General features: G+C 47.3%; 3 protein-coding genes, 2 long non-coding RNA genes and 2 other non-coding genes across 11 annotated transcripts; 2 read left to right on the forward strand and 5 right to left on the reverse strand.

The window, feature by feature from the left end:
• Positions 1–6,505: 6,505 nt before the first annotated feature.
• COPS7B (COP9 signalosome subunit 7B) lies at positions 6,506–31,892 on the reverse strand. Of its 2 annotated transcripts, XM_061148511.1 has the most exons (9): positions 31,754–31,892; positions 28,114–28,269; positions 26,940–27,204; positions 25,060–25,237; positions 21,441–21,516; positions 19,116–19,204; positions 16,996–17,198; positions 14,674–14,779; positions 6,506–8,245 (listed from the first exon to the last, which is right to left on the reverse strand). In XM_061148511.1, the coding sequence occupies exons 4-9, from the start codon at positions 25,219–25,221 to the stop codon at positions 8,087–8,089; spliced, it is 795 nt and encodes a 264-aa protein (XP_061004494.1). In that variant the 5' UTR covers positions 25,222–25,237; positions 26,940–27,204; positions 28,114–28,269; positions 31,754–31,892; the 3' UTR covers positions 6,506–8,086. The 2 variants fall into 2 exon arrangements, with proteins under 2 accessions (XP_061004494.1, XP_061004495.1); XM_061148512.1 differs by lacking the exon at positions 28,114–28,269 and having other exon boundaries at positions 31,754–31,883.
• On the forward strand, positions 26,392–86,247 carry PDE6D (phosphodiesterase 6D). Its single transcript, XM_061147961.1, has 7 exons — positions 26,392–26,404; positions 26,775–27,154; positions 32,195–32,514; positions 82,107–82,195; positions 82,767–82,892; positions 83,591–83,696; positions 85,671–86,247. Exons 1-7 carry the CDS (start codon positions 26,392–26,394, stop codon positions 85,750–85,752), a joined length of 1,116 nt encoding a protein of 371 aa, XP_061003944.1. The 3' UTR covers positions 85,753–86,247.
• TRNAN-GUU (transfer RNA asparagine (anticodon GUU)) lies at positions 53,450–53,522 on the reverse strand. The gene has a single exon. It is a non-coding gene; the product is annotated as a tRNA-Asn (tRNA).
• On the reverse strand, positions 64,571–64,677 carry LOC133061105 (U6 spliceosomal RNA). The gene has a single exon (XR_009693935.1). It is a non-coding gene; the product is annotated as a U6 spliceosomal RNA (small nuclear RNA).
• A 14,071-nt stretch (positions 86,248–100,318) lies between the features above and the next one.
• On the reverse strand, positions 100,319–105,951 carry PTMA (prothymosin alpha). Of its 2 annotated transcripts, none has more exons than XM_061148515.1 (6): positions 105,919–105,951; positions 105,163–105,411; positions 102,280–102,351; positions 101,934–102,027; positions 101,315–101,388; positions 100,319–101,071 (listed from the first exon to the last, which is right to left on the reverse strand). In XM_061148515.1, the coding sequence occupies exons 1-6, from the start codon at positions 105,934–105,936 to the stop codon at positions 101,024–101,026; spliced, it is 555 nt and encodes a 184-aa protein (XP_061004498.1). In that variant the 5' UTR covers positions 105,937–105,951; the 3' UTR covers positions 100,319–101,023. The 2 variants fall into 2 exon arrangements, with proteins under 2 accessions (XP_061004498.1, XP_061004497.1); XM_061148514.1 differs by having other exon boundaries at positions 101,934–102,030.
• Positions 105,952–107,057: 1,106 nt separating this feature from the next.
• LOC133060784 (uncharacterized) lies at positions 107,058–114,828 on the forward strand. Of its 3 annotated transcripts, XR_009693836.1 has the most exons (5): positions 107,058–107,323; positions 110,611–110,708; positions 110,838–112,136; positions 112,941–113,095; positions 113,669–114,828. It is a non-coding gene; the product is annotated as an uncharacterized LOC133060784 (long non-coding RNA). The 3 variants fall into 3 exon arrangements; XR_009693837.1 differs by lacking the exon at positions 107,058–107,323 and having other exon boundaries at positions 109,261–111,098; positions 112,018–112,136; XR_009693835.1 differs by lacking the exon at positions 107,058–107,323 and having other exon boundaries at positions 109,261–112,136.
• Positions 114,829–118,489: 3,661 nt separating this feature from the next.
• On the reverse strand, positions 118,490–121,073 carry LOC133060785 (uncharacterized). Its single transcript, XR_009693838.1, has 3 exons — positions 120,410–121,073; positions 120,281–120,334; positions 118,490–118,989 (listed from the first exon to the last, which is right to left on the reverse strand). It is a non-coding gene; the product is annotated as an uncharacterized LOC133060785 (long non-coding RNA).
• Between the last annotated feature and the right edge of the window lie 21,253 nt (positions 121,074–142,326).

The following is a 142,326-nucleotide window of genomic DNA, read 5'->3' on the forward strand; positions in this document are numbered from 1 at the left end:
TACCCTCTTCTCGTTCCTAGCCCACCTATAGACTTTCAGACAAATAATTCAACTTGGAGAGGAAATTAACCACATTATTTGTTCTAAGTTTCCCTAGTCCATTGATGCCAAGGCCCCTGGGGCCAGGCTGTTTTTGTCCAAAATATACAGTTAAGCTTCAGGTTTCAGCAGCATCCCCCTGGCATCCTGATGCACTGCTGCCCTCTGCTGGTGACTTCTAGGTATTACTTCTGCCTGCAATGCAGAAAACCTGAGTTCAATCCCTGGATCAGGAAGTTTCCCTGGAGAAAGGGATGGCAACCCGCTCCAGTATTCTTGCCTGGAGAATTCCATGGGCAGATGAGCCTGGTGGGCTACAGTCTGTGGGGTTGCAGAGCTGGACACAGAACTGAGTGACTAACACTTTCACTTTCTTTTCATGATCCTGACCCCACTGGAATGCAAACATCTACAACCTAAATATGAAAGTCAGTTAACCAGCACTAACACCTGTGCTCATGGAAATCTGGTTTTGCTTCCTGTAATTCTCATGACACTTTACAGAGGAGGGAAGAAGCCAGAGGGGCCGGCCACACTGCCTGCTGCAGAGCTGCTTCCCCAACCAGCAGGCCATATTGCCTCTCCCTGGCCCTGTTCCACTTAAGACCTCAGGTGTTCAAGAAACTTGTGAGATGAGTGAAGGTGCTCTCCCCGCCAGAACCATCAGAACCAGTCAGAACACTCCAATCCACAACTCATTCTCAATGGCCAGCAGCACAGAAAAACCAGTGGTTTAGTGGGAACATCCTGGCATATTTACTGAAATGACAATGTGGTCCCTGGACTTAATATATATGGTACTTTATCATGTTAAGGAAGCATCCTTCTCTTAGATTCCTAAAAGGATTTTAAGGATTGTATACCTGATTTTATAGAATTCTTTTCATCTACATTCATAAATGAAATGAGACTAAGGAAAAAAAACCTATCTTTGTTAGATTTTGGTAAATAGAACTAACCTAGAAACTTTTCTGTCCTTTTAACAAAAACCTGTTCAGCCTATGATGATGAAGGTAATCATTGAATCATTTAATAACAAGAATTCACCCAGTAAATAATATGAACCCTGAGCCTTGAGAAACCTTGTTAGGAGCTTCTCTGATAGCTCAGTTGGTAAAGAATCCACCTGCAATGCAGGAGACCCCAGTTCAATTCCTGGGTTGGGAAGATCCCCTGGAGAAGGGATAGTCTGCCCACTCCAGTATTCCTGGGCTTCCCTGGTGGCTCAGCTGGTAAAGAATCCACCTGCAATGTAGGAGACCTGGGTCTGATCCCTGGGTTGGGAGATCCTCTGGGGAAGGGAAAGGCTACCCACTCCACTATTCCGGCCTGGAGAACTCCTAACAGTCCATGGGGTCACAAAGAGTTGGATACAACTGAGAGACTTTCACTTTCACTTTCAGAGCCTTGTTAAAGATACATCTTCAGTAGCATTTAAGTTTCATTTCTTGGTCTTTAGCCAGTTCTAGCATTTTATTTCTTGAGTGAATTATGGTCACTCAATTTTCCAGAAAATTCTCTTTATCATTGAGTTTCAAATAGATTGATGTAACATCTTACAGTTTTAAAATACTGTTCTCTTTATTCATTTATTGCCTTTTATTAATTAGATTTGCCAGGTATATGTCTCTTTCATTATTTAAAAAGCCCTCTTAAACTAACTTTTGATCTGGCCAGTTAATTTATTTTTGCATTTATCTTTATCATTTCCTTCCATATACTTTTCTTAATTTCATATTTTTTAACTTTTCTTTGGCTACCTTCCTACTATTAACATATAGTGGGTATCCACAGAGTACACTGAATGAATGAATTTTCAAAGACATGAAGAGGCAGAAAAATGGGTTCAAAAAACAACAAAAATAGAATAGTCAGGATGTGGTATATCAGATGTGAGGTAGGGAGGAATTAAGGATGAACCCCCAAGTTCTGGCTCAGGTAACTGTGTTATGGGACTGAATTATGTTCTCCCCAAATTCATATATATTAAAGTTTTAACCCCGATATGGCTGTACTAGGCCCTTAAAATAACTAAGGTTAAATGAAGTCATAAAGGTGGAGCCCAAATCGGACTGATTCTTTATGAGAAGAGGAGAAGGCACGAGGGACGCACAGGCCCAGGAGAAAGGCCGTGTGAGGACACAGGGCAGAGTGGCTGTCTACAAGCCAAGGAGCGAGGCCTCAGGAGACAACAAACCTGCCAGCACCTTGATCCTGGACTTCCAGTCTCCAGAACTGTGAGGGAACCACTTTCTGTTGTTTAAGCCGGCTAGTCTGTGTGCTTCATTATGACAGACCTATAAAACAACACATTTGATGAACTGTGGGCATCCTTTACTGTCTATGAGAGTAGACCTAGGAAGAAAACCACCAGTGGATGGCTGGCAGTAGGAGCCACGTGGCAAAGGCTTTAGGTGTGGATGAGGGAGGAAGTCGAAATAAAGTGTACACAACTCTCAAGAAACTTAATTGTTAAAGAGCAGTGGCGGTTAGAAAGAGACATCAGGTTCAGAGCGGTTCTCCTTAACGTGTAAAATTCTCCATCACATAGGCCAAAGACATAAGTGAAAACTTGGGAGAAGAGGTGAGGCGGATCCCTACCACACAGGTGGACGAAGTACACTCCCGTGGAAGGAGGCTGTTTTCCACTGTGACAAGAAGACATGTAAAGGGTGGATGTAGGCGATTCTGAAGGTGAAAGACAAGAAACTGGGCATTTCCCCATCTGGTGAGATTTTCACTCTGAAGTAGGAATACAGTCATCTGCTGAAAGTGAGAGGTAAGATGGAGGAAATGATTTTAAAAGAACAGTGAATCAACACAATACTGTAAAGCAATTATCCTTCAATTAAAAAAAAAAACACACACACAACAGTGAAACTTAGCTCTAGGGAATGAGTGAGAGCTGACAAGGGGCGTGTGATGGGACGGCTCCACAGCTCTGAGGAGCCCGTTTAAGAGCCAAGAGGTGCCACCCCGCAGCTGTGTGCCTTCTCCACTGCCTGTATGAGGTACTGTATGAGGCCCCATTCTCCTCAGATTCCATGGGCTCTCTGTTGTAACATTTCTTCAGGGACAGCACTTCCTTTAGAACCCAGTCGAAGTATCTACTATGGTTCCACTGTGACTTCTTTTACTTGTATATATTCTCCATAGCTTATATGATCCACACCCATGGTGACATCCCATTTCCTGTGACTCAAAGGTTTGGAAAGCTAATTAACTGGATGGAAACTTAATAGGGTTTTGCTAGGAAAAAGCAATGTAAGAACAGGAACAAGTGACCCCAAAATTTGGGCTGCCTCTTATCTTTGCTCTCCCAGTTAACTTCATTGCGGGTTTCAACCTTAACCAAAGGACAAAGTTCTCAACCCTAACAGACCAACCAGTCTGTTGTTCCATGTCCAGTTCTAACTGTTGCTTCCTGACCTGCGTACAGATTTCTTAAGAGGCAGGTCAGGTGGTCTGGTATTCCCATCTCTTTAAGAATTTTCCAGTTTGCTGTGATCAACACAGACTGGCTTCAAATAGGGAAAGGAGTCCGTCAAGGCTGTATATTGTCACCCTGCTTATTTAACTTATATGCAGAGTACATCATGAGAAACGCTGGGCTGGAGGAAGCACAAGCTGGAATCAAGATTGCCAGGAGAAATATCAATAACCTCAGATATGCAGATGACACCACCCTTATGGCAGAAAGTGAAGAACTAAAGATTAGCCTCTTGATAAAGTGAAAGAGGAGAGTGAAAAAGTTGGCTTAAAGCTCAACATTCAGAAAACTAGGATCATGGCATCCAGTCCCATCACTTCATGGCAAATAGATGGGGAAACAGTGGCTGACTTTATTTTGGGGGGCTCCAAAATCACTGCAGATGGTGACTGCCACCAAGATATTAAAAAATGCTTGCTCCTTGGAAGAAAAATTATGACCAACCTAGACAGCATATTAAAAAGCAGAGACATTACTTTGCCAACAAAGGTCTGTCTAGTCAAAGCTCTGGTTTTTCCAGTAGTCATGTATGGATGTGAGAGCTGGACTATAAGAAAGCTGAATGCTGAAGAATCGATGTTTTTGAACTGTGGTGTTGGAGAAGACTCTTGAGAGTCCCTTGGACTGCAAGGAGATCCAACCAGTCCATCCTAAAGGAAATCAGTCCTTAATATTCATTGGAAGGACTGATGCTGAAGCTGAAACTCCAGTCCTTTGGCCACCTGATGTGAAGCACTGACTCATTTGAAAAGACCCTGATGCTTGGAAAGATTGAAGGTGGGAGAAGGGGACGACAGAGGATGAGATGGTTGGATGGCATTACCGACTTGATGGACATGAGTCTGAGCAAGTTCCGGGAGTTGGTGATAGACAGGGAGGCCTGGCGTACTGCAGTCCATGGGGCCACAGAGTCGGACGCAACTGAGCGACTGAACGGAACTGAATAGATCAACACTCCCTTCTCATGATGGCCATGTATTGTACCCACTTTAAAGTCTTAAGGTCATTATAAATAATCTACCTCACGTAAGTTCGTTTTTTAAAATTATGTTTATTTTTTGGCTGCACTGGGTGTTCCTGGCTATGTACAGGCTTTCTCTAGTTGCAGTGAACAGAGGCTACTCTTCGGTGTGTGGGCTTCTCGGTGCAGTGGTTTCTCTTGTTGTGAAGCACAGGCTCTAGGTACATAGGCTTCAGTAGCTGCAGCACAAGGGCTCAGTAGTTGAGGCTTGCAGGCCCTAGCACACAGGCTCAGGAGTTGTAGCACACAGATTTAGTTGCTTGGCAGCATATGGAATCTTCCCGGAACATGGATTAAACCAGTGTCCCCTGCACTGGCAGGCAGATTCTCAACCACTGGACCACCAGGGAAGTTCCAGACATAAGTTTAAAGGATCTACTTAATGCCCTCAGGGTAATGTAAAGGAGATGTAAAATGAAATTTATAATAAAAAATATCTTAATCTGTAAATCTCAAGCGTAACTATAAGAATAAATACTTAATGAAGCAGTCAGATGCTCATGGCTGTATACAGATCCCCAGGAAGACAGGATCACAGACTGAAAAGGGTATGATACACTTGGAAATCAAACACATGAGTACTGAGACACTCCATCAGGTCCAGTAAAAATGAACCAACTGCTACATTTAAAACACGTTTGGAGTCTCAAGCTATTAATGACTTTAAGTACAAAAACTGGAATGTGGTTTGGTTTCAGGCACCCCAGCAAATCAGATACAGAAAACCGCAAATATGTAAAATATCACAGGTTGTCATACTAGCTTCTTTGATGACCACCCTTTCCCATTACTCTCAAGTTTGGGGATGGATGCTATCAGTGGTGGTCATCTGGATCTGGAGGACTTTTGACTGCCTCCCTCATGTTATCCAAGAAGAAACACAATGCCTCTCATCCAGACACAAAGTAAAGACGACCAATGAGGCCTCAAGGAAGCAGATGGCTTAGGGGTCAAAGAGGGGCACTACTACCAAGTTAACTGCTTCATACCGCAGTGTCTCCTTCCCGAACTCAGAGGGTTTCCTGCTGCTGAGGACACCTCTTCTGAACATTCACTGTGTTGATATGGAAAATACTCATGCATATTTCAGACCCAAGCCTGGCTGACAGAGCAGGCCAGGTGGGAAACTGCAGAGCTCGGAGGGCAGGCCTCCTAGAGTCCAGCAGAGCCAAGAACTTCCAGCTGTTCCCACAATGCCTGGTGCCCCACCCCACCTTCTGCTTCCTTACACAGTGGCTGAGTGGGTCTGGGAAACAAGCTGTGATGTGTTGGGTGTCAGTTAAGAGCAAGAGGGGCCCCCAGAGGAATAAGTAAGTAGAAGGGTACTGAAGGTGAGTCTGGTGACCACCTAGAGAAGATAGCTGGGCACTCAAGTCCAGAGATCCGGGAGTCTTCGTTTCACCCCTGAACACCAGGGGACTCTGAATCTCTGAGCTTCCATTATCTCACATGTAAAGTGAGGATGGCTCTAACAATACTTACCTTACCAATCTCAGGAGACTGTTTAATGGGAGGGATTCAATGACTTACTGTAGATGAAGCCATTCTGTAGAGCACCTTGTGAGTGTTGTTCTTATGACTGTCACTACTATTTGTAAGGAACAGCAGACCTGTGGAGAAGGTGAACCTGGAGCCCCTGAGGGCCTGGGGCAGTCAAACAAGTGCGTGCACACGTCCTGCAAGTAAGTCACATTTCCTAACCTGCTCCCTGGCAGGAAAGAGAAGGATGGATGACCACCTGCAAGAGCAAGTGACTGTTTTGGATCTAGAAGGAATAGGCGGAAAAACCTATAAGGCTGGGAGGTGTTTTTGAGAAATACTGTTTCCAAAAATATCTCCAAAATATGTTCCACCAAAAATTACCAAAAAGGATAGGGTGCTGAGATGAGTGTGGTAACCAGCTTCCTCCCCTGGGCCTTCTCTGAGACCTTAACAATGAACTTCCAGTGAGGATATGGGATGCAGGATGTGCCAGATTTATTTAACAACAGAACCCCCTTTCCACAGAGCATCTACCAAAGGGTTTCATGAAACATACTTTGGGAATTAAACCCTCCAGCTGGGCATGTAATACAGGGACATGGATTATAAGAAAGGAAACAAGAACACTTTGTTAACATTCAATCAATGGTAGGCAGCTGCTGGACATTTTGGAAAAAGGAGAGATCTGTTTTTTACCATGGCACTGAAACAGTATCACCTGTTCCCTGAACCCTCTAATTCCAGCCCCTCGAGACCCACCAGCTACGCAACCCCACATTTTACAGTCATGTACATTAAATCTACATTTATTTTTTGTTCTAAAATGTGCTTTTTCTCTCTTTAATATCGCCCCAGGACCTCCACCTCCCCTTAAAAAAAAAATCCAACAAACACCACCACACACACACATACACACACACCACCCTCCAACCAGGTGAAAATCCCCGGCGATCAGTCTATAACAAATATTGACACGAGGGGGAAAAAAGGCATGTTGAAATGTATTAGAATCAGAACCTGTACAAAAAAAAAAAATTAAAATATAACCTGAAACTGTTCAAGTTCAGAAAGGCTACTAGTCAAGTCCTTTTCTCTTGCCAGGAGAATGCCATCATCAGAGGGCTCTGGGTCACCAGCCAGGGAGGGTGGGAAGAAAGAAACAGAAGCAGCAACAAATCCTTCACCAGAGGGGCCGCGACACACCATCCCCACCATGGATGCAGCCGGGAGGAATTAAAGATCTCGGGAGAGCGAATGCTGGCAGACAGCCCCCATGGGCAGCCGGGGCCTTCACACCAAAGGCCAGTCTGAGTAGTCAAAAGGCAGCAGGGAGCGAAGCCAGCAAAGAACACCAGCCGGAAGAGACTTCTGCCACCCAGCAGACCCATGGCAACCCACCACTGGTGCTCAGATCCCAGGGGTAAAGACAGCCCAGTGCTCCCAACTAATGAGAGATTGGAGCTGGGCGTTAAGAGGCTGAAAACCCGTAGGTTTAGTAAACACAGCCCAGCATCAGCATCCCTCCATGGCCTGATCGGAGCTGCCAACAAGGGGTAAGGCAGGAGAGGGAAAACGAAGCATTTTGATCCCTGGCTACTAGAGAGCGCCCGCACCTCTGTGGGTACTGTGTACAAGGGGTTGGAGAAGGAAGGCCCCCCCATTCAGAGAGCACCCATCCCTGTGGGCCGGTTAAAGCTGCTTCTGGCTTATGAACAGCCTGACAAAATGACACGAAGCAAAGGGAAAACTAGGAGGGAGACAAGCCCTTAGACAGAGACAAGAACCTCCTGGAGGGAAGCTGGGCAGTGTCGGCCCTGTTGGGATGGCATCCATGGAGCCCCTGAGTCTGAAGGGAGCAACTGGGGACAGGGGCGGTGGGTTGGTGGGGAGGGACTTAACGGTTCTTCTGGAACAGTACCAACGAGGGGGGAGGCGCTGGTGAGGGGACGGGCAGGTCTGGAACTCACGGAAGGTGGAGAGGGGAGGAAGCAGGCCCTCGGTGTCCCCTCCCCACCTGACCCAGGCCTGGTGAGTGCCAGCTGCCCCAGCCGGCCCTAGTGGCGGCTGGAGACCAGACCTTTCACTTTGGACATCTTCTTAGTGGGCTGCCTCTGCTCGGCGTGAGGGGGACACTCTCGTTCGGCCAATTGCTGTTCCATCTCCTGAGCAGAGGAGGACGCGGTAGCTTTGAGGGTCTTCTTAATGTTGGTAACCTGGAGGGAGACAGAGAATTGGGGTGCTCAGCTCCTACGTGCCAGAAACTCATAAGCTGCTCCTGCAACAATGGGGGCCACTCAGCGAAGAAACCAGAGCCCTCTGCAAGAAGACCTGAGATTATCTTCAGAAACCTACACAAGGGGAGAATGAGCAGGGGCTACTCACAGAAGATACATGGAAATGAATCAAGCAGAAAAAGCGGAACGAATGATGCTTTCTTGGTTGAAAACAGGAAACAAGCCAAGTGGAAGTGGACCATTTGGCAAAAAGGTACAACAGAGCAGGTCAAAGAAAGCACTGGCTAAAATGGCCGCAGAAAAAGAAAGGGTGACACAAGGTGCTATACTCAGCTGACCACTGTTCAGGTATGAAACCGCAGATTGTTTTCACAAGAACTCTGGAATACAATTGCATGAGCCTTTATTTCAGCTTCCCTGGTGGCTTCGATGGTAAAGAATCGGCCTGCAATGCAGGAGACCTGGGTTCAATTCCTGGGTTGGAAAGATCCCCTGGAAAAGGGAATGGCAACCCACTCCGGTATTCTCGCCTGGAGAGTTCCATGGACACAGGAGCCTGGTGGGCTGCATTCCATGGGGTCACAAAAAACACGACTGAGCAACTAATACTTTCTTTCTTGAACAAGCAACTAGAAGGTAAACTTCAGCCAACTAAGTGACCAATGACAAAAAATGTAGTCAAAGAAAAATGCAATCACAGTACTGTTTTCAGCACACCTTTCTTAACAGATATTTAAGCACCTCCTGAACATATCCTATACAGTAACATGGATGTTCTATGATGAATGTTCTACCATTTTTTAATTAGTTCCTAATTTGCTTTTCACTTACGTATGGTGCTTCAATAAACAGCCTTTGCATACTTTTTTGAACACCCGTGGAGCTTTCCAGATCAAAGGGTTTACACATTTTATTTTAGTAACTACTGCTATACTGCCCTCTGAAACATGACTGTACCAACTTGTCCTACAAACTGTGTGCTCCTATTTATGTGCCCATATTTATACACATTTCCCAACGCCAGTTCCAACGGATCATTCATATCTTTGCCCTTCAGCTAACTGAGAATAATAATAAAGGGAAGAAAAACAGAAGAGGAAATATCAACTTTTTTCCCCAATCATTAGAAGGAAGAAAGAGGAGAAGGCCAATGCAGAAAAAGGTGTACGCTTGTTGGTAAGAAAGTAAGTAGCTTCCCCTGTTTTGTGGCTTCCGTGTTCTCTGGGAAGAAGCCCTGGTTTCTTACAGAACAAGAAGGGAGTTATCAGCGTCAACACTTCTCAACAGTCACAGTATCAGGAGCTTGAGTAAGAGACAGGCCGAATGCAGAGAGGAAAGCAACATAAAAATTAGGTTCCTGGAGGAGAGCTGTCATCTGCGGAATGGGCCTAGACTAGACTGCAGGTCATTTTTGTTTTCTGTTGTTCTGAGATGTAGGAACAGCCACGCCTCAAAACTGCTGTCCCCTCAGTCATCTCAATGACATTTCTAAGAGGAGCATCAACAGAGGACTGTGGGCAGGGACAGTGGACACAGAGGGCCACTGAGTCCACAGCTGGATGCATCCAGTGTCTGCCAGGGCAAGACATGCCCTCTCAGGACCCCGGGCATCCCACCTTCCCGTGCTTACTGCTGCTCTGTTATCTCCTGTTCAGGAGAGTTACCTGGTGAGGTAGTGAGCGAAGAATTTGAAGCAAGTGGACAGCCTGCCAACTCTTTCTCTTAGAAAAGAGCTATTTTGCTTTTTGCTTTACTTCAAGGCATATTTTGATGACCGTGGAGGAGAGATTAAGAAATGTGACTTTTCAGTTATCACTGCCCTATAAAACAACACTCCAAGGCTTGTCCAGTTTGCTATGTTTTCTAAGCATTCAAGTGCCTATTTACCTCTTCAGTTTCTTATACAAACTATCTCCCAGTAAGCTGATATTTTGGGTGCTCAGTGACACGTGAAGAAATGAGACCTACCTCAAGGACAAATCTGGCTTGTTCTCCATTTCCAACACGCCACTCAAGACCTTGTACCATCTTTCCCTTTACAACATGTGCCCTCCATTTGAGCCATGCCAAGTCCCCGGCCGCACACGTGGGAGCAGTCATTTCCCTCTGCCTGGCTGCCTGTCCTGCACACCCTATCATTCCAGCCTGGGCAAGCCTCCTCCTTCTCTGGCCCCCTCTGACCCCACCTCTTCCACCCTTCCCACCCTGACCACTCGCCCACACTGACCTGTCTCCCCTCAATTACACTGCCTGACAGTACCTCTCACTGTCAGATGGCAGCCTCCTACATGCTGTGTCTCCTCTGTTTCAGGGGTTCACATCTAGCTTCCTACGGTAAGACTACATGCTGAGCCCTCCACAGTCGGGGAAACAAAACACAGAAGAAAAGAGGGCTTCCTGAAGAAATGAGGCCCTTTATCCTCATAAGGCTTCAGCCGGATGTGGTGGGGGTCATGACGTGGCTCACAGTGGGTCGTTATGTATATACCGTGCTCAATCAGTTTGACTGTTGGCATTTAAAATACACGGAACTCACAAAGGAGACTGCTGAGCCAGTAACAGACTCTCAGAGTTGAAGGGGAGTTGAGTCAACCAGCTTTCTGTAATAACTCCCCAGGTCTAACCATAGACACCTCCTTCTAGAACCCAAGAGTGGCCACTCAAGCAGGTCCGCCAATTAAGCCTGTCTCAGCTCCACGGAACAATCCTGAGAAGTCTAACTCTGCCTTCACAGAGACGCCCTTGAAACAATGATTGATATCCCGCAGGCTGATCTTCTTTGGCCTCAATGTCATGCTGCTTCTAACTTTCTTCCTTGAGCAGTCTGGCTTGCAGGCCAGCGCCATCCCATTACCCCAGATGACCTTGAGTTTGTCAGGTCCCTCAGATTATGAGCGCCAGGAATTTTCACATGGGACTGCACCTGCTAACACAATCACAGCCTAGTTCTACTAGAGACTTTAGATATTCAGGTAAAAGGAGAACTGAGACAGCTCTAGGGCAGGAAAACACCTGTGAGCTGTGGGGCCGAGCAAAGGCAGACAGAAGTAGAGCACACAGTGGGAAAGGGCCACTCAGAGAAAGGAGGACAGGGAGACGGAAAGAAGTCTCTCAGGAAGCACGGGGAAGCACACGCTAACAGCCAATGGGCTCAAACTCTATCACCAACTCAGCTTCTGGAGGATTCGCCACACTGAAAAAGAGTGTACTTTGTCCAGTTATGCTCTATTACCTACCTGAGTGGAAAATGGCCTATTTTGTAAATGCAGCAAGAGCTATATATTGACATTCCACCAAACATCAGACTTACAAGCACATTCAAATATGAAGAAGAATACATTCCAAAATCAAATATAAGTGATGAGGTACTTTGTAGAGGTGACCATTACCTCCCTCCAGAGCATTTGCTCAGAGATGACAAACAGTTCGTGACGTCACTGCTCTATCTCCTGCAGGTATGCTGGCATTGTGACTAATTAGTTCGTGTTATTTCTGTGAAAGACTAAAAGGAGAGAATATTCTTAGGCAGTTTGTATGGGGCTGACTTCATTAAGAGGGAAAGCTCTTAAAACTGATAGTCACCAGAAGTTTGCTGTTATAAGATCTGAGGGAAAAAAAACATGAAGTTTTCCCCTCTGAGAACACCAATCTAACTTAAAAATAAATAAAGATCAACTTAGTTGAGAAGATGCCTAAAAAAGTTATGAGTAACAGAAGCATAAATACAAGCAGAATAGAACAAAATTACAACTTGGTGGTAGATCTGTTTTCAAGTCAACAAATACTTAGTGAGCACCTTCCTTCTTGTGCTTTCAGCCAGGGCACAATCAGCACCCTACATGCAGTAGCCAGATCACGCATTTAGAAAAACTGACAAGGCTCTGGGCTTTGACCACGCTCCCATTCTTCTCATAGCTGTCTAGATTTCCTAGAAGAGTAACAAATTAGTGAAAAGTGAAAGTGTTAGTTGCTCAGTCATGTCTAACTCTTTGTGACCCCATGGACTGTGGCCTGCCAGGCTCCTCTGCCCATGGAATATTTCCCAGGCAAGAATACTGGAGTGGGCTGCCATGCCCTTTTCCAGGGGATCATTCCGGCCCAGGGATCAAACCCAGGTCTCCTGCATTACAGGCAGATTCTTTACTGTCTGAGCCACCAGGAAAGACCAAATTAGAAGACTGCTTTAATTGGGAGTGGAGGTGACCTTGGTGGTTGTTGTCGCTGTTCAATTACTAAGTTGTGTCCGATTCTTTGTGACCCCATGGACTGCAGAACACCAGGCTTCCCTGTTTCCCTTTAGTTGGCTCAAATTTCTTTCTCTTGCACTTAAGCAAACCCTTACTGCCACCTGGTGGCAGCATCAGGCCCTGCCAGCTGGAGCAGCTGTGTTTCCAGCAGTGGACTGCTGACAGCAAGTCCGCATGTGCTGGCTTTCTCGTTTCATAACCGTAATTAGAGTCCACACTGCTGTTTAAGTACTGGTCAGGTTTCAACATTAGGCAGTCATTGCCTTCTTTCAAACAGATGCCACTTATTATGGAAATAAACTGTAGCCACTCAAAGTTCTACGAGTATCATTTATTTTGACAAGCCACCACAATCAAGCCCACCACCTGCCACACAATCAGCAGCGGCCCAACCACCCCGGTTCGATTCCTGGGTCAGGAAGGTCTGCTAGAAAAGGGATAGGCTACCCACTTCAGTGTTCTTGGGCTTCCCTTGTGGCTCAGCTGGTAAAGAATCTGCCTGCAATGCGGGAGACCTGGGTTCAATCCCTGGGTTGGGAAGATCCACTGGAGAAAGGAAAGGCTACCCACTCCAGTATTCTGGCCTGGAGAATTCCATGGACTGTACAGTCCATGGGGTCGCAAGGAGTCGGACACGACCGAGCAACTTTCACTTTACTTCACTTCACTTCAACCACAATGGGGCAGCCAGCAGTGATCAGGCTCCTCCTGGGCGACCAACCAGGTTAAAGAGCATCTCAGGTGATCCCGGGTCAGGTGGGTGTTTTGCCTCCAAATCTCCTGTTTCCAGGGTCTTATTTACAGGGAAGCGTCAGTGAAGAGGAGAGAGAGAGGTCAGTGAAGAGGAGAGAGAGAGGTTAGCCTTTCCTACTTCGCTCAGACATCAATCCCAGGTTAGAGAAGAGACTACAATCTTCAACAAGGGGATTACAGAGTTTGTTGGAGAAGCAGCAGGCTTACTTTCCTAACTGTATTTGTCTTTGACTAATGCTAAATTAAATATAGATCACACTTCTGCAAGAAGTAGGGTTAAAAATTTACAACAGGTGGAACATTCCCAGAGTAGGTGTGCCTATGTAGTATACATGGGTATTTGTGTACATAAAATAAATTCTCTCTAGTTTGTGAAAAGCAGACTTCAGAGTTCACTGATACTTACAGTGTGTGCCTGAAATACACGACAATCATTTGAGCACTTATTATGCGTAAGGCATGGGGCAAAGAGCTGGTCTTACAAAGATCAGGTTTTAATTTAAATAAGACACAGGTTTTATTTTCAAGGAATACATACAACAGAGTAGAGGAAATCTTCAAATGTCACAAATCCCCCTTTGAAAGGCATGACCACTTATTTCTTATGTTCCTTACCTCTAATTCTGGGTTCCAGTCTGCCATACTCTAGGACACCTGACTTTTAAAATTCATTAAATATCACTAATGCCACAAGCTCCATCATACCAGAAAAGAACTTTCAGTGCTAAAATTCTGATCTTCAGGGCTCCAAACAAATTGGGAGATGACTCCCAGGGGTGTCCAGGCCACAGGCTCACAAATGCCCATTCACTGCAGGGCTGGAGCTTGCATCTCCCCAGAGGCTAAAAGTGTCCTAAACAAACAGGTGTCTAATACCACAATCACACACTTTTACCTTCATTTGCGTTTCTTCCACCAAATTTTTTCCCTTTCTTCCTTGTTCAGGATAAAACATATGACACATTTTCAAAGGTTACAACAAACATGCACAGATTAGAGAATAAAACAAACACGGAGCACCCACCACACCGCTGAGGAGCAGAGCAGCATTAGGCCTGGATGCCAGGTGCGTCCACCCAACCTCACCCTCCATCCGCCCAGCCTAGTAACCATCAACCTTCCATCCACCCTTAAGGCCATCCCCAAACTTGTTTCTTGTGTTCTGCAGGTGCAAAGTATATGTGAACTGAGGAATTACAACATCCTGGTCTCCAAGCCCACTCACCCTCTGGCGACCGGGAATCAGAAAGGAGACAGAGAGCACCAAGCCCAGGGATGGGTCACACTGTCCTCTACCCGAGCACCTCGCCCAGGGCCCGCTCATGAGCGCTTCATCTACACCAAGATTCACGAGACAAGGAACAAACAGGGATACCTGGGAGTGGGGACAGACACTCCCTGCCTTACCTCAGCCTCTACCTGCTGCTGAGTTCGGCTGTGGTTCTCCTTGTACTGGTTGGCTCTCAGAACTTGCTGCTCGATGCCCAGCAGGACTGCCTCGCAGCCATCACACCTACATAGGAGAGAACCAGCCCTGAGCTGCAGAGAAGCCTGGGAGTCCACCAGTCTCCCAAATCTCCCTCCCCAACTCCACAGACACTTGCTGGAACATTCCGTCTGCCGGGGCTCCTGCCCCTTCACTCCTACCAAAGGACACGTTGTTACTAAATACCTAAGACAGGGCATATGGAAACAAACACAGCGGACATGGAGCAGTTTCCTAAGAGTTTACTTTTGACCACGGCATGCAGAATGCAGGATCTTGGTTCCCCAACCAGGGATCAAACCCACGCCCCCAGCAGTGGGAGCATGGAGTCTTAACCACAGGACCACCAAGCAAGTCCCTGGGGTGGTTTCTTAGAATACAGCTTCAATTTCCAACCTCTGTGTCCCACGGGAAAGTGGCACACACCATGCAATTAAAGGAATTAGGAGAGACTGCACAGGTGGCAATGCTTAATCAGTTTTCTCAAAAGAAAAAATTGTTTTCTAAAAGCATCCTATTTTGAAGATTGGCCTTTTTCTCAGAAGTGTGTTACTTCCTGGTTGCCACCCACCTCCTCATTATTTCATTTTCCCCACTTTTTATTTTGAAAATTTTAAAATGTTTAAAAAAAAAAAAAAAGGTTGACAATATAGTACAGTAAATACCCACCTCCCCTCCACTTCAGAGTCAGCAGTTGTGAACATTCTGCTGTACCTGTGGTACCACTTTATGTATATATACCAGCTTTGTTTAAAATCTAACTCCAATGCCTAAAAACAAGGGGTAAGAATTTGTACTCGTAGACACTCTGGGATGGGAGCTAGGAGAGCCCCAAGTGCAAATATGTTGACGCCAGATGTTGGAGGTGAAAACTGTTGTCGGTCATCTCAAAGACAGAAACAGACAGCCAACTTCAGCAGGACTAGACACCGAAAGCTTCTCTTCCAGACCTTGTTCATGTTACGGGTATTTTCTAAGTTTATTTCCCTTTTATTCTGACTTAACAGTTTTACAATCTTTTGAAAGCTCCTGTTTGTGTCACATGTTGTAAAGGGAAGGTGTCTGGAGTCACACCTAGGACAGAACCTGGGGTAACGTGTGGGCAGCAAAAGCCTGGGGGTCTGACAGGAGCTGCAGTGAGGGAAGCTCAAAGGGCTTTGGACCTCTGGAAGGTCAAAGCCGGGCTGTACATCCCTGGATATACACGTCTTGTGGCTAAGCCGGAGAGTCAGTCTGTTTAAAGACAATTTTCACCCCTACCTCCACCCCTTGCACAAAGTCTACCTGCCCCGCTTCATGATCTCGAACATGCCATGAGCCCACCTGCAACTGTACTCTCCTCACCTCCAACTGTACTCTCATCCTGGCCCTCCTTCACAACTCGGTTTTTAATAACTGTAACAAATTCTTATAGAACGTGCAACAGCTCTCACAAGCATCCAATTCTATTAAAATAGAGTATGTGCAAATGTCCCACTCCTTTTTATATACCAGAATACGGTTATCAAATATTCTGTATCTGAATCTATGTCCCAATTTAGAATAACCCATTCCTTGTCTTCAATATCCCTCACGGTGTTTTACAAACGTTAGCCCAATGTTACTGATACTGAATATGGTTCTTTTATCCCCAAAATCTTACTGACACGAATTTCCCAGCTTGGTCGAAGGCTGAGGGTGAGTCTGTGAAGCAACAGGATCAGTGTCAGGCTTAAGAGACTCTACCTGCCAACCCTGGGCATTTCATAGCCTGCTGCTAAATAGCCCCCAGTTGCACAGGACAAGAACTATTTTACAACTATGACACTAGGCAGCCTGAAGTGATTCTTGCTGTCACACAGCTATAGTCACAAATGCAGTTTCACAGTCTGCTTGCTGTCCCAAGGTCCCAGCACCCAGGCAGCCCCCTCTGATATCTGAAGACCATATTTCTCCAAAAAGAAGCACGAAGGCCAGGACAGATATCCCCTTCCTAAAGGCGAAGCCGGGGGGCGGGCAGTTGGCTTCCCCTGTGGCTCAGCAGTGAAGAATCTGCCTGCGGTCCAGGAGATGTGGGTTCGATCCCTGGGTCGGGAAAATCCCCTGGAGAAGAAAATGGCAACCCACTCTAGGATTCTCGTCTGTGAAATCCCATGGACAGAGGAGCCTGGCAGGCTACAGCCCTTGAGGTCACAAAAGAGTCAGACACAACTTAACGACTAAACAACAACAAAGACGGGGGTGCCTCCTTCCCTGAGCCTCACCATTCATGCAAGGTCTTGACAATATTATTGATATCTTTCTTCCGGATATCACGGCCAATGCAGAAATCCACTTCCAGCAGCTGGTTTCGCTGGTCCAGCTTGCCCTGGATGATGTCAGTGTAGACTGCCTCGATGATGAGGTCCTCCAGTTCCCGGAGGTTCCGCATCTCCAGGTCCTTCAGTAGCACGGAGGAGGGGATACACTGTAGAGAAGGTATGCGTCATATTTACAAAACCACTGGTAAACATTCAAGAAAATTCAGGTTATTACCCAGATAGCCAACGTCTGCCTCAGGGCTTTGGGAAGTGCGGTCCACTGGTAATTATTAACATCTACGGTGTGGTGAGCTCTGGGCTTCCCTGGTGGCTCAGCTGGTAAAGAATCTGCCTGCAATGCAGGAGATCTGGGTTCCAACCCTGGGTTGGGAAGATCCCCTAAAGAGGGGAAAGGCTATCCACTCTAGTAATTCTGGTCTAGAGAATTCCATGGACTGTATAGTCCATGGGGTCACAAAGAGTCGGACACGACTGAGCGACTTTCACTCAGAGCAACAAGAGATGGATAAAAGAGCTGTGAGACCTGTGGGATCCAAACCAGACCCACAGTATCTAGGAATGCATTCTCCTCCATCCTCTGCCTCGTGGACGTTGCTCACCTTTCAGCTGAGAAGAGAGAAATACTCAGTATTTGGCACTCTGCTGCCTTCTGGAAGCTTGCAGAATTTGTGTAACATGCCAGGCCATCAAAAAACTCCAAACAATCTCAGACACCAGAGAGACAAACTGGCTGCTTGCCCAGCAGAGCACAAATTTTAAAAACTTACAGGCTAACACACCCACCTACAGGTGGCCACTGGGTACTGCCGGCTCAGAGGTCATCCTGAAATTTACATTTGCTTTCTTAGTCTCTTACCCAACAAAGTCAACTCCCCAATAGTAGTCTTGTAATAGGCTGTACCAAAATTCTGCATGACTTCAAGGAAACTGGATATTTAAATACTCAGTTTTCTGCAAATCCTCTGACACATCACTATTAGCTTGAAAATTAACAGAGCAATCAAATCTGCAGAAACAGACAGGAGGAAGATGTATGCAGAGAATATGACAAACCTACCTGAGGGGTGTTCTATGACTAACGGTCTGAAATCCAGAGTTGGTACATGGGCTTACAGGTTGCAAAAATGAGGTAAAGAGTCACTATTACTCTTTGTTATACTTGAGAAGTCCGTGATCAGGACAAAAGGGGAAAAAAAAAGTTCAGGCCCTCATTTCCTAACAAAATAGGCCTCCCACCTGTAATGCCCAGCTGAGAATCAGAAATCTATGATTAGACCAGATAAAATAATATTAAGAAGTGAAAACAACAATCCAAGAACAAACATACATCTTTCTGGCTCAATCACAGAGGGAAAATGCAAAAAAGCAAACTTTTTCAAAGGCACAGCTTCACAAAAACGTAAGACATTTAGGTTAGGATTGAGCAGAGAGCCAAAAACCAACTATAAATTGACTGAATCTGGATCCGGCTATGAGAAGATGGTTGCATGTCATCTAAACTGAGTGGGACAAAGAACTCAGAGATATAGTAGAGTGATATTTTACAGAAGGTTAGGGTCAGAAATTAGAGAATTAAAGCAAAAATTCCAATTAGTATATTCAACCTTGAAAATCCCCAGAGGAAGGCAGCCTATTTAAAAATCAACCTCTCAGTAAGTCCAACATACAAGTTATTCCTCCAACATAGGAACAGTTCACTGTGCATTGAGCAACAGCTGAAGTGGTTAACTTGCCTTGAGATGCCTTGTTGTTTGAAAAATCTGTATCTTGAAACAGCAGTCTCCTTTAAGCATGGCAAATGCTCAAGCACATGGGGTACCATGGCATGCCAGCACTGAGACCTGCTGATTCACATCCCTCCTGGGCATACTTTCCTGAACAGAATCGTGAGTAATTATCTACACTATTTTAACTGCTATCTTATTCTCTTTTGTCCTTTGCCAGGCAAATTTTATGCATTTATGATGCAACTCTACAGTGTGCAGCTGGGAGCTCCCACACTGATGCCAACAAGACACCTGCCTGGAGGTGAGGAAGGAGACAGGAAAGGGCCGGGGCCGTACCTTCATCCTCGACGCCAAGCTCACGATGGTAAGGTGTTTCAGCTTGTTCTGCTGAGCTGTGCTCAGTTCTGGCAGGCTCTCCTTGTTGGCTGCTCAGTCCCACCCACCACAAAAATCAAGACACAAAACAAAATTAGGATTTCTTCATGGAATAAGCACACAAACTCCCCACATCAAACCTACTACTGAATCACTGTCATGACTCTGCACTCACTCATGAGGCAAATGTTCCATAAGCACCTCCTGTCTTCACTCAAAGACCATGTGCTTCCAAAGAAGAAAAAAACTGAACCTCTACACCTAAAAAGCTGGGTATCCTAAGAAGCCAGGCACGACTGCACAAAATGGTATGACAATTATTTTAATGGAATACTATTTTCAATGTCTTCCCTAAGTATCTGTTATGTGCAATGCACTGTTTTAAGTGATTCAAGGGGAATGAGATGGGCCTTATCAGGGCTGCCGCGCTTCATAACTCCAGGAGCACCAATCACCACCCAGAGTTGGGCAACTCAATGGCCCTGGACTTGTTCTCAGTTGTCATCGACGTTTCAACAGCTACAAATGCAGGAGAACTACCAGAAGAAAGGTACAAATTACCAGAAGATGACAAGAGGGTGAGAAGAAAGGGAAAAAGAGAGAACACAAGTGAATGCAATCACACTGGGGAGGTAGGAGAGAAAAAGAAAAACAGGTGGAGCTTCAGATGACTGTGGAAGGACGGGCACAATGTGAGCAATGACAATAATGGAAACAACGGCAATGGCAGCTGCCAAGGGAACACAGACGGGAAGTTGTACTTAGTGCAAGTGCACACACAGATCCACACGTACACACACACAACCAGGGAGTCCTCACAGCAACCCCACATTTCAGATTCCAAATGTCTTCAGTTCCTTATCCATAATTCTAGATTCCAATTGGTGAATCCAAACTGCCTTTTTTTCCCCTTGAACACTGTGCTGAAATTCACGTGGTGGCAATTCCTGACCTAAACTGAGTTAGGCTTTTGAATCCCATTTGTTGTGAACAGTCATTTGTTTTGCTGCAAAACTTGAATGTGTCTGATTCCTGGTTTTGCCCACATCTCTCAAGGGTGTTACATAAAAAAGTATATGCATCATATAACTTTTTAAAATCATATAACCTTTTTAAAATCCCCGAAATTCTAAATGATGAAACATCCAGCCCAAGAAGTGCAGATAAAGGATTGTGGACCTTTTTGTTACTCCCCTTTGACAGATGAGGGGACTGAGGTACAGAAGATCACTTAATTTGCCAAAGGACACACAACTGGTAGAAATGGAGACAGAGTATAAAAGCCAAGAATCCTGGTTCCAGAGTCTGTAAAATGCTGCTTTTCAGTGAGGATGGAAACAAAGGATTCACTCACTGGAACAAAGTGAAGGTCAGAAAAAACTGGCAAGTGGCAAACTGTCCAGTGTGATGGCAGCACAGAGTTAAGTAGAAGTGACCAGGGAGAAAGAAAGTGAGAGGAAAAGAGAAGTCAGGGATACCACAGTGAAGACCTTGAGTCATACCACTAAAATAAACTTCCAGGTCTATGTCATACCACTAAAATAAACTAGGAAAGCCAGACAAAAATGGCTTGAGTAGAATGTAAGTTAGTGTTTGGACATGCATGTACCTCACTCCTGACAGTTACAATGACTATGCTGTACAATAACTTACAATGACTCAAATGATCTAGAAAAGAGAACTGGGTAAGTAGATTATGGAGTGTTAGATTATGGAATATTAAAAATGACTATAAAGATGTAAAACGTGGATAAATGCCTATGAAATAAGTGAATAAAGCAAGATATAAAATTGTACACATAATCTAATTACACCTACAGAAATCATAAGCACAAGGGAGGAAAAGTCCAGCACCAAAAAACTAACAGTGGTTATAGGTGGTACAACTACAAGTGACTTTTTCCCCTATTTTCCAAACCTTCTTCAATATGGTGATGGTATTTAGATAATATTTAATGCTTAAAGACTTTCCAAATGGGTATTCTGACATTTCACAATGCTCCCAAGTGCTCTACCAACACCAGTCCTCAAGAACCTCATGTGAAAAAAAACAAGGGCTGTATTTATGGATGAGCATAAACACAGTCCCCTTTAACCCACTGGGAAATAAAAGGAGGGAACCAAAGTCCTCATGGGATGTCACCTACAGAGCACAGTGAGATGAGAAACAGCCAGGTAAGTGCCCACCCCATTATATCCCAGACCTCAGTGAGCCTCAGGAAGACAACACACCCAGGCAGAGAAACATAATGAAGAGAAGTCTGTGGAGGATCTTAACTAACTCACCTATGTAATCTGGGTATGTTCCATAGGCAAACAGGTTCAGCAACTGCAAATAAGCTGCATTTGCTCCTTCTGCAAGCTGAGGAGGAAAAAAAGAAAACAGTTCACAGACCGAGCTGTCTACTCATCACTGCAGCATTCGAGCAGAGGGCAGGTGATCACGGGCCACAGTTCCATACTGTTTTATTGCTTGGTCCCTGAGATCCCTCCCAACTCTGATTCTTTGGGAAAAAATAAGTAAGGTTATTAAAGGCCCATATTTAAATTTTCTCTCTCAGGAATACACACTTTACACTCTATCCAGCTCGCCCAAGGAACTACTTTTGTCACAGAGATGCGCGTACATGCACACAAAGCAATAAGCACTGGGAGCAGGAGGAATTTTCTCAGCGTTCCCACCACTGAAACGAAGACTGGAGCAGCTCTGCAGACACCCCAGCTTGGCAGGAACAGCACAAGTCACTCTGAATCCAAACTGAAAAAGTACAGGGGTGGCTCCAAGTCTCAGGACCACAAGGGGACTGTGAATGCCGGAGATCAGCAAAGCCTAAGATTCAACAATAAAGCCCAGCTGGGACAGGAAACCAGGCTATCAGTCAGCCCCAAACAAAACTGTTCATTAAAATTACCTACTCCTCGCTAATACTAAGGGCAAAGAGCCACCTGGGGAAGAAAAAGCAAAGTGGCCCTGCTCTGCTGCCAGTCACCATAACTGTGTGCTTTCCCTACTCGCAAATATGACCTGTTACTCTCCCAATTTACCAAACTCAGCAAAGTCTAAACAGGAACCAAGTGGCATTCTGTGGACACTGATAATACCACTCAACTTTAAAAGGTTCCAAAAACTACATCTGTAATTTCTGACCACTGAAAGGCAACTAGTTTATTCCCAGCTCACATATAGAAAGAAAACGAACTGTGGGAAGATAAAGGTGTTCTGCTGAGCACTCCAATGAGAACTCTGGCATCCTAATACCCTGGTCTACCTTCTCAGGTTATTGAGAATCTCCTGAGGTCCTGAATCAGAAGTGGACGAGACCATCAAATCTAGCCCCCACTTTTCAGACAGACAGTTTCAAACTGAGCCATAAAAGACTATTTTCTCTAGGGCAGACACTCCAAAATTTCTCCCACTGGCCTAAATCAGTAACATCTTTCTGACTTTAATTTTCATCCATCTCCTCTTACCCAAACTGCCATAAAAAACAACTACTTGTTTATATTCATTCAGGCTTTTCACAAACCTGAAGAAACAAATTACTCCTAGCTATCTCTTCTTTTGAAAGATGATGACCTATCAAGCCACAAAAAGACATGGCGGAAATTTAAATGCAATATTACTAAGTGAAAGAAGCCAATCTGAAAAAGCTACATAAGTATGTTTCCAACTATATGACATTCCGAGAAAAGTAAAAACATCAGTGGTTGTCAGGGATTAGAGGGGAGGAAGGGAAGAACAGGCAGAACAGAGAATCTTGGGGGCAGTGAAACGCTCTCCCTGATACTATAATGGTGGATACATGTCATCGAACACTTCTCTAAATCCATACGGGCTTCCCAGGTGGCGCTGTGGTAAAGAGTCCACCTGCCATTGGAGTGGACACAAGAGACGTGGGTTCAATCCCTGGGTCAGAAAGATCCCCTGGAGGAGGGCATGACAACCCACTCCAGTATTCTTGCCTGGGAAATCCCATGAACAGAGAAGCCTGATAGGCTATAGTCCACGGGGTCTCAAAGAGTCAGACACAACCGAGCACACACACACACAAAACCCATAGACTGTACAACTCCAAGTATGAACCCTAACGGAAACTATGGTCTTTGAGTGATAATCATGCACCAGTGACATTCCACACTGGTGGGGGATACTGGTAATGGGGCAGGCCATGTATGCATGAGAGCAAGGGATATATTAAAACTCTCTGTACCTTCCTCTCAACTTTGCTGTGAATCTAAAACTGATCTAAAACAATTAAGTCTTAAAAAAAAAGAACTCAAATTTTCTTAAATTTTCCTCACAGGATTCCTTTTCTGTCTCTGGTAATTAAATTTTTACTGAATGTCTACCGTGTGTCAGGGTACATAAGAAGCTCTAAGGAAACAACAGTGGGCAGAATAGACCTTACCCTAACAGAGCTTCCAGTCTAGCAAGCCAATCTGATGTTAAATGAAAATTTACAATTTAAAAAAAAGTGAGTCTTTCTGTTTTCAACTGTTGCAGGGACAGGAACTGATGCCATACCCATACATCTGCAAGGGATGACCCAGGGGAACTGCTCGAGCTACCTAATCAAGAGGAATGAGCACATGTACAACAGCAAGTCCAGAAGACCCAACTCCTCCTGCTACAACGAGCTGACTCACAGCAGGGCAATAAGCATGAAGCTGGCAGCCAACAGCAAAGGCGTTTGTCCTACTGTCATGAACTGAAGAACTGGCCAGCAAAAGTCAGTCACCCCATTTATGTGGACCACCATCGACAAGAAAGCCCAAGCAACTCTAAGTAGCATCTTGCACATGATCCTCAAGAACAAGGACCACCCAGACCTGCACATGGCAGCCTTCAGCAGAGCAGGAGTAACACTGGGCAACCAGGAAGAAGCTCTGACAGTGTAGAGGAAGCCAGCCTTCCCCACCAAGAGCTCCTGGTGTAATAAAGTACGTAATACAAAAAAGTATGTAATAAAGATGTCACCAGACTTTTTAATCAATCAACATAAAAGCATCAATCAATAAATATGAAAATATCTCAGGTGGGAAGCAGAGGTGGAAAAGTATGGGATCCTTTACAGCTATATTCCACCTGGTTATTCTTCTCATTTTCAAGGTACAACAACCAAAGGTGATACCCAAGTTTTTAATAACCACTACCAAACAAACAAACAAGCAAGCAAACAAAGCAAAAAGGACTACTTCCCAGCTTTTCATGTCATATTGTTTTTACACATCTTCAGCACTACACTGCCCTTTTCACAGAAATAATACATTCTTTATCCATGCCCATCTCATGCTCAATAACAAACACTTCCTGCTATGTATGTGCCTGACCAATCTTCAATGTCCATGTTTACACTGGAGGCTTTTTGTCCCTAAGAATGACTGGAACTACTAGTAACATCATTCATGCTGATACTATACTTTTCTAATTTATCAGGTTCAGCTGGATTTGTCTCCTATCTTTCAAATTACTACCACTTCCCCGGTGACTCAGACAGTAAAGAATCTGCCTGCAGTGCAGGAGACCCGGGTTCGATCCCTGGGTCAGGAAGATCCCTTAGCGAAGGGAATGGCAACCCACTCTAGTATTCCTGCCTGGAGAATTCCATGGACAGAGGAGCCTAGCAGGCTACAGTCCACAGGGTCAAAAAGTGAGACACGACTGAGCAACTAACACTACTACTAATCTCAATTTACTCCAAATTCAGATGAAAATACCCGCCAGAAGGAGCCCAGAATTTCATCCCCACTCTCTTCCCCTGCCTCATCAATTCCCATTCCTCGCTCAAAAATAGCACCTCACAGGTCCACAATGCTTCAGCACCAATAATCCCTGGAAGCCTAGAGAATCTCAGGAAGGTTTAAAACAAAGAAAATAGAGAAATTGTCTGAAAACGGCCCTTACCTCCTGCACATTGGCCAGCTCCAGCAGTTCTCCAAAGACATATACTCCAGGAGCCTCCAAAACTTGGTTTATGAGAGCAGTGAGGGCTGAACCACTGGTACCTTTGGCTAGTAAGATAAACTGTTCCAGGAGGTTACTTGAGGGCTTCTGTTCACCTGCCATTCTCTGGCCTTGAGATCTGTCCAAAAGAAAAGCGTTTCAGTCATCCTTCCTCCTCCTCTGCAAAATCTATGCTTATTTCATGCTGGATCAGACATCAGAATAGTTTGGGGAGTATTCAAAAAGAAAAAACAGCTCCGGAGTCCAGATCTCACTTTGTGACATGGTAGGGTGTAACCTGGAGTTACAGGGATTTATTTGGTCCTTATTCTGAGATTTGAAACATTTAATAAAAGCCACTTCATTCCATCTGACCCTTCCCCAAAGGCAGCACCTTCGAAGCCCTTAAACCTAACCAGGACCTGAAGAAACACACAGGAGTAACTCAGTAGCTGTCTTATATTCACCTCATTTTTAAGACTCTGGTTAAGAAGCAGAGAATCTTGTCAAAACACAGAGGCATCAGATGTAAGCAAAAGCAATCAGTTATAGCTTCCATTGTGCCATTAGAATCCCACCTACAACCAGATACAGATAAGGGAAAACAAAAGGCAGACAAGAAAGATGATGCATTTAATCAACAAAATCACTGACTGAATAGAAAAGGGAAGAGGGGAATCATCTTGAAAGATAAAGAGCAACATATTCAAACTAAGAAAATACATACACACATGCTGTTTAAGTCCATGTGGAAAATCCCTTTATTTGGCTTCCTATTGGTATTCCTATTTGAATACGACTTCAGAATTTGTAGAAAACCTCCAGAAAACAATAAAAAGATTTGAGGAAACAATGAAGATACAGTATAGCCATCCTGAAGACATTAGGACAAGAGGGTTCCTCGATTGTAAAATCTACTGACTACAAGCTGAGTGTATATGAACACACACACGCTGCGTATCTACTCTACAGGAGTCCTACATAAGAAAAGATTACTTCTCTAAGAATGATATATCCTGGGCAGTGTGACAAAATGAAGGAGAAGTATAGTAGAGGGAAGAGAACAAATCGAAAAAGGATAGCTTGGTGCAAGAGAAACTAAGTTTTCCTTTGGAGGCAGGCACCAAGAGCTGCAGTCCTTTCATAGTATTTCAGGAACAAGTATGTCGTTTCACCAGGGTTACCTAAGAAGGTCTTGTTGGAAACAGAAAAAAATGAAGTGCTAAATAAAGAGAATAAAGGTTGCTGAGGGGAGGGGAAACTGGACGAAGAAGAGGACAGGGTATGAGCGAGATGTCGGGGGAGGGTGATGTGTTTGGAGAGGAAAAAAAAAAAACCCTCCCTTCCAAGTGGAAATGTGTGAAAACACTGAATGACAGGGGATGGAGAAGGGGTAAAAACATGGACAGAACTTCGGTCCCTCAAAAAAAAAAAATCTCGGCCTAAAAAAGCAAAGTCCGTGGGGGCAAAGAGATAATAAGGAGGCGCTGATAACCGCTTTCTTCTGGAGTGGGAGGGCCCAAAGAGGCGGCTAGGAACTCAGGCGAGAATTCCCGTCCCGCGGGGGGCGCTATTTTGATGGACCGCAGAGGGGCAAAGCCGCAGCCTTTGCGGGTGGAGAAGCGAGAGCAAGCGCGGTGCCGACGCTGAGGGTCGTGGGCTGGGGTGGGCTTTAGGGCGGGCGGCGTGTACCTCACAGGGCCGCGGGTGCAGGGTGAGGAGCGGAGGGGCGCGCTCCGAGGCGGGGCGGTGTGGCCGCGGGATTTTCCCACAGCTGGCGCTAGGTCTGACGGCCCAGCCGCGCCTGGCGCGCCGGGCCCCACCCTCTCGCCGGCCCCTACCTGTCCTCGGCCGCCTCTCTGTCCTCTCGGTCGCTGGCTTGGCCTCCCGGCGCCTGCCCGCAGGTTGTCAAGCGTCCATGATCGGCCCGGCGTCCGACGCTTTTCTGCCTCCGCCGACCCGTTGCCCTTGCGGCTCCCCCGGAAGCCTCCCGCCGCTGCACTCGAGTTCCGCCCACACTAGGTTCCCCCGCCGCATTCGCAGCCTCGGAGCTCTAGTGAGGCCTGCACCAGAGAAAGGGGGTCCGACCCGGCTGGGGTGGGGGTCCTGAGGAGAGAAATGCAGCGTAGGCAGGACTGGGGCCCAAACCATCGCCATCAGCAGTTTGGGGCCCTAAATCCATTCTCCCTGCCGAACTGTGGCTACCCATGGGGTACAGAGCACTTTTGCATATGCCAGGTGCCGTATGCTGTACACCGTCTCGTCGAACTCTTACAACTCCAGGCCTATAACATTATTCCCATTTTTTCAGATCCAAAAGCCAGTGTGTCAGTCTGCTTTGAAACCCAGGCTCTCTGAAGCCAAAGACCATGCTCTTCGCCTCTATTCAGAAAATGTTTTAAAATAAGTAAAACACGGGTTGAACCAACCATGATTCTGTGACCAAAAAGATATTTGTGACGTTGCATCTGGTATTTACCAACTCACCTGGGAGATGGCTAGGAATGCCACGCAACTGAACACCTAAGCTGGCTCCTTTAACGTGTACACCAGACTAAGGTCTTGAAAATGAGAAGAAGGGGAAAAAAAAAAGCCCTATTCACCTTTTGTGAATTCAAGTGCAGAAATCAGACAGCAGAAAAGGTGCAGAGCACCAACACATTCATTTAAAATTTTTCTTTAGTGCCTGTTATATTCTAGAAGGTTCTATGAAGATAAGGTTCTTGCCCTCAAAAAGCTTCAATCTGTTAAGTGCTATGAGAGACAGAGATGACAACACTTTGGAAGCACAGAAGAGAATGCGCTGGGGAAGAGAAAGTGGGCAAGAGCTGAGAAGAAAAGAGGTCTGCGCTATGTAGCACATATTGATGCAAAAAAGAAACCCAGAGTGACTGGAGCCCAGGGATCATGGGTGAGAGATAGGGGCTGCAGAGCTGGCATCAGGTCATCAGTGTTCTTGGAAACCACACGCAAGGCACTATACCCATGAAAACCTAAATACAGCAAAGTTCCTACCTGGGAGAGTTCATGGTTCTGAGGGAGACAGGCCTGTCTGGCCAGGACAGATGGTGCCACAGGTATCCCAGGAGTACAGCCAAGGCTCTCCTGACTGTGCCCTGGGGAGAGGCGATTCAAGGCAGCCTTCTGGAGGAAATGAGGCTTGAGTTGAGCCTGAAAGAATGAGCAAGCAAATCAGAAAGAAGACAAGCCCTGTAAAAGAGTTTTTCTTTTATCTTAGAGGCACTGGGGAGCTATTGAGGGTTTTTAAGCTGTGGAGAGGTCTGAATAATTGCCATTTTGGACACTAGCTGCTATAGGAATGTACTGGATATGGAGAAAACTAGAGGCTGGGAAACCCTCGAGGTGACTGATGGATTCCGGTTAAGAGATTGTGAGATCCTGAACAAAGGTGGCAGCAGTTGGGCTTGAAATAGAAAAGTCCTGGTTGGAGACATTTAGACCATAGAATCTGTCAGACCTGGCAACCAGCTGAATGCAGGGATAGAGAAGGAAGATATCACCCAGGATTCTGGCTGGGGAGGCCAGAGCTGTCTGGAGGTGGTGGTAAAGTGAACAGGGCTGAGGAGGAGAAGGGACAAATTTGGTGTTGGAAGGAGGACTAATAAGTCTTGTTTAAATTCATAAACATTCTGGCTGTGCCTCTGCTTCCTCCAGAATAATGTTCAAATTTGAAGGCTCAGGATGCCTCCCCCACCCCATCCAGCTTTGTCTCACTGCCTCCCCCCACCATTAGAGCTCAAACTCCATGCCGTCCCAACCCACCAGGACTCAGATCTTCCCTCTCTGACACGGGACCTAGGCTCAGACTTGCTCTCTCTTCCTTTGTGCAATGTTCTTCCCTCACATTTGTCTGCTAAAATTCCACCAACTATGTAGGCAAAGAGTTAAACAATTCAAAAAGCATTAATCATGAAAAGGAAACACTGAACTATGGCCCGTCATTAAAATTAAGAATTGCTCTTTCTCAAAAGACACCAGTACAAGACTAAAGGGACAAGCCACAGACTTGGAAAAGATATTTGTAAAGCGTGTATCAGACAAGGAACTCCGTATCTAGACCATATAAAGAAATACAAATCAACAAGAAGAGAATCAGCCCAGTTAAAAAACTGGGCAAAAGACTTGAACAAGCACTTCACAAGAGGATATATAGCAAACAGTCAATAAGCATATGACAAGGATTCAACACCAAAGACAATGTACATAAAAATATAATGGTATACCACTTTTAGTCAAAATGGCTAGGATTTTTAAAAACTGACACCGTTCTCTATTGCCAAGGATAAGAGTCAGCCAGAACTCTCTTATGTTGCTGTTTAAGGTGAAAATTGGTACAAATATTTTGGAAAACTGGCAATATCTACTATTGCTGATCACACACCCTCCACACAAGCCAGCAACTTCTCTCCTAGAAATAAGTGCACGAGTCCACAAAAAAAAACTCATTTAAGAATGTTCACTGCAGCTTTGTTAATAAAAGCCAAAAATTGGTAAATGAAAACCTAAATGTCCATCGACAGTAGAGAAGATAAACAGTGCTACATACCTACAATGGAATACTACTTAGCAATTAAAAATTAAAAAAAAAAACTTAGCTACTGCTACATACAGCATAGATGAATCTCACAAAAATACTGAACAAAAAAAGCCAGACTCATACTGTACATAGTGTATGATTACATAGGAATTCAAAGGACTTCCCTGGTAGTCCAGTGCTTAAGAATTCACCCTCCAATGCAGAGGACATAAGTTCAGTCCCTGGTCTGGGAACTAAGATCCCACAAGCCGTGGAGAAATAGGGCACCACAACTATTGAGCCTGCCAGCCCTAGAGCCCATGCTCTGCAATAAGAGAAACCACCACGATGAGAAGCCAGGGCACTGCAATGAGACAGTAGCCCCCACTCGCCTAAACAAGAGAAAGTCAGCATGCAGCAACACAGACCCAGCTCAGCCAAAAATAAAGAAATAATAAATAAATAAATGAAATTCAAGAACAGGCAAAACTGATCTATGGTAACAGAAGTCCGAAGAGTGATTATCAGGACGGAAGGATGACTGGGAAGGGGCAAAGGGGTGCTGGAAACTCTCTATCTGGATTTAGGGATTCATGACACAAGTGTATACATAGGCAAAAATTGTGCCCTTGCTGTATGTGTTATATTTCATTAACAAAAACAATTTACAGATAATTGTAATGTAGAAAAAAATCCTACCCCTGCCACCTCCTCCATCAAGTTTTGCCAACTGAATATATCTTTCCATGGGGGCCTCTGTAGCATTCTAATGTCCTTTCTTTTGTGTCATTCCTAACAGTTCATCTTGAATTTCAGTGGAATCTCTTTATTTCCCTAACTAGATTGTTATCTTCCTGGTGGCAGTGACCATGTCTTTCACCTTCTACCAACAAAGTCTGGCAAATAACAGAAACTGGAAAAAGTGTTTGCTGAATTACATGGAAGGAAAAATCAGGTGGATGCCCAGATGGGCAAAAGGGATAAAGGAAGAGGAAGGAAGGCCTAGAAAAAGAGTAGCAGATCTCAAATTTTAGCTTAAACTACAGTATTTATCTAGTTTCTGAAATTATATTAAAGCTTTATTGTCTGAACCCTTGAGTAACATAGAACAAATCAAAACACCAAGTCTTACCTAGACTGAGGATAAACAAACACTGCACTCCTTCACTTGCAGGAAAGTCACCAAATAAATGTTCACCTAATATCCACTGAAGAAAAATGCACAACCTAAAACTTGCAAGTTATGTTTTATACAGGGACCTTACTAAGGACTATAGCCCAGGAGACAGCCTCATATAACCCTGAGGAACTGCTCCAAAGAAGTAAGGGAGGAGCCAGGATATATAGCAGTTTTTGCTGAAAAGAGAGCTTGTAGCTGAACATCAAAAGATTACTGCTAATTAACAAGAAGCAGACAACTCAAATGAATGATTTCTGTGGTTTTTTATGCATGGGAAGTTGCAAGTGTCTGGGCTCATTGAACTCATTCCTTAGATATGCATCGTAATTATCTAGGGCAAGTTCCTATTTTTCTCCATCCTGAATCCTCCTCTGGGCCTATCTTCAGCGGTGGCTTCAGTGACTGATGGCTTGACGATGGGCAACGTTTGTGAAATGTCAGGCAACATTTTTTTGTCCACAGTAACCTCTGGGTGTTTCAACCTTGATAGGAAAACTTCATCAAGGAGAGTAAGATCGCATAGCCATGTTGCTAAAAATATCATTACCCTAGTGTAGTGCAAAAAGCCCAGACTGCAGCAGTCTTAGAACTGAATTCTAACTCTGTCCCAACTTTCTGTGACCCTGACAATCTCTCTGCCTCTCTGGGCCTCAGTTTCTTCATACGTAAAATAACAGAGGTTGGATTAGCAAATCCTCTGAATTCTGACTGTATTGATAGTCTGAGTACACAACCTTTACATCTCTTGGTCCACCGCAGGAGCACACCAGAAATCCCTGCGAAATACCTAACCGGTTCCCCAGGCCAACAAACAAGTACGACTTGAAGGAGTCATTCTGTTACATTCTCTTTCATGATTTCATCAGTGTTTGTGTTTGTTGTTTCAGCCTTACCATGATTTGCAGGAGATTTCTGGGTTCCATGTAAATAGAAGTTACCTGTCTGTGGGCTGTCATCTTTTGAGGCTGAAGAGGATGTTCCCGCCAGGTTTCAACCCCTGGGATCCAGAAACCACCAATTCTACAAGCAGATTTATGGATTTGCGCACACTGCGCGGCACACTGGAATCGAAGTTAGAGGAACTGAGTGCGGGGAATGCTGGGATTTGTAGTCCCTGGGCTTTCTGTTGCGTGCTGGGATCTGTGGTCCTCCCGGGCGCCCCCTGGAATGCTGGGAAGTGTAGTCTCCACCACATCGCACAGGGCAACCTGCTGTCATCTCAAAGCCCTACTGTACCCAGCCGCAGGAGTGCCTCTGCAAATCTGAAGCAAATTCTCCTCTGGGACAAACTCTAGGCAACCACGCCGAATAAAAATTTTGTCCTACGGGACTTCCCCGTGAGGGCCCTTCCCATTGACGCTCTCCGTCCCCCTGCGAAGCCGCTGAGTGTTTCTATTGGTCCATCAAGATGCCAATCGCCGAGGCGGGTTTTCTATTGGCTTCAGGGCGGGCGCTCAGAGGCTAGAGGGAAGGAGAAGGGATCAGGAGCGGGAGCTGAGGGGAGGGAGAGGCCGGTCTGGGTCTGGCCGCTGCCGCTCTTCGCCCGAGGTCTTCAGGCCGGGCTGCGGTTCCGTCCTCAGTTCCTGGGCACTGTCTGCGAGGCTCCGCCAGGCCAGCGTGAGAGAGCCGCAGGCGGCAGCCGCCGCATCATGTCAGCCAAGGACGAGCGTGCCAGGGAGATCCTGAGGGGCTTCAAACTGTATCCGCCCGGGAGCGGGGCGGGGCCGGGAGGACTCCGGAGGCGGCCGCTCGCTGAGGAGATGGGCCGGGGGCGGGGGCCGCGCCAGGTGGACACCCGGGGAAAGGGTGGCGGGAAAGGAGGAAAGGAACGGCGTCCGGGGGCTCCCGGCGGGACCCGGCGCGGGAGGCGGGGAAAGGGGCGTCCGGAGGGAAGGAGGGGACGTTGATGGGAGCCCCGTGGGTAGAGGCAGAGGAGCCGCCGAATGGGGCTGGAAGAGGCTCCGGGCGTCGGAAACCGGAGTCGGGGAGGCGCGCTTGGGTCCGAGAAGGGAGGCCGGGAAGGGGTTGCGGCCCGTAAGGCAGGGCCGAGGGGGCGCGGTGGGCTGGCCTTGAAGCCCAGCAGCTTCTCTGGCGGGAAGCCCACCGGGCAGCAGGGGGAAAGTGACTTGGAGCGAGTGACCTTGTGTGGGACAAATACAGATGCTGGTGTTGAATTCTCTCAATGCGAGCGCGGTTCTCGCATCCCACTCCGCACCCCCCAACCCCGCCCCACCCCCCGCCCCCCAGCCCCCGCCACTCCCCTTCTCGTTTCCACAACTTCTCTTCCTCACTTGTGGCTCCTTCCAGGGCTGGAGCGGAGGAAGGTTGGGAGTGAGAAGTCCGAGATGGACCTCATCTTAACTCTGTCTTGGCCCTTGGAGGTGTTGGACGGTCGCTGCTTCTCCCTCAGCTCCTCAGTTCTCTTTCCAGCGAAATGAGGACCCTAGATGTGTGCGTAAGATGCCTTGAGGCGTTTTGGTTTTGCACTAGGACTCCTGGCGAAGGTGTGTCTGCTCACTCGAGTTTGTGTGGTTAAGGCGTAGACACTCTGGAACTGTCCAGCAATTATTTGATTACGTTGGGGACACTGTAGGGTTTAGTAAGGTGTAGAAATCATTGTCTCGGACCTGTTGTGGTGCTGCGGGTACTACCTTCTCTCCTTGACCTAGTCAAACTGTGTTTGAATGGAGTGTTCATCTTTGACCATTTGATGCACATGGAAAAAGTGCAATCTTGTCCGTTCCAATCTCACATTTTCCTGCTGACCTTAATCTCTTCTTACATCCTATGTTTACAATATGGAACATTCTTCACTTCGTCTCTTAGTGAAAATATATTCATCCCTGTAGGGCTCCTCCCCTGGAGATTTAGTCAGGCACGGTTCTCTGAGCTGACTGTGTGTTTCCACAGTGTCCATTTCACCCCTGCAAATTTTCATTGCCTTGTCATAATCAGAAACCAAGTTGGTAGTAAGTTTTAGAACCCAACAGCAAAAAGTTAACAGGAAGTTTTGGAGGTACAAATTAAGTTTTTCAAAGGGGAACTGACCTCCTTTGCTTTTTTTCAAGGGAAGGCATTATCACCTAAGCTTACTGCCATTCATGATAAACTTTCAGTACTTTCATGCAGTGAAGTTTCCTAACAGCCTCTTTTATGTATTAATAGCTTCATGTACCTTCCCCTGTTTCTCTTCCTAATAGTGCCTATAGATAGGAATGGCTGAAGTGTTACAAAAGCCATGACATGGATTTTATTTTTCCCTTAAGTAATTTATATTGTTACTTAACATTTATGCTGTAAACGGTAAACTGAAGGCTATGAAGAATTGAGAGATTTCAGAAGCCATGTTTTTATCTGATTGGAGTTAACATGTTGTGACAATAAGAAAGGGTCTTTTTAATGGCTTTAAACAAACCAAAAAGGGAAAGTTTGAGCTTCTCACCTTCAGTCTTGGTTCTTGAATGTTGTTCAAGAGAAACTTTGGCTCTTGAGAAAGAGGCAAAGGACAAATATGGAAAAGAATGGAAAGTAGAACCTGTGTCGTTTAGTGCATCACGAAACAGGCTTTCAGGGAAAATTTGACCGGGGCTGATTAAATCACATGGGGAGCAGCCACCAAGAAAAGTTAGCATGGAGACAACAGAGTATCATCCTCTGGTAGCTTTTATTCACATCTGAGAATTAAGAGAGAAAAGGAAAGAGTTCTAGGATTTGTTACTACCTTCAGGGAAAAATAAAATTAATGTTTTAATAAGAAACTACTTGACTGTTATCCACCTTTTATTGGATAAATTGTTCCGAGTATCTTTTTCTGTAAGAAGAGTCATTTCTACAAAAAGAAATCACCATTTTATTCTCCTGCCAACAATGTTGATAGTACTCATTTTCCACATTGACTGTGCTGGTTTTTTTCCTTTTGTCTGTTTGAACAGTAGATGACATCTTGTGTTAACTTGTGTTTCCCTGATACTGCTATCTCTGGAGAGGTAACAGCATAGTGGTTAAGAGATATACTGGCTTGAGAGCTTTACTGTCTGCAGTGGAATTCCAGCTTAGGTTGTGTGTCCCTGAGGAGCTTCTTTTAACTGCTGCTACAATTTCCTCGGCAGTTAAAAAAGGATAAAAATAGTACCTTATCTCCTAGAGTTGTTGTGAGAATTAAATGAGTTGATATCTAAAGCATTTAGCCAAGCACCTGATGCCTGTAAGCACATTGTATTAGCTATTATCATTGTCATTGTTATTAGAAGAAGTCACAAAATCTTCTGTTTGGCCATTTCTTTTTCTATGAATTGTTTGTTGATTTTATTTTTTGCCCATTTTACTATTGAATCGCATATTTTCCTTATTGCTTTGTAGGTGTTCTTTATTGTAATATCAATCCTTTGTGTATATTACATATTGCCAATGTTTTCTCTCCACGTTTTACTTTTTTGTTGTTGAACAGATACTATAACTTCAAATTCATCAATGTTTTTCACATGGCTTTTGAATTTTATGTCTTGTTTAAGAATACCTTCCTTATCTTACTGTTAAAAAATAACCTCCTATGTTTTTTCTCTTTTCAATGTTTAGCTCTTTAATCTACCTGAAATGTAGATTAAATATACATATGGTATGGGGTAGAAATCTAACTTCCTCTGCTATTTGGATAGACAGTTGTCCACTACCATTTACCAAGTAGTTAGACCATCCTTTCCCCACTGTTTTGAAAGCTATCTCTGTCAGGTACTAAGTCTCCTTAAGACCTGGGTGTATTTTTGGAATATTTCTGTTTCACTGATCCATTTAGCTCTTCCCATTCCTTTACTGTATGCATTGGTTTAATATAGTTTTATAGCATGATTTAGTATAGTTTACAAGAGGATTGATATGTCACAGACTTATGTGTTTTAAGTCATATAAGTTCCCTATAAATATTCATATACTCTTTATACAAACAGAACTTTGCCCATGTGCTCATAATAGATACTCAATAAGTATGAATAACATACTTCATAAATCAGACATAGTCTTTGTGTCTGAGAGAATCCAACATGAGCTTTATATTTGTCATAAGATTTTTCAAAAATGAAATATTAAAAAAAATTTTTTGGCTGCTCAGCCTTGCGGAATCACAGTTCCCTGACCAGGGATCAAACCCATGCACCCTGCAGTAGAAGCTCAGAGCCCTTAACCAGTGGACTACCAGGGAATTCCCAAGATTTCTTTTTCACATCGCTTCCACACCACCTGCTTTTAGCTCATACACGTTAGGAACTAAAGTTGTGAATGAAATATGACTTGGGGAACAAATGTGATTCTCCTGCAAGGTTTTGAATTTGAGTATTTAAGTAGCTAATATGGAGATTTTGTTTGTGAATTCTGCGTTCTGTATTTTATTCATTCAATAAATATCTGTTGGACGATTTCTGAACAGGGCACTGTGCACTTAAAGGACATAAAAATGAGTGAGTCACAGACCCTTCAGAAATCTAACCATTTTTGTGTCTGTTTAGAAGGGATATCTTATAAAGCCATGCATTTTTTAAAATAGTATTTAATTTTTCTTTTACAGACTCCAGCTACCTAGATATGACCTTTGTTAATATTTTAATATAGTCTTCTAGTGTAGCTAATGTTTATTGTATTTCCTTTTATTAAATGGAATCATAGGTATTATTTTGAAACTTTTTAAACTGAATAAATTTATCATGTTCATAATTGTCAAAGATAGTTATTAATACTTTGAGTTACAGTCAGTGACATAGATTTGTCACGGAAAGCCTTATACTAGTTTTGTAGTGTAGGCTGTAATGCACTATTCTGCCTATCAGATTATTTTTTCCTCAACATAAATCTATAATTTTATTAACTTAATTTCAAGAAACTGACCCACTGCCATAAGAAAGAATTATGCTTTTATGATCTCAATATTTTTAATCTGTCTGGAATTTGCTTTGGTATAAGGTATGAAGCAGTGATTTAATTTTTTTATAAAGATTGCTAATTGTCTTTATTTATTTCCTTATACTCCAAATATTAATATAATATCCAGAATATAAGTGCTATCTACAAACCAATAAGATAAATATTTAATTCAAAATGGGCAAAGGATATGAAAAACAGTTCACAGAAGAAAACTGCAAATGACCAATGAATAGATTCAGAGATGTCCAACCTTCTTAAAACAACAAGGGACTTCCTTGGCGTTCCAGTGGCTAAGACTTCTGCTTCCAGTGTAGGGAGTGTTCCTCGATCTCTGGTTGAGGAACTAAGATCCCACATGCCTCGTGGTGTGACCAAAAAAAAAAAAAAAAATTATGCCTTTTTTCCCAATTAGTTAACAAAAACTTACAAGATTGATAATAGTCAGTGTTGGCAACTCTTGGGGAAAGGGGTGTTTTGTGTGTGTCTGTGTGTCTGTGTGTCTGTTTAAGACCTTATGGAAAGTAATTGGTATCTATCAAAAGTGTACATGTAGCTGCAGCAAAGCACAGAGCAGTCACTGGAGCATGGACTATATGTTCAGATTTTATTGCCTCTACCACTGTGACCCTAGGCAGAGCCCTCAACTCTGAACCTCAGTATCCATTTCATTTCTTTAGAGGGTTGTTAAGAGGATTAGATGAGACTGCATATAAAATGCTTAGTACAGTGCCTGGCTCATAGTAAGTAATAAATATTAAGTGCTATATTATTTGTTTTATTAATACTTATTAACAGTAATAGTAGTGTTAATATTACTGTAAGTGAAAAAAGTGAAAGTGTTAGTCGCTCAATCATGTTCAACTCTTTGTGACCCCAGGGACTGTAGCCTGCTAGGCTCCTCTATCCATGGAATTCTCCAGGCAAGAATACTGGAGTGGATAGGCATTCCCTTCTTCAGAGAATTTTCCCAACCCAGGGATCAAACCCAGGTCTCCTGCATTGCAAGGGGATTCTTTGCTGTCTGAGTCACCAGGGAAAGCCACCTATTTTTCTGAGGTCTAACCAATGACTTCATGCTACCATTCTTTCTCACTGAACAGCTATATCTGTTTTGCCTCTTTGAAGAAATGATTCAGTTAAGTAGCATCGATGTATACCTAGTATTTATCTTATCTTCTAGCAACTAATCACATTCCAATTTATGGCAGTGAGCAAAAAAAAAAAATAACTAGTTTGATTCAGAGGTTTCTGAAAGCAGCTTTCACTTATGTTCTTCCATTTCCTCTATATAGTTTGCTCCTGGATCCCCCACCTTCTCTTTCTCAGAGCACCTTGATCTTTGACTTTATTTCCAGTCAAAAGTAATTGGTTTTGCATCATCTATTCACTTAGATTTCCTTGTTAAGAATAGTAGACTGTTGAACTTTTTTTGAATGTCAGTATTGCCTAAGAGATACCTTGACCAAGTGTTAAAAGTGAGTCTGGAGTTTATAATTCCTAAAATATAGTTTTCATCTTATCAACCCCAAATTTGGGGAAAGTAAAATACACCACCCATACAGCCTGTGAACACACAGACTTTTAAAAATATTGATTGATTTTATGTATCTGGCTGCTCAAAGACTTAGTTGCAGCTTGCAGAATCTTTTTTATTTGGCATGTGGAATCTAGTTCCCTGACCAGGGATCAAACCTGGGCCCTGCCTTGGGAGCACAGAGTCTTAGCCACTGGACCACCAGGGAAGTCCCCAAATAGATTGTTTTGATCATAGATCATAGACTTCGTGGAGATTGTGATTGGTAGTTTGTTCTCCAGGACCTTCCTGCGTGGGCTTAGAGAAGTTATTGTTATCCTGAATTGATTAAATAACTATAACATCCTATTGTTTTTGTTATTTAGGATTTTTAAACAGGAATTGCTCCTTTTGCATTTGGGGAAGGAATTTAGAATATAATTAGACACTTAAATTCTTCTTCAGACCTTCTAAATTTCTTTCCAGAATTATGTTTATAGTGAAATACAATACTGACTTCTGGAAAAATGGAACAGAATATGGTAAAACTGTCATGGAAAATTCCAGTTGTATCATTATTGTATTTGATAAAAGACTATCAGTGGTGCTGAGGTTTGCCAGCTCTAGGTTCTTATTAGGCTTGACCTCACTTTTGCCTCACAGGCATCACTTGTCAGCCCTCTGTGTCCACAAATCGCCATGTTAGAGGAGGACTTGACTTCTAAAAGTATGGACCTGTCCCTATTCCTGAGCTTTGGCATCAGAGGAAGATACTATAACGGCAAGGCCATCTTGTCTAATAAAATCTGACTGTTCCAACCATTGCTTGAATGCTTACAACTCAAATTATCAAGATTTTAGTAGCAACATTCTTCTATTGCTTTTCACCTGCTGATGATTTTGAAGTTGAGAGGAAAAGCAAATATATTTTCTTAAGCCCTATATCCATAAAGATCCCAGTGGATTGGACTAAAGAAAGAAGCACACTGATAGAGGAATCTGCTTAGACTGCAGTGAGGATGGGGGGACACAGCGAAGTGGAGCTGGTCCAGAGGAGAGACACTTGAAAAATGTCAGCACAATAATTGGAGAACTGAGGGAGATTAACCTGAAGATGAGTTGGGCAAAGGATATGAGTGTTGTAAAGTTTTAAAAAACTGTTCTAAAGAGTTAAAATTGAATGTATTCTTTGTGACTCTCAGAGGACACAAGGTTAGCAGTTATAAGGGACAGAGTTTAGCCCAGTTGTTTTTTGTCTTGAAGGATTTTGCGGGGTGGGCCTCTATGCAGCAGGCAGGATCTTAGTTCCCTGACCGGGGATCAAACCTGTACCTCCTGCAGTAGAAGCAGAGTCTTAACTACAGGACCACCAGGGAAGTCCCAGCCCAGTTTTAATAATTAGAATTACCTGAAGAGAAAAAATTTTTCCAGAAAATATTTTAAGCAGCAGATGGATGCCTATCCATCAGGAGTATTGCAGAAGGGAATTATATATGCATCAGACAAGATATTAGAGTACATGGTTTCCAAAAGGACTCAAATCCTTTCAACACTGCAGTTCTTTGATTTGGCGACAAACTTTCTTAGTTAACAAGGACTCTTCAGCAGCTTATTTCTATTGAGATATGTACTACACCTAAAATAGGCAAAACACTTTTTGTGATTTGATATAATGAAAGCATGATAGCGTTTCCTTTTTGTTTTTCAGACAAGTCTTTAGGAACTCAGTATTGTTAATGTGTTTTGTTTAGTGTATTGTGGATCCACTGATTCAAAGTTATGGAGAGCAATTTTTGCCTCTGAATTTGAATAAAGTCTAGAGAACTAAACATAAGTAGTTCTAATATAAAAAACACTTTACATATAGCCACAAGAAGAAAGGGGAGAGTCTAATAATATCTCACATTCTTGTAGTCTTTTTCAGTTTTTCAAAGCCCTTTGATGTATTATTACATTATTATTATATACAACTCTATACAATATTAACCTCACTTTATTAAGGAGAAAAGTAAGGATTGACAAGGTTGTCACTAAGATAAAGGCAGAACCTTAACTTAAACCTTGGCTTGTGTTTCTACAGACTACTATTTTCTATAGCATATCATGATGCCTTTCTGGAGAATTTATTTTTGTTGCTATATTATTGGTTTTGAGTTTGAAAATTTTCCTCAAAAGAAAAAGAAAATTTTCCTCAGTGGTCAAGTCACAGATTTATTTTTCAGTTGGAAATTATTCTCTTCTGTTGTGATCCTACCCCCTATATTCTTCTTTGTTTTTCCTCAATTCTCAGATACAGAGGGCAGGATTTAGCTTGGGGGTAAGGGAACATTTCCTAACAATTAGAGTTAGCTGGCGGGGGGGGGGGGGGGGGGGGGGGGGCGGAGATGTTTCCCCCACAGACTGGGGGCCTTAAACAACAGAAATTTATTTCTCACAGTTCTAGTCTCGGAAGTCCAAAACCAAGGTACTGACTGATTTGGTCCCTGGCTCCCACCTGGCCACCTTCTCCCTGAGTCCTCACGTGGTGGAGAGTAGAGGGCAAATTGGTGGAGAGTCATCACTCTACCATGTGTGGCACTGCTACCTGGCCGGCAGTTCTACTCGGAAAGGATGATTTGTAGACAGGTCACTGCAAAATAAACTTTTTTAAGGGACTGAATCTGAGAATCTAGCCTGATCACTTACCTTCATGGAATAGAAATTGAGAGATTTAAATTAAATGTCTTTTGCTTTTGAGCCACTTTCTGTGAGAAGGATAAAGGCAGAGGAACTCTGGCCTTAGGACTGCTGCTTACTGGTGGTTCATTCAGACGTTTGTTAGCAGGGTCTGTAAGTGCCTGGTAATTTACTAAACCCAGGAGATGCAGAATAATAAGCCAGTTTCTGTATCCAGAGAGCTTTTATGAGGGAGGGAGAGACCGAGATGGAGATGATAACAAGCAGAATACAATGCAATAAATGCCTAGTAGTATGAAGTACTGAGGAACCTCAGAGTACTGTGGAACCTGCGGCTGGAGGCGTTCTAGAAGACTTCAGAATTGTCATTCGAATGAGGTCTTGGATGATGAGTAGGTGTTGAGCAGTTTAATTTTAAAGATACGCGACAGTAACATAGAGGAAGGAAAGTGATGGCATGAAAAATGAGGAAAGAGGATTTCAGGGGGGAGTTGGGGTCAAAAATGAGAAAGAGGGCTTCCCTGGTGGCGCAATGATCCCTGGTCTGAGAAGATTCCACATGCCTTGGACCAACTGAGCCAGTGCAATACAAATACTGAGTCCATGCTCTAGAGCCCACGAGCTGCAACTACTGAGCCCGCATGCCTAGAGCCCAGTGCTCCACAGCAAGAGAAACCCCCACAGTGCCCTGAACAGGTTAAACAGGGTGGCATAGCTACTTCTTTAAACCTCATTCTCTTGTGGAACCTGCAAAATTTGCAAGCTACAGTAAAATCCTTTGTAAAATCCTGAATTAAAAAAGAAAGAGAAGCTACCACAGTAAGCCTGCACACTGCTACGAAAAGTAGCTGCTGCTTGCTGCAACTACAGAAAGCCCTCTCAAAACAACAAAGACCCTGCACAGCCATAAGTAAATAAATTTTTTTTTAAATGAGAAAGGATGAGGATCAAAAACAAGTCCTTGAGATTGCTGGAAATTTCATTCACTCATTGAATATTTGAGACTCTACTGAAAGTTCCATAATCCTTTCTTGGTGATCTTTTTGAGAATAGCAGCTATTTGGGAAAACAAATTAACTACCAAGATTTAAAAAGTGGATAATAGATGAGGAAATAAATTCAGCAAGAATAGATTACTTTTCCAAGAAATCTGGTGACCTGAGAAAGCAGAGATTAGGGAAGTAGCTTGAGCAGGCAGAGAGATTTTATTAAAGAGTGGAAGTCACTTATTAAAGCTTATCCAACTTTATGCCAAGTTGCCTAACACCTATAAGACAAGGATAATGCTTGTTCCATCTGCCTTATAGAGATATTATGAAATTTGAGTGGAATAATATTTGTCACCTCACTTTAAAAACTGTAGCTGTCCAACTAATAAAAATAAATGGAAAAAAAATAAAAGTGTAGCTCTATAGACACATTGTGCTTACTATTACACTGTTATTTATCTTTGCTTTAAATTTCAGGATTGCTTTCTATTTTTCAAATTTTAGATTCCATGTTTCAGGGTGTTGATAAAACCAGAGCCTTAGTGATCCTTTTTTTTAAATTCTAGATTAGACATCTGAAGCCTTTTTCATAATTCTGGAGGATAATTATGGCTGCTGGAGTGATGAAATAAGCCCCTTCCATGGCACATATGTCCCATTTGAAAGCCAAAATCATCTTTGGTTTTCTTTTTTTTTTTTAAGGGTTATAACTTCAGAAAGTTGATTTCTCAATACTGTAGCATTTTTAAAGCTAGGTAAAATTTGGGATCTCTAAATGTTGATTTCAGTAGGATTTAAGGTAATATTCCTGTTCCTCTGAATTATGTATAAGAAACAGCTGCTGATCCTTTTGGACAAGTACCCTGTGTTGTCTCTTCCTCCATCAGGAGGTTTTGGGAAGCAAGTAAAAATGCAAAGGGAAGATCTATGAATCTCTTTGGTTATGTCTCTTCTAGCTTGTTTCTGAGCAGTTTCAGGCACATAACCACACATATATCAGTAGAAGAATACACCTACTAGAAAAAGGTTTGTTTCATTGTTTGTCTTTGCTAGTGAGAAGGCTGTGTTATGTTTCAAATACTGTTCTTTTTCTCATCATAAATTACTTGCCTCCACTCTTTGCCCAGGCCAGTTTGAATTTTGATTGTGCACTTTCCGAGCATAGTACCTCTGCCAGGCCAGAGTATTATTTCACTGTGATATCGCCACTGATCATGGTGTGCATATTATGTTTCAAGGATACTAAAACCAAGTTTCTCAGGGATCTTTATATTTCGTCACCTTGTCCCCATGCATAAGAGAAATACCACATGGAAAAATCACTGGGAACTTACTGGGCAAAGAAAGATGTTGTTCAGTCGCCAAGTCATGTCCAACTCTTCACAGCTCCATGGACTGCAGGAAGGCAGGCTTCCCTGTCCCTCAGCATCTCTTGGAGTTTAAATGTCCATCAATTAGAACTGGTTCTTTAAACATACTAAAAAGTGGGATGCTCTCTATAACCAATGCTAGGGCAGAAGGAGCCTAGAAGGAGGCTTTTGGTATTTAAGAATTAATGAAAAGCATGGGGAGTTCTCTGGTGGTTCAGTGACTTAAGACTCCATGATCCCAAAGTGGGGGGCCCAGTTTCCATTCCTGGTTAGGGAATTAGATCCCATATGCTACAAATAAAAGAACCCACATGCCACAACTAAAACCCAGTGCAACCAAATAAATAATTTTTTAAAGGATTGCTGAATGAATACCTTATTAAAAAAAAAAAAAGAATGATAATCGGAATAAGAGAAGGAAGTGAATTCAGAAAGTGAACAAAGAAGAGAGGGTTCTAGAGGGGAGAGATCATAAAGTGTTAAAGTACAGAGAACAAGAACAAAAAGAAAAAGCTACAACTAAAAATGAGGAAAGCAGAGCAAAGAAAGGCACTCTATGATGAAAATGCTCAGAATACCACTAAATAGAAATTGCCTTTGTTTACTGCTGGTCATTGCAGCTGCTTCCACCCCAGAGGAATGAAAAGGGGGAGGTTTTTCCTCATGCCTGTGACCTTGGTGTTGAAGATTTGCCTCCTATTGCTCAGGTCAACCATAGTAGATGTTAGCATATGTCATTTGTGCTTAGTCAGCCATTTTGCCTGACAATTCTACTTACCTTGAAATTCCTCCAGACTATAGGTAATGAGCCGCATTCCCATATATAATTTACTGTGTCGAGTGACGAATTCAACTTAATACAGAATGGGCTTTTCATTCTAATGTGTTTTCATGTACAGTTTGGCTTAGTGATGAAACTGTTCTCCCTAAGGAGAATGGGGTTTTGGGGTCTGTTTGTTGCCTTTTGTTTTTTGCCGAGCTCCATCTCTAAGCTGGCCTCTCCATAGCCTATTGGACCCTGAATGAGCAGCTCTACTTGTTTGGCTTTAGGCACTTTTCAGTGAGCCTTGCTTTCTGGTTCCTCAGCCTGAACAAGAATCTAATCAACCCCTCTGACTTGCTCTCTGATGCTCAGTGTAGTTCAACATGTATTTGAAAGGCTACTATGTGCTGAGCACTGAGAAGAGAAGGGTAAATAATACAGTGCCAATGGAATTTGACTCACAGACTTATATTCATGGTACATTCTGATAAGTAATATGATGCAAGTTTAAACAAGTGTACAAGTGCACTGAGGAGGGATACGAGCTTTGCCTCAGGGTGTGTCAGGGACGACGTCAGAGAGGTTGACAGCAGCGCTGAGTCCTTAAGAAGAGTACTGGATGGGGGGATACACATTCTAGGTGGAGTGGAGCAGTAGTCTGCTAAACACTCAAGCAAAAGAAAATAAGGTCTTTGGGAAGTATAGCAATTAGGGGTAGCTGGAGGGTAGGCTGTACCTAGGAACTAAGGTAGGAGGTGACTGGAGAATGGAAAGGATGGCTGGGACTAGACTCAGTGTCTTCCTCCCTCCAGTAAGCCTTGACTGACCCTCTTAACTTCACTCCAGGCTTTCAGCAGTTCATTATACCTACTACCCTCCTGGCTGCCTGTTGATTTCCTGTTCTTTATTAAATTGTCCTTTCTACTTGACCTGCCTTCTTATCTCACCTTCTTCATTGTTTTTTTTAACCTAGTATTAACTTATAACCTTTAAAAAAAAAGAGTCAGTAGTATTCCCCAAACCTATTTACAAAGCTTGAACTTTATATAAAATTCCTTAGAAATGTGTGTGTCAGAGGATGGAAAGATTTTTTTTTTTTTTTAATGCTCACGTGGGATTAATTGTGCCCATGTCAAGCAAGAGCCAGGGTCTTATCTTTCTATCCTCTCAAATAGGGGTCCCCAACCTCTGGATCTAACACCCGATGATCTGGGGTGGAGATGATGTAATAATAATAGAAATCAAATGCACAGTAATTGTAATGCACTTAAATCATCCTGAAATCATCCCTTACTCCAATCCAGGGAAAAATTACCTTCCACAAAACCAGTCCCTGGTGCCAGAAAGGTTGGGGACTGCAGCTTTAGATCAATGCTACTTAAACTATTACTGTAAAACAATTAAAAAAAAAAAAAATGGGATTCCCTGGTGGTCCAGTGGTTAAGACTCTGAGCTCCCAATGGAGGGAGCATGGGTTCTATCCCTGATTGGGAACTAACATCCCACATGCTGTGTGTCCAATAAATAAAATTAAACTATTACTGGTAACAAGCCAGATTTTTACTTTTAATCCTTTATAGACTTTATAGATGTTTTTTATAAAATACATAAAAATGCGTTATTAGAAAGATGACATACAAAATGTCAAAAATTTTATTATTAGAATCAACATTCAAATTACTCTGCTAAATTCCTGTTAAACTTTTTAGACCCTTGTCATAGACAGGTAACCAATGCATTCACAAACCAGCACCAGTCTGTGGACCACGTTTTGAGTAACATGTCTGTAGAATCCCCAGTACAATTTGTGCCTGATACACAGTCGAACTTCAGTGCATGTTTAAAGAGTTAAGCATGCATGTTTAAAGAGTAAGTATGTGAATGAGATGGTTAGCATGATTATAGTAGTAGAAAGGGGAAAATGAACAATGGCGGTTCTCTTTAGAGAGTTGAAGGGAAATAATTTAGTAAGATAGTAAAGAGTACCATAGCAGTGTTACCCTCCATGTAAAACAAGCTATTCACTCTCTGAACATTGTTCCTTTGGCTCTCTAGGCAAATACTAGTAAATCACCTGTGTGAATTTATGAGAAATACTAGTTTTGATCTTGACAAAAATATAAAATTTACTGTGAATGTCTGTAGAAAACTGTCAACCTGCTTATCTGAACTAGTTTTCAGCAGCAAAGCTACAGTTGGCAAGGATTGATTCAGATAGTAACCCTGCTTTTTCAGTCAAAGTACTCCTCCATGTCATAATATGAACCATACTGCCAAATGCTTTCCCTGCCTGAGATTTTCTTGTTTCCTTTTGCATCTTCTCAGAAGATTAGCTGAATAAGGTAAGAAGTCTTTCTATCAAAAACTATAATGAACAAGCTTTCTGTGTCAGGTAAGATAACTTCAGATTGCTTATTACACTACAGATTTTCAGTTCCTTAAAGCAAGTTGTAAAGTCTTGAATTCCTTTCAAATAAATTCATGCTATTTTTCAGAGGATAGAAAAGCAGGAGGTGTACTCTTTAATATTCGAACACACGGATGCATTTCAAGGAGATCATTAATCTAAAATATTTCATTAACTGAATGCAGCTTATAATAGGGGACTTCTGCTGTCGTTAAGTAGAAACGTATTTCCATTGTGGATCAGTAAAACCAGCCCTCCATATTCATGGGTTCCACATCCAGAAATTCAACCAACTGCATTACCAGAAATATTTAGGGGACTTCCCTGGTGGCACAGTGGTTAGGACTCCACCCTTTCAATGAGGGGGCATGGGTATGATCCCTGGTTAGAGATCTAGAATCCCACATGCCCAGTGGTGTGGCCAAATTTTAAAAAACATATATTCAAGAAAAAAAATTCCAGAAAGTTTCCAAAAAGCAAAACTTGAATTTACCATGCTAGTAACTATTTACATAGCATTTACATTATATTATATATTATAAATATTCTAGAGATTATTTAAAGTATAAGGAGAATGTGCATAAGTTGTATGCAAATACTACACCATTTTATAAAGAAGGGACTTGAGTATCCACGGATTATGATGTGAGGGGGTCCTACAACCAGTCCCCCACAGATACTGAGGGTACAGTTGTACAATATCAATAGCTCAATCCATAGTCCTTATTCTCTACTAACCATATCCCAAGAGAACATTGTTAGGTGGAGCAAAAGGACCATTTTGAGGTCTGCCTGCTTTTATCATCCTCTCATCAGTTTCCTCAGCTCTTCTAGCACTGGAGGCCTGTCCTCATAAAGATACCCAGGATCTTGCAGCTGCCTGACGTCACTTCTTTTCAAGAGCGTGTAGTATGGACAAGCCTCACCTGAATTCGAGCTGTGTTGACTACCTGAGTACCTTTCTCATGAGTTCCTGAGAAAGGTATTTAACTTCTGAGATCACTACTGTTTCATGTGAGTGTCATTATCAAGTGAGATAAGATTGAAAAATAGAAAAGACAGGGGCTCTTAGGACAGTGCTCAACTGGTATATTGAATGTAGGTACTCAGATAGTAGTTCTTTCCCCTACCTCTTTCTTTGAAAGACCAGCTTTAAGCGATTAATGTAGCCAAATGTCAAATAAGGCTGGAAATACTGTTTACCTTTTCCCTGGTATGTTTGCAGTTATCAAGTTGAACAAGACTGCTAGGAAACTGGCTTCTCGGGTGGCTTAGTGGTAACAAATTCGCCTGCTAAGGCAGGCGACGTGGGTTCCATCCCTGGGTGGGGAAGATCCTCTGAAGAAGAAATGGCAACTCACTCCAGTATTCTTGACTGGGAAATTCCATGGACAGAGGAGCCAGGCAGGCTGCAGCCCATAGTGTCCCAAAGAGTTGAACGTGACTGCACACGAATGCATGCTAGGAAGCTAGCTCTGAGAAATGCAAAGAAGTTAGGACTTTCTTTATCTGTCTGCACTGGTAGTGAATCGTTGATTAAGAATTATTGATCTTTGTTGCCACTGTTCAGCTACCTTCAGTGAGGTTTCCCTTAGCCTTTGGAGATTTTTACAGAAGCTCAGTAGAAAGACATGAACCTCAATCTGAGACAGATTTCTTTTTTCCTAGTCCTAACTGGACTAAATTATCCAGCAACGCTCCTTACCATTTGAATGTGGAGGAGACCAACCCCTCAACTAGTACTAGATCTCTTATCTGGACATGTTGTGACTTTCTTGATTTTATAGAATTATATAATGGTTCAGTAATTTCTGGAAAGCTTGCCTAAGCTAAAAGAAATTATGTCTATAGTCACATAACGTGTCCTCTTTGTAAATATGTCTTCTGCTCATCAAGAATATATAAAAGATCAAGAATCAGGGACCCCAAAGGTAAATAAGTTCTGACCCATGGAACACACCAGTAGCATAATCTGAGCTGACATGCCACAACACCACACGGCATCCTGTATTCTACAGTGTTTGAAGTACCTTTCCAGCCTTGTGTCCCAGAAGAACTGCTTGTCCTGTACCACAAGCTTAGGCATCACAATTTACATTCTATCCCCCAGTCTTGAGTATAGTTTCTCCCTGGTACAGACTTAGCACATAGGAGGGTTGTTTATGTCATATGAATGTTAAGAGAATAGGTGTTGAAATCAGGCACTCAAAAACCAGCTTTATGACATACTGGCTTCATGACCTTTGAGCATGGTACTTGCCATCCCTAAACCACAGATTTCTCATCCATACGAGGCCTGTAATAATCACGCCTACTTCACAGGGTTGTGCAGATTAACTTAGATGTGGATAAATCACTTAGCCAACATCTGGCACTCAACACATGTTAACCATCACCGTTACACAGTAAGTAAGTGCTGAATATACAGATCAGTGGGACCATTATGGTTGGGTATGATTCTGCCAAAGATTCTTATATCTAAGAGATGTGTAACATGAATCATGACATCAGAATTATTTTCATTACTTGGTAAAGTCTTCGCCTTTAGTTTCTTCCTCTTTAGTTTATTTGAACAGAACTTTACTCAGACATGGCTGATCTGATAAGGAATATCTGATAAAGTGTACTAGCTGATTCAAATAATTCTCCAGTTTTATGCAAAAGTTTTCCTATGTTATTGTTTTTAGAAGTTATTTTGGAGGACAGTCTGGTGACTTATTAATACTTTTATATTTTCTGTTTATGAATACTTACGTACTTTGTCATTCTACAAAATAGGCTAAACTTTTCTAATTTTCATGGGAAAGCCCTCGGGGGCGGGGAGGGGGGGGGGGACCCTTTTTGTTCCATCTCCATTGAAATTTAGAAATCTGAAGTAGAGTGTTGCCAGGAAGCTTCATGCATGCTGAGTCACTTCATTTGTGTCTGACTCTGCAACCCCATGGACTATAGCCCGCCAGGCTCCTCTGTCCATGGAATTCTCCAGGCAAGAATACTGGGGTGGGTTGCCATTTCCTACTCCAGAGGATCTTCCCAACCTAGGGATCAAACCTGCTTCTCTTATATCTCCTGCATTGGCAGGCAGGTTTTTTACCACTAGTGCCACCTGGGAAGCCCCAAGAAGCTTCATAAGACCCTATGTTTGAGCATCTCAGTGTTCCTTCTCGGAGAAGGCAATGGTACCCCAAACCAGTACTCTTGCCTGGAAAATCCCATGGACGGAGAAGCCTGGTAGGCTGCAGTCCATGGGGTCGCAGAGTCAGACATGACTGAGAGACTTCACTTTCACTTTTCACTTTTATGCATTGGAGAAGGAAATGGCAACCCACTCCAGTGTTCTTGCCTGGAGAAGGCCAGGGATGGGGTCGCACAGAGTCGGACACGACTGAAGTGACTTAGCAGTAGCAGTAACAGTGTTATTTCTGCACACAGTGAGAAGCATTTGGGCAAATAGTCCACTGTTTGTTTGCTGGTTCCTTAAGTGCTGCCAGGAGAGACTTATACTCCTGGGGTCTCTTTTTTGGTCCCAGGAGTGGGTTGGTGGAGGATGGTTAGTAATCTGCACCAAGTTTATTAGCTGTACTGCTTCCCAAACATGTTTTTGGCAGTGAAATATTCTACAGGTCTCCTTGTAGTGTTTCTCTATCCATTTCCAGCACAACAGCCAAAGATTTTATTTTTCCCATAACAATTCTTTAGACAGTTGATTATTTTTTTCCTTACACTGCCAACCTTTCTTCTCTTCATTCTCGCTTGTCCTTCTTTATGCACACAAACTATATAAGCTCTAGCGACTATTTTCCCCTGAAAAATGTAGTTATTCCAGACTTTCACTTCCCTAAAATCCTATTTTTTAGAAACATCTTTTAACTCCCTGTGTCAGTTCTTTGTCCATCTGTGGTAGACTGCCCTCCCTGCCTGGTGGCATAGAGCGTGGGCTCCAGTGGCTATAAATGTTTCTTTCCATTTAAGAGTTTTTCTTCCCAGAACCCTATAGCTACTCAGACCATGGCCCTTGAGCCAATGCTGAATCTCAAGTCCTACGCCAGACGTACTGAGCCAGAATCTAGACTTTGACAAGATTTCCACATGATCTATATGCACATGAAAGTTTAAGAAAGCACTGCTGTAAATCACTGTTTTTTTCAAAGCGGGAAAGCTGTCATGTGGTGGCTCTTAACCCTGATGTTTAGTGGAATCACCTGGGGAACTCTGAAAAATACTAATACCTAGGTCCCATCTCCAGAGATTTTGATTTAATTGGTCTGTGGGAGTGGTCCAGACATTTGGAATTTTAAATATTCCCCCAGGTGATTCTAATATGCAACCAAGGTTGAAAACCACTTATGTGCGTGAATCTTATAATTTACCCTAGTTTCCTAGAATATCATTATATGTTAATCAGTGCAAGACTAATGACTAAGCAAAAGATTAAGCTTTTCACAATTACACTTATTGGGAGGACATACATACGTAGATAGAAAAAATTGGAAATACCGACACAAATATTAAATAGTAATCTCTGGTTTATAGGAATACAGCTATTGTTTTTTGTCCTCTATTTTCCAAATTTTCTATAATAGCCATGAATCCTTTTGGTAAAAAATCCTCACATATGTATATATACTTTTTAATAAATGTGTTTTGTTTTGTTAACGCCTTAATTTTAAACTTTTATCTTTTTTCACACACCAATAAATTACAAACATTTTCTCATACCATTAAATATCATTTAAATAGGCATTTATATTGTTTAAAGTGAATCTTGACCCAAGGTGACTGTATTTTTACTTAAAAGATACGTTTATATACTGACTAGAATCTTTGAGAGACTAACTCCGGGAGAAAGCTATAGTGTTTGGAAGCTTTCCTTGTCCACAGACGGAACTATGTTTATTTATGTATATTTTTTCATTTATTTTTATTAATTGGAGGCTAATTACTTTACAATATTGTAGTGGTTTTTGCCATAGATTGACATGAATCAGCCATGGATTTACATGTGTTCCCCACCCTGATCCCGCCCCGCCCCCCCCCCCCCCCTCACATATTAGGAACTATGTTTAAATGGAGACGTCAGAACTGCAGTGAGGTCAGGTCAGACCTTCCCAGAGGCTTTTGCAACTGTCATCAGTTGAGTACCAGCATTTTTTGAGCACTTAAACCTAACACAGAAAACTTGACTTTTACCATCCCAGAAGATGCTGCCCCCTAGAGAATCCTTAATGATATTTGGATTGCAGCCTACATGTCCTGTTGAAGGGCATTATATTTCTGAATTTCCTCTGCAAATCCTTTTTGGTTTAGTTGGAATTGTGCTTCAAGACAACAAATGCCTCTCACAGTTTGAGTCTCCCCTGCATTACTGTGAACATTATGGTATGTAAAACTAGAATATCCTTTGAGCAAAATCTTGAAAATATCAACGGTGTATTATAGTGCTATAAATCAGCACCACTATATGTAAATCAAACACATCCAGGCTGTGTTGTAATTAAAGAAATTCAAGTACCTCCTTTTTCCCAAACTTGGGAATAATTACCAGTCCTCCCCCAACTTCAAAAGAAAAAATAAATGATCTGCCTATTCTTCTTGACTGTTCTATTGTTGACCCAGACCAGTTGCACTATATGGGAAAGGAATAATTTTGCTGATAGTCTCTTTACAATTGGAAGAAAGGAGATGCTTTCCATAGTTGGGGAACCTTTTAAAAGAGGCACAGTAACTGACTTTGTGGGAGAAAAATTCTGCTTGTTATTTTTTATTCCATTTAACCTTTTCTCTACCAAAATCTATATCAAAAAGGTTCAGAAATGTACAGTCTTTAATTTCAGAGAAATAAGCTTAATGTTTTATTTGCATATTTTTAGTTCTAACTGAGCTTTTAAACTTAGCTTTTCTTCTGAAGAGAAAGATTTCAAAACAGTTCACAACCTAAAGACTTCAGGAGCTATACCTACTAAGATCATGAGGGAATTTGTGTTCCTTTGAGTAGTATTTGATCTGAGTTTGTGCCTTAACCTGAGACAGTAGTGCTATCAACCTGGGCTATCTTGCCTAGTTATGCAAATCAGGAAGAGAGGAGACACCTGGGTATGGCACAGTATCGAAAGGTGATACAGGTTAGTGAGTGGATATTCAGCTTTAGAGGCATGTTTTGGACACTGATACTTATCTTATCTCACAAGACCTGATCATAAGCAAGCCAAAGATGGTACTTTGTACAAGTCTCCATTATAGATAGTCATTCTCACATTGCATTGTAATTATTCTTTTACCTGATAGTTTTCCCTACCTGGAGGAGCACTCCAGAGAACATGTACACAGTCATGTCTTATTAATCATGGTGTGTGCTAGCCCTGAGCCTAACAGTCATAAATGTTTAGTAAAGTTAGACAAATGAAATCTCCAATTTAGCCCTGTTGTAATACAGAACCCTTTGGCCATATTCAAATGTAGATTCAACTGACTTCTTTCTTTTTTCCCAACAATTATAGGTTGATCACTACTTAACACCAGTGTTTAACAACTGTATAGTAGATGACTATTCTGGAGTTCTGGACATTCTGGAAGGAAAATAAAAGGGAAATGACTTAAGAAAACTTCTATCTAAAATTATATCAAAATTTGGGGATTAGCTTTTCAGACCATATTTATGTTCAGAATGGTATTCTGTTTTGGAGGACATGCATATACTATGGTATCTGTCATTATAGTGCCTTAATTCTTAAATAAGATAATGAAAACACAAATTAAGGAAAGACTGTTTCCTGATATTAGTATATTAGGTAAATTAAATGGATGAGACACACATTTAACTTTTGAATACATAGCAAAGTTATTGCCCAAAAGCATTACTTTGACTTCTTAGCCATTAGTCAAAAGCATTATTTTGACTTCTTAGCCATTAGTCAAACTCTGTAGTAGTCAGCTTGGAATTTGTACATTCTGAGTAATTGTTTTTGAGGGGTTTTTTGGCTGCACCACACAGTTTATGGGATCTTAGTTTCCCAACCAGGGATTGAACCTAGGGCCACAGCAGTAACAGTGCCAAGTCCTGACCACTGGACCACCAGGGAACTCCCCGTGTAATTGTTTTTTTATCTTTAAAAATGAAATATATGATTGAAATTAGTATAGAATATATGTTATACTGTATATTAAACTATGTTTCAATCTGGACCAAACTGCTATTTAAAATTAGTTCCAAACAGTTTTTGTAAGAGAAAATTCAATAAGAAAAAAATTGTATTTACTAAAAGAATATTGTATACAAAAGAGCAGTTTCTTTATAAACATAGAAAGTGGCTTAGTAGAGTGAGACCTGTGTTCTAATCTGTCTATACCTCTCGATAGGTGTGAGGCTTTAAATGTCTGTTAATGTTTCTGAGGCTCTTTCTTCATCTTTAAAATGGGAGTGATACCTGCTTTGATAGGATCAGCTGAGATAAAATGTGTAAAAGAGATTTATAAACTTTAAGGTACTATGCAAATGAATGATGGATTTCATTGATGGCCTTAGTAAATCTGATAGCCTAATTCTGTATCTTTTTATTATTATTAGAACAATGATTTAGAAAATACTAGGGTGGAAGGTGTGTTTGGCATGAGAAATAACTACTACTAAGCTTTTCCTGTATCTAAAGAGCCCATGTGCAGACCAGACCTTTTTGTCATTTATTAATATCAAATAAAACTGCAAAAAAAAAAAAAGTTGTAATAGTTTGTGTTAGACTCTCCCTCTTGTGTTTTCTAAATTTTTTCTAGTTTTATTGAGATAGAATAGACATATAATGTGTTTTTTAAATTGAAATATAGTTGATTTGCAAAATTGGTTAATTTCAGGTGTACAGCAGAGTTGTTCAGAGATAGTTCAGTTCAGTCGCTCAGTCATGTCCAACTCTTTGTGAGAGATATTCAGAGATATTCTTTTTCAGATTCTTTTTCATCATAGGTTATTACCAGATATTGAATATAGTTTCCTGTGCTATACAGTAGGTCTTTGTTTATCTTTTATATATATATATATATTTTTTTTAATATCTTTTTTATATATGAAACAAAGTGTTAGTTGCTCAGTTATATCCGATTCTTTTCAACCCCATGGACTTTAGCCTGCCAGGCTCCTCTGTCCATATGATTTCCCAGGCAAGAATACTGGAGTGGGTTGCCATGCCCTCCTCCAGGGTATCTTCCCACCAGGCATCAAACCGGAGTCTCCTGCATTGCAGGCAGATTCTTTATCATCTGAGCCACCAGGGAAACCCAGGGATTAACGTATACACACTACTATATAATGTGGCTCAGATGGCTGCAGTCCATGTGGTCTCACAGAGTCAGACTGGAGTGAGCCACCAACACTTTCACTTTTCATATGTTATCTCAAACTCCATCTATCCCTGCCCCTCATAGTGTGTTTTTTAAAAATTTGTTTTTCAGAATAGATCCAGACCAAGAATGTTTTTACTTTCTTTCTATTCCTACAGCTTTCTTTTTCGCTTACTTACCAAGTGTTTTTCTGATTATTTTGTGGATTTTTGTTTTTGAAACATTTCCTGACCTTTTCATTAATTTTGAAGGCTTTTTCTTGATATCCCTGTAATTCTTTTTAAAATGCACATTTAACAGCTTTATTGAGATACAGTTCACCCATTTATAATGTATAGTTGAGTGGTTTTTATTCTATTCACAGTGCTATGCAGCCATCAACAGTCACTTTGGGAACATTTCATCACCTTTTTAAAAGAAACCCCTGTTTCCTCTTGCAGTCATTCCTCATTTCCTCTACCCTCCCATCCCAGCTGTAGGAAACCGCTAATCTACCTTCTGCCTCTGTAGATTCCACTATTCTGGATATTTCATACAAATGGAATCAAGGAATTTGGGGGCTTTTGTGACTGATTTCTTTCACTTAATGTTTTCAAGTTTCATCCACACTATAGCATATATATATAAGTGTCTAATTCCATTACAATTCCAGACAATAGTCCATAGTGTGGATGTACCACGTTTTGTTTATCCATTCATCGGTTGATGAACATTTGGGTTGTCTTCACTTTTTTTTTAGTTATTAGGACTAATATTGCTATCAACATTCACGTACAAGTTTTTGTGTAAACATATGTTTTCATTTCTCTTGGACATATACCTAGGAGAAGAATAGCTGGGCTATAAGGTAACTCTGTTTAACCTTCTGAGAAACTGCCAGACTCTTCCAAAAGTTGCACCATTTTACATTTCCACCAGCAGTGTATGAGGGTTCTAGTTTCTCTACATGGTTGTGAACACATGTCTTCCTACTAATACTCATCCTGGAGGGTGTAAAGTAATATCTCAGTGTGGTTTTCATCTGCATTTCCCTGGTGACTAATGGTGTTGAGCATCTTTTCATGTCCTTTTGACCATTTCTGTATCTTTGGAGAAATGTCTGTTCAGATTCTTGCCCATTTTTTAATTGGGTTATTTGTCTTATTGAGTTGTAAGAGTTCTTTATATATTCTGGATACAATTTGCTCCTCAGATCCGCGATCTGCAAATATTTTCTCCCACTATGTAGATTGTTTTTCCATTTTCTTAATGGTGTCTTTTGGAGCATATGAGTTTTTAACTTTAATGAAACCCAGTTTATTTTTCTTTTGTCATCTGTGTTTTTCTAGTCTGTCATATCTAAGAAGGGTTTTAACTTACCCAAGGTCACAAAGAGTTATTACTGTATTTTTCCTAAGAGTTTTGTAATTTTAGCTCTTACATGTGAACCTATGATCCACTTGAAGTTAATTTTTATGTATGATGTGAATGTTGGGGGGTCCAGCTTTATTTTTTTGCATGTAGATAGCCCATTGTCCCAGTACCATCTGTTGAAAAAACTATTCTTTCTCCCATTGAATTGTCTTGGCAGCCTTGTCAGACATCAAGTGACCATAAATGTGAGGTTTATTTATGGACTCTCAGTTCTTCCATTGATCTATATGTCTGTCCTTATGCCAGTGCCACACCATCTGATTATTGTAGCTTTATAACAAGTTTTGAAATCAGGAAGTGTGATTTGGCCAACTTTGTTTTCTCTCTCAAGGTTGTTTGAGTTCTCTGAGTCCCTTGATTTCCATATGAATTTTAGGGTCATTTTGTCAATTTCAGCCAAAAAAAAAGCCAGCTGGGATTTTGATAATGATTAAGTTGAATTTGTAGAGCAGTTTGGGAAATATCACCATCTTAATCTGCCCAGTCCTCATAATTCTCTTCTGACATGTAGGAGAGAAGCATTGTAAAGAAAAAAGTTCTTTGCCCTCTTTTCACAAGTAAAGACCCTCCGAGCAGAATCTGATAAGTGGGTGAATGAAGGGAGAAACCTCAAAACTCCTGTTGGTCATCCACCAATCCCAGTCTCCCAACTCAGGAAGTTACCGACACTGAGCCTTAGAGAATCCATGCCCAGGGTTATCTGTCCAGAGGCTGGCAGTGGGCAGCTCCCCTACTGACAGGAATGTATATCTACTCCTTCTGACCTCTAAAGTACCCTTGGTAGTTAAGAGATAGTAAATCGGGGGAGGCATGTTTATTTCCTAAGTAGGTGAGCTTGTTTTGTTTTATGGCTGTTGGTTTCTTTTGTTTGCTTGTTTCAAAGTTCTTTAACCTTTATCAGGCAAAACAGTTTGAGAGTTAGCAAGGTAAAATTTGCAGGTTTCACTCAGGCAGTGCTTTCTCACCATCTGGAAACTGTAGGCTCCTGAAGAGGCCTAATGTGTGATGATTCTACTGGAAATCAGTTTATAAACATAATTACCGTGTCAGTTAATACTGGAACCAGTGGTTCATTTTTATGTTTGTTCAGTTCTTACCAAACAAATCTAGTTGTATGTACTGGCACTCTCATGTAATAAAGATCAGAGTAAATAATACACAGTTGTGAGGTCTGTCCTTTTGTCCTTTAGGGTTTTGTCTTTTGACTCTTTAAGACTCACACTCTTTTAAATGTTGTCTTTGGGAAAGGTTGGCCTCTTCTGTACTCAGAAGGCTTGGTTCTATTAAGAGCCTCTCTTTCTCCTCAGAAAGACAGGGTGCTTCTCATTGATGGAAACCTGGTTTTTATTCTGATGCCTTATGGCATGATTTCTCATGCCAGAAATGATCTTCCTCTCTTAAAGCAAAACATGGGGCTTCTAGTGTGCTTTCTTTCTTAAAGTCAGAGGGTCAGAGCAGTCCCTGGAGGAAAGCACAATCTCTGGCTGTTTGGGGAGTGAAGCTGAAGCCAGATCTGGTGACAGTGCTCAGTTCTCCCTGGGAGAAATCTCCTGGTGAGGGAAGACCAGACCTGACTCATTAGGACTGTCCAGTGATCATTCATGGAAATCATAGACAGTTTTCAACCTTAAAAATAGATCAATCAAAAGAAAATCACCTGCTTCTTCCAGTTGTTTAATATTAGGTTCAGTCTTTAATATCTCCAAATTTAGTTTTCCCACCCAGAAAGTGAAGTGATGGAAGTAACAGTACCTAACCCATGTGGTTTTGTATACGTAAAGCACCTAACGTAAAGCTTTACATCCAGTGTTAATGAGTATAAAAAATTTAAATGTAAGAGAGAAAATAGCAGTGCCCACAAGCACCAACTCATAAGAGAAACTTTATACTCAGAGAAAAGAAATGTATTTGGACAGTAATAATGAGTACTATCTAGTGAGCTTCCAGGCATTACTACTGATCTCCTGTGCTCCAGGCACTGTGTTAGTTTTACATACATCAGTTCTCATTGAATCTTCACAAAAATTGTACAAATATTTATCACATTTTGGAGTTGAGGCAAACTAAGCCTTAAGGAAACCACTTCCCTGGTGGCTCTGACGGTAAAGAATCTGTCTACAATGAGGGAGACCCAGGTTCAATCCCTGGATCAGCAAGATTCCCTGGAGAAGGAAATGGCAGCCCACTCCAGTATTCTTGCCTGGAAAATCCCATGGACAGAGAAGACTGGTGGGCTACAGTCCATGGGGTTACAAAGAGGCAGACATGACTGAAGCAACTTAGCGTTCAAGCATAAAGAAAGTGACCCCAAGGTCACAAAACTATTAAATAATGGTGCCATGATTATCACCGGGGCTGTGAGAATCCCCTCTTGTGCTTTAAGCACATTGTGTACTCGCGGGAGAAGAGGGGATGAAACTGAATGTGAAGGAAGGCTAGACCATGGAGAAGTAACAAGGGAAGGGTCGGGAGAAGAGGGGATGAAACTGAATGTGAAAGAAGGCTAGACCATGGAGAAGTAACAAGGAAAGGGTCTTTCGAGTGTAAAATCAGACTTAGGAAAAACATAAAAAAGGTTTTGGGGGGACGGTGGCACATATAGGGACAGGTCTGTGATGGTACCAGTTTGGCTAGAACAGGTGTTTTTGAAATGAACCTGAGACTCCTTGTGGTGTCAGATGAGCATGTGTGGCTATGCTTGACCCAGTGACAGCAGAAAGCACTGAGAGGTTTATGAGCAGGGAGGAGAAAAGATCCAAGTGATATTTTAGAAACAATAGTCTGGCAGTAGTGTGCAGATTGGATAGAGGGGGGGAAAGGTGAAACTGCATTTTAATGGAAGAAAATAGCAGAACTTGCTGACTGACTGGGAAGGAAGGTCAAGAGAGCTCAGGACGGTCAATGCCCAAAGAAACAAAGCCCTTTGGGCAAGTTTAGCACCAAAATAATTTTGTCAAAAGTTGGAAACTTTTGAGAACAGGCTATAAATGACTCCATAAACTTCCTTTACCCTCCCAAAGCGTAGGCTCCTCCAGGCACCAGTCTATTCTGATGGTCTCACCCTCTTGCCTCTTACTCCACCCAATTCTCCCCAACACCACCCCATCAGAAAGCCCTTTTTTGCTCTAAACACCGTCTCCTCCCTCCAGGAGCACTTCCTGGAGCCCTCCCTTTCCCTGAAACCTGACCCTCCCTCTAGGAGGCACCTCTCCCTCCGGGTTCCAGGGAGGCAGCGTTTTCTCTCTCACCTTCTGTGAGGGCCAGGCTGGGCTGGGGAGTGTGACAGGTGAAAACTTGCATGTCCTGCATTTTTTTGCCTACTGTTCTTTTGAGCCATTTTGTCTTTTTCTCATGTAAGTGCTCCTTCTGTGGTAAAGACATTGTCCCTTTGCTTGTCATATTTTTCTAGTTTTTCACTTGACTTAACTTTGTTTATGATGATTTTGAGGTATACAGTGTTCTATGGTTTGACTTTTGAGGTACTTTTTAAATTAGGTAATAGAAATACATTCTTCTTGTAAACAAAGCAGTTTGAAAAACCTAGTCTGCTTCAATCTCTGTCCCCAGAGCACTCTGTCTAGTGAGCACTCTGTCTAGTGCTCGCCCCCTCCTGCTGAAACCACTTGGGTTTTAAACTGTTTTTCTGGAATTTGTACGTACTTTATTCTTCTATGGTTTATTTTCTTTTGCATTTCTTTTTAGAGAAGCCTTCTTTATCCTTAGGTTACATATTCATCTATATTTTCTTTATATGTAATTCTTGAGGCCAATTGTAATATATTATAGTAAACAATATGAGATAATCAACCATTTTTCTTCAATAATTTGGAATTTAACATATGGTATAGAATGAAGCAGGGCTTCCCTGGTGGCTCAGACGGTAAATTTGCCTGCAATATAGGAGACCTGGGTTCAGTCCTTGGGTTGAGAAGATCTGCTGGAGAAGGAAATGGCAACCCACTCCAGTATTATTGCCTGGGAAATCCCATGGACAGAGGAACCTGGTGGGCTGCAGTCCGTGGGGTTGCAAAGAGTCACGACTGAGCATGCTCATAGTCTTAAATGTCTTAGAAACTACTACTAGTGTAATATACATATGGGTGTCTATTTTTAAAATTTTCAAATTCCATTTTGGAATAATTTTAGGCCACAAGAAGTTGTGAAAATAGAAAGTGAGTTCTCACGTACCTTTCATCCAGTGTCCCTCAATGATAACATCTTACATAGCTATACTACATTATCAAAACTGGGAAAGGGACATTGGTACAGTACCATTAACCACTGTTTTTCCTGGGTCACATACCTTCTAGGATTACCCTGAGAGTCCACTTGGTGAATAACCATGCCAAACAGTCGTGGAACTAGCTGCTTTTCAGCTATCTTATTTACAGTCAGACTCCACAGTGTGTATTAAAAGAAATGAGAAGTGGAGTAAAGAAACCGAGGATATCAAGGAAGCTAGTGGACATTCTGGTCAAAGCCAGCTCTACACAATTTCCTTTTTTTCCTTTCTCTGACAGACTTTTCTGTTGTTCCCCAAGTAGCCAACCAAGCGTTTCATAGAATAGCAGATTTCTTGTCCTGTTTGGTATGGATACATCTCTCTCCAGCTTTACCCTGTTTCCAGGCGAGGAGCCAGGAATCAGGTTTGTCAGAGCAGCAGAAGGAATCCATAACCTCTGCTGTTGTTACAAGGTGGAAGCAAACCCTGTTGCCCTCCCCTGTGGCTTCTGACTGAGACAAAGGAAAATAATGTGACAGGAGCGAATTGACAGCAGCCACCTCTGCCAGCAAACACTAATACAGCCGAGAATTTCAGGTTACCTTGGTTGAGTAAACTTAATGCTGCCCTGGACGTTGTTTCTCATGCAGATAATTTGGTCTTGGCACTTGTTTGAGGTCATATTGAAAGAAAATGAAAGTATTAGTTGCTTAGTCATGTATGATTCTTTGCAACCCCATGAACTGTAGCCCACCAGGCTTCTCTGTCCCTGGGATTCTCCAGGCCAGAATATTGGAGTGTGTTGCCATTCCCTTCTCCAGGGGATCTTCCCAACCCAGGGATGGAACCCAGGTCTCCCACACTGCAGGCAGATTCTTTACCATCTGAGCCACCAGGGAAGCCAAGCATATGCTTAATGTAAGGTGCCATTGATGTGATAATGATGCACTTCAGGTTCTTAAACTTAGGGGAAAAAAAGGAAACAAAAATGTCACTTTATGAAGACATCAAAGATATCTTTTTCTAAGAGAGAGGCCTTGTGTGGTAGGGAAAGATATATTACAGTGATGTAACAAATTAAGTTCTGGCTTTTTAGGGGGTTCAGATCTGAAATATGATTGTATCTAACTGGGATATAATCTTCAGAAGTTGTTAACTAACATGACTGGCATTTTTTCCTATCACAATGAAAACTTACCATGGATGTGCCCTGCCTGAAGAAATCACAGTAAACAGAAATTTGCTTTTAGAGATTTGCTAGTTAATCTCAAATTAGGGCTTTAAACATTTATTTCAGAAAATTTTCTCCATTTATGAGATAACTTATTTGGTACTTTTAAAACAATAAATTCCTGCAGAGCAATTTAAACCATGTAATTTACAAAAAGAAAAAACAAAACCCAAACAAAAACCACACTTCATTTTCACACAACTGTTCTAAACCGCTAACATTAAATTCATCTGCATAAAAAAGCAGGGGCACTCTCCCCTCTTCACTCCCTCTCTCCCATTTTTCTCTCCCCCTTCCTTCCCTCCCTCCCCCTCTCCTCTCTCTTTCCCTTCCCCTCTCCATATCTGTCTATATCTCTGTCTCTCTTCTCTCCCTCTTTTCTCTCTCAATCTCTCTCTCCTGTTATACGAAGGAATATCACAGGATCTTAAATATGGTACCTCATTCTAGTTAAATGTGTGCATTCGAATGACCAGCAGGCAGACATTTATTTTTACAAACTAGAAAATCTCTAAAAATAGTATGAAAATATAAAGGATACTCTTCTATTTATTTATAATAATAATAGTCCATTTAAAAATGATCCCTTTGTCCTCGGTCAAATTTCAACCTAATAGAGCTAATGATTTTTGTTTTCTCTGGCATAGTTTAGGAATGTGCCCCTGTTTTGATTTTGGTAGCATCTGTAAGAGACTACATTTTTGAAAGTTTATAATTCTAAACTGTTATTAAAATGGAAAAAAAGGATTATGTCTAGAAATTGATTACTTTTAGGAAGACTGGAAATGAGAACTAAGTGCTGAGTAAACAAGAACTGTACAGTAACTTTAAGATACCTGTTAATAGTGAAGTGAAAGTCGCTCAGACGGAATTCTCCAAGCCAGAATACTGGAGTGGGTAGCCTTTCCCTTCTCCAGGGTGTCTTCCCAACCTAGGGATTGAACCCAGGTCTCCTGCATTGCAGGTGGATTCTTTACCAGCTGAGCCACCAGGGAAGAATAAGTGTCATGAAAAAAAGTACTTTACAAAGTAGAATAAAAATAAAATACTAATTAAGAAATTAGTCCCTTTTTTGCCTTAATTCAAGCATTATCCTAAAAGAAAAATCCTTTCCAAGAAAACATACTCTATGAAAACTAATGTTGACTGTCCTTATACAGAGTACCCTAGACTTAATAATTTGGAAGCAAATTATTATTCATTCTACTTAACCCTATTACCCCATCCCCCCCCAAATTTTTTTTTTTGCTAATTACTTTTGGCACACTGGAAAGTTATTGATTGATGTGATGCAAAAGCCAGGATAGCCAAAGATTTCCCTGTTTTTTGCTGTCAACTCAATGAGTGGGAATACCTCTGCCTTCAGTAAGTCCATAAACCAAATTAGGGAAACAGTAACTAGTACACAAAACAGCTGCTAAAAGCTTGTGAGTATTCAGAATAAAAGGAATAATGAGGAGCAAGTACTAGAAAATCAGACAGAGGAAGACAAAAATAGACATTCAGGAGGGCCATTTGGCAAGCAGAGGCTCATTTTCAAATCTTGATTCTTTCAGAGATGTTGGATTATAGTGTCTGTCTTAGCCAGGAGATACAAACATGTGACGCGATTATTCTGCCCCTCTTTTTAAAGAAGCCCGCACACCTCTGCCTTTATGAAACCAGTGACACCAGAATTGACCGGGGCAGAAGCTGCTGCAAAGGTTAATCTGATCAAATTCAATAGATCCTCCTGGAATCCTCTCCATCCGCAGAAGTTACCATATTATTAGAGCAGTGAGGGAGCCAGGGCCAAGTCTTCACTACAGAGAAAAGCTTCCAGAGAAAGAAATTCAAGTGACCTAGGGTATGAAAAATTAGGCCTGTTCTTTGGTTAAGAATTAGGAAGTGATTCTTATTGAAGTTATTTGTGCTTTTGTTTTTAAGTAATATACAGATTAAAATGTTTTCAAATAGTGTAAAAGATTATACAGTGAAAACTAAAACTTTTGCAGTGTAAAAGCTGAACTGTGTTTTCTTTAAAAAAAAATCAGATAGAGGAATAATTTATGTATTAAAAGAAATAGCCTCTAGAAGATTTAAATGGGAGGAATAAGACAGTGACAGAAGAAATGAGGATTTCTGGCAGTTTGCAGTTTTGGTCAGAGAAGGAAGAGACTTCTGTAAAGGCTTCTGAATTTTTCATCATATTAGACCTTTCCCAATCCTACATTATAAAAACAATCCCCATATTTCCCTCTGTATTTTTCTCCTTCCTTGCTTTCTTTCTTTTTTAACTTTGATCTGTCTGAAGTACATTTTAATAGAAGGAGTGAGATAGAGATTTAATTTTTCTATATGACCACCCTTTTGTCCTAACACTATTCAATAGTCCCATCGTTTTTTGCTACTGATTTTAAATGTTTCCATTAATATGTTCAGTTCAGTTCAGTTGCTCGGTCATATCCGACTCTTTGTGACCCCATGGACTGCAGCATGCCAGGCTTCCCTGTCCATCACCAACTCGCAGAGTTTGCTCAAACTCATGTCCATCAAGTCGGTGATGCCATCCAACCATCTCACCCTTTGTCGTCCCCTCCTCCTGCCTTCAGTCTTTCCCAGCATCAGGGTCTTTTCAGATGAGTCAGCTCTTCACATCAGGTGGCCAAAGTACTAGAGTTTCAGCTTCAGCATCAGTCCTTCCAATGCATATTCTGAACTGATTTCCTTTAGGATGGACTGGTTGGATCTCCTTACAGTCCAAGGGACTCTCAAGAGTCTTCTCCAACACCACAGTTTAAAAGCATCAATTCTTTGGCGCTCAGCTTTCTTTATGTCCAACTCTCACATCCATACATGACTACTGGAAAAACCATAGCTTTGACTAGATGAACCTTTGTTGGCAAAGTAATGTCTCTGCTTTTTATTTATTTATTTTTTATTTATTTATTTTTTTAAATATGGAACGCTTCACGAATTTGTGTGTCATCCTTGCGCAGGGGCCATGCTAATCTTCTCTGTATCGTTCCAATTTTAGTATATGTGCTGCCGAAGTGAGCACATGTCTCTGCTTTTTAATATGCTGTCTAGATTTGTCATAGTTTTTCTTCCAAGGAGCAAGCATCTTTTAATTTCATGGCTGCAGTCACCATCTGCAGTGATTTTGGAGCCCCCAAAAATAAAGTCTGTCACTGTTTCCATTGTTTCCCCATCTATTTGCCATGAAGTGATGGGACCAGATACCATAATCTTAGTTTTCTGAATGTTGAGTTTTAAGCCAACTTTTTGACTCTCCTCTTTCACTTTTATCAAGAGGTTCTTTAGTTCTTCTTCACTTTCTGCCATAAGTGTGGTATCATCTGCATATCTTAGGTTATTGATATTTCTCCCAGCAGTCTTGATTCCAGCTTGTGCTTCACCCAGCCCAGCATTCCTCATGATGTACTCTGCATATAAGTTAAATAAACAGGGTGACAATATACAGCCTTGACGTACTCCTTTCCTGATTTGGAACCAGTCTGTTGTTCCATGTCCAGTTCTAATTGTTGCTTCTTGACCTGCATACAGATTTCTCAGGAGGCAGGTCAGGTGGTCTGGTATTCCCATCTCTTGAAGAATTTTCCCATCTCTTTAAAAATTCTCTTTAAGAATTTTAATATGTACTGAATTCCATATGATTTTTTTCTCTTCCATTGATCTGTCTAGTCATATTCAACACTATTTTAGTTGTTAAAGCTCTATAAGTTTTAATATCTGTAAGGATATATTTCTTGTTACTTTTTTCTTGTTACTCTTCAGGATTTTCCTGATGATTCTCATACTTTCCATATGAATTTTAAGATCAGTTTTCAGGTTTTTTTAAAAATCCTAGAGTTTACATTTATTTGGATTGCATTAAATTTACAGATGAATCTATGATATTAATTTTTTCCATCCAAAATTAGGATATGCTTTTCCATTTATTTAATATTGCTTTTGTGTCCCTCAGTAGCATTTAGAATTTTTTTCTGATAGAGCTTGAGCCAAGCAGCCTTACTTTTATTGTTTATTATTTACAGTAACTTTTCTTTTGATTCTTCTCAGTTTTCCAGATATATAACCATATCACTGGCACATAATGATTATTTTATTTTCTCTTTTCCAATTTTTATATTTCCTATTTCTTTCTCTTATAATTATGTTGTCTAGTACCTCCAGAATAAAATAATAGTGGCACTAGAAGATATCTCTGCCCTACTTCTGACTTTAAAGGGAATGTTTCTAGCGTTTACCCAGTAAGTGTGAATCATGGTTTGTTTTACATAAACACCTTTATTTCTCCTTGCTCAACATTTTTTTGGGGAGTGGGTAAAGTAGAAAAGGGTAGCTTTATTGCTTTGCCAGGCAAAGGGAGCCATAGTGGGCTGATACCCTCAAAGTAAGTACCCCTTACTTAACATTTCTTTCTTTTTTTTTTTTTTAAAGGGGAAGTCTTTAATTTGTAAATCTCTTATGTGAGTCGAGAATAAAAAAGAACCAACAACTTCTAAAAATGAAGTAGATAGTATTGGAATATTTAAAGCTTACTGAGTGGGACTTCTTTTTTTTTATTGGAGTATAGTTGATTTGCAACGTTGTATTAGTTTCTGCTGTACAGCAAAGTGTATATCAGTTATATATATTCTTATATCCACTTCTTTTTATTTTTTTATTTTGGGGTTTGTTTTTTTTTGGCCACACCACACAGCTTTTGGGATCTCAGTTCCCCAATCAGGGATTGAACCCACGCCACAGCCATGAAAGCCCGGAATCCTAACCACTAGGCAACCAGGGAACTCCCTCTCCACTCTTTTAGATTCTCTTCTCATGTAGGCCATTACAGAGTACTGAGTATAGAGTTCCCTGTGCTATACAATAGGTCCTTACCAGTTGTCTGTTTTATGTATAGTAGTGTGCGTGTGTGTCAGTCTGGGTCTCCCCATCTATCCCTCCACCCCACCTCTTTTCCCCCTTGTTCACCATAAAGTTGTTTTCTGCACCTGTGACTCTTTCTGTTTTGTAAGTAAGTACATTTATACTCCACGTTTCTTGACTCACTCTCTCACCTGAATCCGAAACATTTCTTTTCATCCATTGTTAAAAACTTGTATTTGTTCTTCCATTGCCTAATAGTCATCCTCAATTGCATCACCCAAAGACAGTAAAACTCAGGATGTGGATGAATGAGCGAAGTAAAGGAGACCTGAATTAATGGTTGAAAGAATTAAAAGCTCTGTTCTACCTGTGAATCAGTTTCCTGAGCAATCAGCTTCACCTAGAGTAGGAGCCAGTGACTGAAACTGGAATTGCCATTGGCTTGAGCAGTTTGGTGTTTCTAGAAGTGCTGAAGACTTAAGAGTTTTTCTGGGTCTTCTTAAAAATAAGTTGTTTGGAACTCTCATTAAGAAAAAAACATGGTAGTTTTAAAAATTATAATAGAAGAGTAGATTTTAATCTTTGAAGGATAGGAAAAGAAATTTATTCCCTGTCATGGAGAGACAGTGGGAATAGTGGAAGAATCTTAAGCTTCAGAGTCTGACCATCATTCCAAATCCGGGGCTGCTGCCTCTTGGCTGTGCAACTTTGGTTAGGATACTGAGCAGCTCTGCTTTATGGCCTTTTTCTTAGTCATCACATGATGAGGAACTGCCGTTCTTTGGGACAAGTTTTGCTCTACAGCATTTATGGCATTATATGAAAGTGGCATAAATAAATGTTTAAGCCACGAAGAGTGTTTCCTTCTCTCAGTAATGGAAGTAGAGACTAGTCACACTTGATATGTTTTAGAGAGATTTTCTTGAGATGATATGGGGACCATTGCTCTGCAGTTGGTACATCTGGGGCATTTATAGCCAGCCTTTGCCAATGATAATTACTGTGTCTTTGTTGCTCTGCTTCTCTGTCATGGTTGCCTCCACAAGGGTCCTCTGAGCTAAAGACTGGTTCCCATCTCCTTTTGTCAGCTTGTCTGGTGTGGCCTTGTGGTGATCATAACACTTGATTGGGTTCCCAAAAAGCAGCTTGACTCTCTTGATCTTTCTGGCTCCTCTCATGAGAGACCTCAAACAAGTATCCAGGCTAACCAGAGAGCACAGAGGTGCGTGTGCATGCAGGCCAGATTGCTTCAGTTCTCTCTGACTCTTTGCAACCCTATGGACCATAGCCTGGCAGGCTTCTCTGTCCATAGGGTTCTCTAGGTAAGAATACTAGAGAGGGTTGCCATGCCCTCCTCCAGAGGATCTTCCAGACCCAGGGATCGAACCTGCGTCTCTTATGTCCCTTGTATTGGCAGGCGGGTTCTTTACCACTAGTGCTGTCTGGGAAGCCCCTGGAGGTGCATGGGCCACAGTATATTCACTGTGCCTAGATAAGAATGGGGTACAGCAAGGGATTGGAAGGGATATGAAGCAGAAAGGAGACTAGAGAGATGCTGGGGCACAATGTAAAGAACTTTAAATGCCAAGCTAAGAAATTAGCAACAGTGAAAATCTTTTGAAAATTTTTGAAGAGGAAGTAATGATATGATCCAGCTTGTACTTTAGAAGTGTAACTCTAGTCATAGATTGTAAAGGCTAGACAAATGGTACTTCAAATTTATTGCACATAAGAATTGCTTTTTAAAACGAGCATCGCCCGGCCTCACCTGAAGAGATTCTGATTAAATAAGACTGAGATGAGGTCTTGGGAACAGCATTTTTAACAAGATCATCAAACCACACTCTAAGAAAACAATGTGGAGAAGGAAATGGCAACCCACTCCAGTACCTTTGCCTAGAAAATCCCATGGACGGAGGAGCCTGGTATGCTACAGTCCATGGGGTCGCAAAGAATCAGACACGACTGAGCGACTTCACTTTCATCATATTATCCAGTAATTCCACTCTTAGGTATAGAAAAAATGAAAAAGCATCCACACAACTTGTAAACAGATGTTTATAGTGGCATTATTTGTAACAGCTAGAAATCAAAACAAGTCAAATACCCATAAATAATAAACAAAATGTGGCATATCCAGACAATGGAATATTATTCAGCAATTAAAGAGAAACTGGGTACTGATACATGCCATGACGTGGATAAACTTCAAGTGAAAGAAGCCAGGCAGGAAAAGCCACATATTGTGTGATTTCATTTGTATGGAATGTCCAGAATTGTCAAATCTCTATATGGAGAAAGTAGATTAGTGGTTGCCTAGGGCTGGGGGATGTTGGGGAGAAGTGGGAGTGACTGCTAATGAATTTGGGATTTTGGGGAGGGAGATGATGAAAATGTTATAGAATTGATTTTGTGGTAATGGAGGTACTACTCTGTGACTATACTAAAAACCACTGAATTGTGCACTTTGTGTGAATTGTATGGGGTGAGAATTATTTATCAAGTTGTACAAATAAAACTTTATTTTTCTCCTTGAAAAAAAAGAAAAAAGAAAACAATGGACTACAGATTGAAGGAGAAAAATTAGTTGGCAGACTATTGTATCAATAATATACAGGAGAAAAAATCAGAACTAGCTTTAACAAGTACAGTAGAAGACAAAATCATTTTCTAATGACTTTTCTCAAAAAACATCACCTAATTTTTAATTTTAGTTAATACATATCACTGTAAAGTGAAAGTAAAAATGAAAGTGTTAGTTGACCAGTTGTGTTCAACTCTTTGAGATCCCATAGACTGTAGCCTGCCAGACTCTGTCCATGAAATTTTCCAGGCAAGAACACTGGAGTGGGTTGCCATTCCCTTCTCCAGGGGATCTTCCTGACCTAGGAATCAAACCCAGGTCTCCTGCATTGCAGGCAGATTTTTTTTACTGTCTGAGCCACTAGGGAAGCCCTATCAGTACAAAATGTGAGTCAAACAGAAAACCAGAAGGAGTTATTAATAAAAGTTAGGTTTCATTTCAAATGGAAAAACTAAGAGAGCCATCCCTGCCTTTATTTTTTTTTTTTTTTTCAGGTTAAGGTACTCAAACCCCTAAATACAATTTCTGCTATCTATCTAATATCTAGGATATGTGTATTTACAAATATAAAGTAGGTTTAAGTCTCACCTGTACTCTTAAACGGGCTTCCCAGGTAACACAGTGGTAAAGAATCCGCCTGCCAGTGAAGGAGACCCAAGAGACGTGGGGTCAATCCCTGGGTTAGGAAGATCCCTGGAGTAGGAAATGGCAACCCGCTCCAGTATTCTTGCCTGGAAAATTCCATGGACAGAGGAGCCTGGTGGGCTACAGTCCTTGGGGTTGCAAAGAGACTCAACTGAGCAACTAAGTACACATACGTACGTTTAAACAGATGAAGGTGGGAAAAGAAATACTGATTAATATATGAGCAACAAAAAGGACAGCAAGAGATTTTCTAGGAATTATAAGGTTTTGAGTGAATAAACCAAAGTCAAACATTAATTCATATAGCTAAACTTACAATTTTTCCCTTGTTGAAGATTATACAGCATTTAAGATAATGTGTTTTTATTAGAGAATGTGAAATGGCTCAGAAGAAGCTGCTTCCTTTTTTTTTTCTTTTTCCAATCCTGAATAATTATGATATATTAATGTCATACTTTTGTATTAAGTTTGTGTGTGTGCTCAGTCTTGTCCGACTCTGCAGTGCCCATGGACTGTGGCCCACCAGGCTCCTTTGTCCATGCAATTTTCCAGATAAGAATACTGGAGCAGGTTATCATTTCCTACTCCAGGGGTTCTTCCCGACCCAGAGATTGAACCCACATCTCTCGTGTCTCCTGCACTGGCATGCAGATTCTTTATCATGGTGCCTCCTGGAAAGCCCTGTATCAAGTTTATCAGTTTATAAACCATTTTTGTAGGTATTTCATATAATCCTGCAGTAATCTTAAGGCTTAAAGTATTATCAGTAGTTGACAAACTAAAACTTGGGCAGGATGAATGACTTAATCTAAGATCACACAACTATTATATGATAGAAATTGGACTCTCATCCAGGTGTTCTGCTCCAAACCAATTTGGTTTTCCTCTGTCTCAGCTTTTCCTTGTTACTGTCTACTAATATACCCTGTGGTGTCTATCTTCCCCTCTACAATCCAAATGAATCCCTGAGATTTACAGGTGAACATCTTAAAATTTTTTTTTAATATTTATTTACTTTTATTATTCATTTGGCTGAACCAAGTCTTAGTTGAGGCATGCAAACTCTTAGTTGCAGCATGTGGGATCTAGTTCCTTGACCAGGGATGGAACACAGGCCCTCTTCATTGAGACAGGTGAGGCTCAGCCACTGGACCACCAAGGAAGTCCCATCTTAAATATTTTTAAACAAATTGCTTAGTGTTGAAATATTTTCATGTAGATAGATAATTTAGGTATCAGAGCACAGTTATTTGATAATAAAACCAACTGAACTCATATAAATAAATAATTTGATTTAAAAATAAATGGGAAAAAAAGACAAATCTCCATTGCAGAGTTCCAGATAATTCATCTAGTTATTCTTCCCACTGGGACGTGGAGTATAACTCCCTACTCCTTAATTCATGCTGCATACAGTGACTTCCTTCTAAGAGTACAATAGGGAAAGAAGGGGAAATGACTGTGTACAATGGAGAAGGCTGACAAGTACTGCCTCAGCCAGACGATTGAGGTCAACATCAACAGTGATAAGTCATGTTGATATTATGTACCCTTGACATGATATGATGGAAATGGCCCTTTACCTCAGTGGTCTTCCTCCTCAAAACCCATAACTCCAATCTAATCAAAAGAAAAAACATCAGCCAAACCCTAGTTTTTGGACATCCAGGAAATATCTGACCAGTGCTCCTCAACACTGTCAAGGTCACCAAAAACAAAGAAGGTCTGAGAAATTCTCACAGCCAAGAAGAGCTTCAGGGGACGTCCCTGGTGGTCCAGTGGTTAAGACTTAGTGTTCCCAATGCAGGGGACACCAGTTCAGTCCCTGGATGGGGAACTAAGATCCTGCATGCTACATAGTGGCACAACCAAAATAAATAAATAAAAATAATTGTTTAAAAAAAAAGAACTTCAGGAGACATGACAACTAAATGTAACGTGGATTCCTGAATGGGATCCTGGGACAGGAAAAGGACATTACAGTAAAACTAAGGAAATTTGAACAAACTATGAAGTAAAGTGAAAGTCACTCAGTCGTGTCTGACTCTGCGACCCCATGGACTATACAGTCTGTGGAATTCTTCAGGCCAGAATACTGGAGTGGGTAGCCTTTCCCTTCTCCAGGGAATCTTCCCAACCCAGGGATCGAACCCAGGACTTTAATTAATGATAAGGTATCAGTGTTGGTTCATAAGTTGCGGCAAACATAAGATGTTTATAAAAAGGGAAACTGGTGTTGGGTATATGAGAACTCTACTATCTTACAGCTTTTCTGTAAATCTAAAACTATTCTAAAATTAAAAGTTTATTTTTTTAAAAAAAAGGGCTAGAATAGAATAACGCTTGATAAACCAATTCCCTTCTTGGTTTATTGCTGTGAATAGAAATCTTATGTATCTTCCATCCTTAGATTGATATCAGGGTTGCAGTTAATATCATTAGAGAATTATCTCAGTATCATTGCAGATTATCCAGCTTGAGTATGAATTATCTTGAAGGAAGTGAATAAATAAATTTTTTGGTTTTAAGTAAAGAAAACCCACAAAATTATCAGAATAATGCCTAAATATATGGTGACCCTGAGTATAAGGCAATTTCTTATCTTTCCAATGAAAAACTGTTTTAAAAAGGAATGTGGATAAAATATTTTTACATACGTATTTAAGATCATTATTTTAATAAAATAATATGAATTTAGATCTATTATTTCCCTCTACCTGTCACTTTTTTCTTTTTCTTTTTAGTTCTACCAGTTTATTGCTACCAACTCATCTTCCTCCACCCTGATGTACACATGGTCAGTCATGTAACCCCATGGACTGCAACCCACCAGGCTCCTCTGTCCATGGACTTTTCAAGGCAAGAATACTGGAGTGGGTCACCTGTCACCTTTTATGAGACAACATTGCCTGGATTTTTTCACATGTGACTTTGATGTCAGTCTTCAGCACACAGTAGGTTGTCAGTAAACATTTATTAAATGAATGATAGTTTGAAGTCAGATATATGGGGAGCCCTGCATCAGTCTGGGGGGATCCATTGAAGGTTTTTGACCAAGAGAGCAACACACGAAGGTGGAGTGGTATTTAGCCTTTTTTTCAGGGGAGATGGAGGTACCACAAATCCTCTGCTTCTGGGAAGCCAGCTGTGGCCAGGTGTTAGCCTTAGGGCAAAGAAACCCTGACCCAGGAGTCAGGCACACCTGGTTTTAGAAACTGCTGGAAACTGAGTGGTCCCAGGTGTCTTTGAGGAGGTGGCACTGAAGCCAGGACCTGAGGGTGTGAAGAGTCAGGACAGAAGCAGGCAGAAAGAGACTCTGTCAGAGACGTAGAAGGAGCCCACTATGAGCAGAACGTAGCAACTGGGGGACCCTGGAAACCAGACAAAGGACTTCTTTAATTTTAAGTGCAAAGGAAAAAATGGGGATTGACATCTGATTTACAGTTCTAAAAAACCTCTTCCATCTGTGAGGATGGGCTGGAGGAAGAGGCAGGAATGGAAACAGAACTTCCCTGCTGGGCCGGTGGTTAAGAATCTGCCTGCCAGTTCAGGGGACACAGGTTCGATCCCTGGTCTGGGAAGTTTCCACATGTTCTGGGGCAACTAAGCCAATGTGCCACAGCTGCTGAAGCCCTTGCACCTAGAGCCTGTGCTCTGCAACAAAAGAAACCACAGCAATGAAAAGCCCGAGCACCACAATGAAGAGTAGTCCCCATTCACCACAAGTAAAGAAAGCCCACACAAAGCAGTGAACTCTGTGTGGCAAAAATAAATAAATTTTAAAAAAGGAGACTGGAAGCACGGAGGCCAGGTTGGAAATGATAAGCAATAATAATGATAATAACTTAACACATGGCTAACTAAATGCCCAGGCACTTTTTAAGCACTTGTGAACCAACTCATTTAAGTGTACCTCCCAGTAAGCACCTCTTTCATTCTCAAAAATACCACAGTTGTTTGTTGTTGTTTTTTTAAATATAGTTGCTGGACAATATTAGATAAGTTACAGATGTACAATATACAGTGATTCACAATTTTTAAAGGTTATACTCCATTTATGAAAGTGTTCGTTGTTGACTCATGTCCAACTCTTTGCAACCAACCCCATGGACTGTAGCCCATCAGGCTCCTCTGTCCGTGGGATTCTCCAGGCAAGAATACTGAAGTGGTAGCCATTCCCTACTCCAGGGGACCTTCCTGACCAGGTCTTCTGCATTGCAGGCAGATTATTTACCATCTGAGCCACCAGGGAAGCTACCTATACTCCATTTATAGTTACTATAAAATATGGCTGTATTCCCCATGTTGTTCAATATATCCTTGTAGCTTATTTTATAGCTAATAGTTTGTACTTCCTCTTCACGTACTCCTACATTGCCCCTCAACATACCCTCTCCCCACTGGTAACCACGGTTTGGATAATAAATTCCAGAGAACTATGAATCAGCCAATTAACACTGTCAGAGGGGCTTAATGGTTGGATTGCTGTTTCCTTCTCCATCCATCAATTTCAAACCATTCTGTGAAAGCCATTAACCAAAATGCTCTATAGTGCAATATTAAAGTAGAAAAAACTGGAGTCTGATCTCTCAACTTGCTGAACCTCTTCCTTTCTGTTCCCTTCTGTCCTCACCCTGTCTCTTGGTTCTGAGTTTATATGGGCATTTCTGTCTCTTTTTCTCAGTGACTTTTTTTCTTTAACTCTCTCCCTCAAGTCCCTTTTCCTGTTCTTATGTGCTCTGTGTTTCTTTCCTCTTTCCCCTCTTTGCCTTCCTCATTCCCTCTCTACTCCCTTGCCTTCCCCTAATGTCCCTCATTTTTCCCTCCCTTAAGTGGCCAGTGAGATACTGCCATGTCCAGTGAATCTGTTCTGTTCAGTATTTTAATGTTGTTAATATAATGTATATTATATATACAGTATAATAATGAATGTTCATCTTATTCAGTAATTAATCAAAAATTAATGTTTACTATTTCCATTTAAAACTAATTAAGACCCACAAGACTCAATGTACTCTTCCAAAATGCTTCTATAGATGATTGTTATGAAGTGTTTTAAGTCTTTTTATCCCGGTTCCCAAACTGACATCTCCAGGAGAAATTTACCTAGTACCCCATTCATCTCCAGTATTCTTGCCTGGAGAATCCCATGGACAGAGGAGCCTGGCAGGCTACAGTCCACGGGGTCGCAGGAGTTGGACACAACTTAGGGACTAAACCACCACCACCACCACTCATCTAACTGGTTTCTTCCAACCCCCACATGCTCCCTCCCCAGTCCACTACCACCTCTGCACCTCCACTGCCTTCCGTACCTCAGGACTGTCCTCAGCTCCTATGCTGGACTGCATCTAATTCATACCAGATCACATCTATTCTTTAAAACATTAGAGGACTTATGCAACTGTCCATGTTAAACCAAATGTCTCATTCTTCCATAATGTTTATCTTAGTTTATTTCCTCTGTTAACTTTCATAAAGCTTGATACTTTACAAACTATTGCTTTTGTTCTAAAGCTTCTTTTTAAGATGCATTTATTTTTACATGTAAGAGTGCATCTCCTTTTGGGTGCCTGGTTCCAAATATGGGGGTTTTGGGGACAACCCTTCTTCCCCAGCAGAGGCTTCCCGTAGTAAAGGAGCGTTCCTCTGTGCTCATCTCATATATAAATCACCAGGGAGCTTTTAAATGAGAAAAGACCCAGCTGACCCAGAAGGTGGTATTTATAAATAGTCCTCTAGTTCCCCCTCCTTAAAGCTTGTCCACCTAATCCTCTTCTCTTAAGATAGGAAGTGACTTGAACTTTGAGCCTTAAAATCAGGTTCTTATTTCTTTTAAAAATCTGTTGGAAAAATAAAATAAAATAAAAATCTGGTTGGCAAAAAGCTGTTAAAAAATGTTTTCAGCCACATGATGATCAGTCATAAGAGCTTGTCTTTTATTTCCAGCATTTTTAAGCAAATATGCTTCCTTTGTAGACTAGCTTTTCTCATTGTTATTATTATAAGACACTTTCCTCCATCATTTTTATTTCTTTTTACTGATAGGGTATCCTGGATTTGTATTTTTATGATTTAGAAAGCTGTTCCCAAATGACTGCACAGGAGATGTGGGTTCAATCCCTGGGTCGGGACAATCCCCTGGAGGAGTAAATGGCAATCCACTCTAGTATTCTTGCCTGGGGAATCCCATGGACAGAGCAGCCTGGTGGGCTACAGTCCATGGGGTCACAAAGAGTCGGACATGACTTGGTGTCCGAGTAATGACAACAACAACAAAAAATGACTGCATCTCTGTCATGAGCTAAGAGCCTTTCTTTTCACCCTTAAAATCACGAAACTTGAAGGATCTCTAAGTTACCTTCACCCCAGTATCTTTGAATGGAGCTCTGTTTATATTTCCCTGATTTTGTGTTGTGTGTGTGGATGTGTGTGTATGTATGTGCTCAGTTGCTTAGTCTTGTCCGACTTAGACTTGTGTGACCACTTGGACTGTGGCCCACCAGGCTCCTCTGTCCATGGGATTCTCCAGGGAAGAATACTGGAGTGGGTTGCCATTTCCTCCTCCAGGGGATCTTCTTGACCCTAGGATCAAACCCATGTCTCCTGCATTGGCAGGTGGATTCTTTACCTCTCTGCTACCTGGGAAGCTTTTTGTGTTATTTAATGAGGCTCAAATGTCACAGGTTTAGGATTATGAAATGAACATATGATATAGACACTAGTAAATAATATTCCAGATTAGGGTACATACAGGAAATGCCTAATTGTTGAAGTGGCCAAAGATACTTTTTTTTTTAACTATATTTTCCCCAAAGATAATTAAATCCTTAATCTGATTATTTATAAAGATAAGAGATGCTTATATTAAGGAATTAAGCTATATGTTTTTAGCAGCCTCTCTCCCTTATAAAATGGAGGAAACAAATTCACTATCCACTATCAGACAGAATAATTTAAGTCTATTTTCTTTTTATCCCCTGACAGATTGAAGAGTAAGTCCTGGTCCCAGGCTTTTGTTTGCTGACCTGGGTCAGGGACAATAATGCTTTTTCTAGAAGCTACTAGGCCTGATCCATCTGTTGCTTTGTGAGGAGAACCCCTTCCCCAAGGATTTTCTTATAGTAGTTTTGCTAGAATGTCCTACTTGCATTGTGAGCCTGGAAATTTAGAAGTAATTTTAGTTCTCTTATTTAAGAAAGGCTGGTGTCCATTGTGGCTATATTAGTACATAAGAGACTGTCTGCAGGAAAAGAATGAAAAGCATGTACACTACAGGTTGAATGAGTACTGTTGTCTTCTGAGAACCTTGGGCTTAAATGTCTAAGGCAGTTCTGTTTAGATCTGAGTTCAGCATGGACTTGCTAGAGCAGTAGTGCCTGTTTTATTTCTCCAGTTGGGGAAGTTTTATCTTAATACACGGAGACTCTAGAATGGGTAAGTATATATGTATGTTGTTGTTCAGTCACAAATTTGTGTCTGACTCTTTGTGACCCCCATGGACGCCAGGCTTCCCGGTCCTTCACTATCTCCCGGAGTTTGCTCAAACTCATGTCTATTAAGTCAGTGATGCCATCCAACGATCTCGTCCTCTGTCACCCCCTTCTCCTCCTACCCTCATTCTTTACCAGCATCAGGGTCTTTTCCAATGAGTCAGCTCTTTATTTCAGCATCAGTCCTTCCAGTGAACATTCAAGGTTGATTTCCTTTAGGATTGACTGGTTTGATCTCCTTGCTGTCCAAGGGACTCTCAAGGGTCTTCTCCAGCACCACAATTTGAAAGCATCATTTCTTCGATGCTCAGCCTTCTTTATGGTCCAACTCTTACATGTGTACATAAATACTGGAAAAACCATAGCTTTGACTCTATGGACCTTTGTTGCAAAGTGATGTCTCTGCTTTTTTAATATGCTCTCTAGGTTTGTCATAGCTTTCCTTCCAAGGAGCAAACATCTTTTAATTCTGTGGCTGCAGTCACCTTCCACTGTGATTCTGGAGCCCAAGAAAAGAAAATCTGTCACCGTTCCCACTTTTTAAGATATGGGCTAAGCAAGGGTGGATACTTTTAACTTGCTTTTAGATTCAGTTGCTAAAATAAAAAAGTGGAATGTAAAAAAAAAAAAAAGTGGAATGTAGAAATATGAAAGAGGTGAGAAAACCACATAGTTGCAACAGAGCAACCGTATTAAGTGATATAATGAGCTTGCAACAGAATTTGTTAGGATTTCGCACACTGAGAGGAGAGTAGCACAACCAACACAACTTCAAAGCAATGGTGGGGTCACGTCCGAAGACAGTGCCCAAGCAGGTCTAGGGCACAGGAGGTTTAGGTACCAGTCACACTCAGGGCACACTACTGGATAACCCTTGATTCTCTTTTGTGACCTTTTTTACAGAGCAGCAAAACTTAGAGTCTCTCCAGAGGGTTAAATGTAGAACCATTCCATATATAATGATGCTCATCAACTATGTTGTTCAGAGTTCTGCACTGCAAGCTACCCAACCCGTGGAAAAGACTCTCAGAGGCTCTCTGCTGCTTCAGAACTGACTGGCAGTCAGAGGGACAAGGGACACACTGCAGGAAGTGTCAGGTTGGCACAACCTGCTGCCCCACCCTGAGGAACTGCTGGCTTTTCCTCAAATCCTTGTGTAACAACAGCTTCAGGGCCCCAGGTGTCCCCAGCTGAGGTCATGTGCTTGCCCCCAGCTGCACCGTGACCAGGAGAGAAGAAGCTGAATCTTCTAGTTGCTATAGTGCAGAGCACTCACTGCCTCCCACAGGGGAAAGGAGGCTGCAGGTTGCTGGTTGGGAAGAAGGTTTGGTTGCTAGACAGCCGGGAGTTAAAAAAAAAAGACATATAAACTATCAACTGTATTTATCTGAAGTTCAGTCTCTTAACAAATATTAACCATCTTTCTCAGGCTCAGCCATGCATGGAGAATATTAATTTTCTTTTCCTTTAATGCTTTGTTCATTGTTTTTAAAAACAAAAACCCCAAAAAAAAAAGAAAACTTGGGACTATCTTTAAATTTAGTCTTTATTTTTATCAGAGTTGTATGTATACTTCACGTAGAGTCATAGTTCTACCTGGTTTCTAAAGACGAAGAGCATTTCATTGCTCTTTTTCATTGTGATTTTCTACTCCCCAGAGAAAACTATTTTCACTTCTTTCTAACTGATTTATTTGGTGTTTATCTTGATATTTCCAAATAGTGCACTGTGGTTATATCTTAGTGTTTCCCTTTTAAGCATTATTTATCGACTTTCCACAGTGAAAATGAGTTTTGTTCTGTCTCAATACTTTACTCTTAATCACACATGCATTCTCTTCTCCTTTCCCCATCCTCCCAGGATAAATGTGTTGAATCTATGATCTGTGTTTTTATCATCACTTTGTGAGCACTGCGATGAAGCTGTGTAGTATGCTGTGACTACTCCTTTCTCCAGTACCACATTTAATTTTTCCCTGATGCTAATAATTGTGTTTTTTTTTTACTTTGCTTAAATTTTCTATACTTCTCACTAATTTGACCCCCAACCTTCCCCTAATTGAATAAATCCTCTTTCCATATAAACACATCAGATGTTCTATGAATTTCATCTTTTTGTTTTTGCTGTTTTTAATTTCATCTTCTAAAATGTCTCCATGAGTCTTATGGCTTGCTCTTGTCTGGACCCTGGACCAGTCGCCCTCCAGGCCTGCTAAGGAGCTCTTGTCTTGGGGTTTCCTTCACCATCACTCTGAGGACCCCTTTGCTGTACTTGTTTTTAGATCCCTAGCTTCCTGGATTCCATGTCATCCTCTTCCTTGGTCTTCCCTGTCACTTTGAAGGAGCATGTTACCATTAGTTTCTTGAGAAAGTAAAGGTTTATTAGTTTCAGGAATCATTTATTTAAGAATTTTAAAGGCACTGCTCCATTTTTTTTCTGTCCTCCAGAGTCCCCGTTGAAAAGTCTTATGCATTCTGATTTTGACCTTTTGGGTAACAACTCATTTTCCTTCTGGAAGCTTGTCTTTAACCTCGATGTTCTGCAAGTTCACAGTGATGCGATTTAAGCCCTTGCTGGACCTTTTCAATCTGGGACATTTTCTTGAATTCATTTTTTTTGATGACTTCTTCTCCTTGTTTTTTTCTGTTCTTAAAGTTATATTAGCTAGTTGTTGGACCTTCTGTACTGGCGTCCAGTTTTTGTATCTTTACGCTCATTTTCTATCCTTTCGTCTTTTTTTCTTTCTAAACTTTGTCTTTCATCCCAGGGGACTGGGGCAGTCCCGGGGCAGGGTCCCAGTTCTCACAGCTTATTGTCCCTGACCTGACAATAGGAGGGAATGGCAGAGGTCATCTTGGTCTTGGAAGCTGACTTCTTTGAAATGCAGCCTTCAGTTAAGCTCTTCATGTGTTCAGCTCGATGGCCAACTTCCATCTTTGTCTATGTTGTACTCCTTCATGTTGACTCAAGGAGGCACCACCTGAGAGTCATCTGTAAAGGCTGGAGATGTGGGGTCACTGTTCTGTGTCTCCGTCTTGGGAATGGGCTGTTTAGTGTTAAAGTGATGTTTGTGAAGCCATTGCCTTGAGGCCCAGAATAACCAGGCATGTAAAATTAGACCAGGGATGAGGTTCAGGTTCGGGATGTTTCAGACTGAGGCAACCACCTGTGAACATTCAGTCATTTTTTGTGTTCCAAATGTATTTTTATAATCATATGTGTGACATGTATGTACATATATGCATGAATCTCTCAGGAAGTAGGGAACTGGAAATGAGGATATTATAACCTCAAAATGGTGGTAAAGAACCTGCCTGCCAATGCAGGAGATGTGGGAGATGCACTTTTGATCCCTGGGTTGGGAGGAGGGCAAGGGGAACCCACTCCAGTATTCTTGCCTGAAGAATTCCATGGACAAAAGAGCCTGGCAGGCTAAGATCCATAGGGTAGCAAAGAGTCGAACATGACTGAAGTGACTTAGAATGCACACAGGCTAAAAATTAGGTAAGAGACATTTGCCTACATGCAATGAATTGTAATAGAAATGTGATCTTCCCATGTCATTGGGAAACTTGTTTTCTGCTCAGCCCTCAGAGAATCATAGACGGTTGTGGTGAGGACTAAAGTGAGTCCCTATTGGGTTTTTCTACATAGCAGACAGACAGTATGGCAAGCTTGACGCCTCTCCCATCTTGCTGCCTAGGCTAGGCTTGTCCTGAGAACATCCCACAGCAGTATATCATCCCCGTGACCTTTGGGTCACGTGACCTTTGGCTCAGCTTGAGGAGGCTAAGGTCTACTCAGCAGCTCTTCCTGCTCCCAGGTTAATGGACTTGATAGATCCCTTGTCCCCGCCTCCCCGCTTGTCATGCAGGAAACAACAGCTAGAAAATGCATAAGTGTAAAGACTATGCTGAGCCCATGTGACCCCCTTAGGCTCCCTGCTGGTCTCTGGCTGCCAGTCTCCCACATTGATACCTCACTTTTGCCTTTCATGGTTTCTAGGCTAGGGGAGCAGCCTAACCCAGACATAGCCCATTGGCTTCCTTTGCAGCAGCTACTTAACTTGGACAGAGCTGAGGGAACCCCCTTATGCCTGTGGCTATGATGTCTGTCACGGGCCTGGCTCCAGCAAGGAGGACAGCCAAGTTCCAATCTCAGACCCTGGCTTTCCTGAGATTGAGGCCTGGGGCTTACCATTTGGAATACAAAGTGAAGGGGTTTTTGTTCCATTTTTTTTAAATGTAAACTTGATAATTTTATTGCCAATTTAAAAATAAATGACTTTATATTGATTGTGAGGGGGGAAGAAAGCTACTTGAGGGAACTCCTTGGCAGTGGTTAGGACTGTAACGCTTTCACTGCTGGGCCCAAGTTCAATCCCTAGTCAGGGAACTAAAATCCCAGAAGCTAAGTGACACAGCCAAAAAAAAAAAAAAAAGCATTGTTTGAGAGGTCTGGATTTGTGAGTAACGCTTGTGGACTGTGATTTTCAGTGTAGGGCGATATCTATGAGTCATGTCCTGGGATTTCTCTCATACCTGTTTCTTTAGGTCTTTTTATCTCAGCTGGCCAGTTTCTGTTGGAAAATTTTAAATTTTGCACTGTTCATTTTCTACCTCTTTCTTGCAATTGCTAGACGTGTACCATCTGTGAGCTCTCGTGTTGCAGATAAAAATATCTCCCCTGGGTCTCTGCATCTTCCTTTAGATGTCTTCTGCACTCTATTCCACATTTGTATTTGCTTTCTTGGCACTTAGCGGTCAGGCCAGTTTGCTGAGAAGTAAACAGGAGTCCATAAGAGCAAATCTGAGACACCTGGAGGATGAAGTAGGCAGCTTCAGGGTCTTCTTTTTCCTTAATATACTTGATCAGAAATTGGATGAACCTTCGGGATGCGGAGACAGGGAAGATACTCTGGCAAGGAACAGAAGACCTGTCAGTCCCTGGCGTGGAGCACGAAGGTACTTTCCACCCTTTTCTGCACAGGGCTGACGACGCAGAGCAAGGCCGGGGCATCAGGGAGCTGGGTTGACGCAGCACCACCAGTGGACAGGCCTCTACAGGCACAGCAAGTCCATCCACGTGATGCTGAGATTTCTAGTGCCTTCCTTATGTTTCTTTCTCCTACTTCCCAAAACCAACTCTGTGCTGAAATGTTAGCATTAGAACATACCCAAAGATATAAAGTAAGATCTTGACTTTTTCTCTGAAAGAAAATTTGTGTTTTTATCTCCCTGAAATAAAAGAAAAATCAAGGGGTTAAAACCCACAGGACAGACTAATAAGAAGGCTCCCATTCAGCCTCCTTCCTGATAAGAGGAGCTGGGCAAGGCCTTTAGGTGCACTAAATCTGGTGTTCCTTGAAGATCTTTCAGTCAGATGCATTGGACCAATTTGGGACCTCTGCCTTTAATTAAAAAGTATAATTCTGTTACCGAGGCATTCTCTGAGAGTTAGCATAGACAAGATATGCTCTAAATCATCTCTAAGAAGCTCCCAGAAATGGTTTCAGTATTTCTTTTTCTTTACCAGCCCGTGTTCCCAAGAAAATCCTCAAATGCAAGGCAGTGTCTCGAGAACTGAACTTCTCTTCAGCAGAGCAAATGGAAAAATTCCGCCTGGAACAAAAAGTCTACTTCAAAGGGCAATGCCTGGAAGGTATTCTGCTGCCTACATGCCTCGTATCTGGGCTTAGGGTGACACGGGCAGAAGTCAAGACTCAGGGAACTAAAGCCCTGCTTTGATAACATCCATTTTGCAACTCAGCTTGGATAGGGTTCCTACACCCTGTCAGATCGGGAGCTTGGGCAAAAAGCAGAAGCAAAGCTGGCATCTGTGAGGGGCTTTGAGCCCAGTGAGAGGATTACTGACCCTGGAGGGCCTGGGGCTGGTGCCGGCTTTGTCACTGACAGGGTCGCGAGGAAGCTGCTGGTCAGGCCCTGGCACAGTGCTCTTCATACTGTCACATACAGATTCCACCGGCAGGGGCTCCCTGCAGGGAGTTTTCTTCACCGCCAAGTGTAAGAGTGCACTCTGTGTCTTAGATCTGAAGTGACAAGTGAAAAGGCCTGTTCTGTGCCTCTGTGTACAGTTTACATCCAGCCTACTTATAAGAAAATGCTGCTGGTCCTAGTTCTTTAGATCTCAGAGCATGGGGAGCAGGCCTCTGGTGTGGTTCAGGGCACAGCCTGAAGGGGGCTTCCATGTCCTTTCTCATGGTCTCTGGTCTGGGAGGTTTCTGATGGCTTCATTGGTGGTTCCTGCAGCAGGAAGAGGCTTGCTCAAAAGGATGGGGACACGGAATCCCAAGACTCTGCCCAGGGCGCCAGCTCACCCATTTTTCCTTCTTCCTTCAGAATGGTTCTTCGAATTTGGCTTTGTGATCCCTAACTCAACAAACACCTGGCAGTCCCTGATAGAGGCTGCGCCCGAGTCCCAGATGATGCCAGCCAGCGTGCTAACGTGAGTGAGTGGGCCGCAGGGACGGTGGAGGTGTCTAGAAGCAGCAAGTCTAGGCACATGGGACTCGTGGTTCCATTCAGCAGGCAGGAACCTAGGTTGAGGAGAGGGGTAAAACTGTCCAGGGTATCCGAGGTCACAGCTTACTGACTTCAGTCACGTGAAAAAGACAGTATGATAGAATGGAAAGAATTAAAAACTTCAGACTAGACCTTTAGACTAAATTCCTGATTAACCCTGACTAGCTGTGTAATCTTCGGCTATGTACTTTACTTCTCTGGGCCTTACTCTTCTCTCTAAACAGAGAATTAATAATCCTGTCTCACAGAGGTAGAGTGAAGATAAAATGAGATCGTATGGAAGGAAACTAGCACATAACATAAATTAAATCAATGCTAATTTGCTCCCTTTCCTGACTATCAAACTTCTGATACTCTGTACTTCGTTTGACCTTGAGCAGAATGTGGCAAAGTCCTAATTCTGTTTTAGAGGATAATGTTTGATTGTAGTTTTTCAGAGACTCACTTACCATTTTTATAAATTTGCTTCCTGCCCAAAGAATAATTAGTTTGTCCATTGTCCCCCAAATCAGTCACTGCCCACCTACCATTTTCTCTTGGGAAAAGATTTTAGTCTTTTAAAGGTTTTAGCAGTACTGCCTGGTTTGCAGCAAATCATGTACATAGATAGATAATTGTGTGATATTGGATCACCTCTTTAAACAGGTCCTTTATGAAAACCACCTTGAATTTGTAAATAGAGATTTTTTTATTTTATGTCTTGGATAGATTTTTATTTACATAATAGTATAAACTATAAAATACTATAACTTTATATAATAGTATAAATTATAAAATAATATAAATTTATATTTAATCAGTCAGTCAGATCTTGAGTTCTTTATTTACCCATTTTTTTATAATTAATTACCAGCAAAATGTATCTGGTAGATATTAACTACCCTGGGAAAGTACAGTGTCATAGGTAGAAGGGCATTTTTTAGATTTTGTTAACCCTAACTTGGGTTAGGGTTATAGGCCTATAGGCCTATAGGTTATAGGTTATAGGGTTATAGGCCCTGCTTCTTGGCCAGGCCTGATTTCTTTCAGGTGCTAACACCAGCAAGTCTATGATAATATATTCAGGTTATTTAAGTTCTGTCTTACTTTTTAGAACCCAAAAATAGCACCACTCTTGCTTTTAACTCAGTTCAAGAAGAGTTTGATTTGGAAACACTGACATACCCACCAAGAAGAATGAAATTGCACCCTGTGTACAATACAGGTGTATCGTTTGGGGTTATTGAGCCATAAGCCACAGAAACTGACTCTGGCTTACAGAACAGAGTTGAAAGGGTAGGGCTGAGACCTGAGCAGCCAGAGGATACAGGTGGCAGGAATCATGGATGGATTCCTCAAGGAGCAGCCATGGGAATGATATTGCTCAGGGGAGAGATTCTGATTGGCTCAAATTATATTCTGTGCCTCACCTTTGCCAGGTGAGGGAGGGGCCACTTGACTGACCATGGACTGGAGATAGGGTGGTTCCCCTAAGAGAAGAACAGAGTGCTGTTACCCAAAATGAGGAGAAAGATGCAGGACAGGCCGACCCACAGCTTCCACCAGAGTGAGTTTTATAGGAAAAGATACCACCCCTGCAGTCTCAGGTTTTCATGTGAATCAGAAAGTCGTATTTATAGGCACCTCTGCATGCAGAGCACCTCAGAGGGCCTTGGGTATACTGTGGGTTAAGACATGTGCCCTCTTCTAATTTCTGAACTTGAAGAAGATGAACCTCATCACGTAAGTTAAAGGTCATGTGAGATGTCTAACCCCATGTGATCTTAATATCCCCAAGCCAAGGTTATATACGTGAGTGCATGTCCACAGGCCCAGTTGACCCAGATTGAAACTACTTTGTGGAAATGAAATCTGTTGCTAACACACTCACTCTTCTGTCCTCTCTTCTGATTTACAGTGGAAATGTTATCATAGAGACAAAGTTTTTTGATGACGATCTTCTCGTAAGCACATCCAGAGTGAAGCTTTTCTACGTTTGAGAGAAGAATGTGTGTGCATTTCAAGAATTCATTTTTTTAGGGGGATGGAGGAAACTGTTTACTTTTTTCCTCTACACCTTTGATTTTTGGCACTTTCACCCCTGATTCCTTCTACGGCAAAACCCACCTGCGGCCACCAGGGGACCAGCTCTGTGTAGGTAACCAGATGGCTTTTTTCTCTTAAGCCACCATCTTCCGTTGACCAGAGTATAAACTCCCAGTCCCAAACCAGGGCAGAGGGCATGCCTCGACTCCTTCCTGGAGTAGACCCGGGGACAGACACGCACCACGAGCTGTTCCCGTCACCCTCCCTGCCTCCTTCTTGGGCCCTGCAGGCAACACATCTTCTTTTGGCCCCTGGTTTTGGAAAACTTCATGTTCCTGACCCGCGTTTAGTTTTTTCCTACCGTTTCTATTTCATACATTCTCATACATTTAACTTGTAAAATAGACTGATATTATTATTATTAATTAATTAAAACGTGAATTAAAATATTCCTACGTCTTTGGCATGACACTGCTTTCATCTCTGTTTTTTTTTGAATGTGAACCTGGCTCCATGATGGGAAGAAAGACATTTATCAGACTATAGGATCACAGCTCTGTTTTGCTCCAGAGAGGACTGATAGATCTTGCGGTTCCTGAGTGCTTCAGTCACTGCTTTCCAAGAATGTACAACACACTTGAGCAAGACCCATGACCTTGACATTTGTCTTTTAGACGTGGTATTTAGTGGCTCTCTTCTACAACATACATGTGCCCTCCGTTTGTCTATTGTTTTTAACTTTTCCCCTTCTTTTATAATGTGCATTTGTTCAAGAGGTTTCCAGAGAGGTTGGAAGTTCTAAGTTGGTCAAGTAAGGACTCTTACCTTCCTAAATGAGAGACTAGAAGTTACAAAATGAAGAAAAGGTCTCCCTAAACTCACCTGGAGAACAATGATGGGGAAGTACCTGGATGGGGAGGGATGCTTGGAGACCTTGAAAACTGAGGTCAGAGGGAGCCCATGTAGGGAAGCAGTAGTTATGTCTGCAGTGCTTTTAAGTCTGACAATAGAAAGAAAACTAAAAAGGTTCTTCTGGGGACTTCCTTGGTGGTTCAGGGGTTAAGCGTCTGCCTTGCAATGCAAGGGATGTGGGTTTGATCCCTGATTAGGAGCTAAGATCCCACATGCTGAGCAGGGTGGCCAAAAGAGTTTTAAAAAAAAAACACAGAACAACAAGAAAGGGTTCTTTTTTAGGAACTTACCTGTGAGCTATCAGTAGCCTTCCCTGTCCTTTATAAAATACCAGCAATGAAAAGTCTTCTGGTTCTGAGACTACCCTGGAGGTCCAGGGGTTAAGACGTCACCTTCCAATGTACATGCCTTCTCATATGTCTCACTACCAAGAAAACAAAAGAGAAGCAATATTGTAACAAATTCAATAAAGGACTTTAAAAAATGGTCCATATCCAAAAAAAGATTTTTTTAAGCAAACTTTTCTGGTTCCTAAAGTAGTAAGGTCTGAGGCCAGAGGAGGGAAAATACACTGAGTGGGCCCTCTTGGTGGAGCCCCTGCTCCTAGATCCCTGCTCTCCTTCCATCTGTTACCGCAAAGGGCCTGTTTGCATCTGTGGGTGGGAGGAGAAGCAGAACATTTTTAGTACTGTATCTCCATCTTTCAGTGATGACTCCATTCTTAGATCTGTTATCTTCAAAACCTAATTTTTAAATACCAAAGGTTGGATTAAAAAAAAAAAAGATAAAAGTGAGTCAAGCTTTTCTTTTTCTTTCCAAAAATGCCTTGTCTTTTCTCAGCATCAACCTGTCTCTTTCCTTCTTCCTGGACTGTGTCTTCTCCCCGGAATCCACCCAGGGAAGGCTTTTGGGCCTGGACACATCCTGATGGAGAAAAGACTTCCCAAGGGGCTTCTCCACCTGCTTAGACTTCCTTTACTGCCCTGCTCCACTCACCCACCCAGCTAGCACTGCTTTGCTAGCTGCTCTGAGAAAAACAAAAAGAACCATGGCCCAGTCCTTCTTAGAAGCTGGCCATCTCTCTAAGGTTCATGTGCTCAGGAAATATTGAACATTTGCAAAGAACTGATGCTTTTTTACTGTGGTTCTCGAGAAGACTCGAGAGTTCCTTGGAGATCAAGGAGATCAAACGAGTCAATCCTAAAGGAAATCAAGCCCAAATACTCAATGGAAGGACTGATGCTGATGCTGGGAAAGATTGAAGGCAGGAGAAGAAGGGGACGACGGAGGATGAGATGGTTGGATGGCATCACCGACTCAATGGACATGGGTTTGAACAAACTCCGGGAGATAGTGGAAGACAGGAAAGCCTGGCCTGCTGCAGTCCATGGGGTCACAAAGAGTTGGACATGACTGAGCGACTGAACAAAAACAGCAAATCATGAAACAAACAAGGAAGAAAAGCGTGTGCTTTGGGAACAATGCCGATCAAGCGGTTCCAAGCACGAGTGGAACTTGAACTGATGGGGAGGATGGCTGAACGCTACAGTGGGAGGAGAAGGGAGGTGGTACAGGCCGGGCAGAAGGAGAGGACACGGGAGCTGCAGGGACCAGGATCCTTGGTGGGTTCAGGTCAGCCCCTGTAGGGTTAGTGCTGGTCCAAATGCCTGAAAATCTGTGTGGGGTGGGGGGTAGATACATTAAAGATCACAAAATGTTATTGGAAGGAGACGCATTCAGATCAGACCTGGCACAGTGTACAGCCACTTTCTCAAACATTTATGGACATCTGCCCATCCCCAGAGATGATGACTCGGTGGATGTCAGGCCCAGATACCTGCCTATGGAAGCACCCTGGCTGATTCTGCTACAGCTGGTCTGTAGAACAATCTTTGAAATACAGCACTGTCCTGTATTTCAACATGGATACAAATACAACACAGTGCATCCCTGACAGTGCTGGCTGGGTGGGTGAGTGGAGCAGGGCAGTGAAGGAAGTCTAAGCAGGTGGAGAAGCCTCCCCTGGGAAGTCCTTTCTCCATCAGGATGTGTCCAGGCCCGAGAGCCTTCCCTGGGCGGATTCTGGGGAGAAGACACAGTCCAGGAAAAAGGAAGGAGACAGGTTGATGCTGAGAAAAGACAAGGCATTTTTGGAAAGCAAAATAAAAGCTTGACCCACTTGTACATTTTTTTTTAATCCAAAAGACTGGCATTTAGTGTGTATTAGAGACATAATATGTCCACTGGTGACCATAAGATAAACTGAGATCTCCAAGCAACATGCTTAAGGAACAAAGGCAGTCCCAGTTCTGACCTGTGCAAGTGGCCTGTTCTGACCTGTGCAAGTTCTGACCTGTCCAGTTGCTTAGGGCCATCCAGAGGAACTTTGTCATCTTTAGAGGAGGACAGAAGAGCCCCAGGCAGCATGGCCTTTGAGAAAGACTTGGGAGAACTTAAAAGACTCTTTCAAACACAGACTTCTATTTAGAGAGTTTTGGTTAAGGTTTCCTGTGTGATGTGAGTCAGCCGTCTCATCCACCTTCCCATCTGTGTTACTGGCCAGAGTGCTGGGTGGTTTCTGTGATGGGGCATGTGGTGAAGCCCTGAGTCTGGCCCCGGGCGAGCGTGGGAGTTGGAGGACGCGCAGTCTGACAGAGGGGATCTGGCCCATTCAGGCTACACTTGTGTACCAGTTAGAGAGCACAGGTCTGTCTTCTCGAGCCTCATCTCCAGTTGAGCAGTTATAAGTGCCTGCCACAAGAGAAGGACAAGGTGGGCATTCAAAGGAAGAGATGACACACAGTGCGGAAAAAATCAGGAAAGCCCTCTCTTCTCTGGATCCTTCAACTCTCAGCTGACAAAACATGTTCAAGTTGCCCTAAAAAAAGACGAATTTAAAAAAAAAAATAAGGCTTTCCTTCAATCCCGCGTAGCCTTCAGCTCCTGCTCCATCCTCTTCCTTCTCCACAGTCAAGCTCCCCAGAATTATCTCCTCACACTCTTTGCACTCTCTGCCTCTCATTTACTGCTCGACCCTCTGCTGTCTGACCTGGCCTGTGGCCACCTCTCCTCCAAGGCATCAGAGAACTCCTCTGAGCCCCTGCCCCCGTCCAGCCCTTCTTGCTTTACCTGCTGGGGTTCTGGGAGCCCCTTTCCTGAGCGTTTGCTCCTTGTTCCTTTGCAGGCTTTTCATTTTCTTCCACCTGCCCTGTCCCTAAAATGTTGGTAAATTCGGGATTTTTCTTTTTTTTTAGTTAGTATATATTGAAAACATGCTTGTCAAATTTTTTAAGCATTATACATTCACTCCACACATACTTATTGAGCACTTTTTATGTGCCAGACGCTGTTTTAAGTGATGGAGACACTTGCTGGACAAGGTGAGCGAAGTCCCTACCATGTGAGCCTAATGAGAAGAGACAGAAAGCAGATAATTTCAGATTGTAATCAGTTTGCTCTGAAGAAAACAGGGCAGTGCAGTGGCAGCGTGTATGAAAGGAGGAGGTGAAAAAAACGGAAAGAAGTCAGCATTCAGCCCTTGACCCCGAAACGGGATTGACAAGCCCCCCCGCAGCAAGCTAGCAGTCTGGATAGCCAGGTTTGACTCAAACAGAAAGATTTTTTACACCCTTTAACCTGTCATCAACAAAGTAAGAACCAGATGTGCCAGGCTTGATACTTCAAAGACCTCCGGGTGTGACGGGAAAGGCCTGCCCTGTGGGAGGAGTGACTGCCTGCCCCTTCCACCTGGGGAAGGATGGGGAGCAGGGTGAGGAGGAAGCATGGCACAGACAACCATGCTCTCCACCCCTCAGGCCTGGAGGGGATGGCCGGACAGAAACATCTGCCTGGGACTTCCCTGGTGGCTCAGCCGTTAAAGAATCTGCCTGCCAATGCAGGAGTTGCAGGTTCGACCCCTGATGCGGGAAGATCCCACACGCTGCAGAGCAACTAAGCCCGTGCATCAGGCTACTGAGTCTGTGCTCCTGAGCCCGAGTGCTGCAACTACCGAAGGCGGCGCGCTCAAGAGAGGCAGCGCTCTGCAACAAGAGGAGTCACTGCAGTGAGAAGCCCAGGCTCACGGAAACACCTGCACAGCAGCAAAAGACCCAGCACAGCCAAATAAATAATTATTTTTTTTTTAATCTGCCCAGGTGTGGGGGATGATGGGGCCTTCTGGAGGTTAGTGGGGAGTGTGGGCTGCCCGTCTTCCAGTAGACGGGAGTCTGTTGATTCACCTTCATAAGCATCTCCCCCATCATGTCCTCCATCCCCACCACCCCTGCTACAGTTCCTATAACCATCTGGGGCCGGTCCAGCCAGCGGCATGCTGGCCCTCCACTCCCATTTATCCTTCACTCCACAACCAGAGAGCGCCCCAGGGCGTGCATATGCTCACCAAGTTTTAGAATTTCTGTAGTGACCTGCTACTCGTTTTGCCGCCTTCCATAAATGCACCATTAAAATGGTCCTAAAGTGAAAAAGCCGCTTAGCAGCTCCTTCAGGTGCTTTTATTTGGTCTGAAACTGAGCAGCTTTGACTATGGCTTTAAAGAACCTGAGAAATTCAATGCAGTGGAGTGAGTAGCAGAAAATAGTAAATATCAGGTTGGCCAAAAAGTCTGTTTGGGCTTTTCCATGGCAGCGTACCAAAAACCCAAATGAACTTTCTGGCCAACCCAATACATTTGTTTCCCAATCTGTACACTGAGGCACCCCAGGGCACTGCAGTGAATTCACAGGGGTGGCACAGGATCTTTTAGTTTTTAAAAGCAATGTAATGGTCCAGGACATCTGTTACACACTGCTGAAAATCACTGTGAAGAGGAAATGGGTGTGGTCCGATCTGACTCCAGGTTGGAAAAGCTGTGCCGGGTCCCACAGGCACACACACTCCATTCGTAAGTCCTTGTGATTATAAATGAAATAAAAATATTTTTGCTCTCAATTTATGTGGCTTTTCTTTTTTTTTTTTTTTTTTTTAAATTACTTTATTATTCTTATTGTTTTTCACTTATTTTTTGGCCATGTCACATGGCATGTGGGATCTCAGTTCCCCGACCAGGGATCAAACCTGCTCCCCCTGCTTTGGGAGCATGGAGTCTTAACCACTTGACCACCAGGGAAGTCCCGTATGTGGCTTTTCTTTTCCCAAAATAATATGATGGCTAGTAAGTAGGACATTAATACTGAATAACTACTTAATAACTACTTAATAAAGAGAATTGTTAGTTATTTGTTTTGGTCTAGTTGCACTGTGAAAAACATTTCCGAGACAAAGATTTCTGTGAACAGAGAGCATTTGGGGCTCTCTGATAAAACCTTTAGTTTAAAATTATGTCTTTCAGAGGATTAGAAACATACTTAAATACACAAATATCACCATCACTGGCAGCAGTACCAACAAATGGGTATTGAGCACCCAGCTCTGAACTCCGAAACAGCTGCTTGTTTCCATCAGATGCTTTTAAAGTCTTGCAGTTATTTGGAGGAAATGTACTCAAAGTTAAAAAAAAAATAGCATTTACTTAATTTTTTTAGAATGATTTCTTAGGTGACTTGATTTATTCAAATCAACCCCCAACAGCTCTTCTCAATTGTAAGGGAATAAGGAAAATTATTGTCACCTTGAATGTTTCAGGTATATTATAATTATGACTTTTGTGTTGGGCTAAAGTATGTATTTTGAGCTATCAGTGTGCCGTCTGCATGGTACACGGGACACCCTGGTAGAATCAAGCTTACGTGATTGGTCTACCTGTTTAGAGAAAAGGAATTTCATTTCACTGCTTTGTGCTACTATTACAGAAGTTGATCATGGTCACTTCTTTTCTTTCCTGGTACATTGTCTGTCATACATATTGGTCACTTGGGACCTCAACCCTTGGCTACAACTGGAATCCACCTCATCTCTTCCAGCAGATTGTCTACGAAGTGTTACTCTCTTTTAATTGGCTTGTATTCAGCAACCATCTATAATGTATTTGGTAGAATTAGACTTAGGTTTTTCTTGGAGGGTTTGTGCATGCATGCAAGCATGCTCAGTCCCTCAGTCATGTCAGACTCTTGGCAATCCTATGGACTGTAGACCACAAGGCTCCTCTGTCCATGGAACTTTCCAGGCAAAAATACTGGACTGGGTTGCTACTTCCTACTTCAGGGAATCTTCCTGACCAAGGGATCAAACATGCATCTCTTGTGTCTCCTGCAATGGCAGGCCGATTTTACCACTGTGCCACCTGGGAAGCTCTTGGAGGGTTCACATTTAGGTAAAAGTAGACGTTTCATGATACTGAAATGGTTTTATGACCAGTAGTGATCCTCAGCGTTTCCAGGCTCTCATATAGTATCATTTTGACCCAGAATTCTGGTAGCTCTGTTGTGGATTTGGCGGTGTTCTGGAAGACACACAATTATTTTCAGAGGAAAACCTTGCCTCTGCTCACAAACACCTCCTTGACCTCCCTGGGAGGCCAGTAGCCACTGGGAGTACCCATCTGAAAAATGTCATTGCATAACAAGAGACTACCATTTAAAAGTCAAGTCTGTGATTTTGGCAGGATTTCCACCCCCTCCCCAAGCAGAACAGGAAAATAATAGAAAGCCCACCCACCTAAATAATGGGACCCATTAAATGCCAAGGTCAATAAAATGTTTTTTCTTTAAAATGGATTCAGGGACTTCCCTGGTGGTCCAATGGTTATAAAGACCGCACTTCCAATGCTGGGGCACAGGTTTGATCCCTGGTTGAGGAACTAAGATCCCACATGCCAAAAATGAATAAATAAAATAAATATAAATTTTAAAATGGATCAGACTCACTGGTCTCCAAGGAAAGGAAGGAGCTTCTCCTGGGGAGAGACACTCACTACCAGGTTGACGAGTACAGAGGCTCACCAGGGACAATGTTGACAAAGGGGTCAGAATTGTAGAAGCCACTGTCACTTCCCCCTGGGACTAGAAACACCCTCCCCCGCCCCCCTATTCTAGAGGCTGGGTGACTGCCCAGCAGGCCAAGCCCCAGGCTTCAGTAGAAACCACGAGAGTCAGATCTGGGACATTGTGGGGAGACTTGCGAGAAGGATACAGAGAATAACTGAGAAGGGGTAGAGGTTTTCCTAGGATGCAGAATGGCATTGCGGGTGAATTTCTATATCAAAAAAGTATGTACATATTTTGTGAATCTTGATATTTAGAGTCAAATGCTTTCTAGAAGGGTCTATACCAGTTCCCCTTTTGTTATCCCCCTAACCTACTGATAGGTCACCTCCCAGGCTGTGTTAACAAGGGCCACTGCTGTGGGCACAGGGTCCCAGGCCGCCTGCAGTCCAGGGAGCCTGTGTGAGGCCCTTGCAGGGCTCTGAGAGCCAGACTGTGGAACCAGTTCCCAAGAGAATCCTTTCCCATCATCTGCTTAGTTCAGCAAATATTCCCTGAGCCCTGGAGATGGTCCTTGTGCAAGATCAGCTTTTTCTGGGCATGAATGTCCTTCAACATGTTAATAGACTTAACTGTGAAAAAAATACAGGTCAAATAAACTTGGGATGAGCTGCATGTTAAACCTTATTCCTGGAGACTCCTTAGTATATTAAAGACCCAGTGAGTTCTGTGGAAAGAAGACACTTTGGACATTGGTTAGCCCAGCACTTCTCCACACAGGGGATCTCACCTCTCAGGCCCACCTTGAGACAGAGAGACAGTTGGGAGGCACCAGGCGGCATAAAGACGGAGAGTCTCACCTCTTACCTCTGGCCTTCGAGAGCAATCGAGTTAGTTTAGTGAGACCCTGACTGTGAGGCACAGATGGGAATGCTGGAAGTTCAGTGAGTCGCTGGGAGATCAGAGGACCAGAGAGTCCTGGGACTAGAGATGAGGGAAAAGGGGTCTCCAGGCGGGTGATACATGAGGGGCAGCTCAGATGACCCGGGCCCTCTCTCCCCAATGCCCACCCCCAGTTGAGAATGAATCCAGCAGTACTTTGCCATCCTGCTGAGAGATAGGCCATGAGTATCACAGCCTCTTCCGAGGCTGATTCACCTCCCCCTGTTCCCTCTCAACCTCACCAGAGAAGCAATCCCCCACACCTCCATGCTCCTCCTCCTTCAGGCTGTCTTTGTTCATGGAAGCCTGGTTGGCCTTGGAGACCGGAGCCTGGAGCCCTGTATTCACCTGTTTACTGGTATGACTCAGAGACCACAGAAAACCCAACATGAACCAGCCTGAGCTAGGAAGAAATTTACTGACATGTATAATTAACAAGTCAAAAGATTGTTCTAGCTTCAGGCATGGCTAAACTCAGGGGCTCAAGCAAGGTCATCAGAAAACTCAGGGTTCCTCTGCCTCTTGGCTCAACTCTGCTGCTATCCATGTGGGCTGCAGCCTCAGCTTCTTACTCAGCTACCCAAGTTCAATGCCCAAGTCTCAGAATCAAGTTTGTTCTCTTCCCAACAACTCAGGCAAAAATCTCAGGGCTCACTCTGATTGGATCAACTTGAGCCAATCAGTTTAGCCAGAGGGTGCCTCCAGGCACTGACTGGCCAGGACCAAACCACATCCTTCCTGTGAGGCTTGATTAAGATTGGGAGAGGGGAAATTATCCAGGAGGCAGACTGAACAGTCTCAGGAGATTATTGCCAAGAGAACAGTAAAGACTGCTGGTCGCAAAAACAACAGATGTCCCCAGTACCTTCTGGAATCCTCACTAGCATCTGCTTCCTTCAAGGGATCTGCTCGCTGCCAAGAGCCTCACAGCTGGGCCCCAGCATGGGTGCATGTGAAATGAGCTTGTCTCAAATGACCACCTGGCACTTCATGTTGCTATGGGCAGCAGCCTTGATGGAAAGCTCCCAAGGGCACATACACCCTTCTAGTTGGGTTCTTGGCTATGCCCAGGACTTCGTGGAATCCACACCAGGCACTGGCTGCTAGGCAATCTCCATAAATAATGCACATATTATTCACCCAGTATATAAGGTCAATGTCCCAGGCAGTTTTAGAATGTTTCACCTCTGTTTCCTTATTTGAGCCTTCATCACCTCTCTGAGCTCAGACCAGACCCTGTGGGTATAGACTGAGGTCTCCATAGGCTGAGGACAGCCCTGTCCTTGCCTACAAAGGGTTGACATTGGGAGGGACAAGCAGCCACACTGCAGAATTGGACCAGCTCAAGTAAAGCTGTTACCAGGGTTTTCATCCTCATGAAGCAACTTCCACCAGGAGGGACCAGAGTGGCCAGGGACCTGAGGCAGGAAGGGCTGGCCTGCATCCAGGACACAGGAGGCCACAGGGGAGAGTGGGCATCAGGGTCCTGGAAGGACTGGGACCTGGGAGGCCTTTGGGCCCTTGGGCCAGCAACGAAGCCATGGAGAGGTGACCCCAGATCCTGGCCCTCAGGCCTGGGGCAGCCTGGAAGGGAGGCAGAGTTCCAGGGAGTACAGCTGGGAACCCCCGTCCCCCACCCCCAGATCCAATCAATTGAGGCCCTAGAGCCTCATCAGGGCAGCAGCCACTGTGTGGAGTCCTACAATAGGGCCCAGAGATGGCCAAAAGCTGTGCCTGCCCTAGGAGGACGCTCTGCACACCACGCATTTCAACAGAACTAAACAAGACAGAGGGCTTCCCTGGTATTCAGATGGTAAAGAATCTGCCTGCAATGCAGGAGACCCCGGGTTCAATTCCTGGGTCGGGAAGATTCCCTGGAGAAGGGAAGCGCAATGGAGCCTGGTGGGCTACAGTTTACAGGGTCGCAAAGAGTCGGACATGACTGAGCGACTAACACTTTCAAACAAGAGGGAGTTTGAAACAAGAGGGTCCAGAATCCAGGGGACTCCCATGACTCCAGAGGAGCCAACCCTGGTCTCAGCTCTGGCTCTGGGAGGCCTGCGGTCTCCACTCCAGGAAAAGAAGGATCAGAACCCTGAGATGGGCCATCAGCTGTCCAGAGGGAAGGCTTGGGAAATGACCACCGACTTTCATGTCTGACTGGGGTTCCTTCCTGAGAGGGAGAAAGATCTTGTTTTTGGCGGAGGCTGTGAACCCAAGAGAGCCACATGCAGTTTCTCTATGTCCACCAGGCGGCGCCCATTCCCCACAAATCTTCCAACTCCGAGTCCTTGGGCATCCTGTCCTTCCTTTGGAGAGAACTTGAATAGGATCCAGGCGACCCTGTACCCTGAGGACAGGTCCCAGGCAGTGATAAATTGTGTACTAAACTCGGGACTACAGAGAAGTGGGTTCTGCTGAAGGCAGCAGGGGCAGTTCCAGACCAAACCTTTGGAGGGGTGAGCAGTACGGATGGGAAGGTGAGTGTGGTGAGCTCACAGTGCAGACTTAAGACCCTAGGAAAAGCGGCTCTGGGCCGTGGCACACGCCTCATGCTAGTGTTGCCTTCAGGCAGATGGAGGCCCAGCAGGGCTGTTATTTGCCCTACACTAACCACCCTTATGGCAGAAAGTGAAGAACTAAAGGGCCTCTTGATGAAAGTGAAAAAGGAGAGTGAAAAAGTTGGCTTAAAGCTCAACATTCAGAAAACTAAGATCATGGCATCCGGTCCCATCACTTCATGGCAAATAGATGAGGAAACAGTGGAAACAGTGGCTGACTTTATTTTTCTGGGCTCCAAAATCACTGCAGATGGTGATTGCAGCCATGAAATTAAGATACTTACTCCTTGGAAGGAAAGTTATGACCAACCTAGACAGCATATTAAAAAGCAGAGACATCACTTTGTCAACAAAGGTCCGTCTAGTAAAGGCTATGGTTTTTCCAGTGGTCATGTATGGACGTGAGAGTTGGACTATAAAGAAAGCTGAGCGCCGAAGAATTGGTGCTTTTAAACTGTGGTGTTGGAGCAGACTCTTGAGAGTCCTCACACCACACACGAAGCTCCTCTGTGGACCCTTCACACCACAAACACGAGGCTCCTCTGTGGACCCCTCACACCACACATGAAGCTCAGCTGTGGACCTCTCACACCACACATACACGAGGTTCCTCTGTGGACCCCACACCACACACACACACAAGGCTCCTCTGTGGACTCCTCACACCACACACGAGGCTCTGCTGTAAACCCCTCACACCACACACTAGGCTCTGCTGTAGACCCCTCACACCACACACGAGGCTCCTCTGTGGACCCCTCACACCATACACAAGGCTACTCTATGGACACCTCACACCACACACACACAAGGCTCCTCTGTGGACCCACCCACACTACACACACATGAGGCTCCTCTGTAGACACCCCCCACCACACATGAGGCTCCTCTGTGGACCCCTCACAGCACACACACGCAGCTCAGCTGTGGACACACATGACACACACAAGGCTCCTCTGTGGACCCCTCACACCACACAGGAGGCTCCACTGTGGACCCCTCACACCACACACACAAGGCTCCTCTGTGGACCCCTCACACCACACAAACACAAGGCTCCTCTGTGGACCCCTCACACCACACAGGAGGCTCCACTGTGGACCCCTCACATCACACACACACACAAGGCTCCTCTGTGGACCCACCCACACTACACACACACGAGGCTCCTCTGTGGACCCCTCACACCACACAGGAGGCTCCACTGTGGACCCCTCACATCACACACACACAAGGCTCCTCTGTGGACCCACCCACACTACACACACACACGAGGCTCCTCTGTGGACCCCTCATACCACATACATGAGGCTCCTCTGTGGACCCCTCACACCACACACGAGGCTCCTCTGTGGACCCCTCACACCACACACACACACAAGGTTCCTCTGTGGACCCACCCACACCACACACACACACACACTAGGCTCCTCTGTGGACCCCTCACACCACACACACGAGGCTCCTCTGTGGACCCCTCACACCACACACGAGGCTCTGCTGTAAACCCCTCACACCACACACTAGGCTCTGCTGTAGACCCCTCACACCACACACGAGGCTCCTCTGTGGACCCCTCACACCACACAAACACAAGGCTCCTCTGTGGACACCTCACACCACACACACACAAGGCTCCTCTGTGGACCCCACACACAACACACGAGGCTCCTGTGTGGACCCCTCACACCACACACACACGAGGCTCCTCTGTGGACCCACCCACACTACACACACATGAGGCTCCTCTGTAGACACCTCCCACCACACATGAGGCTCCTCTGTGGACCCCTCACACCACACACACAAGGCTCCTCTGTGGACCCCTCACACCACACACACACAGGGTTCCTCTGTGGACCCACCCACACCACACACACACACGAGGCTCCTCTGTGGACCCCTCACACCACACAAACACAAGGCTCCTCTGTGGACCCCTCACACCACACAAACACAAGGCTCCTCTGTGGACCCCTCACACCACACACACAAGGCTCCTCTGTGGACCCCTCACACCACACACACGAGGCTCCTCTGTGGACCCCTCACACCACACAAACACAAGGCTCCTCTGTGGACCCCTCACACCACACACACAAGGCTCCTCTGTGGACCCCTCACACCACACACACGAGGCTCCTCTGTGGACCCACCCCACCACACGAGGCTCATCTGTAGACCCCAGAAGTTTTTTTTTTCCCCCCAGAAGGTTCTTAAGAGCGCTCTTTAACAGTCACCTCTCTCCCTGAGGGCTTGAGCTTGTCCCTTTGTCCAGTTTGCTCTCCTGACTCAACTGTCCTGACTCACCTGTCTGAAAACTTCAAGCAGCTCACCCATCACCCCTTACTGTGCTGAAGGGGCAGGGTGTCTCTCCCTCAACCAAGGTATTTGCTTCTTCTGGAGATCGGGATTTTGAAAAAGAGCAAGGTCGCTAAGGAATCCCCCTGCAATGCAGGAGACCCAGGTTCAATCCCTGGGTCAGGAAGGTCCCCTAGGTAAGAAAATGGCAACCTACTCCAGTATTCTTACATGGGAAATCCCATGGATAGAGGAGCCTGGCAGGCTACAATCTCTGGGGTCCCAAAGGTTGGACAAGACTTAGCTCTTAGTGACTAAACCTAGGCTGCATTCCTGTCTGGAATGTATGTCCTAAGGGACCAGAAGATGCCACGTGTCACCACCAGGGGGAGCCATTCAGTGGCCAGGATAATCCAGTGAGGCCTTTGAGGTGAAGGGCAGGGCTAGCCATTGTCCCACAGGGAGATGACATCTCTGGGATCTTTGGCCCCGAGTTCACACTTGGGCCTGGACCACCCCCCACCCCACCTCCTGGATTCAGAGGGCAGCCCAGCATGTAGCCTGTTCCCCCAGCGTACAGGTGTCCGCACCTTTCCAATGAAACTGGGTTAAACAACTTCAGTGAAGATGCTCTCACTACAATCCTAGGAAGAGATGAAGCTGGTAAGTGGCTCCCTCCTCAGCCCATAGGTCTAGTGCTCCCATCACATCCCCATTAGCCAGTTGCAGCTCAGTCCTTGACTACAGGATGGCCACCCACCAGACCCTGGTGCCAAGGGGCACCACCTCCCCAAACTGAGGTCTCCAACCCACTGTCCCCAGGAAGGACAGCAGGGTCAGAGTTGAAGATCCTCCCCTCTTCTTGCCCCTGCCCCTCTGGAGAAAGCCTAAAGAAACCAGAACAGAAAAACCAGGCCTGAGACAGCTTTGTTAGAACAACTCAGCAAAATAAAATTCCGGTTTATTGTTGGACAACATTGTTTCACACATACATCAAACAGGCCAAAAAAATAAACAGCAACTTCATAGACAAAAAAAGGAAAAAAAGAAACCTTTTATCTTTGGCCTTTTTAACCATCTCATACAAACCAACTACTTATAGTACAGCTAAGTACATACACAAAAAAAGTTACTGGAATGCTCGGAATAAGATTGTTTTTTTTTTGTTGTTGTTTTTGCTTTTTTTACAAGGTTTTTTTTCTCCTTTGAGATTATAATGAACATGGTCACACCACAAGTAAAGTCAGAGTAGGACAGAGAACGCTCCGAAGGCTGGTTTGGTCATCCGAGATCATTAAAAATGGCTGACCCCTAACAATATGTACAAAAATATAAAATGTAAATAAAAAATACAAACAAATTTTCCTTTTTAAAGTACTTTAAGAAAAAAAGCAGGGCCTTGGAAGTTTTGGTTCTTTTTTCCTCCCCTGTTGCAAATTCACGTTGTGGTTTTGGTTGGGTGGTGGAGAGCGCTGTTGTCTGCGGGTGGCGCTGCCCGCCAGGGGCGGGCGGGCGGGCCTCTCTACTCGAAGGTGACCACGTTTAGATTCTGAGACGGGAAGTGGAGGGTGAATAGGTCACGGCGGCCTTTTTTTTTTTTTTTTTAAGTTTAACTTTTCCTTTTTTGCTGTCTAGTCATCCTCATCAGTCTTCTGCTTCTTGGTATCCACATCGTCATCCTGGGAAGGGAAGGATTGTCAAGGCCTCTTCCAATCCCCTGGGCCCACCCTCCCACTGGCTGAGCTCCTGCTGGCAGAGCTAAAACCAGGCATGCGCGGTTCCAGAGGGCCCCTGTTCCCACTCCAGCTCAGGAGAAGGACCACACACCACATCTTATAACCACTTAAGTTCCATCAGCCCCCTCCAGTGTTAGTGTCTCAGATTCCAGCCCTCCCTCCCAACTTGAGCCAGACCAGACCCACCTCGTCATCTTCAGCTGCCCGTTTGCCCGTAGCTGCCTCGGCCTCCTCATCTTCATCTCCATCCTCTTCCTCACCTGGAGAAAACAAAGCCCAGGTAAACCACTCTGCCTTCCTGAACTAACCAGGCACAGTGGGTCCTGAGACTCTCCCACTCATTGGCAGCCACCAACGGTGTGTGTGTGTGGGGGGGGGGGGGGGGGGGCGGGGCGGGAATGGACACGGTGACAGGAAAACCACAGCTCCTTGGGCAATCTCCAGTAAGAGTAGCCAGGGTTGAGTGCCACCGAGCCATCTCTGCTGCCTGACAAGCCGGGCAGTCACTGCACCCGCACTGCCCATCACGGGCATCTTGTCATCAGAGGTAAGAAGACCCAAGTGAAACCAGAGAAGCCCCACCAACCAATTGATCAGGGCATGGAGGGCACTCTCCAGTGGGAGTGAGCGTGGTGCTGGGGGCACAGCCCCAGTCACTGGCCTGAAGTGAGGAAGATGCTGGCTCTGCGGCTACAAGCCCAGTTGGAGGTGGTCCCTTGGACCTGCCACCCCCCGGGAGACCCCAGTCCCTCCCCATCTGCTAGGAATGACCAGAAAAAGGTACTAGAGGAACAAAGCTACTCACCGTCGCCTTCCTCCTCCTCCTCCTCTTCCTCCCCACCTTCCTCCTCTTCTTCGTCTACCTCGTTGTCGGCCTCCTGCTCCCCATTTTCCTCATTCTCCTCGACAGAAAGCAGAGCAGCTTGTTGATGAGGACAGAATGTCACTCTGCCCCCAACGTCCCTTCTTCCAGACCCTGCCCTGGGCTTCTACAGACTAGATCCCCAGAGAGATGCCCCCTCAAGTTCCAGCCAGAGATCCCAGTACAGAACTGACCAAGGCCTCGCCCCCCCACCCCTGATTAAGCCCCAAGTCTTTTAAGAACTCCAGGCCAGGAGCTGCTGGGGGTCATGACCACAGCAGACACTCACAGCATTCCCATTTGCAGGTGCCTCTCGCCCATTCTCCGCCTCCTCCACAACTTCCTTCTTCTCCTTTAAGTCCTTCAAAAAGGAAAAGGGAACCATTAAATCTTCTGAGTAGCCTAGGGCTGGCAAAAGGGCCCAAACCTACAGGTAGGAGGGACTCAGTGCCAATCCTGATGTCCCAAGTTACAAGCTCAAAGTTACAGGTGAGAGAGAGCAAAGAATACTGCGTGTCTGTGGCCAGGATCTCATCCTACTTCTCTACCCTTAAAAACACACAACACACTTTTAAAAACGGATCCAGGACAGCGGTTCCCACCGCACCTTTACTCATGCTTCTTAGGAAACAAGCCATGTGGCACCACAGCCCGAAACCTGTCTGGCCGGGCAGACGAGCCCAGGAACACTTCACTCACACTCTCTCATCACACACTTGTTTCCAACCAGAGAGCTCCGCCTCTCACAAATCCTTCTTGGAAGACACCAGGTATGTGCCATAAATAAATAAGGCAATGGGGGAGGGCCCTGACACTGCGGGAGGACTCCCGTGGGTGGACTAGCCTGGGAAGGGAATGGGAGGGAACTAACTGGCAAAACTGGGGAAGCCGCTTCTCCAGCCAGAGGCCCCGCAGCCGAGCTCGGAGCCCATGATCTGGCAAGCGCAGGGCTTTCTTTGAAGGAACCAGAATCCCACCGACCCCTCCATAAGCCACAGCCATCCCAGGAGGAGGCAAACCACAGCCCTGGACATGGTCACGGGCTCAGGCGACACACTCCTGGGCCCAAACCAGGCCTTGCTGCACTCAGGCACGCCATCCCTGAAATTTGGCACTTGGGAGCGCCAAATTTCCCTCCGTGGCTCTCTCGCCCATCCGAGGGCCAGCTCGGTGTCCCTCAGGCCGTGCCTTGCCCGTGCCCCAAGGGGCAGCGCCGCCGCGGACACCCCGCAGCCCGGTAATTTTTTCCACCCAGTGCGGCACACTCTGCCGCCAACACAAACAGGCTTCGAGCAGCCCAGGAACCGGAGGCCGCTCGAGCGCCTTCCGGTGAAGGGCCCCGGGGCACCTGCTGGCCCCATCCTCCTGGTGATCCCTGTCCGACACGGCACGGACCCCGACACCGCCCGCTCCCGCCCCCTGGCGGCCGGAGCCCCGGGGAGTTGTGGGGGCGGGGAGGTCGTGGCGCGCAGGCGCGCACCCCCGCCCGGCGGGCTTTGCGCGCGGGCCTCTGCACGCACCGCGCGCGCGGAGCACGTGGCCCCGGGCCTCCGAGTGCGCCCCTGACCCTGGAGACCCGGCGCCCGCTGGCTGCACTGGCACCGCCGGGCGCGCGCCAGTTGCTCTCCAGTCTTTCCGGGCCTCTGGGCGCCCCCGCCGCCTCCCCTCGCAGGCCTACGTCTCTGTATTTGGCGGGCAAAGCCCCGCAGGAGGTCGCCCCAAAGTCCGCGGGGTTTTAGCAGCCCCGCAGCCCGAGGCCGTCGGAGACGCATTTCACACGGGCATTTAAGGCTCCTGAGTTTGCCGGGAAATCACCTTGGGGGGAGAAAAGCGAACGCCCGCGCTGGGAAGGGCTGACCCTCTCCTTCAAACTAGTTCCCTGGCTGGGCCCAGAGAGAGTCGGAGGGAGCCCGGGCGGAGATCCGTGTCCCAAACCCCGCTCCTCTCGGGGAGTCGCCCCTGGGAAAGAACCAGGGGTGACGCCAGGGGCACAGGGGTTAAGGAGACGCCAAGGTGACTCGCGCCTGTCTCCGCAGGGGCAGGAATAAGGACCAAAGGATAAAAAAAAGCGGTCCCCTCGCAAAGTGCCATGCTCCCGCCGAGGGCGGAGACACTCCCCAGGGTAGGCAGCCGGACCGACGCGGCGCGCAGGAGCGGAGCTGCGCCAAACGCGCAGGATCTCAAAACCGAGGGCAGTGAAGCCGCATCACCGGGCCTCAACAGCCCCCGGCGCGCGGCTCGGCCCCGCAAGAAGGTAGTCGTGGCCGCAGCTTTTGTTCGCCCACGTAGTCCCCAAAGCAGCCGCACACTCGGTGCCCCCGGGCAGCCGCGGGGGGCGCCCCTCGTCGCCCCGGCGCGCCGCTCCTTCACTTTCCGTTTCCTCCCCTCCAGCGCGTGGGCTCGCCTCCTCCTCAGCGAAACCTGGTACCGCTGGTGAGTTACTGAGGCTGGCCGGCTGCTCCCGGCACACTCCCGCACACCCCGGGAAACCCACCTCCCCTCCCCGAGGACAGCCAGGGCGGAGACCTTCACACCTCCGCGGGAAGACAACCGACACCGCGGCCCCGCCGCCCTGCTCCGCCTTATCGGAACCTAGTCCAGATAAACCTCCTCGGATCCACTACAAGGCGCGAAAACTCGGCCGCCCGGCGCCGAACAAAGAGCAGCGCCGCGAACGGGCGCTCGCCAGAGCCGCCACTTCCCGCAGCCGGCCCGCGCCCGCACACGCGGGCCCCCCCACCCCGGCACTTCCGATTCCAAAAGCGCTCCAGTTTCAAACTTATCTTCGCGCGCCCCGTGGGCCGACGACCCCCCCTAGCCAGGCCCCTATCCTCCGGCCGCCACTCCACAGAGTCACAAACAAGTTTCGGGAGCCCGTGCAGCAGCCTCCCCTCGAGCCTGTCGGCCTCCGCACCGGCATCTCCGGGTCCCTGAGGGCCCCCAGGTCACTCCTGGATGGGCATCACGTTTGCCCACTGCGCTTCCCGCCCCCTCCCCCGCACGCGCACAAAGAGTGGGCTACCTAGTAGCCTAGGCCGGGAGCCGGTGGGTTCCTCAGCGAATGGGAATAACAGCGGGCTCCGGGCAGAGCCGGGCGCTGCGCGCCAAACACCGCTCCGGCAGTGGCGGCGCGCGGACCCCAAAAGGGCGGGCGGGCGGCGTCTAACCTCACCTTGGTGGTGATCTCGGAGCTGGTGTCCACGGCCGCGTCTGACATGATGGGGCACTCCGGTGATCCGATGCAACGGACTGAGAAGAAAAGCGGGAGTTGGAGGACTCTGGCGGTAACGCTGCCGGAGTCCGCGGCGGCGGAGATGGCGCGCGGCGGAGGTGGCTGCGGCGAGCGGGGAAGCCAGAGACGGGAACAATGCAAAGATGGCTTTTCAGAGCAGCCAGTGGGGAACTCACGCGGCGCCAGAACCTTTAATATAGATTAGTGGGCGGCGCTCGGCCTCCTTTACCAGAACGCCATTGGCTGCGGGCAGGGAGCGGGCGCTCGCTCATTGGCTCGATTCCGAACAATGGGCAAGCATGCTTAAAGCGGCAGTGCCTTGGTGCGTCCGTGCTGCGCAGTCGCCGGCCGCCCTGTCATTCGGGGTCTGAGTTTGCCGGGTCTCGGCAGCACCGACGCCGCGGGGGGAGGGGCGCGCACTCGCATTCGGGGCGCGCGCTCCCGCTGCTGTTTTGCTCGGGGCTGCTGACGCAGAAAGCCAAAGCGCGGCAAAGCTGCCCGCCCAGCCCCCACCTCCCCCCCACCCAGTCCTCACCCCTCCCCGCAGTTGCTCGGAAGGAGGAGGGGAGGGAAGAAGAGGAGGAGGAGGAGGAGGGGGCTGGCCCACAAGACGGCTGCCAGCGAGGGGGAGGGGCAGGCCGGGTGCTGGGCTGTGCTCGCCCCGGGCGGTGCCCTGCGTAGCCCGGGGATGCTCACCCCCGCGCCTTGGCACATTCCACCACGAATTTTCCGAGCGCAAGTCGGTGGAAAGCCCCACGACGAGCGATGAGGGCGTGAGGCCGAGACCCGCGTACCTCGGCCACCCCTTAACGTCCTCTACCCGCGTCCAGTTCTGGGTGCCCCGAGTCTTTGGGGAGGTGAACCCTTCGCCCACTACCCAGCCTAGGCGCCCGTCGCCAAAGCCAGCCGACGAGTGGGCTTCGTGCCAAGCATTCACGTTGTGGGTATTCGTGCATCGAGGGGACTCGAGGGCCGGTATGGGCTCTGTCGTCGAGCTGAACAGCCCACGGACGTCGCAACACACAGCGGGTGCCCGCACTTCGGGGCTGTGGTTTGCGCCTGCCCCGAGCGGTCACTGCCGTCGCGACAGCTACTGGGTTGCTTCCAGGGCCCGGCCTTCGAGTCTGTCGCTCTCCCGCCCCACTTAAGGCTCTGTGAAGGGAACTTGAACATATTCCTTGCTAGGTTACTCGAGGGGGCGTAATCGTCCCTCAGACCGGGTGGGCTAGTCCTTGGGGGCTCCTTGAAGTTTTGGGCGCCATTTAGGGAACACGCGGAGCCCGAAGAAGGGAATCATCTGGACGCCACACTCAAGATGGCGCTGGGCTCGGCGAACGTGGCGTGACGTGGCGACCCACCCCACTCGGACGATCTGAAAGCCGTGGGCAACCGTCTCCTTATCGCTATCGCACTTGGCTGTCGAACTGAGACACCGGCTTTGTGGCAGGAAAGATCGAATTGAGTGCAAAGACGTTCGAGAGAAAAAATACCTGTGCCACACACAAGATGGCGACAGATAGGGTTCATCTCCGTGTTGCCAGAAGGGGGCGCCCGACACGGAAGGCGGGACTCGGGAGAAGCGAGCGCACACTGGCTGAGAGTGGCGGGCGAACACAAAGTTGACGCTTTGCGTCCTGCCATTGGCAGGTTCCTCTGTCTGTCTCTTGGGGGCCGCCGATTTGGGAATGGAGAAAACCCGGAGTCTGGGATTGCGGAGGAGGGACGATTGCCAAGTCCAGCAGTGCTTGATGTCGGGGGGCAAAGAGAGAGACTGAGTGGGTCGCCCTTCTCTTTTATTTAAGTCAAGGACCCGTGGCCCTAGTCCCATCGCGAGACCCCCACCCCCTTAACTAAGCTCAGCGCGCACTCGCCTGGCTGCACCCCTTCGGGCCATAGACTCCGCTGCCTAGCCGGGAGCAGGCGCGGAGTGGCGGGGCGCCACTCGGGTCGGGGTCCCCTCCCACTGCCCCTGTCGCTCGCTAGTCAGGCTCGCATCCCCGTTTACATCTTCCCTTCTGGCCGCTGGCCTGTGGGGGCTTTCCCGAGCGAGTTTGTCTTTGGGGAAAAGAGAAGCCCGGACTCCCTGTTCTCCGGCAGAAGGGTACGTGGGGCAGGTGCTGGACAGGACAGGGCACCGCGCCACCTCCCGCTGCCTGGCGGTCGCCATCCTGTCGGGGGTACGCAACCGCGGAGGTGGGGCGCCCGCCGGGTCCCCGCCCTGCCCCAGGGCGCCCCGATGGTTGGAGGTGCGATTCTCCCCCAGGGCAGGCGCCTGCCAAACCAAAGAACTGGCAAGTGGTGTCCCCTGGGGCCACGCGTCCTAACCTTTTTGTTCACTCCGCTCCCGCCCGCCGTCAGTTGCCTTAATTGAGACGGAGACCGGGGCCGCCCTTCGCCCCAGAGTAGGAAGGGTCTCCTTGGCCGCTGCGGCCGCGACCCTTCCTTTGTATCATATTATCCCGAGAGGTGGAGGGATTCTGCGGCTCCTACGTGGGGTACAAGAGCGCCTCCTGCGGCGCGACCCTTAAACTCTGGTTACCCTGGAAGGGATTGTTTAGTCGACGGAAGGCGGATGCATTGAGAGTTTCTTCTGTGCCGCATTTGAGCGACTGAGTCTTCTTCCCTGTCTGGATAGTGGCCTTGGGCAGTCGTCTCTTGTGTCCACGGCTGAAAACGGGTCACGATTGTTCTGGATTCTGACCTTAGTGAACGGGGGAGGGGTGGCGAGGGGAGGGGGCAGATCCTGGGAGGAACTGGGTGAATGTGAATTTCCCTCGAAGAACTGCTTTGCCTGACGCTGATCCCTGTGCAGCTGGCTTGGCTAGGTGGGTAAGTAAGGCTCATGCGCACCTGGTTCTGGAACCAGCGTTCGGTTCACCGAGCACACACTGGGTGCCTGCTCTGTAGGTGGCAGTGAGCGTCTGGCTCATGCTTCAAGCATTTTTAGGTATTTTCCATACTTTCCAAAGTAGGTAGGACAATTATAGGGTTGGGTTTTATGAAACTGATGTTTTTTTGAAGGTCAAAACCAACTGGAAAAAAAAAACTGAAAATCGGCAGATTTATAGGTTCAACCTCTAATATGCTATCACTCTCCTTTTTAACAGGTCAGGAAAGCGGACCAAGAGATTACAGCAAGGGACTTGGGGTAACCAAGTCAATCAGTGACCAAGTTGAGGCTAAAACCTTAGAGTGGAGGAATCTTTGTTGTTAAATGAGCCCTGAATCAGCTATGGCTTTGAACCTCCATCTTGCTGTAGGCATGTGGTATTTGACACCTCATAAGTGAAGAAGTTATTTAGGCTAATGGAGAGCTCATTCCAGGACTTCCCTGATGGTCCAATGGTTAGGAATCCTCCTGCTAATGGAGGGTTCATGGGTTCAATCCCTGGTCTGGGAAGCTCTTATGTGGACCAACTAAGCCCAGGTGCCACAACCACTGAGCCAGTGCTCTGGAGCCCACCAGCCGCAACAACCGAAGCCCATGTGCCTAGCACCCATGCTATGGAGCCCCCACTTACTGCAGCTAGAGAAAGCCTGAGCGCAGCACAGCCAGAAAAAGAAAAAGCCTCGTTTCTCCAGTGACAGGCAACCCCTCACCTCCTTTGCTCTTTCTGAACAGGTTGTTATCCCCGTCCCGGGTCACTTTGACTCACTGGTGCCTCTCTGCCCTTTGCTGCTTCTGTGACCTTTCAACACCCCACCCCCCTCCCAGGACAAACTGGTAATGCCTTGGGAGCCCACATGTCCTGTCCCTGGTGGTTTACAGCCTGAGGCACACTGGCTTGGGTTAGAGCTGCTTTAAGCCAGGGGACCCAGTTGGCCTCCAGGCTAGTTTTGGTTTTAGAGAATTTGCAGGAGGGACACCTCTGTGTGGCCTGCACACTCTCGGCTGGACAACAGGCCTTTCTCTGCTGGCCTGGGGCACACATTTTTTTCAGTTGCCTCACCCTGTAGGCACTTAAGTTTGCAATTCTTGCTCCAAAGCCATTTCCAACATGTTCCTAATTGGTCATCTCACAATTTCAATACCCAAGAGACCAGAAAGAATGTAAATGCTAGTAAAGCTGCCTGGGTTCAAATCCCAGCTCTGCCATGTGCTCACTGTGTGAATTTGGGAGAGTTATCTTCCCACCTTTGAAAAATGGAGATGACAAGAATAGTATCTACCTTCCACGGGTTCTGGTGGAAACTGAAAAAGTTCATATGCAGAAAGTGCCTAAAAATAGGGTCTGGCACAACCAGGAAAGCTGTCAGTGTTCTCAGGATTCCACTTTCCAGCTGCCATCTGTACCTAAGTGGGTTGGCTTCACAGTTTTCGTAGGACTCTGGACAAAGGAACAATGTCTTCAGCAAATTCTTCCTGTATTCGGTGGGAAAGGAGGGCACCGGGCGAGTTGAGTTTCTGGAAGCCTGTGACTTGGTGCCTGACATCCTCAGCAGCCCCTGTGGCCTCAGAGGAAGGACAGAGTCTGAGAGGAACAAGCCTCCAAAAGACCCGCCTTTAGAAACCCAGGAGTTTCAGGCTGTAGTTTCCTTGCCCAGGCATCAGGGCCTGGGGAGCTGCCAGGGCCCTTTCAACTCTCCCGCCCTGCTGAGCCCGGATAGGATTGTGTAAGAGCCGCCCTCCACACGCCTGCTCTCTCGTGCAGCACGCCTGGGCCTGCCTGTCCTCCCTGGAAGCCGGGCCAGAAGGCCCTGGTACCCACACAGGTCTGGCCACCCAAAGGCTCCTGCCTGGTCGGGAGAGGGAGGGGGACATCTCTTGAAGTTCAGGGCCTGCTCCCGAACTGATGCCAAACTGGAGTTCTGGGGAGGCTTGGAGCGAGGTGGTGTGTGCTGTGTACAAGACCCCGGCCACCCCCTGAGCACACATGCCCTGGTGTCTCCAGGGATCTTCTGCCGGCCTGTACCACTTCCCAGGCCTTCTTCCCTGCATCCTTGTGTGTGTGTGTGAGCATGAGCGTGCCTCCCTGCATAGCCTGAGTAGGTGTTTTGCGTAAGCTCTGGGTACCGTTTGTGAGTGCGTGGGCCTAGCATCCCGGTGGCAGGTGAAGGTGCTGGCTGGGGGAGAACATGTGTGGGCACACACCCTGTTGCCCTGGCTGTGAAAGCAGGGCGTCTGGAGAAAGGTTAATCAGGTATGTGACCGCGAGGAGGCATTTAAGGGGGCATCTCCGCACCTGGCCCCACGTGGAAACCCAGCAAGACAGGAACCAAGAGCGGGCCCCAGCTGAGGACCTCGGTGGTCTGGGCCATGTCAGAAATCTCAACCTGATTAAAGTTGAAGCTGGGAGAGGCTGGCTCTTTGACATCTTGAAGGTTCCTCTTCCCTCTTCTCTGTTAAACTCAAATGGGTCTTTTCTATCTTTCCGTCACCCCTGGCAGAGGAGCCACCCCCAGTCTCGAATAGAGGGGAGAAGATATGAGGGATGGAGGACACACCACCAGCTCCCCCTCTCACAGCCAGGGGGAGTGCAGACAAGGTGATCGATGGGATGGTTCCGGGCTCAGAACACTCAGTGGTCCAACCAGGAAACGCCTGGACATGCTGGATGGCTGGTTACCCTGGTCTGGTCCTTACTCATGTGCTGATAACTATGGCGTTCCTGCAGAAATCTGAGACACACGAAGAATGGACCTGCAGCGCTCAGTCCGAGAACAGCTTCCAGCTCCAACGCTGCTTCTCTGCGGTGCAGAAGCCAGGGTGGCTCCGGGAGCATTTGGTTTGCACATGACAGAGCAGAAGGATGGTGAAGCTTAGCAGAGATCCCAGAGCAAGCGGGTGACACCGGGGTCGGGCCTCCTGCACCCTCCTGGGAGGGCTCGCAGCTGCCCGGTGCAGCGCATAGGAATCTGTTGGTTTCCAGATCCAGGTGGGAGTGAAGGGAGGAGATTTCAGCCTCCTTTAAAGCAATGTTCTCTCCTCCAAGAGGTTTTCTGAGGGTTTCACAGGGGGAAAAAAGTGAGGCTTGGACAATTCCATAGGAAAGTCTCAAAACAGGATGAAAGGTTACTCCAGAGAGCAAACCTCCCCAAGGAAGGGAAAGAAGAGCACCCTTTCTAAGGAAGTGCAAGCTCCATGGGCATTTAGAGCTTGAGAGGAAAGTCAGAGCTCACACACCTGAACCAAGAGCCCCAGGCCTCCTCAGCTGCAGCACATTCTTAACTTACAGTGTTGTGGCCAGGCCTACAATTGTGACTGTGTACTGGCTCTTGGCAGCTTTCTCCAAGGCAGGCCACTCTCTCTTACCACTTAGGTGCTTCAAGAGTGTTACTTTGAAAGCATGGGCTAGACACCTCGCCATCCACCTGGCTGCTGGCAAGGCCTCGCTTTTCCCACTAGCTAAGTGGAGGGAAGAATATAGTCCAGGTTCCAGGGAGGGAGCAGCACGGCTATTGGTACCCCCTCCTTCCTGAGTCGTTCACGGGGCCACATCAAAGTCCTTGGCCAAGACACAGTTTTGAGACCCCCCCCCCCAGGCCCCCCACGAAGTACCTATCACTGAGGGAGTAACCAGTGTCCTCTTGGGCCGTATGTGATAGGTTGGCGGTTTCCTCAATGAAGACTTTTAGGATGATAAAATGTATTCCAGAATGTTCTTCAAAGTCACCACTATAATTAAACAATGGGCAGCCATGATGGAAGTAAAATGTTTTCTGAATACCTATAGAAACAGATAAAAGGGAAGTCAGAAATTAATGATTAATGTTAATAAGTGAGCCTGCATGAAACGAGTGTCGAGCGTTAGTCGCTCAGTTGTGTCCGACTCTTTGTGACCCTATGAATTGTAGGCCACCAGTCTCCTCTGTCCATGGGATTCTCCAGGCGAGAACACTGGAGTGAGTTGCCGTGCCCTCTTCAGGGGATACTCCTGACCCAGGGGTTGAACCCACATCTCTTGCATTGGCAGGTAGGTTCTTTACCCCTAGGAAGCCCCTTTACTACCTGGGAAGCCCCACTTGAAATGGCTCTCAAAGCAGGCAAGGACCAGCATTAAGAAATATCCATCCTGGAGAAGGAAATGGCAACCCACTTCAGTATTCTTGCCTGGGAAATCCCATGGAGAGAGGAGCCTGACAGGCTACAGTCCATGGGTTCACAAAGTCAGACACGACTTAGTAAACAACAACAATTAGCTTTTCTACAAAAGAATGACAGGAGTTGAATCTTTCAGAAAGAAAAGAATGATGACATTATTTATCAATGAAAAAATTGTGAATCACTACATTGTACACCTGTAGCTTATATAATATTGCATATCAACTATACTTCAATAAAAATAAATAAATAACTTTTTTAAAAAAAGAAAGAAATATCCATAGCTGAGAACCCCAGCTACTGGTTATTGGAAGCTTTCAGCTTCATGCAGGCCTGGCACCTGGCAGTGGTGGGGGTCCTCCATGACTCCTCGCTTCAATCCCACCTCTCCCCTTCACGGAGCCACCAGTAGGAGTTGGGGCATGCTAGGGACTGGAGGATGCCTAGGACGAGGAGTGCCTAGGCTTGTGTGACACTGGTTCTAAGCAAATTTCTTTATCCTCGCCACCTGGTTCCCATCACCTGGGCTGAATTGAGAGGGGATCTCTGGGCATAAGTGCAGGCTGGAGGTGGCAGGGGCAGGTGTGGTTGTATCCCCCCATTTGGCGTGGCCTTGTGTTCTGTACATCTGGCTATACTTCATCAAGAAGTGACCATTCTATTTCTCTGAATCAAGTGGAATTGGGCCCGACGTTCCACTGAGCCAGCCCTGATCCTGGATGTGAACACCTGCTCCATGCCAGAGGAAAAGAGAAAACCTGAACATGCTTCAGACAGTTATGGCAAGCGCCTCTGCAGATGGAGAGAATGGAAAAGAGCCTCCTTTTACAGGTGGGGTTGCTGGGACCCAGAATAGGTGCCTGATTTGCCAGCAGAGTGGCCCCTGGCCAGGAAGAGAGCCCCTTGGCCCCAGCTGCCAGGGCTCCATGCCACCCACCCTCCCTCTTGATGAGCGACGGGGTCCCTGGCAGACGCTGGCTCTGAAAACTCAAAGGCCCAGGGCAGAGGTGCTTCCTGGAGCATATCAGGCTTGGCAAGAAGCTAAGGTCAGGGAAAGAAGTAAGGGAGAGAGCAGAGGCAAGGGAGCCTGGGCAGCTCCAACAAGGAAACCAGCCAGATAGGCGCATGAACACGAGGGTGAGGCAGGAGGGTCAGAGGGGAGAGGGCGCCTCTGAAAGCTGCCTTGCCCCAAACAAGCAGAGAAGTTCCAAACGTGCCCTTCCACAAATGGGGCCTGGCTACTGGGCTAGAACCCTGAAGACCCGCCCCAGCAGGGGCACAGCAAGGGACAGAACTACAAGGTGTAAGCAGTAGAGAGGGCGGTGAGACAGGCAGCTCCTGTTTACTGAACAAAGTCTGGGTCAGACATGACTCTGGACTCCAGACCCACGTTAACCCATTCAGTCCTAGGTGGCGTGTTACCCACACTCACGGAGGTCAACTCTGCGTTATTCACTGGAAGGACTGATGCTGAAGCCGAAGCCCCAATACTTTGGCCACCTGATGCAAAGAACTGACTCACTGGAAAAGGCCCTGATGCTGGGAAAGACTGAAGGCAGCAGGAGAAGGGGACAACAGAAGACAAGATGGATGGTATCACCGACTCAATGGACATGAGTTTGAGCAAACTCTGGGAGATCATAATGGACAGGGGAGCCTGGCGTGCTGCAGTCCATGGGGCTACAAAGAGTCAGACATGGCTGAGCAACTAAACAACAATACAAGAGAGGAAACAGAGGCAGAGTGGGTGGATGTTGCCCAGGGTACCTGTCAGAGCTGGGTTTTAAAACCAGATGTAGCTCCTGCTTTCAAAGGGAAAAGCTGCTGGTCACAAGCAATCCTGCCCCCACCAGCCTGTGCCCACCCCTGCCTCCTCCAAAGGCACGGATAGGCTCTTGGACTTTCCTCTGTCAATTGGTAAGGAGTTTATTTTCACCAGCTGAGGGGCTCATCCTCCAGTAGATAGATGCCTTTCAGGTTGCAGAAGGAGCAGAGAATCCTCCCCAGATGGGTGATTTCTGGTTGCAAGGCAGGATTCCTTCTGGTGGGATATAATGACCCGGGGAGAACAGCATTTTGTAACTGTTTGTGGCCAAGGACTCACCAGTAAGTTAGCCTACTGAAAAATAAATACGCCCGGGCTGTTTCATTGAGCTTTTTCGTGACATCAGTAGACAGTTGGCAACAATGCCTTGAACATTTCTCCAGGCTACCATTGATCGTGGCCTTGCTCTGGGCTCTGGAAGCCCAACATTGCACAATGTTCCTTTATAGTGACCCACAGGACAAATTCCTTTCAGGCCCCAACACCAGCAGGGCAGTGTAGCCTGGTGGTTAGAAGCACAAACTCCAGGTCCCTCTCCTGTCCTCTTGTTGGGGGTGGTGGCAGGAGCCCATCAGAGCAGGGTTCCTTGCCTGCCTCTGTGGCTTAGCATGTGAGTCCTTGGGCAAGGTGTAACCTCCATGAGCTTCAGTTTTCTCACCTGTAAAATGGGAATAAATAACACCCTCCTGAGACGTCTCCTGGGGAATTCCCTGGTGGGCCGGTAGTTAGGACTCTGCACTTTCACTGCCCGGGTTCGATCCCTGGTTGGGGAACTGAGGTACTGCCTACAAAATGGTGCAGTAAAAAAAAAAAAAAAAAGACTTCTCCCAGATAACTTGCTTTAGTTTTTCTTTATAGACCCTCTGTGTCTTGTAACTAAGCACATTTCCCTCCCTGTCTGGGCTGCCAGAGGCCCAGCACCCACCTTGAGGGCACTCCCCAGTTCCAGAGCATGCTGAGGTGGATGGGATCAACCCTACCCTCTCTTACTTCCTACCTTGTTTTCCCTTAACCTAACCTCCTCAGTCATTTTTTTTTCCTGTTGGCCTTTTGGTATTTCTATGAACTTCAGAACACGGGCCCCCAACCTCGAGGCCATGTACCAGTTGGTACCTCCTGTCAGACCAGCAGCGGCATTAGATTGGAAATAAAAGGGCACAATAAATGTAATGCACTGGAATCATCTCAAAACCATCCCGGTCCATAGGAAAATGGTCTTCCACGAAATCGGTTGTTATTCAGTCACTCTTTTGCAACTCTATGGACTGTATCCTGCCAGGCTCCTCTGTCCATGGGATTTCCCAGGCAAGAATACTGGAGCGGGTTGCCCTTTCCTTCACCAGAGGATCTTCCCAGACCGGGGATCGAACTGGTAGTCTCCTGCGTTGGCAGGCAGATTCTTTACCGCTGAACCAGCAGAGAAGGCCCACAAAAATTGGTCCCTGGTGCCAAAAAGATTGGGGACCACTGCTTTAGAACTAAGGCCTAAATTAATTATCGTGATAAAAAGACTGGAGCCCTTTAACCAAAGCACTTCCTCACAAGTTATATGCTGTTTAAGCCTCACACCAGTCCAGGTAGGTGCCCCATTTTACAGGAGAGGAAATGGAGGCCCCTGGAAGGAACTGGCAGGGTGCACACAGGTCATTCCACGCCACCTGGGGGGAGCCGCCCACCACCAGTCTCCCCCGGCCCCTGCCCTGGCTCCGTAAGTAGCCGGCCCCTACTCTCCCAGCCCTTTCCAGAATCCCCCACCTGCCCCCACGCAGCTGAGTGATTCTGCCCCTCCCTCATACTTCCGTCCCATCCCACTCCATTTCCCTGTTATCATTCTCTTGACTTTGAGGGGACTTTCCAAGAAATGGTAAAATCCACTGCATTATTTAAGGATGATTGAAAAATCCGCCTCTGCTCTCCATGGCCCCCTCTATGGTGCTTCCACCAGATAGTTCAGCTTTGGCTCTCTCCTCCTCAACAGGGAAGGGATGGCCCGAGTGCAGGCACACTGCTCAGGACAAGAAGTTGTGGCCCAACCCTCCCAGGAACAAGCCCCAGGAGGGCGGAACACAGGGGCCACCGACTGCCTCCCTACCTCTTTCTTAGAACTGTCAACCTGGGTGTTTCCCCGGCTGAACCCCAGCTAGTCCCTCAGGGGACCCCGCAGCGCGCTGGAAAGAGCCACCACCCAGTCTGGTGCCCCTTCATTCCCTGAACTGGCTTCCTGGGGAAGGCCACGGGCTCCCGAGGGGCTCACAAGTTACCAGTGCAATGTGGAGGGGACCCTTTTCAAATTCCAAGCTGCCGTCTGAGGCTCAGAGCCTTTGAGTCCTGCTGAGTTTTGAAGCCCCAGATGTGCCCATGCAAGACCTAGAGCTGAGCTGGGGTCAGATGGAGAGAACTGAAGTGCTTGGAGACTGGCGCTCTTGCAAGACACTGGGCGGCAGTCATTTTGTTCACATCTGAATAAGAAAGCAACCCACAACTTAGAGCTTGTTGTGTGTCTGCTCAGTCATGTCCAACACTTTGTGACCCTGTGGACTGTAGCCCGCCAGGCTCCTTCCCTCAAAATTCCTTGCCAGGAATTTTCCAGGCAAGAATCCTGGACAGAATCGCCATTTTCTTCTCCAGGGGATCTTCCTGACCCAGGGATCAAATTTGCATCTCTGGAGTCTCCTGCATTGGCAGGCGTGTTCTTTCCCAGCCAAGCCACCAGGGAAGCCCCTTTATTATTATTTGGTGGTAATTTTTCTTCTCCACACACAGAGCTCACGATGGTTGCCTTTCAAGGAACTGTGGCGGTGTGGTTGGTGGTATTAGCCCCAAGGTCACCCAGCTCCACCCTGAAGGCTCTGATCCCTGCCCACGGGTCCACCTTCCAGGGGACCTGAGTCCTTATCTGTCCACAGTGGCTATGCCCGTGTGTATGTCATCCAGGAGCCACAGGGGCCGGTAGGAAAGGCCAGGAAGTGTTGCAGCCTGAAACCCCAGAAATAGGGTCAGGGAGCCCCAACCCTGGTGGCTTCCTTCTGGGCTCTCCATTGATGGGGGGCCTGGCTTGCCAATCAAGATAGAAGCACACAGTTAAAGTGACAGCTGGGGGCAGGCCTGGTGCTGGCCTGGACACCCTTGGCAGACAGGCACACGGCCGGGGCACAGCAGCCACACCCCTGGCCTTGGCCCAACTTCTCTTCTCTGGACCAGGTCCCATTCCAGGCCTCCCACCTCCTGATGGGTGTGCACGTGCCTTGGAAGTGCAACTGTGAACACATAGCCATGTCTGGCGACAGGTTTCCTTACTGTGAGCCAGACATGCGTGTTCACGCATGCGCGAATCTGAGCGCGCGCTTGCTGGCGTTTGCGGTCACGGTGGCGCCCCTCCCATCTCGGGGTTGGCGCACAGAGCCGCTCTCCACAGGTACACGGGTGTTTGCTTTAGTTTCCTTTGTATTTCTCTGTATTTTTAAGCAGTCCCAAATGTTAGCATCCACCCACAGGCTCCCTCCCTGGTCACCACCCACTGAGGGAGGCAGGCACAGTCTGGAAAGTATACACTGTAACAAGGACCACAACAGCGAGAACCCCCGGGAGAGAGCAGACAAGTTCTGCTGAGCAGTCAGGGAGGGCTTCGCAGAGGAGGCATGTTCTGAACTGGACTCAAAGATGAGGAGGCTGCTCTGGGTGGACTGGCGGTCTCCCCTGCGGATCACTCCTCCCTGCCGCATCCCCTTCACACAGGCTCTGCTTTGCTGTCACCGCCTCCAATTCTCACCTCTCTGTGCTCCTGGGCCCAGTCCACGTACCTCCCTCGTGCCTCAGTTTTCTGACCGAAACGACAGCACACAAGCAAATCCAACAAACAGCTAATAAAACAGTCTGTCTGGGTGCAACTGGAAGCAATGGAAGCACTGCTTTCCATTCCAATGGAAGCATTTCATTTGGCCCAGTCTTTTTCTAGAAGTTTCTGAGTCACCTAAACCTAAGAACAGAAAGGGATCTTGAAACTAAGCTGGTTCCTCATCTCACGCTGGGAGGTATGACCCCTAACTAAGCCCCCTTTGGGGGTCACCTGGTCTCAGCCTGAATGCCTACCTGCACCCACAGGTGAGCATACAATCCTGCCTGGACACCCTCACACCTGGTGAAATGCCCCCTCCCCACCAGCCGTCAGATCCCAGACAGCCTCCATGTCTTCTGCCAGGCTCTCTGTGCCTCCCGCCCCTGCCCAGAACTGGGGACACGGTACCTGGGGACACAGTGGCCTGGGGACCCGCCGGCCCCACAGCCTGGGGAGGGGTGAGCTCTGCCTCCTTGCTCACTGTGTGGTCTTAGCGAAGTTCATTAACTTCTCTGAGCCTCAGTTTCTCAGGTGGGAGGGAGGGTGCAGGAAGAGTTACAGTGTGTAAACTGCTCTGCAGATGCAATTTATTATGATTAAACCATTTGAGAGCAATTATAGAGCAACCATCAAGGATTATAGAACAATACAGGGGAAATTGCCCACATATGTGCTAGGGAGCCCCCCCAGGAAGAACACTTGGAATGAGTCCGCGGTGGCTGTCTTTGGGTGGTATCTCGATGCCCTGTGTTCCCTGTACAGGATAAAACGCGTCTAATCCTCAGAGTCAGCCTGAGGGACGGCAAGCCCCGCACGACCATGGGGAACAGCTGGCTCAAAGTGGTGATCATCCAGCTCGTGGACAATCGGCTGGCCCCGGAATTCAGGTCTCTGGCCATGAAATGTGGATGCTCTCCAATCAGCAGCTGCAGGAGGAAGGTTTTCAAGCTGGAGAGATTTGACAAGATGTGAGTCAGAAGTGTTGACGAAGAGAAGTCGCTTCTGTGTGGGGAGGGCATCCACTCATTCATTCAGCAGCACTGGCCTCTCAACACCTGGCTCCTGCTGAGTAAATGAAAGTGCAGAGGGTGGTCATCGAGGGGACGTGTGTGGGCTCCTAAGGGCTTCTGTGGCAGAGACCAAGGTTGTGCCTTCCCCACCCACCTTAGTTCTAAGAAGGAGGGGGGCCCTGGCCTGAGGGCCCCTGGCAGGAACTGGCCCCAGGCAGCTAGCTACCAGGAACCTCCTATGCATAGACAGAGCTTCTGTTTTTCATCAAGACCAGTTAAGTGTATCCCAGGGCTTCGGTTGAGGGGGGTCAGGAAGGCACAGAAGGAGGAGGGAAAAGGATGAGGGGGCCTCCTTCGGGTTACTCAAGGTACCCAGGGGACAAAGGGAGCAGGAGACAGAGCCTGGCGGGGCAGGCCAGGTTGGCGGAAGCCGGGCGCGGATCCAAGGCCACCAGGCCTGCATATGGGAGGGGCTGGTAGATGGAGGCAAGCGCCACGGAGCCAGCGGGGAGCAGCCCGATGAATAGGATGACAGGGGCAGATGGACGGGCAGCCTGGGCTGCTCTGGGTACCAGCCCTGCGCCCCGGCCTCCAGTCAGGCTGCTGGGCTGGGGGCAGGGATGCTGCTGGCCTCTGGCAGGGGTGAGGCTGTGTTCAATGAATCACTGGCCAGTGCCAGGAGCCTGCAGGCCTCAGCGCTCACTCCCTGAGGACCAGCTAATTCACTTGGAGTGAGGCCGGCCGCTAATGACGAGAGCAGCCTCCTGGGCCCTGCTGAGCCCCACGCACGGCTGACCACTGAGCAAGGGGCCAGGCCAGGGGCGAGGGCAGGAGCGCCCACCTCTACCACAGGCTTGGCCAGGGCTCACCACCTGCCTGCACGAAGGCAGCAATGCCCCTGAGGGCGGGTGGACCCTCTCCCTGGGTGAGCCTGAGTCTGGGGGTGGAGAGGAGGCACAGACACCCCCTCCCGAGCCACAGAGAGCCTAATTATGGTGGACAACTGGGAAGGGGGTGGGGAGGAGTGGACAGCGAGAGCCAGCCGAGCCCCCCCCTCCTGAACAAGGAGGAAGAACCGGGTTATGAGCCCAGCCCCACATCCCGGAGAAACCAACCACTTGAAAAACATGGCCTGGCATCTTGCCAGGCTCTTCCCTGACACGTGCAGTCTGCTGATGGCACAGGTGCAGCGTCCCCATGCTGCCCCATCCTGGGCAGGTCCCAGGGTTTAGTGAGCGTGTAGTGTGGGGCTCTCTACTGAGGTCCAAACTCTGTCCAGGGGCTCAGTCAGGAAAGGGGTCAGCACACAGGAATCACCACAAGGACAGAAGCCAGCTTCCACTCACTGTGCGCCGGGCCCCACGCCAGGTATCCACCGACTTGTGTATCCTCACATCCACCTGCAAGGTAGGGAGTGTCAGGAAAGCCCATTTTACAGATGGGAAAACTGAAGCTCAGAAGGGTCATGCACTCACCCAAGGCCCTGAACTTAGCAGCAGCAGAGGCAGGTCTTGAATGACTCCAGTGTGTATAATCTCTGCCTAGCACAGCTCCAGGACTCCAGGTTTCAGGGCGAGAGGAGAGGGAGGCCCCCAAGCTTCTGTTCTTTAGGAATCAAAGTCCTCACTGGAGGCTCCTTGGGGCCAGAGAGCTGGACACTGGCAGAAGGGGAGGACCGAAGGCTTGCCTTTGGGATTCTTGCTCCCTTTTCAATGTTCTGGGTGGCCCCCTCCCAGGGGAGAACACTTAACAAACTTCAGGGAGACGAGGGGGCAGGGGCAGGGGGCAGGGCTGCAGGCCTGTGAGGCGGTGGGCTTGCGGGGGCCCGGGGGTCGCATGGTCCTGCCTGGACCGGTAGTGGGCGATGATGAGCTGGCTCTCCCTCCTAGTGGTCGTGGCGGTCCGTGTGCCGGGACTCGGTCATCTCCGGGACCAAGACGAGCGCGCAGGATCGGCGCCTGGAGAACACTGTAGCTGGGTGCTTCCCCGGTGCGGCGGCCTCTTTCCGGGTGGGGGAACAAAGGGGACTTAGCTTGGGAGGGCGGACGGTGGGTGGCACCCGCGCGCGCTCCCTCCCGCCAGGGCTGGGCCTGGACGGAAGGGGCCTCGGGCGCCCCCTGCCGGCCTGGGGGCTCTAGGAGGAAGGCGGTGGCAGCTGGGGGACCTAGATTAGCAGTCCCTCCGCCCGCGCTGAGGCCTGGCAGGGTTGTGCACTGGTGGGTCCTTGTGTGTGCAAGTATGTTCTGTGTGTGCAAGTGTACCTATGTGTCTCTGAGGGTGGGTCTTATGTGAGTGGGTCTTGGGTGCATGTGTCTGCAGATGTGCCTGTGGGTGCATGTGTGTCTGTGTGTCTGTGTGCATGCATGTGTAGATGTGTGCACATCTGACTGTGTAGAAGTGTGTCAGTGTGTGTGCACACGTGTGTTTGTGTGTGCAGGTGTGTTCAAGTGCCTGTGTCTGTGTGGGTGCCTCTCGGCACACATGTGTCTCCCTGGGCTCAGGGGCAGGTAAATGGGGCCTGGCTTGCTCCGAAGCAGTTGCCTGTTCTGAAAGCACCCTGGCCAGGTGGTCCCTGGAGTGGACAGCTCACGTGGGCATCAGCAGAAGGCTGCGGTGGGCAGAGTTGGCCACTGGCCACTCTAATGTTTATTTGCTGCCTACGAGAGGAAAGAGAGGAAGAACCCTTTTGTCCTAAGCAGTTCTGCATGAGAACAGTTACAATCTAGCATGATAATTAAGATGATAAGGACACTGGAGGTGCCTGCAAAATGCAGGGAGAGCCTGGGAGGGCCTCAACTGGCCTGGAGAAATCCTAGAAGGCTCTGTGGGGGAGGCAAGCTGAGCTGAGGCTTGAGGGGTAGGGAAACCCTGAAAACAGGCAGGCAAGGTGGGTGGGGAGCCCAGTGGGCTCTGGGCAGAGAATCAGAGAGGGAGTGGGGGCGTGCCAGGTGAGTGGAAGCTCTGGTTGGGGGTGGGGAGCAAAGCCTGAGAGGTGGGCCAGGCACAGGTGCCCTGATTCTGCCTGGTGCTGGAGGGTCACTGAAGAAGTCTAGGCAGGGTTGAGACCATCCATTATGAGGGCAGAGGGGGGCCCTCTGCCTCCTGCCAACACCTGGGAGGGAAGGTCCAGGGTGTTTCCTTCTGGGCTGTGTGGGCCCTGAGTCAGATGCCCTGCCTGCCTGCCACGTGGAAGCCTCTCAGGGAGAGGATGCCTGGGGTTCCCTCACTGACCCCAGATGCTCAGACATGGGCCCTGGAGCCCGAGGATCATCCTTCTTCCCCTGCCAGCCCAGTGATGTCCACGCTGCCCCAGCTGCAGCAGCCTCTGGACGCCTCTTTTGCCATCAATGCCTCCTCTGTGGCCTGGGTCTGGGAGGGTGGGCCGGGTGAGACTTTGAGCCCCAGCCAGCCTGGTCCCTTCTCAGGGTGGCACCGGGCTGGCCTTCTCAGCACTGGGCTTGGGGTCTTAAGCGGGCCTTCTCCATCCTAAGGGTGCAACCCCTGGACACGCACTCATTCAGGTTTGGCAAAATGGGCGCCTGAGCACACACTGGGGATGGGAGAGCTTCCTCTCTGCACTCTGACAGCCTTCAAGGTCCAGCCCCACTCACCATCTGGACCATTGTGGGGTGCTGGCTTCCTGACCCTGCCCCGCTTTTTCCCTGTGGCACCCAGGCTTCTGCGGGCCACCACGTCAGCAACCCTGTTCTTGCCCAGGTCGAGCCTGGGCTCAGGGACACATCCTGCACTTCTGAGCCCCACCCCCCAGCCCATCAACCTTCTCCGTGTGCGCCCACCGCCCCCCACCCCCAGGAGGGGAAGTGAGCCCCCGTGTGCTGCTCTGACCTCGCAGAGGCCACCTGTGACTCAGGAGACCGGGCCCCATTCAAGCCACTCCTCCTCCCACCAGTGACAACAGTTCACCTTCAGGAGCACTCCCGTGTGCCTTCCATCTCCAACCCTCCTGATTAACCTGCCAGGGAGGCCTCATAGCACCCACAAATTACAGCTGAAGGAGGTGAGCCCCAGAGAGGCTCACGATGTGGACTGGGAGCCAGGCCTTCGTGACCCCAGGACCCCCGGTGATATCCCTACACCAAGACCACAACTCCTCTGCGCCCAGATCCACCTGGCCGCCGCCTCTCGCTGGACTGTGGCCAAGGTCTCCCCACAGCCCTGTCTGTCTCACTGCTTCTTCCTCAGCATCTTCTGTCGCTCTGTACTACGGACCTCAGGACAAACACGCCTTGGCACTCAAGCCTCCTGCTCAGCGTCTCCTATGCCCCTCCCAGTCCCACTGCCTAGCCTTTGCCCAGCTCTCCCAGCTCCCTGGACTGCCCTCCTTCTCTCCCACGGCACCCAGTCCCCCTCCAGGCTTGAGAGAAGGAGAGTCAATGGCTGAGAAGGAGCCCGGAGGGTCAGTCCTCTCTCCAGCGGTGTCCGGCCGGCCGGGGGCTCAGGTTCCACAAGGGGGAGGTTTCCCCGAGGCTGCCCCCTGCAGAGTGTGGCCCTCCACTCCTTAGCGTCTGGCTTGCAGAAGCCCAAAGCCCCAGGAAGTGCAGTGTGCTGGATCCTGGCTCTCGGTCTTGGAGCCAACCGTCTTCTGGAGCAGGTGTTAACAGGGAGCTTGGGCATGGGGTGGGGGTGGAGGAGGGGAGGGCATGGGAGCTGCCCTCCCCGCCTGGTGCTGCCTCTCCCAGCCCCTGGGAGCCTGTTGCTAGGCTGGCGCACGCTCCTTCACAGGCTCAGCCTGTCAGCTGCACCCACAGCCCCCTTGGCAGGAGCCGGGTATGGGAGAGGGGAGCTCTTTGCCCCGGGGAGATGCTGAAGGGCCCGCCAGACTCTGGGGGCTCAGGAGATAGGCACAGATGGAGCAGGGATCTTCCGTGACCCTCCCAGCAGGTGTGACTGGAGTGGGGGTCCCACTCCTGACACCCAGGGTCCCAGCTGGTCTTCCTCAGGCCTTGTTTATCTTCCCCCTGTCTGATGGGCGACCCAGGGGCCCTCTGGCATGACTGGGGGCCGGGGGCTGGAGTGGGGGCAGCTGACGGGAGCCTTCTGGCCTTCCCCCTCAGCCCTGGTCTGTCGCTCTGCCCCTGTGGGAGGCCCGGGGGTCAGCAGATTCGTCCCGGCCTCCCATCTGGGAGCCTCATCTCCTCTCCAAGCTCTGGGCCCTCCGCGCTCCACTCAGGTCCTCCGTTCTGGCCCAGAGCTCGGAGGCAGGGAGTCTGGGCCGGCTCTGAGTCCTCGGGCACCCTTGGGCCCCCCTAGGTCCCAGCCCTTCCAGTGGGCTTCCCCAGGACTGCTCTCAGGACGTGTGCGGCCCGAGGGGGAGGATTTGAGCCTTGGGCTGGGGGCCAGATCCGCCCCCCCACGGCCACAGTCCTGGGGGCAGATGCACAGCCGGGTGCGAGGAGGGAGGGCCCAGGGTTGGGGGCGGCGGAGGGAGGGGCACGGTGATCCTGGGCAGACTCTTCAGCTGGCAGAGGCCCCTGCCAAGACAGTTCCTGCCCCACCCCCGCCCCTCCACTCATTATCAACTTGGGGTTTGTGTGCAAACAGCAGCTGGTCTCTTTTGTCAGCTTCCCCTCCTCTCCTCCCCCCCGCGCCCCTTCCCTCCTCGCCCAGGCCTCCCAACTGGCTCTTTCAGCCCAGGCCCTGCCCCGCCCCCAAGTGATTTAGAAGCTCAAGCTCTGGGGAGCACCTGGGATGGGGGGCAGCCCCTGCCCATTCTTGGCCCTGAGTCCTATGTTCTCCTCTGGCCCTTCAAAGAGATGGTATTAAACCCATCTGGGACATGAGAGCCAGAGAGGGTGACTCACAAAGCCAAAGTCACAAAGCAGGCAAGTGCAGAGCCATAACCCAGACCCAGGCGTCCCTGAGTGCAGAACCTGTTTGCTGAGCTGGTTCTACTTCACAGTCTTCACTGTTCCTCTGACCGCCCCGTGCCTGGCATCACTCCTCTGCGGGAGCCCTGGAAAGGTGGACCCACTCCTAGGCTCCTCGTGGTGTCAAGGGCTATCGACTGAAGTACTCATGTGCCTGTGGCTGAGACGGGAAGGCAGGCAGGCCTGGGTGGCAGGGCCCTTCCAGTTACACCCAGGAGTTGGACCTGGATGCTGAGACCAGGGGGAGGAGGAATCTCGTAAGCAGTGGGCCCTGCAGAACTGGGGAGGCAGAGAGCAAGAGGCCAATTAGAAGAGAAGGTAAAAAGGACAAGAGTATAGGCCAAGGAAGACACCAGCCCTGGGAGAGTGGGACAGCCAGACCTGGGAGCCAAAGATATGGTCAGAGTGGATGGTGAGCAAGCAGGTGGGGGTGGGGATGACACCTGGGTCACACCTGGGCAGTGGTGAAGATGTGAGTCCTTTACAGGCATAGGAGCAGGTGTGGCTGGATGAAGACCTTGAGTTTACCACAACCTGGGTTTGAGGTGCTGAGTGATGTCCAGGTGGAGGTCTCCAGGGGACCCAGGCTGGGCAGGTGGAGGTCTGGGAGTGCATGAGCTCATGGAGGAAATAAGGGGAGAAGGGGACTGAGGATGGAGTCCTGAGCAGAAGGCCTGGAGGTCTTGGGAGGGGACTGAAAGGAGGGGACGAAGAGCAAGAGGAACATCCACTGGATTCGGGAACTTGGAAGAGGCAGGGACTCTGGGAGGGCAAGCCAGGGCAGTCTGTGTGGGTGATCAGGTACTCACTCTTTTCTTTGCAGATTTTAGCTTTTTTAATCCCTTCAGCAGGCCTGGGATAACAAGCCTCCATTTCAGGTGGAACGAAGAATAGGTCTGAAGGTCTGTGTGACCCCCCCAAGTATTTGGGATGAGGACTTGGTGCTGCCAAGTCTAAGGCCCTTGGCGGTTGATGCAGATCCCAGACTAAAGGGGACCACGTGATGGTGATGGGTGAGTGATGGGGACACGGGGAGGGAGGAATCTGCCGCCCTCACAGGCGTCACAGAGAATGCGACCCCCAAGGCAGGTCTGGAGGGAAGACTCCTTGTTCATCAGGTGCAGGTATCCCAGGTGGCTCAGTGGCAAGGAATCCGCCTGCCAGTGCAGGAGACGCGGGTTTGATCCCTGGTCCAGGAAGAACCCCTGGAGAAGGGAACGGCAACCCACTCCAGTATTCTTCACCTGGGAAATCCCATGGACAGAGGGGTCTGGCGGGCTACAGACCACGGGGTCACAAAGAGTCCCACACAACTTAGCAACTAAACAACAACAATCTGAAAGGCGGCAGACAAGGAAGCAGCCTGAGCAAAGGCAAGGAAGCGTGAGAGAGCGAGGAAAACCGCGGCCCAGGAAGGAAAGGTGGGGCCTCAGCTGGACCACTGCCCAGTCCTGGTGCTCACTCGGAGCCCCCCGCCCATGGTCAAAGTCCAGCCTCTCGGAAGAGCTCTTCTGGGGCTTTGGCCAGGCCATCTAGGGTCATGTGCGTGGGTAAGGCCTGTGCTGGTGGCCGGACCCGGAGTGTCCCTGGGGCAGGCAGGGCGGACCCGGCACACATGCGCGTGCACACACCGCGTACACGGGTACGTGCCTGCTGCTGAGTCCGCGCAGGCCGGAAGTCTCAAGGCCAGAGGCCGGGGCCGGGAGCCGGGCCGCCGGGGCCGCCGGGGCGAGCGGGAACAAAGGACGCGGCGGGGCGGGGGGCGGCCGGGCCGGGCAGCGATTGGCTGCCGTCCGCTGGGGGAGGCCGGGTCGGGCGGTGATTGGCCGCGGCCTCAGAGGGCCCCTTGCGGCCGAAACCCGAGCCCCAAACTGTGGCCCGGGACCGCCCGCACCCCGCCATCTGCGCCGGGGGCGGGGCGCAGGCGGGGGTCGGGTTCCTGCCCACCCCCCAGGCTGGTCCTCCGAAGAGTCTCGCACTGTGTGCGCCCAACCCCACCCCCACCCCACCCAGCGCCCAGCTGGGCGCGGGGTCCCCGGGGACCCAGGCAGGGCAGGGCGGTCAGGGCCAACGCCCCGCGGGGACTCCCAGAGGGCCGGGTCGGTAGCACAGAGGGCCGGGGTGCCCAAGTGGAAAAGGGCTAGGGCCCAGGAAGCTGTCCCTTCCGAGAGGCTGGCCGGCGCCTGTGTTTGCACTGGGAGAGGAGTCAGAGGACACTCCCGAGAGGACGGGCTAGGGAAAAAACGAGTTGAGGCTGCGAACTGCAGGATGGCTCAGAGGAGGGGTGTTTGGATGACCTGAGACCCAAGTACCCAAGCCGAGAGGCTCGGGAAGTCGCTGGGACTGACGGCGGGGCCAGAAAGCCAGACAGGGTCCTGGCAGGGCTCGCAGTACGGGAGGGAGTTAATTGAGCTCACTGCCAGCCAGTCCACCGCTAGGTGCTTAAGGGTTTAGGATGAAGGGCCTTCTCTACTCCAGCCCTCTTTCCCAGCTGCCTGGGAGGTGAGAGAGAAGGGGTGGAGCGAGGTACCCGGGCCACCAATCACAGACTCTGCTCCTCTTTGAATCTGGCCTGGCGGGCTCAGGCTGCCCGGCGCCAGGTGTGCTGGCGCCCTCTTTGTCCCTACTTGCCGGCCCAGGCATGTCTTACTCCACCCCCGACCCTTTGGGAGATTCTGTGCGCCACCCAGCTGGTTCCCCTATCTGGGACTGAAACTGGACCCTGCTTCTGCCGAGGACCCTGGCGACTCCAAACCAGGAGTCACCCATTCCTTCTCAGCTCTGCACACAGTCCTTGGTGGCTCAGAGAGTAAAGAATCCTCCTGCAAAGCAGGAAACCTGGCTTGGGAAGATCCCCCGGAGAAGGAAATGGCTACCCACTCCAGTACTCTTGCCTAGAGAATTCCGTGGACAGAGGAGCTTGGCGGCCTATAGTCTGTGGGGTCGCAAAGAATCGGACACAACTGAGCAACTCACACACACTCCCATCCCTTCTCAGCGCCACACATGCTCACAAGCTACAGGGCACAGCTGCCTCCACCTCCCTAAGATGGCCACCAAGAGTCCAATAGTTCTGGGAGTGGAGGGGGTAAAAGCCCATGATCTGTAGCAAAAGTCTTGGCAGAGGGACCCAGGGCAGGCCCCTTACCTCCAAGGTGGCGCCCTCAGTTGTGAAACCTAGATAAGGGCCTAACTCCAGGTTGCCGTGAGGATTAAATGAGAGCTTGTAGAGGAGCGGGCTTTGTGAGGCTGAAGCCTCAACATTGAGGAGGGGAGGGGGATGTTTTCTCACTGTCCGAATGCTGCAGACGGTTGGTGGGATGCCTGCATCCTGCCCTGTGGGCAAGAGCCAGGGTGCTAGGTAGGATGGGAGAGACCGGTGCAGTGCCAGCCGTGGAACCCGGAGCCCCATAGTCCCTTGCTGTCACACCATCCCCAGGCTCTCTAGAAAACATGGGGCAGAGGGATCTGGGGCTGCTTTTCTTTTGTCTTCAGCCCTAAGTGTATGGAGCCCTCTCCTAGGTGACAGTCAGAAGGCAGGTGGGAGCCCCACACGCCCCTACCCTCTCCCCACTCTGCTTCCCCAGCCACTGCTTTCTGCCCCCTCCTTCCTCCAACTCTGGCTTGAAATCGGGCACCAAGATCTCCAGGCTGCTTCCCTCACATCTCTCAAATCTGTCTTCTCTCCACCCTCTACTGCCCCCCTGGTCCTAAGTGGGAACTTGGTCTCACCCGACCAGTCCCCCTCTCACCAGGCTTGCCCACCCTACAGCCAGCATGAGACTCAAATTAGGTCTCATCTCATCCCTACTAAAATTCTCTCTCCCCAGGAAGCCCTGATTGGATCTACCAGAAAGTTCTAGTAACTGAGTAAGCACACACTCTGGGACCAGCCTGCTTAGGATTGCCTCCTTGTGACCTGGGCCTTGTTTTCCCCATCTGTAAAATGGATACGATGGTAACAGCTGGGCAGTGTTCCAAGTGCTTTGCACATAATCATATTGATCCATTTACTCTATACAGCAACTTTATTCAGTAAGTGCTAGCTTTACTGCACCCACAATAAAAGTTGAATAATGGAGTACCTATTTCATACAGTTATGGATTAAATGAATTAATGCATATAAAAATTTCGAAGAGCTTGAAACACTGCTGGTGCTCAGTACAATCAATCTAGCTGTTATCTTTGACCCAGCCTCTCTTGCCAACACCTTCCCCATCTAACCTCCAGTCCTGCCTTTTCGCTTGCCCTGTCCATCCACTCCCCACCGACCCACGCCCCAACCTTTCTTCTCTGGGTCCTATCATCTGGTACAGAATGAGTGCTTAAGACTATTTAAGAATGAATGAAAAAGGTTTTGGAAGGAGGCTAGGCGGAAAAGGATTAGTCAGTGCTCGTGCGCCCCCTGGTGGTCATTCTGGGCATTCACGCCTTGGCCCATCCTTTAAAACAAATAGGAAGGCAGAAAGCAGTCTCAAAACCTGGGAGGCCATGACTGAGGACAGACTGCGACCTAGGGGGTTGATCCCAGGGCTTAGGCACAAATTTATACGTGGTTCCAGAGATTCACAGCCCCTAGCCAGCTTGACCTTTTTTCCTCCTTGTCTGAGAGCTCTGTGTGTGTGTGTGTGTGTGTGTCTGTACACTTGTCAGTGTGAGCTACACTATGTGCCCAAGAGGCCAAGAGTTCAGCTGTGTCTGCAGAGAACCGATGATGGCAGAGGTTCTGTCTTCAGAAGATATATGTGAGAGCGGGGCGTGTGTGACCAAGCCTGTGTTCATGTGTGTGTCCCCTGCTTGCGTGTGGCTGTCACCAAAGCCTGTCCGGGTTTAGAACGCTAGGCCTCAGTTGGCACTGAGCCGAGGGGAGACTGCAGCCAGTCGCTGGAACTTTCTGGACCTTAGTGTCCTGCATGGTGTCAAAGGGTCTATGTTCTAGAAGGACCAATACCCAAGCTCCAAGCTGTCCTGCACACAAGCAGCTACTGGGTCACCCTGGGCCTATGTGTATACCTGGGCAGGAAGCTGGCTTAACTCTCCCTTTCTCTCATATTTGTGTATTCACCATGCTGGTATAACTGGCCTGTCATAGTGCCACTTACTTCTGGCGAGCACCTGCTGTGTGTGCTCCTGGTGCAGGAAGGAGCTGAATACCCTCACTTCATGAGCATACTCATACCTCTCCTAGTTATTTTGCCAGGTCGTCTTCCTGTGCATAGGCCAGCTTGCATAAGAGCAAGGAATTTGGAGTCAGACATGTTTGAGTTCAAACTCAGGCTTCCCCTAGCTGGGTGATTTTAAACAAGGGATTTAAATTCACTGAGCCTCAGTTTCCTCATCTGCTACATTTGGATAATAATAACAACCATTTCCTATGTTGTTGTGAGAAGTAAAGAGATGAAGGATAGAAGGCCTGCAACATGGTGAAAGGCACACCAAAGGCACGTGATAAATGGTGATGATTACTGGTTCCAGTGTGCTTTTGGCTTCTAGCTGGGCTTCCTGTCCCTGTGTCCTGTGACCCATGATACAAAGCAGGGTGTAAGGCCAGGCCCTGCAGACAGTCCTTCACCCGTGTTTGGAATGGCTGTCAGCAATTGCCCACAGCCCAGCTAAGGGTAGTTTACACCTGGACCACACACAGTTCACAGCAGTGAACACACATCCAGGTGACCTGATTTTCCAAACCTCAAACTGGAACACCTGGTCTGACCAGGCAGATGTATTTATCAGGCTAAAGGGGCAAGATATCTGAAGGGAGTCCTTGCACACGCCCCAGCTTCAGGCCTTGGCACATTTGGCCACCTGGGGGAGCCCTATGTCCCCTCTGGTCAGAAGGAGTGGAGGGGGTTATTTGTGAAGAGGGAAGGGGTGCCAGCAGCTTTGGGGGCCGAGGAAAGTCCACGAACAGAGGAGGGAGCTAGGTGCCCTAGGAAGCGTCTCTTCCAGGAGCCAGGCCAGGCGGTTAACCTATCTACTGCCAGCCTCCACCCCTTAGGCTCCGGGTTCATGGTGGGCAAGGCTGGGGGGATTTGACCTCCTTGGGAGCAGTGCCAGCTGAGGGGAGAACAAGGTATCCTGGATCATGGCCACTCCTAAAATGACTCAGGAACGAGTGACACATGGAGTATGTGAGCACGGGTGTAACTTCTCAGATGGCAGGGAGCCCCAGGTCCGCCAGACTGCCTGACCTGACAGCCCTGGGAAGGCCTCAGTGAACCTTTGCCTGCTTATCTGGCCCGTGGCTGTCCCTGAAGCCCAGCTCCAGGCTCCGGCAGGCAGAACTCAGAGCTCTGTCTGAGCCGCAGCCGCCCTGGGCTGGCCCATGACGGAGGGAAGACCAGTGCTTCCAGACCCTCACGGGACCTGGCGGGTCACCTCTGTGTTGTCCTCCCCACTTGACAGCTGAGGAGACCGGGGCACAGAGGAAGAAGGAACTGCCCAAGGCCGCCCAGCTGGTAGGCCGGGAAGCCTCTTGGTACCCCGGGTGTCTGATGTCAGTGCCCAGGTCCCTGCCCCCCCCAACCTTCTGCCACTCTTGGGGGAGAACTCTGACCCAGGCAGACAGAGGGACATGCCGGGGAGGACAGGAAGGACTGGGGGAGAAGAAGGAAGAGGACCACGGCAAGGGGGACACAGCGCTGCGGAGACCCGCCTCTGAACCGCCCTGGGCTAAGGAATGAGGAAGGCAGGAGGAAGTGGAGGCAGGTGTGGACATCTCTTTCTGGAGGGTGGCTGTGGGGGAAGGAAGGGTGGGCTCTTCCCACCAAGGGACAGGTGGGCTCGGGGCACTCCCACGAACAGGGGAGGGACTTGGCGGCTTCGGTATTGAGGGGAGGAGGCCGCCATTGAGGATCCATGTGGAGTCAGGTGCCCAGCGGGGTGGGGCGGGAAGGGAGCCAGCACAGTAGCAGGGTCACCTCTGCTTCCTCATTGGGGACAGGGCTTCCAGCTGCTGGCAGGTGACAGAAGCAGGAAGGGCGGTGCCCTCTGGCGAGCGGCTCTCTTTTCCCTGAGACCTGGAGGGTGGGGGTAGGGGAGGGAGCACGGCTTCCCAGCTGGGGGCGGTTGGAGGCCAGAGCCCTGAGGGGACAGGGCCCCGAGACCCGCCCTCCCACCTGTAACCGTCCCCTGTGCCTTCCTTTTCCCCCTGAGGCCCTCACTCAGATCTTCAGGGGGACTCCAAAACCTCCAAAGAACTGAGAGGCTCATCTATTTGGGTGAAAAAGAAGAGTTTCAGTAAAATGGGGACCTCCAGGGCCCGAAAGTGAAAGTGAAGTCCCTCAGTCGGGTCCGTGGACTGTAGCCTACCAGTCTCCTCTGTCCATGGGGTTCTCCAGGCAAGAATACTGGAGTGGGTTGCCATTTCCTTCTCCAGTCCAAGGCCTGAAGGGGCTTTGAAAAGGCCAGGTGGTCTAAGTTCAAGGTTGTCTGAGGTGCCCTCTACTAGGCAGGGGAAGGAAGGAGGTGGGGGTGGACCCCCTACCTTCCCATGGGGGCTGACCGTCTTTTTCTGGCCTCATTCCTGCCCCTCCACACAAATTCCCAGGGGCTTGCTCTGTGCAGAGGTCTTGAAACCCATTTCTTCCTCAATGCACTCAGCACCCATCCGTTAACCCTGGGAGCCTGTTCCCAGAGGAGGGCGGGCGGCCTGGGGGACCCTGTGTGCTGGTGCTTGGAAGGCCCTCCCTGTAGCCGGTTCTGCTCCCCGCAGCCCGCAGCCTGGGGAGCAGATGGCCCGGTCTCTCCCTCCCAGATAGCTCTACCCTGAATCCCAGGGGGCTCTTTGGCTCCTCCTTGTGGCCTACCCAGTCTTCTCCTCCCACTGTGGGAAGCAACGAGCTGAAAAGAGACAACATCTGGGTCTCCCCAGGGCCCCGGTGGCCCAGCTGCCTGACTGGCTGGCAGCCTTAGCAACCACCCCCTTTCCCAGTGCCGGTGTCACAGAACAACCCCCCTCCCCTGGTCTCATGTGAAAGCCTCGCATCCTTGGAGGCAGGGATCCTGAGCCTGGCGCCAGAGAGACCCCTGCCCAGAGCCACAACTGTCCCTGTTAATAGTAGGTGACCAGCCAGCTCCTCAAAGATCTTTGCCATATGAGTCCCCAGACTCAGAGGGCCAACTCAGCCCCAGGCTGAAAGACATTCTTCTCTGAACCGGAGGGATGGGGGACAGATGCCACCCACAGTGTGTGGGATGACACAGGACACAAATGACTGCAGATGGGGCAGAATGCTGTGTGTCTCATTGGGCCGGGCACCGAGGGTCCTGGGCTTAGGTAGTGGAGAGATGATCAATGCCACCATGAGCCCAGGTGCCCAGCCCACTTCCCTCTGTGAGGACACCCAGGGGCCAGGTCACAGGCACTCTCGGAGGCATCTGGGTCTCCCTGGGTCTTGTCAGAAGTGAAGGAACAAACGCTGATTTACATACTGGGCTCCCATTTGCATTTCACCCAGGCTCTGGCCTTGACCTTCTCCACCTGGCTCCTTCCCAATTGGGCAAGGTTCACATGGCCCACTTTCTGAGAATCACAACAATTATATACTGGCCAGCAGAGCTGAGATCCAGGGACTGAGGGCCAGTGAGCAGAGTGACCTTCCTGAGGTCATCCAGCCAGTTAGGGTCAGGGCTGGACCTTGACCCTGGCCCTGAAAACCTATCCAGGAATCTCCCCCAGCACCTGCCACCCAGCCGCCTGCGTTAGATGGACCACAACAGGTTCCAGGGGCTCTTTCAGGCTCTCTCAGGCCTGAGGCAGGACGGGAGCTCTGGGCAGAGCCCACCTGCAAATCCACACCACTCTTAGCAGCCAGGGAGGGAGACACTTGCCTGCACTGGGAGTCAACAGTGCAGAGAGGCTGACGGGAGCGTGTCAGTGTCAAGCATCCAGTATATCGTAGCTGGGTGGAGGGTGGGGGAAGTAAGGAGGGGTCTGGGTGAGCCCTGGCTCTCCCGGGCATGTCTGGGCCCCCCCGCTGAGCCCCGTGGTGTAAGGACTGAGCAGGTGTCCTCTTGGAGGTGAGCCAGCTGCCCCAGTGCCCACCCTCTGCCCTCTGCTGGGACAGGAGTTGGATTCTGCTGGTGGAAAGGGGCCTTTCCCAAGCCTTCCTTCCTTTCTCAGACTCTTCCTTTCGGTTGCCCTGCACTGACCTTGTGGGTTTCTGGGGCTTCCTCTCTGTCACAAGGATCCTGCAGTGGGTGTCAGCAGGAGCAGTGATCCCGCCCTGCCCTCCCCTTCTGCCCTTTCGCCCCTCCCCCGCCACCCGCACCCCCCCTCCCCGGGCCAGGCCGGCTCAAGCCCTGCCCACTGCCCCATGAGCTCCTCCCACTGCACCCTCAGGCACTTGCTGACCTGGGGTGCACCCTCCCTGACTGACAGCCATTCTAGAGGGTGGACACTCAAGTGGCATAAAGCCCCTTCTGGGGAGAAAAACCCCTCTGTATAGAGCCCCCCTCATCCTTCCTTCTGGTACCTTGTAGACCTTTACCCACCTTCCACCTAGAAGTTCAGGCCAGGCCTGGTCCCAGGCTGACTCCAGTCCACCCTCAGCCGCCTCGCGGCCAGAGCCTCCTCTCATCACCCTTCATCAGATCCACAAACTGGGGGCAGGGCGCGGGATTCTGACCTGGTCCCAAACTGCAGAGGGGGCAGGAAGGAGCAGGTGTCCAAAGTGGGGACACTGACCAAGGATTGCTCTCCACCTCCTAGCTATCCAGGAGTCAGACAACAAACACATATGTACCCCGAGCTGTGTGTTCACAGCTACCCTGCACCTGCTCAGCTTTGGGTGAGGGCAGAGCTGAGCCACAGCGTCCGGAAGCCCTGGGGCCCCAAGGGGCTCCCACCAACGGTGATCAGGGACCTGCTGAATACCCGAACACGGGTCTTCGCTTGGGGTCTCAGGGAGAGCCCCAAAGTGTGCTGAGCCAAAGTCACACCTTGGCATCTTCTTTGCCCAAGCCAGAGTCTTGGCCCCATGAACAGGTCTTTGGGTTCAGTTGCTCAGTTGTGTCAGACTCTTCGCGACCCTCTGGACTGTAGCCCGCCAGGTTCCTCTGTCCATGGGATACTTCAGGCAAGAATACTGGAGTGGGTTGACATGCTCTCCTCCAGAGGATCTTCCTGACCCAGGGATTGGACCCGCGTCTCTTGAGTCTCCTGCTTTGCAGGTGAATTTACCACTGAGCCACCAGCGAAGCCCGTGAGCAGGTCCTACCCAGGAGCATTTGGGCTGCCAGTCCCCAGCCCAGCCTCCTGAGATGCCAACTGGAACCACAGGCCCTCCCCGGGGCACAGCACCATTGCCACATGCAACACGGAGCCCTCTCTGTTGAAACTGTAAAAGTTACAGTGCCATACAAGGGACCAGTCTCGGGCTCAGACAGATGCACCCACAGCAGGATGTTAACAGTAAGGCCTGGCAGGGTCAGGCCTCGTGGACGGGAGCACAGAGCACACGGCGAGAGAGGCAAGCCCCACTCCACTTCTGTGCCGCTCACTGCAGGGGCCTTTGCTGAGAAGAAACGCTGACACCCCGAGGCAGCAGTGGGGTGGGAAGGATGAAGAATGTTCTGGAAACCAAGTTTCATATGGGATGGGGAGTGGGGGAAGTCTGGTGTGGTTTAGCGCAGAGTGGAGAGCTCCAAATAGCTCTTGGGCAAACATTCAATATGGTTTCATCATTCATTCTGACCACACGTCCACTGAACACCCCTGTGCTCCAGCGCTGTGGGCAGCAGCAGGACTCACAGGGACCCACCCCACCTTCACAGGACACACAGTCAGACAGACAACAACCATGATGACGGACGTTAAAGAAGGCAGATTTCAACTCTGTATAAGACAGAACATACTGAGAGAGTGAGCTCCCTGCCGCTGAAAGCAATCTAGGAATTCAGAGGCGATTTCTGCTCCAGGTATAGTTGGAGTGAACGAGGAGCCTACTAAAGTCCCTTCTAATCTGAGACTTGGCCTTTTCATCCGCAGACGGATAACTGAGTGTCTCATGCTTTTGAGTATCCATTTCCCTGTCTCCCTTCTTCAGATTCCTTAGGGATCTTTCCCCAGTGTGAAAGGAGGAGAATCTCAAAACTGGACCGTCTACCACTGAGGCACTGTTTCAGTCCACTGGGAAAGGAGGGCCATTGCCATTTTACTAACAGGATTAGGGTTGGTTTTTTTAAAAAACTTTCTGGCCTTGATTTCTGGCATGCAAGATCTCAGTTCCCTGACCAGCGATGGAACCAGTGCCCCCTGCTGTGGAAGCTGTGTGGAGTCTTAACTGTTGGGCCACCAGGAAGTGCTAGCATTCTTTACTTCAGCTCCAGAAACCTCCTGTCCCACAGTTCAGTTCAGTTCAGTCGCTCAGTCGTGTCCCCATGACACGACTCTTTGCAACCCCATGAACCACAGCACGCCGGGCCTCCCTGTCCATCACCAACTCCCAGAGTCCACCGAAACCCATATCCATCGAGTCAGTGATGCCATCCAACCATCTCATTCTCTGTCGTCCCCTTCTCCTCCTGCCCTCAATCTTTCCCAGCATCAGGGTCTTTTCAAATGAGTCAGTTCTTCTCATCAGGTGACCAAAGTATTGGAGTTTCAGCTTCAACATCAGTTCCTCCAATGAACACCTAGGACTGATCTCCTTTAGAATGGACTGGCTGGATCTCCTTGCAGTCCAAGGGACTCTCAAGAGTCTTCTCCAACACCACAGTTCAAAAGCATCAATTCTTCAGCGCTCAGCCTTCTTTATAGTCCAACTCTCACATCCATACATGACCAATGGAAAAACCATAGCCTTGACTAGACAGATCTTAGTTGACAAAATAATGTCTCTGCTTTTTAATATGCTGTCTAGGTTGGTCATAACTTTCCTTCCAAGGAGCAAGCGTCTTTTAATTTCATGGCTGCAGTCACCATCTGCAGTGATTTTGGAGCCCAGAAAAACGAAGTCAGCCACTGTTTCCCCATCTATTTGCCATGAAGTGATGGGACCGGATGCCATGATCTTAGTTTTCTGAATGTTGAGCTTTAAGCCAACTTTTTCACTCTCCTCTGTCCCATAGAAGAGTGTTCCTCTAACTGGGTGGCCAGAACCCTGCCTGGTCCCACTGCACCAGGATAGGGATGAAGGTGATGTTCCCTGTGTTTGGGAGTTAACAGCCATGACTGGGGCAGGCCGCTTGGCCATGAGCGCCCTGAGACTCAGGAGCAGACCTAAGGGAGCCAGGGATCAGGGGCTGCAGGAGGAGGGACAGGAGTCACAGGAAGGAGGAAGCAGGGGGCAGATGGAGAGACTTTGTTTTCTCTCAGTCCGCTGAGGGAGGGGGGCGCTGCACCAAAGGCCTCCCTGACTGGATGGGGATTATCTCAGCCACTAGCCTCCAAATACGGTCCTTGAAATCAGACCTACTAGACAGTCACTGAGGTGAGCGCCCCACTAATAGCCCTGTTTAAAAATTATCCCACGGGGAAACTGCCCTGTCTGATATCAAAGTCTACTCAGTATTGGAGAAGTGAGGTAATGACCCAAGAATCCAGGGTAGTTCAGGGAAGTCAGAGCAGACACCCCAGAACCGGGCTGAGGGGAGGGGGGCAGTGGTCAGAGCCAAGGATGCACTAATCAGGTTCTGGGAAGCTGGGATGCCTGTCCAAGTCACAGAGTCCTGGCCTTGCAGTGGGAAGGCTGCGCTTTCTCCATGTTTTTGATGTCAAAGCCCTCCTGGAGCCCGAAGCCCGCCAGGAACGGATGGAGCCGCATTTCCTGGGATGCAGCTCCTTCACGTCCCACCCCAGGGCTGTCCCTCCCATGAGTCACCCTGTTATCCCCTCCCGGCCAAATATAGCTCCCAAGGCAGAGGAGGGTGCTGCGCTCTGCGCTTTGGGCAGACGGGCCAGGGAGGGGCCCAGGCACCCCACCCTCCTGCACCCAGGCCCCAGGTCTCGGCCTGAACCTCAGCCCTCGGGGACACCTTCCCACCAAAGCGGGGCAAGTCGGGGGGTGTGGGGAAGAGAGGGTCCCGCCGAGACGCAGGGACCGCTTCCTCCTAGGGGGATGTGGGACGCGCTCCAGGGGACAAAGGACAGGGCAGAGGGGGCCTTTCCTTTGTCTAGCCCTGGGGATGAAGCCGAGATCCCGACGAGCCGCGATCACCCGGGGCGGGTCTAGCTCCCCCGCCTCCCACCACCACCCCGGGCGCCGCCCCGGCCCTCGGAGCCACCACATAAGGAAATGTTTGTGCCTGGGCGGCGCGGCCTCTGGGCAGCGGCTCGACCAAGCTCCCTCCCCCTTCTCCCGCCTCCGGACCCGCCGGGCTGGGGCGGCCTGACCCCGAGGAACCGCCCAGAGCGGGGCGGGGGGGACCCGCCCAGCCCCGGACTGGCCTCGGCGGAGGGCGGGGAAGTGGGCGGGCAGGGGCAGTGATCGGTGGTCTCTGGGCCGGGCTGCCCGAGGGGGACACCCGGCCGGCGAGGGGGAGAAGGCCTCCGGAAGCCTCTTCCTGCGCCCGCGGCCCCAGCCCACTGCTGGAGCCCCGAGGCTGCCCTGGGTTGGGGGGCAGGGAGGACCTGGCTTCGCCACCTCAGAGGCGCCACACCCTGGAGTCTCCAACAGGAACCGCCGCGGGGCGGGGTGGGGGGCAGCGCGGACGAAGGGTCTCCCTGGAAAAACTCCACACACACCACCCCCCCGCCCCCCAACAAGTTGTCCCTCCCTAAGAGCCCAGAGTTATGGCTTTTCTTTCTGTGGGCTGTGACTGAGGCACCCTGACTCCCAGCCACAGCGTAAAGAGGAAACATTTTATAACCTGTCTGCTGGCTCGCAAGGTCAGGCTCACATGGTCTGCGTCCCCTTCTGGAGTTTTCCATTAAATTATTTACACAGAAGCAGCCCACAGACCTCTGCAGGAAGTCGGCAGACACAAGGTGGCATTTATTCTTCTGCACAGTCTCATTTTTCTGAGGGATCCCTCCTTTCTTAGATGTGACCCTCTGGAGGTAAGAAGCTGCCTAAGGGTGGAGCCTTCTAGGTCCTTGTGGTTTATTTTTAGGAGCTAGAGAATCCCGCGCTCCCCACCCCACCCCCAGGTATTTCCTGGGGCACAGACTTCCATGCCCACCACAGAATTCAGAGGGGGCAGCTCTGGCCCCTGCTCTGCTTGGGAACTGGGGTGTCGGAGAGCCCACCTCTAGAGCTCATATTCCAGAAAAAGGCCATTGAGGGAGGGTGACATCACCCAGACCCTTGGGCCTTTGGGAAATGTGAGGAATGTAGAGCAGTGATCCAGTACAACTGGCCCCTTCAGCAGGAGAGGCATGGAGATAACCTCTCCTACTTCCAGGTTAGACAAAGTTTATTTAGATCAGCTCTCGGGAGGCTCCAGCCTGCAGCCCTGCTGGTGAGTTAAAACGGTGGAAAAACCTGCCCCAAGCCTGAGGGACATAGGATCCCCAGCCCTGGGAGGCAGGGCTGCCCAGAAGCTGGCTCATAAGAGGGCTCAGCAGAATCGCCCCCACCCCTGAGGCCAGCCAGGGTGTCCTCCCTGTCCACAGCCCTATGTCTAAGGAGGATCCCTCCTGGTTCTTTCTATAAAAGTGGCCAGTGCTTCTCAGCATATGTCAGTTCCTGCCATCCCCAACTGGATGAACTGTGGACCATGCCCAGGCCAGGGACAGCTGTGAAAAGTATGGGGGAGAGGGAGGCTGTGCTTGACAAGATCACTACCCTGCAGGGGAGTGGAGGGCACGTGCCTGTCCAGTCCCCAACCCCAAAGACCCCTACAGTATTAATTCAAGATGCATGGGGGTACCTCAGAGCGCTGTAACAACACACTGCATGGACTTCCAGCATGAACACATCAAGTATGAAGCAGCTGTGTCTGCTCTTGGACCCTGGAACCCTGCAGTTTGGGTCTCTAAGCTCCTGGATATAGGAACTGTTTGGTTGCTGTAACCCTAGCCCTAACACAGGCCCAATATACAGCATGTGCTCAGAAAGTATGTTTTGGGTAACAGGAAAAATAAAATCCTTCGTTTTAGAGTGCAAACATCTGGTTCTCACTAAAAAGGCTATCCTGTGAGATGGCCCTTTCTTCCTCATGAGATTCAAGGGGGTGGGTGTTCTACGTTGTAGAAGGCTTCTCAATGGGAATGTCAGTGGTATGTTAGAGGAGAGGTGGACTTTTATGCCCTTAAAATATACCTGGTCATACTGAGCACAACAGAACATCCCATAAATTTATGAAAGATAGGGCAATGTGGTGGTTCTCTGATGGAAGGGAAAGAAGGTCCAGGTAAGACAACTTCGGAGTCACTTCAGTTCAAAGGCTAGCATCCCATGTTCATCAACAGTTACTCTGTGCCTGGACTGCTCTCTTGCAAGCCAGATCTCCCTCCATCCACACTGACCCAGACCCCTGCCCAAAGCCCAGCTGTAAAAGGCAGTGCTGGAGCCTGAGTCTGTGCCTCTCTTCTGGGGAGAAAACTGCTTGCAACACAGAAGAGCCAGAAGCAGGGGGTGTAAACCAGAGCCACCATGGTCCTTCCGTCCTGCTTTCCCTCCTTTCCTGGGGAGGTCACTTCCCTGCTGAGCTGGGTCTCCCCAGGTCTTTTGCTTCCTGGGCCCCACAAACAGCCCTCTTTCCCCATACACCCTTCTCTCCATCACCTGCCCCTTTTTAGTCCCTTGTGTTCTCAAGTGTGAGTCTGATAGTATTTCCTGTTGAAATGCCTCTCAGATCAAAGTTTTCAGGCTTGAGCCCAAACTTGGGGCTTGACCCCTGATACTTCCTTCAGCTAAGGCCTGACCAGCTAAACTGGCCTTGGTTCTTGGCTTCCTCTCTGAAGCTTTTTTTAATTTTTTGGGCCAGGGGCCTCCAAAGCTGCATCAGGTTGCCTTTAACTGCCCACTTCTCTGTCAGTTTCCCTCACTAGCCCTGTCTTTGTAACCAGGTGCCCACAGTGCAAAGTCAGGTCCACGGCAGGAGGCCAATAAAGGAGACCTTAATAACAGAGAAAAGGTTAAGAATAGCATACAAGGTGGGGGCAGGGGGACTTGCCTGGCCCCTGCTCAGGGAACTAAGGCTCCACATGCCCCATGCGTGCATGTAAATCACTTCACTCTGTACGACTCTCTGCAACCCTAAGGACTGTAGCCCACCAGGTTCCTCCGTCCATGGGATGCTCCAGGCAAGAATATTGGAGTGGGTTGCCATTTCCTTCTCCAGGGGGATCTTCCCAACCCAAGGATCCAACCGGTGTCTCTTTTGTCTCCTGCACTGACAGGCGGGTTCTTTGGCACTAGCGCCACCTGGGAAGCTGCAAGTCCCATGGTGTGACCAAATTAAAAAAAAAAAAAAAAGCAAACGGTAGCAGATGGGTGGTTATGATTTGCACCTAAACTCTGCAAGAGGGAAAAAGAATCCAAGATCGTTTCCGCGGTGCTGCAAATTGCACTCCTGGGTCTGCGAACATCCTGGGTCACGAAAAGAGGGTGGTGCATACCCCAGATTCAGGAGGGCACGCGTCTATACACATACCGGGTTAGTGCAAACACGAGTTCGTGTACACCCAGGCCTGTATAAGCAACCAGAGAGTGCAAACGCCAAGTGTGCATATACTCAGGTCGAGTACATTAGAACGCGTGGAAATCCACGGGTTCGTGCACGCCCGAGGCCGCAAACACGAAACTGGGACTCCTATGGCCACAAAGCTCCCCAGGTTGGGCATACTTCGGAAGAGTGCACATTCCCGGTGGTGCACACACGAGGCCGTGCGTGGCACTGAAGCCAGCTCGCGGGCCCATCCATAGGAAGTGGAAGCGCTCACTTCCCTCCCTACTCGGGCACAGCTGCAGTCTCTGAGCGCCATCTTCGCCCAGCGGGCAGCGGAAGGACCTGCAGGCCGCGCAGCCCTTGCGCCCGGGCCTTTGTTGTCCTGGTTTCCGGGCATCCATCACGCGGTGGCCGCGAGCGCCGGAGCACGAAATGGCGGCCGCGGCGGGGGCGAGGCGAGGGCGGGGCGTCCGGGAGCAGCAGCCATTCCCGACTCCCGGCTGAGCGCGCCGCCCGCCCTCTGGCGCAGGCGCACGGCGCGGCGCGCGTTCCCGCGTTCCCCCGACGCGCGCCAGGACACAAAGGGCTGGACGTAAAGCACGGAGAGCGGCAGCGCCTCCGGAGCGGCCGGCGGGCCGGAGCGGCCTGGAGCGGACTGCCGGGCCGGAGCCGGACTCACCGGAACCGCGCGCTGGGGCGCCGGGTGGGGCGTGGTGCGGCCCTTCTGCCCCTCCCCTCGGCCTCCCTCAACGGCCGTAACGGCCTCGCGGGCCGAGGTGGGCGCGCAGGGCGCAGGCGCTGCGCTCGCGGTCGCCGTGCGGCCGACCGAGGGCCTCCATTTTCCCTCGCGCGCCCTAATGGCGCGAGCTGGGCACCTTTTCCTCAGAGCAGAGCGAGGGCTCGCCTCCAGGGACGCCCGAGGCCTTCTTCACGAATTCTTTCTTCC

Source organism: Dama dama, chromosome 8, assembly GCF_033118175.1.
Source record: "Dama dama isolate Ldn47 chromosome 8, ASM3311817v1, whole genome shotgun sequence".
Classification (NCBI taxonomy): domain Eukaryota; kingdom Metazoa; phylum Chordata; class Mammalia; order Artiodactyla; family Cervidae; genus Dama; species Dama dama.

Coding starts and splice junctions, on each gene's coding strand:
- COPS7B (XM_061148511.1), bottom strand. CDS start 25,221: ATGGCAGGTGAACAGAAGCCCTCAAGTAACCTCCTGGAACAGTTTATC. Junction 17,199..19,115: donor GCTTGGCGTCGAGGATGAAG/GTACGGCCCCGG, acceptor CCTTCTCTACAG/TGTATCCCCTCCTCCGTGCT. Junction 14,780..16,995: donor GTCAAGACCTTGCATGAATG/GTGAGGCTCAGG, acceptor TCTCCTATGTAG/GTGTGATGGCTGCGAGGCAG.
- PDE6D (XM_061147961.1), top strand. Junction 27,155..32,194: donor TTCGCAGCCTCGGAGCTCTA/GTGAGGCCTGCA, acceptor CCCCCTGCGAAG/CCGCTGAGTGTTTCTATTGG. Junction 83,697..85,670: donor ATGCCAGCCAGCGTGCTAAC/GTGAGTGAGTGG, acceptor TCTGATTTACAG/TGGAAATGTTATCATAGAGA.
- PTMA (XM_061148514.1), bottom strand. Junction 102,031..102,279: donor CACCTGCAAATGGGAATGCT/GTGAGTGTCTGC, acceptor CTTTCTGTCGAG/GAGAATGAGGAAAATGGGGA. Junction 101,389..101,933: donor GGAGGAGGAGGAAGGCGACG/GTGAGTAGCTTT, acceptor TGTTTTCTCCAG/GTGAGGAAGAGGATGGAGAT.